The sequence below is a fragment of the Sorex araneus genome, chromosome 5 (genome assembly GCF_027595985.1).
Source record: "Sorex araneus isolate mSorAra2 chromosome 5, mSorAra2.pri, whole genome shotgun sequence".
Classification (NCBI taxonomy): domain Eukaryota; kingdom Metazoa; phylum Chordata; class Mammalia; order Eulipotyphla; family Soricidae; genus Sorex; species Sorex araneus.
Window position 1 is genome coordinate 53,693,505 of NC_073306.1, and position 140,734 is coordinate 53,834,238.

A 140,734-nucleotide genomic window follows, 5' to 3' on the forward strand; every position below is an offset into this window, starting at 1 on the left:
CAATGAAGGCACACTCAATTGTCCACCATTCACAAATGCATGGTGGACCAAGGCAGATTTATGATCTGGGGCGTCCCCTCCGCCCCTGCCAGGTCAGGGCCAGACTCATAAGCCTGCAGGGCTTGGATTAGTGAACAGAAGTCTGTGACGAGAGCCTGTGCTGGTGGAAGGCTCTGAGGGACAGGTCCGAACAGGCTGGGAGTCCACTTTCCAGAGAGAAGAACAAGGACATAAATGAGGGAAGCCTGCCAGAAGACCAGGTGATCTGCTCGACGGCAAGGGACTTCTGGATTCTGTGAACCCACCAGTCGCCTCCAATCTGGCCTTGTGACAGGCCCTGTGCCAGCCAACAGCCCCTTTTTCCTGAGACTGGCGACCTGAGAGAGGCCAGCACTCTCTCAGATACAAGGCACAGGAAACTTAACCCACACTGGCCTAAACAAGAGCATAAAACTGGAAAATTCCAAGTGTATCTCTGGGCAGGCCGTCAGGGCACAGGCAATGTTTCAAGATTTGGTCTTGTTCCTCTCCTGTCCTAGGCTGCATCTCACTGGCCTCTCAGGTGCTCTCTCCGCACTGTGGCCGGATGGCCACCAACATTACCCCTCCCGCACCTTGGCTCTCTGCAGCCCCAAGTGGGTGCTGCTTTGCCCCCGAGTTTCAGTCAAACCTCCAGAACTGAGTCCCGCTGTCTCTGATCAGGTCACATCATTGTCCTGTGTGTGGGACTTAGGAGACGGAGACACGGGATCCAGCCTGGATTATTTGTCCTCCGCTCTCTGGAGCACACCTGTGTGAGGTTAGCTCTGCCCGAACCCCGAGTTGGGGATGGTGGTCTTGCCAGAAGCTTCAGGACAGAAGGTCATAAAAAAAATATGTGAGGGGCTGGAGCAATAGCACAGCGGGTAGGGCGTTTGCCTTGCACGCGGTTGACCCGGGTTCGAATCCCAGCATCCCATATGGTCCCCTGAGCACCGCCAGGAGTAATTCCTGAGTGCATGAGTCTGGAGTAACCCCTGAGCATCACCGGGTGTGACCCAAAAAAGCAAAAATAATAATAATAATAAAGAAATAAAATAAAAATTAAAAAAAATGTGAGTCTGGGCTAGCTCTGTGCTCTGGCAAACCACCCAAGCATGGCAGAGGCTGATGCTATGACAGCTCAGTCCTTGTCCCATTGCTGATCTAGACACTCCTTTATGCACTCAGGTAGAAACACACCCTGTGGAGGCCCTGACAATACCCTGGGTGATGGCACCCAGCAAGGCAAGCGGGAGGATAAGGGGTGGGCTCTCTTTTAACTGGTCCAGACCCGGAGTGATGCTCCTGGGCCTCACACGAAACCACCTCGATGCAGGGGAGAACAGAGGGGTTTCATGGTCTGTCTGAGGAAGAGGAAGAGTCGCCACCACAAGGCAGGAGTAGATGGAAGCGGGGCAGGCAAAACGCAGCCTCCAGAGCTTTGCAGAGCAACCCGCCTCCTTTAGCGTCTTCGTCAAAGACTCGTTCAGGTCTCCTTAGCCCAGTTGGGTTCTTCTTCATGTCGGTGGCTTCATCCTCACTCCCTTGTGTAGCCAGCTCCTTCCCTCTCTGAAACTGAGTGCTGATGAGCTCTTTACTCTGGCTCTGACAAAGCTCATATGTGCTCTCGGACAGGCAGGCGGAGGAACCAAGGGTCAGGACGCCCGCTTCCCACTCATGGACTTGCTGAATGTCAGTCCCTCAGTCCTTTTCAGCTGTTCTCTCCTGCGGACCGGCTGGTTCCTAAGCCACCAGTCTGTAGCTAAGGGCACTCAGGGGAAGTGGACACACCACTCACAGGCGAATGGCATGGCAGCAGCTTTCTGCAGACCTTAACTGGGTGTCTCTGTGAGAATGTTGCTATCAGTAGCAGGTAATCACTCACTCACTCACTCACTCACTCACTCACTCACTCACTCACTCACTCACTCACTCACCCATCTCTGAGTGCTTTTCTTTTTTTTTCTTTTTGCTTTTCTGGGTCACACCTGGCGATGCATAGGGGTTACTCCTGGCTCATGCACTCAGGAATTACCCCTGGCGGTGCTCAGGAGACCACATGGGATGCTGGGATTCGAACCCGGGTCGGCCACGTGCAAGGCAAACACCCTACCCGCTGTGCTATCACTCCAGCCCCTCTGAGTGCTTTTCATGTGCCTAACATTATGCTAAGGATGCACAAAAACATAAGCCTACCCATGTCCTGGTTTTACTGCCTGCAGTTAAGCTGGACTGTAGTTCTCCTTGACTTGGTGGATCTCGGCCAGCTTGCCTGAGTGGAAGTAAGGCTGGAGCTGCTTGGACTGTGTTAACACTACGCCAGGGGCTGGACTGTTCCCGAGAGCGGGCCGGCTGGGCCGGGGGGCTTTGGAGCTCAGGGCAGACCCTGACGACAGAGGGTTTACTTCTTCCCCTGGCCGTATCTCTGGGTATGCCAGCTTTCTCCCCAAGAACAACCACCGGTTGGCTTGGGGCGTCTGAGGATAGTTCTCCTTCAGCCTCTCCAGGCAGAAGCTTGGCAGAGGGACTGCACCTCCACCCACTTGGTTTCCTCTCCAGGATGGCTCCTCCATCTGGCACTTTCATTCATGTATTCACTCAGCACGTTCTTGGGAGGGCGCAGCGCTTTTGGCTCTGCCGTGGTCAAGGTGCCGAGGGAGGGAGAGGGGAAGTGAAGGCAGGTGGGCTGAGAGATGAGGCACTAACAGGAAACGGCAGCCACAGGAGCAACCTGATGCGAACCAACGAGAAATGCCAGAACACGTGTGTTTGAGAGAGGAGGGACCGGCCCAGAGCTGGCTGGAGTGGGGGCGGGGTATGCAGGCAGGAGAGTTGCCGGGAGTGGCGTTTGAGCTGGGCTCAGGAGAGAGGGTAGGGCTTGAAACTCTGAGGCTAGAGGGAAGGACCTTCCTTCCAGGTAGTGAGACCAGGATGAGGGCAGGAGGCAGGACACAGGAGGAACATAGGAGGAACACAGGAGGCAGGATGGGGCACAAGGCGCAGCACTCGTGGGACAGGGCGGCGTGAGGGGGCCAGGCCAGCTGACTTCACTAGGGGCTGGGAGCTGTGGCCCGAGGGTCTCAGTCAGAGGCGTGTCCCTGCAGTGGTTCAGGAAAGCTGGAAATAAGGCCCCAAGGATTCTGGGCAGAGGCTTGGTCCCCCGCCAGCCCCCCTGAAGTGAGTCTAGCCAAGGGCACACTTTCACACTGTCCTTGGCTGCCCATGTGTTTGGCAAGCCCCCACTTGTTCAGTCCAACATTGCTTGGGAGGCCGAGCCAGCCCAGTGGCCTCAGACATGCAGGAAGCATCTCTCCATGAGTGACTTAGGAAAACCTGTAGGGCCGGGGCCTGGAAAGATAGTACACGGGCAACTTATTTCCCTTGCATGTAGCTGACCCAGGTTCATCCCCTGGCATTCTATATGGACCCCCAAATGCTTCTAGGAGTGATTTCTGGGCACAGAGCCAAGGAGTAAGCCCTGAGCACTGTGAGTGTGGCAAAGAAAAAAAAAAGGGAAAGAAGAGAAAGAAAAATATGCAGGACCCGCGTCTCCCAATGCAGTCATGGCATCCACTCCCGAAGAGAAAGCAGACAAGGAGTCCCAGTTACAGAAGGCTGAGGGGTTCCCATCCCTCTCCCCATCCCTTGCCATGGCAGCCCCGGGGAAATCCAGGGCCTGTAGGAAGATGATTTGGAACCCCCTTCACCCCACCCCCATTTTTTTTATGTCACAGCCGGAGAGTTGATGCAGGGAGTGGAGTAGGATTTCTCTGGCCTGTGTCAGGAATCAGGGAGAAAACCGAAGGGGAAGTGATGGAGGGGATGCAGCTTCCCAAACAGGTTTCCTCCCTGGGTACTAAAGGTGCCTGGGGATTGGGGATTGGGACCCCCAATACTGCACTCTGTGGGGCCTGAACATAGCAAGGGGGGTGCTTGCTTTGCACATGGTTGGTTCAGGTTGGACTCTGGCACCACAAACAGACTCTTAGGCATCTCCTGGAGTGATCCTTGAGCACAAAGTCAGAAGTAAGCGTTGAGTACTGCCAGGTGAGTTCTCTCCCACCCTTCCTCTCCCCCTAACAAACAACCAAACAAACCCCCTATGCTTCAGCCTGGTAGCCATTGGATTATCTAAACGGACTAACCCTCACCCTGCGGAGGAACGGAAGCTGGGTAGGGCTCTTCTTCCCCCAAACACAGTAAAAACTGAGGTGTAGTCTATGAAACAACTTGTGATCACAGGGTGAGTGAATAATAACTGGGGGCCCAGGGTGGGGAGGCACCACAACTGAAAGAGACAGGCCCTCCGGGTAAAGGAGCAACACTGATTGCTTACCAAAGTGTTTCCAAGACAGGCAGGGTTCCATGTAATTTTTACAAAGCCTGTGAGGTAGATAGTGTGATGCTCAGAGAGACTGAGCCCAAGTCTCACAGCTGTAAGGAGGCGGAGCTAGTCTATTGACCCCTGTCTTCTGACTCCAGGTGGTGTGTGTGTGTGTGTCTGTGTGTGTCTGTGTGTGTGTTTGTGTGTGTATTTGGGGGTGCTGCCAGAGGAGGGTGCAGTAGGGGCTGAGGCTGGGTGCGTGCGTGTGCACTATATAATATATAGTGCATTATATAATCCTGTCATCTCACAGAGACAATGAGAGCGGCACGGGAGGGACTCCTGCACCCCCAGTGCCCTGCTCTGTGCCTGCCCCAGGGCCGGCAGCTTCCTATCTCAAAAACCAGAGTCTGCCTCGGTCCCTGCCGAGACAGACTCTGTCCCTGTCCTCTTCCCAAATCTCTTTATCTGCAAAATGGGATCAAGAGCCCCTCCCCACGTCTAAGAGGGAAAAAATGAGCCATGCAGATAGGTGCCTGGGTGGGTCCTTGCCTGCTGGGTCCCTGTCACCCCATCTTCAAAGTCTCCTAATTCTGGCTTCCAGAGGGTGAGGCACCTGGGGGTACCCCCTGTTCTGGCAGCTCTCAGAAGCAACTTTTCTGATCACTGCCGATTGCAAAGGCTACCATTCCGGGCACTGGGAAAACGTGGAAACCATGTCCAGCTTGGCACAGACAGACAGAGAGAAGGCGGCCAAGCTCAGGACCCGCCTGGCATAGGTCTGGGCTGATTTCTCCAGCTCCTTCCAAAGTAAGCCAGGTTTCCCATCCTCTTTGCCTCCCTCCCTCCTCACCCCCTAGGGAGACAGCATGGACCACATGCTTGCCACACATGCACACATTTTACAGGGTGTGTGGCTGAAGAGAAGCCCCCGGCTTGCCCCAGGGATACAGGCGGCTGAGTCTCCAGGGGGACAGGCAGCTGGTTGGCCCCTCTTTGGGGCTCAATGCATGGGATGCTCACAGCAGGCAGTTCACACAAACACTGCCGCTGGCATCCAAGATTCGGCTTCCCAGCAGCACCCGCTCCGCAGCTCCCCAATCCTGGGTGGGAGTCTCCAGCCTCTTCTGAAGGGAGGAAGAGGCAAAAGGGGGCTGCTTCTTGCTGTCAGCCCATGACCTTCGGGGTTCTGATGATAATCTTTCCCACCCCTGGCAGACCCAGCATCAAACAGCACAGGAGAGGTGACCAGGCTGAAGAGGCGGCCGTTTTTATTTACAACGATCAGTTGGAGACATAGATCTTTGGACTTCTTGCGGCCAAGAGACACTGGGCAGGGAAGCGATTCTTCCCTGGGACAACAAGACTCCCACCTCACCCTCCTGCCCTCCACCCCAGGGTATCTGTCCCTGTCCACTGCCTGCTGAGTCAGCGGCCTCGGGCATCCACCGGAGGAGGTTCTGTTGGCCCAGACTTGATCGTGCTGTAGGGCACCAGTGGGCACCACAGACACCTCTGAGGCAAGCTGGGGTGGGGGAGGAATCCTGGAAGCGGGGGAGGGTACCAGGGCCCAGGTGTGGGCCTGGCATTGTAGCCTAACCTACCTCCGGGTCTCCAGGCACAGAGCAATGCAGCCAACTCGGGCCCCCCAGACCCCATCCTTCAGGTTCCTCTGCCTCTGCGAGGGGCGTCTAACCCTCCCTCCTAGGAAGAAGAAACTTCTTCCTCCCTCCTTAAGAGGATGGCTGAGAGGGAGCAGCAGGGAAGTCTCTGGGCTGAGACTAGGTGTAAAGCATGGGGGTGGGGGAGGTGAGGGGAATCGGCTTCCCAGGGGGGCATTTCCACAATGGAGGACCGAGGAGAAGGGTAGGACGTCTGATTGGGAGGCAGAGTTGAACACTGAATGCTGCTGCTTTCCCCCACCCAACTGCCCAACAATCAAGGGAATATTAGGCGTCCCCCTGCATCAGGATGAGATGCGAACAACGGGCATCGTAAAAGGCCAGGGCCTAGGGGGGGAGCAGAGGGGAGACTAGGGGAGCCAAAGCGGGATGGGCCAGGGTAGGAGGCTGGAAGATCGCCGGCCGGGTCCAGGGCCGCGAACCCTGCGGTGCGCGCTCTCAGCGCGCCAGGCCACCTCTCTCCCGGGCGCCGGCCTTCCAGCGGCGGGGCTGCGGCGGTGGAGGCGCGGGGGCGCCCCGCAGGCTGCACGTCCTCAGCTCCCGGGCCAGGCTGAGCACCTCGGGCCGCTCGCGCTGGGGGGCTCCTTCCTCGCGCTCGTCCGCGTCCTCGTCCTCCTCCTCGTCCTCCTCCTGGATGCTGCTCAGGCGCGGCGCGCCCCGGCCACGCTCGGCGGCCGGCGGCCGGTAGGCGCACTTGGCGTTAAGCAGGCGGCGCAGAGGGGCGCGCGGCACCGAGGCGGCGGCGCCCCCCGCGCGGAGGTGCTGCTGGCGCACGTGGCGCGCGTCGCTCTGGCGTTGCAGGCGCTTGAAGTCGCTGAAGGCCGCCAGCGCGGTCTGGCGGAGCAGGCGGGCCAGGGCGCGCGCCTTGTGCGCCCGCGCCAGCAGCACGGCGTGGCAGCGCAGCACCACGGCCTTGTGGCGCGCCTGGTGGCGATAGACCCAGGCGAAGACGCGCGGGTGCCGCCCGTCCGCCGTGCAGTAAGTAATGCGCGGCAGCAGGTAGGCGTGCGCCGGCCGGCGACCCCCCGAGCCCCCCGCCGCGCCGCGCTCGCACGGCTGCATGCGGATGCCGTGCGGCCCCAGCGTCAGCTTCATCTTGGCTCCCCCGCCCGGCCCGCAGCGCGCCCAGATCTTGCCCACGGCGTCGTCGGTGCAGCCGTCGCCCTTGGCGTGCAGGGTGACGGCGTTGCCCAGGTACCACACGGTGTAGGTCGGGTCCTCCCTGTTGAGCTCCACTTTCTGGCGCCGGCTGCGGAACACGCGGCCCAGGCGCTCCAGCGGCCAGTCGGGCAGCAGGTCCGGGCAGGAGCGCAGGAAGCTGGAGAGCAGCGACGTGTAGGCGAGCCCCGGGCTCAGGCTCTTCGCCTTGCACTTGGTCTCGTCCTCCACCAGCACGAATTTGTCACGTCTCCAGGGCAGCATAGTGGCTGCGGCGGCCACAGGGGCTGGGGAGTGCCGGGAGCTCGCGGGCGTCCGGCCCGGAGGCCGGGGGAGGGGAGGGCGCGCGGCAGCCTGCGGCCTGGGGGTCGCGAGCAGCCGGGCGGCGGCGCCGGAACCAGTCGATGCCCCGAGATGCCCGGTTGCCCAGCCGGACTGGCAGCCGAGATGTCCGGGCGGTGGCCGAGCGTCTGGGATCAGCTTCCCGCACAAGGGGAGTCGCTCCCGCCGGCCGGGAACCAGGAGGGGCAAGGGCTGGGCGTGGCGGCGGCGCACCCCCGGCCCCGAGAGGAGGATCCCGCGGTCCCCGCCGCCCGAATTGCGGCGGCAGGGAAGTCACGGGAGCCGGGACTGGCGGCTGGCTGCTCCGAGGGGGGACCGGGAGTGCGACTGCGGGGGGACTCCTTCACGCGTCGCGGCTCCACCTCCGCCGGCGCCTACATCACCGGGCGGGACCGCTAGCTCTCTTGTCCCCTCCCCTCGCCCTCCTCTCTCCTCCTCCCCCACGCTGACCAGCGCGCCCTGACCAGCACCGCCGCGGTGGGGCGGATTTAATCATTACGGGAGGCGGGGGCAAGGGAGACACGGAAGGACGGGGCCATCTCCAAAACCCTTCCCGAGGGCTTCACCAAGGCACATTCTCGGGCTTCCCTGGGGTCTGTCTCCAAGCTCCGGGTGGCGGGTGGCGTAGGTATGGAGGACAGCCCCTCCCCTCTTTCTAGGATTCCAGCCGCCCCTCACCCACAGGCTGTCCCCATCTCTGAGAATCCTTTGGGGTGGGTGCCTGATGGGCCCCGGCCTGGCACGCCCAGCCTCCTGTCTGCACCGCAGAAAGCTGGCTGAGGTGGCCGAGCAGTGCAGTGGAAAAATACTGTGGCTGGGGGAAGCTGGCTCCCAGGTTCTCTCGCAAGGTCGTGGGCCAGGCCACTGCGCTGAGCTGGGAGACCCGTCACCACTCCTGCGGCTGGTGGGTCGTGCCCATGCTTGGACCCAAGCAAAAATCTTCCTTTGCAGTCCGGGGTCTATGGGGCTGATGGAAAGTCCTGGCCAGAAGGCACTTACCAGGCTCTCCAAGAAGGCAAAGACCTGTCTGAGAACGCCTCTCTGGGGGGTTGCAGTCTTTATCTCCCACAGGCTTAGTGGAGCCACTTGCCCAAGGTTACAGGGCAGATAGGTGAAATCTGGACTCTGTCCTGGCCCAAGTGTCTGTCTGGATAGCTGCCCCCTCACCCTTCTGGGAGCCCATCATAGAGATGGGACAGTTTCCATCCTCCCAGGGCCCACCATTGGGAACTTTTACTCAGGATGGGTTCCAGTGTGGCGGGGCAGAGTTGTCCTTTGGCATGGGACCATAGCCACCCCCTTCCCCCATCTCATAAGCCCCTGAGCTCCCTAGAATCCAAGTGCTGCTTGGATGGGAGCCCTGATTCTCACTGCTGTGGGTTTTTCACAACTGACAGCCGAGCTCTTGCTTGGCTTCAGGACTGGGTGTTGGCCAGGGCAGGAATGTGCTCAGAGGCTTGGGTTTGTCCACACCAGATTCAGAGGTCCCTCGGAGCCCAAGCAGAGGGAAGATGGTGTGCCTCACGGTCCAGGCACCTTTCAGGGCCAGCGGGCAAATGCTGAGTGACTGGGTTTGAAGTCTCCGGGCATGTGGGCAGCAAAACCTCAAAGCTGCTCAAGGCCTGCTCCTCAAATAAATGACTTGCAAACCAGGAGCAGGAAATTATTGAGAATTGCAGAATCTTAGCTTTGGGAGGTTGTTTCACAGATGATTGGGTCCACTGCAGCCTCATTTTTCACTTATTTTGCAGCATGCAAACTGATACCGCTTTTTACTGGTTATAAAAGTAATACACTGGGCCGGAGTGATAGTACGGCAGGTCAGGCCCTTACCTTGCATAGGACCAACCTGGGTTTGATTCCTGGCGTCCCATATGGGCACCCTGAGCCCTGCCAGGAGTGATTCCTGAGTGCAGAGCCAGGACTAGGCACTGAGCATCACTGGGTGTGGTCCCAAATCCAAAAATAAATGAAATGAAAATATAAATAAAAGTAATACATGCTTGTGGTAAAAGTTCGCACCAGAAGGCCATGGAAGGCTCTCGTTGTTCCAGTGCCAGAGATGAGGTCTCCTGGCCAGCCGCACTGAAAAACAGGCCCTGAGAAGCACAAGGAGGAGGCAGGTGGCTCTCGTAGTGCTGCCTCTTTTTGACTCTGTGAGAGTCACCCAGTTGCACGTGGCTGATCTGGGTTCGATTCTTGGTACCACATACGGTCCCTGACACAGAGCCAGGAGTGATCCCTGCGTGCAGAGCTAAGTGTAAGCCTGAACACAGCCAGGTGTGGCCCAAAAACAAAACAACAAGAAGAGAAAAGAAAAAGTCTGCTATCTCCTGCCTTCAGTCTTCTTGGTTGGCTCTGTGGACTTTAGTACCTTGGAATGTCTGCTCCCCTGCCTTCCCTCCTTCCCCAACCTCCCCAACCGGCCAAGGGAGTGGCCAGCCTGCAGTCTCAGTTTTCAAGTCTGAGTCCCTCAAATTTCTGTAAAGACTTTGCCTCCTGAGGTGGCTAGAGTTAATGTATAAACACACAGGATGCACACAGTTAAATCGGAATTTCAGACAAACAAAGAGATCTTAGTGTAAATCTTTCCCAAGCTTTGCGCACATTTATCTGCTTTCTTCACTGGCTGCTTGCTGCCCTGAGAACAAGGGCTCGGGGAGGTGCAGGCAGGTGTGTCAGAGAGCTCCACTTCCTCCCCAGCCACTTCCTCCTCTTTCTGTTCCCATCACTTTGCGAAAATCAGGACACTGAGGACTGTGTGGAAGCACAGCATGGAATGCTCTACTTTTGTGCCCTGAACCCCATAGAAACATCCCACATTGGTAACTTTTGTTACCAACTCACCTTGGCCTCCTGGGCATGGTTTGTCTTATCCCTCCCTGCACCCACCTCCCCTCCACCCCTGCCTCTCTGCTATAGAAGATGAAGCTTGCTGTATTTTGATTGACAGCTCCTGCCACCCTTCATAGTTTCATAGTTTCCCTGCTGCCTATTTCTCAGTGTAGTTAGGACATTTTGTGGTTGTTGCTCTATTTCTATTCAGTGTTTAATTATTGTCACTATGCAAAGTTATATAAGGCATTTCCCTTGCACGCGGGTTCGATCCCCAGCATCCCATATCATCCCCTGAGAACTGCCAAGAGAAGTTCCTGAGTGCAAAGCCAGGAGTAGCCCTTGAGCTTCACCAGGTGTGGCCCCAAAGCAAAACAAAACAAAACTTAAAAAAAATATTGGGCTAGAGAGATAGTACAGTGGGTAAAACATTTGCCTTGCACACATCAGACCTGGGTTCCATCCCCAGCATCCCATATGGTACCCTAAGCATCTCAAAGAGTGATTCCTGTGTGCAGAGCCAGGAGTAATACCTGAGCATTGACAGGTGTAAACCCCCACACCCCCCAAAAAAAAAGAAGAAGGAAGGAAGGAAGAGGGGGCTGGAGGCACTGAACAGCAGGTAAGATGTTTGCCTTACATGCGGCCAACCTGGGTTCAATCCCTGGCATCCCATAGGTCCCCTGAGCATGGCCAGGAGTAATTCCTGCGTGCAGAGCCAGAAGAAACCCCTGAGCATTGCCGGCTGTGACCCCAAAAGCCAAATAAATAAATAATAAAGGGTCAAAAAAAGAAAGGAAAGAAAAAAGAAAGAAAAAAGGAAAGAAAGAAAAAAGGAAAGAAAGAAGGAAGGAAGGAAGGAAGGAAGGAAGGAAGGAAGGAAGGAAGGAAGGAAGGAAGGAAGGAAGGAAGGAAGGAAGGAAGACCCTTCTTAGGTCAAAGAACTGGCTCACCTGGCTTTGCATGTAGGGAGCCTGGGCTCGGTCCCTGGCAATACGTGATTCTCTGAGCACCACCAGGAGTTATCCCCAAGCATGATCTGGGAATAGGCCAGAGCACCACAGAGTGTAGCCACTCATCTTCAAAAAAACCACTCAAACATTACACACACACACACACACACACACACACACACACACACACCACACACACAAAATCTTGTGCAGCTGCTGTTCAGCCTGGTCTGTGCCTCTTGGGAACTTCATAGTACATTGTCCATGGCTCTGCGATCTAGTATCCCACTCACCCACCCTGTGAATTGGTATACCTGTTTCCCGTGTTGGATCGTATAATTGATCTCCTTTCATCGAGTTCCTTGCTTTAACAGCAAGTACATTCTGGTGATCATTTACCCAGGTGTCTGATTTTATATTGGAAATATATTTCCCTCAATTTGTGCTCTGTGTGTGTGTATGTGTGCGCACACATGCGCGATACCAAGAGGTGCTCAGGGGCTACTCCTGGCTCTTGCTTGGGGTTGCTCCTGGCAGTGATTGGGGGCCTATTTTTGTGTTGCCTGGGATGGAACCAGAATTGAACATGTACAAGACAAGTGCCTTAACCCTTGGACTGTCTCTAGTCCACAGGACTTCAACCTTCCGGCTTTTCTATTACGTTTTTTATGAAGTCTCCTCTCATCGAAGTGAAATTTTCCATTTCTTAGAGCAATTATGGCACTTTTTACTTGTTTTAATTTTTGGGGTCACCCCCCTGGCAGTGCTAAGGGCTTACTCCTGGTTCTGCATTCAGGGGTCACTCCTGGTAGGCTTAGGGCACACTGTGAGATCCTGGGGACTGAACCCAAGTCTGCTGCATACAAGATATCTGCTGTACTATCTTTCCTGCCCCAGGAGTTCATTTTTATTGTTGTCATTGAGTGTAGAAGTTCTTTATTGTGGATATTAGACCTTTATCAGAGATATGGTTTGAAAACATTTTATTCTGTTCCTTAGGCAACCTTTCTGGCTTTTTAATAGTGTTTCTAGATGCAATGAAGTTTTAATTTTTGATGTATTACTGTATCACTGTATCACTGTCATCCCATTGCTCATCGATTTGCTCAAACGGGCATCAGTAATGTCTCCATTGTGAGACTTGTTCTTACTGTTTTTTGGCATATCAAATACGCCACGGGTAGCTTGCCAGACTCTGACGTGAGGGCGAGATACTCTCAGTAGCTTGCTGGGCTCTCCGAGAGGGGCGGAGGAATTGAACCTAGGTCAGCCGCTTGCAAGGCGAAGGCCCTACCCGCTGCGCTATCGTTCCAGCCCAATTTTTGATGTAGTCCAATTTATTTATTTTTGTTGCCTGTACTTTTGGTATCAGATCTAAGAAATCATTTCCAAATCCAATGTCTACCAAATTAAATCATGCTTCTCTAAACCCTTTCTCAACTAGACCCTGTCCATGCCAGGACTGAGGCACCAGTGTGAGCAAGAATCCCATGTCAGTTTAGATAGAATATCTAAAGGCTCCCCAGTATGCGACTATATTCCTCATAGCCCACCAGCTTCCAGGTACTCTCTGACTACCCTGCTCATCCTCATAAAGGTCCCTGTCTAGTCTCAGAGGCAGCCTTAGCCTTAGAAAGCCTCCTTAGCTCTAAAATCCTCTTAGTAGTTTTCCATCCACTGACCCCGACCACTGTTCCCTGACTATAAATCCTCACTTGCTCTGTTATATTCAGAGTGGAGTGAAGTTCTGTGTAGGTTCTCCTCATTATCCAAGAGAGAACTATTCCTATTTCAGATGATTTTAGGGGTCATAAAAAGGTTGCCTTTGGGGTCTTGGAAATGTCATTCATCTTTTATTTCTATGGGAAGATTTTGTTACCACATCCAATGTATAAGTAACCCACCACGTCATGCTAACGAGGACCCTCCTACTTTTAGAGACCAGGGGAACCTCTCCGATGGTGTATTACCCCTGTAGCATTTTAGGGGGAGATGGGGTTCACACTCAGCAATACTCAAGGTATACTCCTGCCTCTGTGCTCAGGATCGCTCCTGGTGGAGCTCAGAGGACCAAATACCTTACCTGCTGGACCATCTCTCTGGGCCCATAAACAAACCACTTTAACGGCTACCCCACTCTGTTTTTTTCTTCAACAACCCTCAAAGATCTTTTCTCTGATTCTGGACACTGTCTCTGGAGAGAACTCCCAGAGTCTCCTGCCCATGCGGGATGGATGTTCACGCTTAGCAACCTGCATCCCTGGGGCAGTGTAGCCAGCTTCCTGCCCTTCTCACTGGTCAGCTCACACGCTGCCTGTCCACCCCTGCTCAGGTGGTACCTCCCTTGCCCTTGGCCAGCAATGCCTGAGTCCTTGTCTGAAGATGTTTGGGGTCAGGCCCCCCACACAGTCAGGTGGGGAGAGGGCTGGGATCTCCCCACTGTTCTGGAGAGGAGAGGGCACCTATGTCTCTCACTGCAGGCTTCACCCACCACCTGCCCCCAGTATCATCAGCTCTGTCTGGGTTTGGATTTCAGTGTCCTCGGCTCCTGATGATGTAGCCTGATGCTCGTGGGGTTTCCATCTTTTCTGTTCTGAGTGTCTCACTCCTGGACCATGTGCCTTCCTTCTTCCATGATGCTGGTGACATCTCTGAGCTGCTGTCATTGTCTCTCTCTCCTGTCAGCTTGTCTTGTTTGAGTAAGACACAGGGAAAGAATGGAGGTTTTGCTCAGCTTTTTCATGTGTAACATGACTTCTCTGCGTGCCAGTTTTGGGGTGGTTCATCATGGTGCTCAGGACTCAAGTACTGTTTTCACTTGGTCTCACTATGATTTCTTTCTAGGAAAACAGAAATACCTGGGGGTTCCTCAGTGGATGAATCCATATATATTTATATATTTGTCCAGCAATTTACTCTCTTGCTCAATGAAGAATTTGGATGGATGAACGTAATGCACAATGCTTTGGACCTTCTATTATCATTTCATTACTCACTTCATAAGGATTCATCTTATTAAGTGGGTGTTGAGTTCAAAACTGGATGCTGTGGGGACAGAGTGATGGATTTCATCGATTGCCTCCAAGAGGGCTCCCAGGGAGCCTCACCTTCTGGTATTGACACCTGTGCCTGGTCCTGCTCCTCTTTGCCATATTGAATGGGGCTGGCCAGTCATGGGAAAGACGTTGTGGAAGTGAGTCGTGGGATTCCTGAGGGCAGGCCATAAAGGACACTAAAGCCTCCACTTTCTTCTCTCTTGGCTCACTCACTGGGTGGAAACTAGCTGCCATCTCACGAGACACCTGCTCTGTGGAGAATTCCACATGCCAGGAACTGAGGTTTCCTGCCAACAGCCAGCACCAGTCCGCCCCCATGTGGGGGAGCTGTCAGGAAAGTGAGCTCTTCAGATGGCGGGGGCCCCATCTTAGTCGAGACTACAGCCCCATGAAAGTCCCTGAGCCTGAACTGTGCAGCAAAGCTGGTCCCAAATTCCTGACCCTTGGAAATGGTGAGATAATGGATGTTTACCATTGTCTCAGTCACTAAGCCTGGGAGCACTTATTTATCAACAAAAGATAGCCAGCACAAGTCCTAATCTGTCACTTGTTGCTTTTTTTTTTCTTTTTTTTTTAACCAGGCTGGCAGTGGGCAGTGCTCAGGGACTACTCTCAGTGCAGTGCTGAGGGGTTGGAGCTGGGTTGCTCCTGGCTCCACATGATCCTGAGGATTGAGCCTGGGGTCCCACAAGCAAAACTGTCAAGGTTCTAATCTGTCACAAGGGCCCCAAAGCTCTGCATGATCGCCTCCCTCCCTCCCCACTGCGCCTCCCTGAGCTCCCCACACCGCTTCTCTGTGAGACCCACTGTGTCCCCATCTCTGTCTCAACACTCTGCTGGCCCTCTTGCCTTGGGGGTCCTCTTTGCTGGTTTCCTCTTGTCTTCACCCTTCCTTCTGCTCATCACCTCCTCTTCTGGCCTCTTCACCTTTCAAGCCAGTGCTGAACTATCTCTGCTCTGGAGACAGTCTCCCATCTTTCTGAGGCTCTGACCCTCCTCAAGCACAGGGCAGGTTGTTAACAGTTCGTTCTGAGTGTCAGCTTGTATTTAAGGCTTGTCTCACTGCTCCTGAAACACCAATGCTCCAAGAACAGGGAAAACACTTGCTTTTTTACTCCTCTCACTCTCCAGAGCCTTGGACAGCATCTGGAAGCTACTCAGAGGTCAGAGATACCTATGGGAGAGCAGAATGAGCTGTGCATTCACCACTCAATTCATTTTTCGTCTTAAAAAATTTTGTTTGGGGGCTGCACCCATCAGTGCTCACACCTGGCCCTGTGCTCAGGGATCATTCCCGGTGAGGGCTCGGGGGACCATATAGCGTACCAGGGATCAAACCAGATTTGTTTGTGTGCAAGGCAAGTAGCCCACTGTGCTGTGCTATCTCTTCAGCCCCCTCAGTTTTCATCTTTCCACTACCAAAAAATAAAAAGTCTTAACACAAACCCCTAATTGACAGCAGATCAGTCCATTATTCTTAAAGAACAGCACATACACTTTTGTTTAGAAAAAAAAAATCTCATTCCCAACAATGACTCATTCTGTGCCCTTCATTGGCTTGCCCTTCTTCCCTGAAAAAGGGAGATAGCATTTGGGACAATACTTCTCTTGAAAACTGGGAGCTGTTTAATTTAGAGAGATTCTGGCAAGACTTTCAGTGCTCTCAAAGTACAATGTTCTTAATACCTGAGTGGTTGTAAGTGATTATATGGGATGAATAGAGATGAGCTTTGATTTACTGTGTGACTAGAGCTCAGCTCTATGAGTGTGTGTGTGTGTGTGTGTGTGCCTTTTGATACATATCTGTTTATTTTTTTAGGGGTTGGACCCCCAAGTGATGTTCAGGGGTCCCTGGAGCTACTCCTAGTGATACCTGGTCAACCAGGCTGGGATGTTCAATACTCAGGGACCCAGAATGCAGTGCAGTTTGGGCTTTGTAATACAATGGGCCAACAGGGCTGCCCCACCAGTGCTCAGGAGCCACTAGGGTCAGACCCAGTATTGCTTGAGAGGCCATGTGGTGCTGAGAATTGAACCCAGGCATGCATCCTAATCCCTATACTATTTCTCTAAAACCTTACTATATTTTTAGGGGAAGTTTTGGGGCCCATGTGGCTGTGCTCAGGGACTACTCCTGACTCTGTGCTCAAGGAGCCAGGGGACCTTAATTCTGGCAGGACTCAGGGGACCATATGTGGTTTTGGAGACTGAACCCAGGTCAACTGTGTGCAAGGCAAGCACATAACCAACAGTACTATCTCTTTGGTCCCTCCTGCTTACATTTTTAAAGAAGCGTCTGTTTGCTCATGAATATCCATTTGCAGATTTATTTGAAGCTGTACATAATTTCTAATTCATTTGGCACTATCATTTCTAATAGTATAAACCAACATTTACTTAAAGCTTAATGGACATCCGACATAATGCAGAAGCTTTTCCTTCATTGTAGTCAATCCTCACACTGACTTTTGCAAGACAGGAAGGAGCTGCTATCATTTCCGTTTTACAGATGAGGCTCAGGAAGATTAACTAACTCCTTTGAGGTCTCCCATCTGGCACCTGGCAGGATTAGAACTAAAAGTTGTGAGACATGCTCTTAACCTTTGGGGAAATTGTGTGTGTGTTGTGTGTGTACACATGCATGTGCGTCTATGGGTGTGCGTGTTTGTGTGTCTAAGAAAACAGAAAGGAGTGAAACAAACATTGCTATCCATTCTAAAGACTTTGAAGCCAATGGTCCCTTGAAAGTCACAGGTCTGCAATGAGATGCCCAGGTCCTGAGTGGTGTGCATACAGGAGGTGAGCAAAGGTGACGATTAAAATGCTATTTTCTGTGCACCTGTATGTGAGAGATAAGCCCTTGTGCATCCATCTAATTACAGTCCAGTTCAAAGCAGAATCATGTTTGCCTAACGGAGTAGTCAAAACAAAGGCCAGTGTTTGGAAACAGCTGGATCTCAGGAATGTGGAGGGTCAGCCCACCAGGATTCCAGCCAGAGCAGGTGGGATCAAAGACAGGGCTGAGCAGGGGATCTGAGCCTGACTTCTTTTGTGTGGAAATTGATCTCTACAGGGATAGCTCCACTTGGCCCCCCAATTTACCTGCTGGTGGCTGCTCCTCTTTCACTGAGCCAATGATCTCAGGACCCCAGACACATGTGACCCTTCTCCTTGGGCACTTATTGTCTTATTTGGGAGAGAGAGAGAGAGATGTGTCATGGGAATATGCATTCCCATGTACTGTTACGCACATAATTTAGGGGGGCTTCTTTAGCAGTGCCCAGAGCCTTGGGAGGCCACTCCTGGCAATACTCAACCATTGATGTGGACGTGACACTTTGGTGGGATGTGGTTCTACTTGATCCCAGAGGCACTGGGAGCCACTTCTAGGAGATAACTGGGGTACCGTGTATTATGGAACCAAAGAGACTGGTTATTGTCAGGGATTGAACTCAGAGCCTCATGCATGTAAGACACATACTCTACCAATTTGAACCATCTTCCCAGTAGCACTGTTGTCCTGTTGTTCATCAATTTGCTCAAGCAGGCACCAGTAATGTCTCCATTGTGAGACTTGTTGTTACTGTTTTTGGCATATCGAATACACCACGGGTAGCTTGCCAGGCTCTGCTGTGTGGGCGGGATACTCTTGATAGCTTGCTGGGCTCCCCGAGAGGGACAGAGGAACCCAGGTCGGCCACGTGCAAGGCCGAGTGCACAGCCCTACCTGCTGTGCTATCTTTCCGGCCCTATCTTCGCAGTACCTCAAATAATCATTTAATTATGTGGTGTAAAAATAGAGTGCTGAAGTGGTTCTGTTATCATTCAGGGGCTCAAAGGCAACCATGCTCAGTGTGACCCCCCCAAAAAAGAGAATATTTAGTTAAACCTGGGAAACAACTCACCCCCATATTTAGCAGGTTAGCAAAAAAACTTAATGGGGGGCTGGGGCGACAGCACAGCAGGTAGGGCATTTTCCTTGCACGAGGCCGGCCAGGGTTTGATTCCCAGCATCCTATATGGTCCCCTGACCACTGCCAGGAGTGATTCCTGAGTGCAGAGCCAGGAGTGACCCTTGTGCATTGCCGGGTGTGATCCAAAAAATAAATAAATGAATAAAAAATAAAAAACTTAATGGGGAAGATGGTGCTGGCTGTGACTTTCTCCTCATGAAGATATTTGAGGGTTCTCCGGTTAGCTGGCTGCTTCCTCTCAGGGCAGAAGGAAGCAAGAGGCCCACATGGCAGCCACAACGTCCGTTGTGATTGGCCACAGGAATCAGAGGGTCTCCCTGCTGTTTTCTATTGGTTGCAGAGTAATCTCCATCCCTGGTTGTGGGTGATACACCAGGAGGTGAATGTTGGGGGAGAGAGACCAGTTCAGAACAATAGGCAAGGATCAGAGCAATAGTATAGTGGGTACAGTGCTTGCCTTGCCTGTGGTGACCTGGGTTCAATCCCGAGCACCATCAGCCCCCTGAGCTCTGTCAGGAGTGATCCCTGAATGCAGAGCCAGGAGTAAGCTCTGAGCACTGCTGAGTGTGGTCCCTAAACCAAAACCAACCAAATGAAAAAAAGATAGGTAAGGGGCTGGAGAGACAGTGCAGCACGTAAGGCCTTGCCTTGCAAGCTGCTGACCATTGCTCATCCTCAGCATCGCATCTGAGCACCTCCAGGAGTGATCCCTGAGTCATCCCTGAGCACCACTACATGTGGTCCAAAAACCAAACAAAGAATGATAGGTGAGAAGTGGGGACCTCATTGGTCAGCATTCTCCGGCGGTGCTTCCCTGCAGCTGGGTCCCATCCTGCACGCTCACAACCGCTGAATCTGCAGGAGAAGTTGTTCTTGCTGCTGCCAGTTGCTGCCGGTCAGCCTAAACCCCCCTTTCCCATCCTAGAGTCTCCCATGTCCATAGGCCACATCCTCCTCTCTTTTGCTTTTCTCTGGTCACCTTCCAGCCCCGGCGACCTTTCCCACTGTTTCTCTTGTCACTGCTCTCTGCTCTAGCCTCCTGCTTACTTCTTGGTGATGTTCAGGTCCACAAAATGATCCACCCCCCCCCCAATCCCTCCTCCCACCTCCTCCTTGGTGATCCATCTCCTCATCACATCCAGCCCATCTCATCACTCATGGTCATACACTCAACCTTGCCATCACCAACAACTGTGACCCCTTAATGCCAGTTTTATAGATTCTCCCCACGTGAGATTATACCTTCTAGTGGCAAATCTACTATTGTCCACCAGCCAGAAAATTAGTTAGTAGATGGTGGATGATGGTAGATTACCATCCCTTCATCGACTCCTCCTGGTCCCCCAATTCATGAATCTTATCTTTTGTCCTTCTCAGTTCATTTCCCTCCTCACTCAGCTCGAATCCCATGACTGCCTTGCAACTCTATCTGAGTCTCCCAGTGCCGCAATCATAAATGACCACAAACCAACTGCCTGAAAATCACACACATTTCTCTCTTTCTCGGCCAGTCCTAGAAGTCAGAAGTCTGAAAGGGACCTCACTGGGCTGACAGTGACATTGGCTGACAATGACAGCTTGACAAAGCTGTCTGGAGCACCGGGCTCCTCCTGAAAGTTCTTCAGAATCAGTTTCCTTGTCTTTTTTGGCTCCAGTATTTCCCAAATTGGGTAGTATCATCCTTTCAGTCCCCTTCTTACCCTCTGCAGGGGATGCTGGAATAATACTGGGTGGGGGGGTGGGTGTATGGGCAGGGACAAGCCTTGGGTGTAGTTGGTGTGTTTCATTAAAGAAGGTGGATTTCTAGGGAGCACAGAATGACTATTTTTCTGAAAAGGGAATAGTAGGCCCTCTCAGTTTGGGAACCCTTGCTTGATCCCCAAACTGCCTAGAATCCACCCATATTCTTTTTGTTTCTTGTTTGTTTGGGGGCCACACCCATCAGTGCTCAGGTCTTACTCCTAGCTCTGCACTCAGGGATCACTCCTGGTGGGTTCAGGGGACCATATGCGTGCTGGGGATCTAATTCAGGCTGGCTATGTGCAAGGCAATCACCCTACCTGCTGTACTATTGCTTCAGCCCCTCCACCCATATTTTTAGACCCTGTGTTCATGCTTCCATCCTGCAAGCCAGTAGCACTGGGTCCAGCCCCGTGGCCATTGCTCTGATATTCTGACATTCTCTCTCTCTCTTTCTCTCTCTCTCTCTCTCTCTCTCTCTCTCTCTCTCTCTCTCTCTCTCTCTCTCTCTCTGTTTCTGTCGGTCTCCCTCTTGTGCTTAGAAGGTCTCCTGTCTCCTGGGATTAAGTAGGGCCTATTTGGACATTAGGATGATCTCCCCATTCTGTGATCAACTGATTAGTGGCCTTAATTTGATCAGCAACCTTAATTCCAATTCCCGTTTGCCGTGTAATCTAATACACGCAGAGGCTCCAGGATTAGGCTGTGGACATCGTGAGTGGGGGGAGGACACACTGACTCTGCCTCCCAGAAGCCCAAGCACTCTTCCCCAGCTTATTTTACTAACCTGAGGAAATTCCACATCTCACTTCGTCCCACTGTCTGCCACCTCCTTGCCCACGGGCTGGCTGGGGCAGAGAAAGCCCAGCCCCTTCTGCCCCCGTGACCACTGTCAACCCTTCCAGTGCCTGGCAATGCTACTGTGCCAGAGTCTCCCGTGCCCATTCTCCACCCACCGCTCTGCGACAAGGTGGTCTCCCACCTCCGTCCCTGCTATCGTGGAGCTGAGTGGGGGCTCTGGCTTCCTATTTCCCCAAGAAAACTGGAGCAGTAAGTAGAGGATTTCCCAGCCTCTGAGAACACCCTCCACCCACCTGCCTTCTGTGCTTAACAGCCACCTCCTGAGCACTTCTTGTTTTGTTTTATTTCTGGGCCGCACCTGGCGGTGCTCTGGGCTTACTCCTGGCTCTGCGCTGAATGATCACTCCTGGCGGGGCTGGGTGGGGAGGCCGCGTGCAGGGCAAGTGCCCTGCCCACTGTTCTGTGCACGGGGCCTTTCTAGAAGGTCAGGTCAAGAGTAGGCTGCCCCGCTCAGGGCCTGTGCTGACTGCTGTCGGGTGTTTTGGCTCATTTGGGTGTAAACAGCAGGAGTGCATTCCTCACAGTTCCCGACTCCAAGACTCTAAGACAGGGTTTGGGACTGGAGGGCGGCGGGGAGGTGGGGGGTGGCCTGACTCAGTTGGGTGGGACCTTCCCCCAGTGCCCTCATGCAGCAGGAGGTGGGAGGGAGCTCTCTGAGGCCTCTCTTAGACGGACAGGGTTCTTATTCCCAAGGACTTCTCTCACAGGACCTAATCACCTTCCAGAAGCTTCCCCTGCAAATGTCATCAGCTCTCAGGACTGAGTCTGAGACATGCCCTGGGGGAGGGACGCAGCATTCAGTCTAGAGCACTCCCCAAGGCCTGCTGCGCCTCAGAGGAGCTGACCTTTAGGCCTGGCTGTCCTTGTCCCCTGCTATTCTCCCACTCGGGTGTTGACAGTTCCTCTGACAGGCCAGTTGCACTCACCCCTCAGGGTCTTTACTCTGGCTCTGCCCCTAAGACATTCCCGACTCAGGCCCCCGCTTTTCTCCTTCCCGATCTCTGTACTAGGTGGCCTCTCAGAGCAGCATATTGAACTACCCATTCAAAGCCCCATGTAGGGGCCTGGAGATCCTAAATAAAGTGCTCAGAGCATACGCCTAGCTTGAGGCTTGGATTAAAACCCCTAAACTACACAGCCTCTTGAGCATCGCACATGTGGCCCTGGAGGCCCCTGGGACTCACTAGCACCCCTGCATCTCCAGGCTCTTGCATTCAGCTCAGTTGGTTGGCTGAGTATTGGCCAGGAGTGACCCCTAGGCCCCCATCATGGTTGGGAGCACCCCATCCCCCCAAAGAAATGCCCCACTTCCTTACCCCTAAGCAATAGTCTCTGCCCTCACTCTTTTTTTAAAAAAATTTTATTAGTGAATCACCATGAGGTACAGTTACAGACTTGACAAACTTTCGTGCTTGCGTTTCAGTCATACAATGGTTGCATACCCATCCCTCCACCAGTGCCCATTTTCCACCACCAATGGTCCCAGCATCCCTCCCACCACCCCCACCTCGTCCCCTCCGCCCCACCCTGCCTCTGTGGCAGAACATTTCCTTTTGCTCTCTCTCTCTCCTTTTGGGTGTTGTGGTTTGGAGTAGAGGTATTAAGTGGCCATCATGTTCAGTCTGTAGTCTACTTTCAGCACGCAGCTCCCGTCCTGAGTGACTGTCCTCACAAATGATCACTGAGTGGCCAAAAATAAAATAAAATAAAATAAAACAGATTTATCTTAATGGGCTGGAGGTCGGCATCTAAAATGAATGTGCATATGGGGGTTTAGGCCCATTCTGCAGGCAGGCACACAGGCTCCCTTCATAGCCTCCGGAGGAGAATCTATTTCCTTGCATTTACCCTATTACAGACACCACCTGCATCTCTAGGCTTGCAACCCTTTCCTCTGTCCTCAAAGGCAGCACTGTAGCAGCTATGGGAACCTTGGGCTCCCCAGATCACTTTATCTCCAGGTCTTAATGATTTCTGCAAAGTCCGTGGGCCGTGTAAGGTGGCGTTGTCACTAATACATCGGGACTAGGGGCATTATTCTACCAGCCCAATCTGATCTGCCCTAGTTTACTTCTTGCCATAGCATCTGTCTTCTTGCGGGAGGCACGGAATCTTTTCCGGCAGAATTTGTCTGTATCCCTGGTGCCTAGCACTGGTTCCTGGTGGATGAGATGTATTTGACTGAACATCTGTTGTTTTGGCTGTGGCTGTGTTTGCCTGTGCCTGAGATATGTGTCACCAGTGAGAGCAATGGCTGTTTGGAAGCATCTGCAGTCTATGGGGCAGGGGCAGGGGGAGTAAGGGGACCATGTCCCTGGTGCCCGGGGGTGACCTGAGGGAGAATGCTGGGCAGTGCCTGAGCCGGGTTTGCTGATGGAAGCAGAACTGGGCTCTTTTTCCGGAGGTGGCTGCAGTGCCGTATGGGTACAATTCTCTGATGTTTATCGAGTCTTGAGATGAAGGCTCAGTCCTGCCCACCACTCCAGGAGATCCAGGAGATGTCTCGAAAGCCTCTGCGTCTCACTCAGATCCGAGCCCGGGATTCATCTTCAGTCTCCGAAGCGGTAGTTTGTTACCATGGCAACGGCACTTCTAAAAAAACGGATGTCAAGTAACATTCGAATCCCAGTGCTCATGGCAACCGCCATTCTGCATATTTTGGGGAGAAAATGTGTCTCTCTTTCTTCCTGTCTGAGGGGGGTGGGGCTGTTCAGGGATGTGCTGCACTCAGCAGCACCAGGTCTGCCTCCAGGCTCAGCGAGACATGGAGGTTCTGGGCAGTAACAGGTTCAGAGTGGCCCCCTCCCCCGCTGTAAAAGTGTCTTTTTGCTACAATGGCATGTAAACCAAGCCTTTGCCCCAAGGTCTTTGATGTCTGTTTTCTGCAGTCACCAGAGACTTGCAGTGGGTTCTGCCAGGGACATACATGAGAAATCCTGCACATACACACACACACACACACACACACACACACACGCATGCACATGCACACCCGCTCCCCCACCCCGATCCGCCACCATCACCATCCTCCCCTGGATGCTCACTGATTCGTATGTGCACCAGCCCTGTCCAGGAGCCTCAGAGGCAAATGGCCTGATCCAGGACGGGATCAACCAGGAGAGGATCCTTGTGAGCTACTCTCCAGTGCAGAGTAACAAGTTACAGAGATCGGAAAACACAACAATGACAAAGCAGCTTGGGAGGGGGGGAGGAGTGAGGGAGGGAAAGAGGGAGAGAGAAAGAGAGGGGGGGGGGAAGGAGGGAGGGAGAGAGGGAGAGAGAGAGAGAGAGAGAGAGTGAGAGAGAGAGAGAGCGAGAGAGAGAGAGAGAGAGAGAGAGAGAGAGAGAGAGAGAGAGAGAGAGAGAGAGAGAGAGAGAGAGAGAGAGAGAGAGAGGGAGAGAGAGAGAGAGACCCGTAAGGCCCAGGAAGGAAGGGAGCGGTGGAGTCTGCAGATGTGGGTGGACTGGAAATCAAATCTTGTCTGGGTTTCTTTTGTGGAAAAGGTGGGCCAGGCTACATTCATTTGAGGGAGAGTTGAGATAATGTCTCTAACAAGTTTCCCAAAGGTATTTTCCACTACTCCTTTCCCTCTATTCAAAAGGCAGCTTTTCCGGGACTGGAGTGATAGTACAGCAAGAGGGTAGGGCATTTTGCCTTGCATGTGGCCTGCCCGGGTTCAATCCCCAGTATTTTCTACAGTCCCCTGAGCAATGCCAGAAGTGACCCATGAGCATCATCTGGTGTGACCAATCCAAAAATCACACACACACACACACACACACACACACACACACACACACACACACACAAGGAATAAAAAGGAAAAAAAAAGGCATCTTTTCCATTATACTTTCTGTTTCACAGTGTATATTTATGTATTTATTTATTTATTTTTGCTTTTTGGGTCACACCTAGCGATGCACAGGGGTTACTTCTGGCTCTGCACTCAGGAATTAGTCCTGGCGGTGCTCAGGGGACCATATGGGATGCCGGGGATCGAACCCGGGTCAGCGGCGTGCAAGGCAAACGCCCTACCCGCTGTGCTATCGCTCCGGCCCCAACAATTGGTATTGTTTTAGAGTTTGGAAAACACAAGCGTTCCCTTTCCCCACTCCTGATATCCATTAGTAACTAAGCCTGTGGCTTCCGTGAAGCCTTGTAGCTCAGTGGGCTGAGTTTATGCTCTGCATGAAGCCTGGTCCTTAATTCCCAGCACGGGAGCATTCTCCGGCCGCGTTGCTCACCAGAACGCCTGGCTGCTTCTCTGTTGAATGTGGCAAGATCCCAATTGTGATATTTTTAATTATTTGAACCAGTATGTTGTTTTTCACTTAAATTAGAGTTGGGTTTCCACACTTGTCATGGAAAGAACCCTCATTAATGTCCTTTTTGTTTTTAAAATTCTGTGTATTTTTAAGAATACTCTTGGTGATGACACCAATTCCACTTTACCAGGATCACACAGAAGGTTTATTATCTCATGGACAGAAAGCTTAAGGATTGAGGAGCACATTCAGGAAGAGTTTGGTAAAAGCTCAGGTCCACTTTCCTGTGATTCTCTTATCCTTGTCCTTCTCCATGCACTGGTCCTCTGGCAGATCCAACAATTGCACCATATCTAGGTATTTGGATCAGAGGTAGAAAAGGAAGCATTCTTTGTTTCTTTTTCCTTTATGGGCCACCCCTGACAGTGCTCAGGGCTTACTCCTGGCTCTGTCCTGGGTGATTGCTCCTGGTAATAGTCAGGGACCCTATGTGGTGCCTGAAATTGGTCCCGGGTTGGCAGAATGCAAGGGAAGCACCATGCCTATTGTACTATCTCTCTGGCACAATGCTTCTTAAGAGAACTCTTCTCTGAAGACCCTCAACAGACTTTCCCTCATTGGCCAAAATTGGGTCACAGGCTCATTCCTCAGGCAAGCTCTATCTCTCTCTAGTATGTGGTCCTTCAGAGGATCCTACATTCATCCCTGTTTTCTCAGTGTCTGCAGCCCATCTTCTGTTCATATTCCATCTCATCATATAAATGACTTCATCTTGAGGAAAGCTCTGCACTTGATCTTGTGCCCTTTCTAGTCACTGCCATGTTCTCTACGTTCATCAGAATTAGCTGGAATCATGGTCAGTAACTTCCAAGAAGCTGCTGAGGTGTGCAGAAAATATTCAGCCTTTTCCTCTGGTGGAAAAAGACCCAGAAGGCAAAATGCCAGAGATTCAAGATAGCTGACAATAGACTCTAAGGTAGTGATCTCTCCATCAAAAGAATTGTCTAAGCAAAAGCACGACGACCCCTTCTGAGTCATTGTAGAAGGGCTTCTCTTAAGAAGAGTGAACTTGGATTGGATTTTCTCATTCTTTGGTTTATTATTGAGTACCTACCACCTATCAAGTACTAGGCTAAATACTTAAAATACAGTAGTTAATAGCCAGTACAGCTCCAGAGATCATTCATCTTAGCATTGAGAGTGGGTCAACAAACCTAAATTTAATTACTCTACACATAAATATGGACTGAAACGATAGCACAGCGGGTAAGGCATTTGCCTTACACTCGGCTGACCCGGGTTCAATTCCTCCGTCCCTCTCCGAGAGCCTGGCAAGCTACTGAGAGTATCCCACCCACACAGCAGAGCCTGGCAAGCTACCCATGGTGTATTCGATATGCCAAAAACAGTAACAACAAGTCTCACAATGGAGATGTTACTAGTGCCCTCTGGAGCAAATCGATAAACAATGGGACGACAGTGCTACAGTGCTACACATAAATATATAGTTACAGGTGTGGTCGGATGACCTGCCCCCCCAAGTCCCTTCAAATAAAAGGTTTGCTATTGTGTTTGTAAACTGCATAAGAAGTCCCTGCATAGTAGGGGTTAGTACATGTCTCCAGTATTATTATTATCTAGCCTCAGAGCAATGTTTTCATCCTCAGAACTGCATATCTTTTGTGTCAGCATATTATTTAATAGTCACTAGACACTTTTTATCATGGACTACTGTAAACATTTTCCTCAAAAAATATATTAACCTAAAAAAAATAGAAAACAAAACAAAACAAAACAAAAATATATTAACCTACCATATGACATTAAGCTGATCCAATTGGTTTCAAAACAAGAACTGGGCTAGAGATTGTACAGTGGGTAGGGCATTTTCTTTGTATGAGTCAGCCTAGATTTTATTCCTGGTGCTGCATCTGATCCTCCAAGCACTCCAGGAGTAACCACAGAGAGTCCCAGGAGAGTAAGTAGTAAGTGCTAAACACCTCTTGGTATGGCTCCCCCAAACAAATAAACAAACAAACATTTTTTAAATTTATTTTTAAATTTTTTAAAAATTTTATTGAATCACCGTGAGATAGTTACAAGCTTTCATGTTTGGGTTACAATCTTAAATGATCAAACACCCATCCCTCCACCCATGCTAATTCCCCACCACCAATATCCCGGGTATACCCCCCATTTCCCACCCTCCTCCTGCCTCTGTCACTGTCATCCCATTGCTCATTGATTTGCTCGAGCGGGCACCAGTAATGTCTCCTTTGTGAGACTTGTTGTTACTGTTTTTGGCATAGTGAATATGCCACGGGTAGCTTGCCAGGCTCTGCCGTGCGGGCGAGATACTCTCAGTAGCTTGCCAGGCTCTCTGAGAGGGGCGGAGGAACCGAACCTGGGTCAGCCATGTGAAAGGCGAATGCCCTACCTGCTGCGCTATCGCTCCAGCCCAATATTCCCCATACTCTCTCTCTACTTTTGGGCATTATGGCTTGCAACACAGACACTGAGAGGTCAAGTTTGTTCCACTTTCGGCACGCATCTCTCATCCCGACTGATTCCTCCAGCCATCATTTTCTTAGTGATCCCTTCTCTATCTCATCTGCCTTCTCCCCTCCACTCATGAAGCAGGTTTCCAGCTATGGGGCAATCCTCCTGGCCCTTGTCTCTACTGTCCTTGGGTGTCAGCCTCATGTGATGTTATTCTATACTCCACAAATGAGTGCAGTCCTTCTAACAAACAAACATTGTTGAGGACAAGGAGATAGTGCAGGAGTTAAGGTGCTCTCTTGCACACTGCTGACCTTGCTTAGATTCCTTGCACTGCACAGTGTCCCCAGGAGTGATTCCTGAGTACAGAACCAGGAAAAAGCTCTGAGCGCCACTGGGGGTGGCCCAACCCTTCCCTTTATAAACAATTGTTCACACTCTTGATTTGTTTGCCCTGGTTTCACAGCACAAGATCACTGACAATACGTAAAGGGAGAAGAGTTGTTAAGAAATCTACAACCATTTCACATGGCAGCATATCTAGGCCTACTGCCTTCTTGCACAAGAGTCCATTTTTTAGAAAAGAATATGAAGACGGATGGTAGAATGGCTTGCCCAGTAGCAAGTGGGAGAAGATTTCTTTCTTTAATTTTCAGTAGTTCGAAGAGGATCTCAGCTGGAAGACATCTGGAAAATCACCTGCTGCCATCGTCCCACTTGAGACAGGGAACTGGGGCTTGAGGAAGGGGCTGGGGCTTGAGACCACACAGTGAGTGAATGGCTGAGTTGAGCTGGGACACAGGGTGTGGCTTTCTTGTGTCTGTCCCAGTGAGGGGGCCAGAGAGCCAAGTCAGTGGACCAGAGATTGTGTTCAGCCTGCAGCAGGCCCGGGTCTGACCCCCAGCACACACTGCATGCTTTTTTTTTGGGGGGGGGGGTCACACCCGGTATTGCACAGGGGTTACTCCTGGCTCTGCACTCAGGAATTACTCTTGGCGGTGCTCTGGGGACCATGTGGGATGCTGGGAATTGAACCCGGGTCAGCCTCATGCAAAGCAAATGCCCTACCTGCTGTGCTATCACTCCAGCCCCCACACTGCATGCTTTTCCACGCACTGAGCTGGGAGAAAGATCCCGCTCCATCCCAGGCTGTGCAGAAGGTGAGGGGGGTATCAAGTGATACTTGCAGGGCCTGAAAGGGCAAGTGTGAGGCTTAGTCACTAGGTGCAGCTCAGTGTGGGCTCACTCTCACTGGACCGATTCCCGTAAATCTCCAGAGCCTCGAGTTCCCCTGCATCTTCCCTAGCCAAACCCTATCACCGCGGTGCTTTCTACATCTTGTGCTCCACGCCCCCCACCTTGTGGTTAAAAGTGTCCACTGCAGCGTTGACGGAAAGTGCAACAGGAAAGTACCAGAACTTATGGAACTAACAGGGCATGGAGGAGACCCAGAGATCACCTTACAAATCATTTCCCATTTTTCCCAGTGGTAAATTCACTTGACCCACTATTAAAGGCCGGGAGTCCTGGCTTCCATGGCAGCTGCCCCGCAATGCTGTCCTGGACTAAATTTTTGAGTCGGAGTGATGCACGTGGTTCAGCTTGGGAAACGGTGATTGTCTATCACTAATGGGCTTCAAGGGCCTACACTAAGGAAACGTTTCTGTAATCCTGTGTTTGGGTTCTGGAGGAAGAGGAAGTTGAATAAACCTTTCAATGTCACCTCACTGATCCTCAGCTCCCCCATCTGTAAAATGGGGATAGAATAGTTCTTTTGTAGGCAGACATGAGAATGGCATGAGGTGATGCCCAGCACATCACAAATAAAATTAACTGTGTGGATTGTAGAGCTGAGTTTAAGATGTTAAACTATGAATTGTTTAACCTAGGAGAACATCTTTGTGATTTTAGGCAAAGCTCATACAAATAGGAACAGTTCCTCTTTAAAAGTTAACATAGGAGCTGGAGAGATAGTACAGTGGGAAAGGTGCTTGTCTTGCATACAGTTGACTCCAGTTTGGCACCATATGTGGGTCCCTCGAGCTCCGTCTGGAATGACCCCTGGGCAGAGCCAGGAATAAGCCCTGAGCACCACCAGGTGTGCCTCGCCCCAAACCAGAGATCATTTAGGAGAAATTGAACCACAATATTAAAGAAAATATTTGCAAATCACACATTTGAGGAAGGATACATACTCAAAATACATTTTTAAAAACTCACAGTAATGAAAAAACAAATCAACCCAATTGAAAAAGTAGAGAAAAGCTTTGAGCAAATGTTTTACCCATAAATGTATGTGGGTAGTAAATAATAGTCATATCAAGAGTGGTCATTAGAGAAACACAAACTAAAACCATGAGAGAATGCGCTGGAACACTGTTCTCCAAAACCAAAGGGCGGCTCATACCAAATCTTGGCGCACACACAGTGGATTGGAAATGCTTGTAGACTGCTTGCTGCTGGGGATGTAAAATGAAGCAATCACTTTACCACTCAGATACTGTTTGTCAGATTCTCTAAAATTCACTTCTTTGTTTTGAGGGGAGAATGTTGGACAGTGCTCAGAAGATATACTTTGCAGTGATCAGGGAATGGCTGTGTGCAGGGCAAGCATCTTACCTCCAGTATTAGCAATCCGGCAGAGTCCTCTAGAGATGGGACTTTTTTTTGATTTTTTAAAAAAATATTTGACTGAAACACTGTGAGATACAATTACAGACTTACACACTTTCGTGATTATGTTTCAGTCATACACTGATCGAGTACCCATCCGTCCACCAGTGCCCGTTCTCCACCACCAATGTTCAGAGATGGGACTTTAACATATGATTCTACCATGTGGCTATACATTGCAGCCTAGGAATCTACCCAAGGGAATTGAAAGCATAGGTTCCCTACCTAAACTTGTACTTGAATGTTCAAAGTAACTTTATATGGGACCATTAAAATCTGGAAACAATTTAGATGTCCATCAACAGGTCAATTTATAAACACTTGGTGATATAGTTACAATGAAATACTATTTAGCAATGAAAAAGACCAAATTATTATTGACATATGCAACATGTATGAATCCAAAGTTACTTTTTCTTTTTTGTTCTTTTCAGGGGGCATACCAGGCAGTTCTCAGGGCTTATTCCTGGCTCTGTGCACAGAATCACTCCTGGAAGGACTTGGGGCAACATATGTGGTGCTGGGGATCAAATCTAGGTCAGTTGCATGCATAACAAATATCTTACTGGCTATACTCTCTCTCCAACCCTCAAATACTTATTCTGAGTGAAAGAAGCCAAGGAGAGTGAATATGGTACAACTCTACTGGTCCATATAAACTTTTAGAAAGTGCAAACTAAGTGATAGTGATAGTTACCCAGGGGTAAGGCAAGTGGGGTGGGAGAGAGGAAGCACCAAGGGGTACTAGGAAACATTTTTTTTTTAAAGTTTTTTTTTAATTGACTCACAGTGAGATACATAGTTACAAAGTTGTTCATGATTGGGTTTCAGTCATATAATGTTCCAACACCCCTCCCTTCACCAGTGTACACTAGGAAACGTTTTGAGGTAACCAGTCTGTCAGCTCTCTTGACTGCTGTTTCACAGGTGAATATATATGGAAGTCTGTCCAATTGTACACTTGAAATCCATGCATTGCATTATAGGTTAACAAAACCACTAAGAAAAAGGAACTGATAGTGCCTGACTCATGGCTTTGAGAAGCCTCAGCAAGCAGGGTAATGAGTTGTAATTAGACGCTCACCCTTCCGTGTTCTGCAGTGCTGGTGAGGCCCAGGCTCACCCTCCAACTCAACATCACAGATCTCCTTATCCCCCTCCCCCACCTCCCCCCTTCCCTTCACCTCCCCCTTTTTCCTTCCCCTTTCCCCTTCCCCTTTCCCTTCTCCTTCTGTTTTTGGACCACATTTGGCTATAGTCAGGGCTTACTCCTGACTCTGAATTCAGAAACTAGTTCTGACAGTGCTTAGGGTGCAGGGGATCAAGCTTGGGTCAGCTGTGTGTAAGATGAGCACGTTAACTGCATCTCCAGCCCTGGTATTTGCTTTTCACCAGGTCTCTCATCTTGCTCCTGGAGCCTTTGACCAGTCAAAGTTAAGAGGTCCAAAGAAGCAAGAGAGAGACAGAGAGAGAGAGAGAGAGAGAGAGAGAGAGAGAGAGAGAGAGAGAGAGAGAGAGACAGAGAGAGAGAGAGAGAGACAGAGAGAGAGAGAGAGAGAGAGAGAGAGAGAGAGAGAGGGAGGGAGGGAGAGAAGCTCACTGAGTGATTTGCCACCCTGGGGAACCCCTCTAACCACTACATTCTTTTATGAGCATAGCAGCATCTGCAGGAATGGCGATGAACTTCTGTGAAATTTTTTCATTCTCTCATCATAATTTTTTTCACAAACCACCTCAACTATAGTCTTCCAGATGTTTGCCCTGTCTTCTCTACTAGATTGTGCTCTAACATATTTCCTTCTTGCCATGGCTGCTGGAGACTCACAAAGAAGGTGCCCAGCTGCAGGTAGAAATTTGCCCTACATGCTTTGCTCTGCTCCCTCAAGCTGGCATTTGTTACTAGTTGATTTCTATATTAATTTGAGACATCATTATTATTGTGTATTTTATTTTATGAAGTCATTTCTGATTCTTATTACAGAGAGGTGAGGTGTAAATTATAATAAACCAAACACACCTGCCTGACATTCAGCAGATCAGGCGCATGCCCTGCACTTTTCCCCTGCGTCTGAGAGAGTACACGCATGAGATAAATACTCATTTAAAATATCTTGGATTCACTAGATAATTCCTAACAGTTACTATGTTAGGGACTCTCTGAAAGGAAAATTCTAGCGACCCAAATGTCTTCTTCAGAAATAACCAGTATCATAAGCTTTTTGGGAATCTGTTGAAAATATGTAAACCTACAAATTCATTCATTTTAAGTAAAATAATTTTTAATTAAATCACCTTGAGATACTCAGTTACAAAGTTATGATTGGGTTTTAGTCATACAATGTTCAAACACCTGTCCCTTCACCAGTGCACATTTCCCACCATCGATGTCTTCAGTTTCCCTCTTTCTAGCCCACCCCCAGTCTCCCTCTACAGTAGGCACTTTTCTTCTCACTCTCTCTTGCACTCTCTCTCCCTCTTTCCCTTTGGGCATTATGGTTTGTAATACAGGGCTGAAAGGTTATCATGTACATCCCTTTACCTTTAAGTAAAAAAATTATTATAGGTATGGAAATGTACTTATAGTGGTGTTGACTTGGTTTTGGTGTACACAATTACCTCACCATCACTATTGTTCTTCATTTTAAATCAGGGGCAGGGGACCTTTTTTCCATTTTAAATCAGGGCAAGGGACCTTTTCTTTCTTTTTTTAAATTAGTAAATCACCATGGGGTACAGTTACAGGCTAACAGACTTTCGTGCTGGTGTTTCAGTCATACAATGATCGAGTACCTATCCCTCCACCAGTGCCCATTTTCCACCACTAATGGCCCCAACATTCCTCCCACCACCCCCACCCCACCCCACCCCACCTCTGTGGCAGGGCATTCGGCAAGGGACCTTTTCTTTTTCTTTTTTTTTTTGGTTTTTGGGTCACACCCAGCGATGCACAGGGGTCACTCCTGGCTCTGCACTCAGGAATTACCCCTGACGGTGCTCAGGGGACCATATGGGATGCTGGGAATCAAACCCAGGTCGACCGCGTACAAGGCAAATGCCCTACCCGCTGTGCTATCACTCCAGCCCCCAACAAGGGACCTTTTCTTTTTGACATCATTCACAGGCCTTACAATACAGAGGGGCCACAATCATCTTAAATAAATGGAACCATATTCAATTTCCAACTTGCTTTTTCAATTTACTATGCTCACATAGACATTTTTGAATTTAAATAATTGGATATTGATAATATTTCAGTTGTGTTATTTGTTTATATTATTCTATATGGGCTATATTGAGCATGCTCAGGTGCTACTCTAAGCTCAACCACAGAGGTTGCTCCCAGTGGTGCTGGAGGACCCTGTGGTACCAGGATAAACCTCTCTTGCATGCAAAGTGTGTGCTCAGCCTGTTGAACTCACTCCAGTCCCAATTTAGGTTGCCTTGAAAACCATGCTACAGGGCTTGGAGTGAGAGTACAGCGGGTAGAGCATTTGCCTTGCACTTGGCTGACCCAAGTTAGATCCCCGTCATCCCTTGTGATCCTCTGAGCACTGCCAGGAGTAATTCCCGAGTGCAGAACCAGGAATAACCTCTAAGCATCGCCAGGTGTGACCCAAAAAGCCAATCAATCAACCAGTCAATCAATAAAAACCATGCCACAGGTTCGGGAGTAATAGTACAACAGGTAGGGCAAACATTTGCCTTGCACTCGGCCAACCTAAGTTCAATCCCTGGTACCCCATATTGCCCCCTGAGCCTGCCAGGAGTGATTCCTGAGCATAGATCCAGGCATAAGCCCCGAGCACAGCCAGGTGTAGCCCAAACCATCCCCCCTCCCAAAATGCTACAATAAATAATCTTCTATATTTGTCAAAAATGCATATAGGAAGAATTTCTAGAAATTGGGTTGCTGGGTTAATGGGAATTGGATTGCTAGGTTAATGGGTATGGGCATTTGATCAGCTTTGCTTTTCACAAATAATATCCAATTTCCACTTATGAACAATATGAAAGAGCCTCTGTATCCATACCTTTGCTGTCTCAGTGTGTCATCAAACTTTTTTTCAGTAAAGCAAAATTGTTTGGAGTGGAGGAGAGAACAGAGTTCTCCTGAGAAGGGAAAAGCAGAGGAGAAAAGAAGAGAGACACATGCTCAAGAGAGAACTTGCACTTGAAGAAAATGTTGTATTATCAAACTTTTAACAGGTATAATTAAAAAGGTAGATCTCATTTGAATTACATGTATGTATATGACAAATTGATCATCATTGATATCTGGTGATGTTGGCAATCTGGAGCTTCTCACCCCACGTTCATTGAAAGTAATTCTTGTTTGACTCCAAGCATATTTAAGGAATGGGGTGGGAAAATATCCTGACTATCTGGCTGCTTTATTTGATGATATTTTTTCCTTTTGGGGCTGCACCCAGCAGTGCTCCAGGAACCATGCAGTGCTGGGCAGGGGATGGAATCTGGGACTTCTACATATTTCAAAGCTAGCCCTTTGAGCTAGCTCCTTGGTCCTGTAGCACTGCAGCACTGTCGTCCCATTATTCATCGATTTACTCAAGTGGGCACCAGTAATGTCTCCATTATGAGACTTGCTGTTACTGTTTTTGGCATATTGAATACGCCACGGGGAGCTTGCCAGGCTCTGCCGTCCAGGCGGGATACTCTCAGTAGCTTGCCGGGCTCTCGGAGAGGGATGGAGGAATCAAACCTGGGCCAGCTGTGTGCAAGGCAAACGCCCTACCTGCTGTGTTATCACTCCAGATTAAATTTTGCGAAGCAATGTACAGTTTTTATTTATTTATTTATTTATTTATGTATTTATTTGCTTTTTGGGTCACACCCGGCAATGCAGAGGTTATTCCTGGCTCATGCACTCAGGAATCACCCCTGGCGGTGCTCAGGGGACCATATGGGATGCTGGGAATTGAACCCGGGTCGGCCTTGTGCAAGGCAAACGCCCTACCCGATGTGCTATTGCTCTAGCCCCAATGTACAGTTTTTAGATACATTTTTGTATGCATTGATGTTGTCAAGTGGGTCTAGTGTTGTATTTTCCACGAATTTGAAGCACACTCTTGTTAGACTTCCTCTGAGGAAAACATATGCTTTGTAAAGAGCTAGGATATCTCTTGATTATTTGAGGTTACTAAAGAGGTCAAACATCTCTGAAGGACCACATGTGTTTGAAGCCTGTTGCCATCCCTTTTCTTGGGTGGATATTCCTGAGTGGTGATGAAAGAAGGGGCCTGGCCCCACTCTGTCATTGCAGCGATTCATTGAGAAGGCCCAAGGATACAGTGCTACTTCGCCCTGGTGTCAACTGGGAAGGCATGTGTCCTAAGTGTCCTCAGTCCTTGTTCCTCTTTATTTTTTGCCAAATATATTTACAAAATTTTTCTATCTAAAGTTTTTGTTTTTAAACAACCTTTAAAAAAAAATTTGAAGCACCTATTTCATTTAGTCTATCACTTTCAACTGCATAATTCTGAGCTAGATGCTTAAAAATCCCAGCCTGAGATTAGTTTTCTCATCTGTATCTGTCCTCCAACACTTGTGTTCAGATTTTTAAAAGGGACAATACCTTTAAAACTTTTTTGTCACAGTACCTGACACATACTACTCAATAAATGTAGCTGTAGCTATTAGCTAATATGCAGCATGTTGTTATAGGTGTTGATTGCAGGTTAACCGGGGCTAGTTCAGTGGTAAAATCAGCCGAGGCTAAGGACTCAGGCGTCAGGTAAATTCCTTTCAAATTATCAGGGGACTGAGCACACAACTTCTTCCTTCCTCCCTCCCTCCCTCCTTCCTTCCTTCCTTCCTTCCTTCCTTCCTTCCTTCCTTCCTTCCTTCCTTCCTTCCTTCCTTCCTTCCTTCCTTCCTCCCTCCCTCCCTCCCTCCCTCCCTCCCTCCCTCCCTCCCTCCCTCCCTCCTTCCTTCCTTCCTTCCTTCCTTCCTTCCTTCCTTCCTTCCTTCCTTCCTTCCTTCCTTCCTTCCTTCCCTTTCCTTTCCTTTACTGAGGCTCCCTAGAAGCCTGGCTGAGACTTTTGTTTTTATTTAAAAATTTTTACTTACTTTTAAATTTTTTTATTAGTGAATCACTGTGAGGTACAAACTTAAAAACTTTCGTGTTTGCATTTTTCATATAATGATTGTTTACCTATCCCTCCACCAGTGTCCATTCTCCTACACCAATGTTCGCAGTATCCCTCCCACCACCCCACCCCATCCCACACCACCCCACCTTGCCTCTGGGGCAGTGTAAAAAACTAAGGCTCGCCGAGGGGAGGGTGCACTCTGGGCTCTCCGGGCGGCTCTGTCTCATCGCCCGAGTTCGGTGCCCTGGAACTGCAGTGTGTGGACTGGATCGGGACGGCCGGTGGTCAAGGACAGGCGAAGGAAGAACGAGGACCAAGCTGGTTGCTGATTAGTTACCGTTTATTCAATCTTCCATCTTTCTCATCTCCCGTACTCCCAGCTCCGGCCTCTCTCTGGCTTCTCTGTCTCCTCCCCCTTCTCTCTCCCACCTTGCCTTCTAGGCTATCACCCAGCCAGGTAGCAAAATCAACATAAGAAAGCCCTTCCTGAGGGCAGGGCATTCCAAAGCCCTTCCTCACTCTTTTTTTTTTTTTGCTTTTTGGGTCACACCCGGCTATGCGCAGGGGTTACTCCTGGCTCTGCACTCAGGAATTACCCCTGGCCATGCTCAGGGGACCATATGGGACGCTGGGATTGGAACCCGGGTCGGCCGCATGCAAGGCAAACGCCCTACCCACTGTGCTAGCCCTTCCTCACTCTTAAGGTTTTTTTCTTTTCCTTAGTCCAGGAACTTATTAACATCTTAATACTAGTTATTTTTGTATGGACATAGCAAGGGATACATTGAGGCTTGCAAGGCAGCTCTCCTGGCAACATCTTGCCACAGGCTCAGACCACAGCACTCAGGCCAGATTAATCATTCCTCACCTTAGCAGGGTCCAAATCTAGTTATCACTGTTTGGATCATAACAACATTTGTCCATGATCAAGCTCTTAACTTATAGTTGAGCATTAGGCACTTTGGCCAGGCCCATCTCGATGCCAGGGTAGCACACAACTCACCGCTTGCCCTGGGTCTGTCTCTGTCCCACGTTGGGACCCTGCTTTGGGGATGCTAGGAAGTAAGGGCAGCTGAGGCTTAGGTCAAGAGAACAGATGCCCTGGAGGAAAATATCATGTAGAGTCAAATGACTCCCAGGTTACAAAAGCATAACATTTGTTAAGTCTTCCTGTGTCCATACAAAAAGGACTTGCTCTGAATAAACTATGCAAAGGACTCAAGGAGAAAAGTATTATTTACAAGTCAACAGAACACTAAGAAAGAAGCTACAAATAAACAAAGAGGAATAGGAGCACTGTAATGGGAATAACCCAATAAACCTAAACTACCTGAAGCTATGTTATCCTACAGGGCAGGGCATTCTCTTTTGTTCTCTCTGCTTTTGGGTGTTATGGTTTTCAATAGAGTGGCCATAGTGTTCCGTCTATAGTCTACTTTTGGCATGCATTTCCAACCCAAACGGGTTCTCCCAATACCCTTTACTTGGTGTTCCTTTCTCTATCTGAGCTGCCTTTCCCCTCAGCATGTGAGGCCAGTTTCCAAGCCATAGAGCCGGCCTTTTGGCCCTTATCTCTACTACTCTTGGGCGTTAGTCTCCCATTCTGTTACTTTATATTCCACAGATGAGTGAGCACACAACTTCTAATGAATAGTTAACAGAGTGACTGAGACCACAACTTCTAAGCTCTTGGACTTGACATTTTTCTTTTTGGGTCACACCCGGCGATGCTCAGGGGTTAATCCTGGTTCTGCACTCAGGAATTACTCCTGGCGGTGCTCGGGGAATCATATGGTGTGCTGGGTGGGGATCGAACCAGGGTCAGCTTGTGTGCAAGGCAAACGCCCTCCCACTGTACTATCGTGCTGGCCCGGGATTACACATTTCTTATCTTCAAAGCAGAAGAATAAAAAGCAAGCTTCCCGTTCTTCCTTGAGGCTTCAATGTGTTATTAAGAGTGCTATTAAAGGCACTTTTATTATTTATTTATTTATTTTGGGTCACACCCAGCGATGCACAGGGATTACTCCTGGCTCTTCACTCAGGAATTACCCCTGGCGGTGCTCAGGGGACCATATGGGATGCTGGGATTAGAACCCGGGTCGGCGGCGTGCAAGGCAAACGCCCTACCCGCTGTGCTATCGCTCCAGCCCCTAAAGGCACTTTTAAATCGAGATAACAATTCTCTCCTTTCCTCCCAACCCAGCCAACAATCCCGGGGGGACCGGTGGCCCGAGCGCCGTTTATAATGAAAGGCCAGAGAGCCTCGAGATGCCAGACCACCCCAGGGCCCAGAGGAGGAGCGCCGACCTCCCTGGTAACGAGACTTCCGGTGTGCTAGGCTTCCCCAACCCCGCCCCGTCGGGCTTCCGGTTCCGGTTGCGTCATCGCCTGGCGACCGCGGCGGACTTCCGGGGCGAGCCGCCGCGGGGCGGGGTGGGGGTGTGCGGTCCGTCGGGGCAGGAGTGGAGACGGAGGGCGGGATCCAGAAGTCGGGCCTCGGCGTCCCGGTCGGCAGCGCGGGCTCGGCGCAGGCATGGAGAGCGGAGGGCGGCCGTCGCTGGGCCAGTTCATCCTTCTGGGCACCAGCTCTGTCGTCACCGCCGTCCTGTACTCCGTGTACCGGCAGAAGGCCCAGGTCGCCCAGGAGCTCAAGGTCAGTGCCGGAGCCCAGGGGCCTCGGCCGGGTGGTCTCGCCCCGCGCCGGCCGCGCCGCCCCGGGGACGTGTCCCGGAGAGGAGACGGGCCCGGAGAGCTGTCCAGGGCCAGTGAGCGGACGGCGGGATTCGGGCCTCCCGCTGACCGCTTCCGTCCGCCCTTCCCGCCGGCGCCCCTCCCCGTACCCAGAGGGGGTCTAGGATTCTTTTCAGTCCGGCAGGGAGTATCGCGTGGAGAGCAGAGAAACGAGCCCCTGCCCCGCTAGGGGAGTCTCTCGGCCCAGCGGCGCCGTGGGGGAGAGGGCTCGGGAGGCGGGCGCCGGGCCGGGGGCTGGCGGGGGGCGTTTGGCCCCCGGGGGGAGACGAGGGAGACGCTTCAGGGCCGTCCAGGGCGTACAGACAGCGCAGAAACCCAGAGCCCCCGGTTCCGAAACCGCCCGGCTCCAGGCTTCCCCCGACGCAGCCCTGGGACAGTTAAGAGTTATTTCAGAAAAACAGCCCTCCCGAGCTGGCCTTAACAGCAGACCCCAACACATTCCCGTCCTGTTTTTTTCTTTTTTTCATTGCACACATTTTTTCTCACACACACACACACACACACACACACACACACACACCCACCCCACCCACCCCCCCATTCCAATTTGACACACGCACACACAGAGCATTGCCAGGTGGAGCTCTGCAGGCACGGATGATGATAATTTCCCAAGCACCGTAGGCGTGGTCCAAGGTAATCCCAAGTACCACAGGGCTAAAGAAGTACATCATCCTGGGTCTTAGCACTGACTTGCTGCAGACTGGACCCCTAGCCCCTGAATGCCTCTTGGGAGGCTCCCCCCAGCACGCCCACGTCCCTCCACCATCATCATTCTCTAAGATTTTACTTCTCCAACTTTTAAATTTCTTGAATCAGCCACTTAAGTAAATTGAATTGCCGAAAATCAAAATAGGTTCATTGAAGTTTGATTCAACCCCCATCTTTTCTGACTGCCTTTTCCTATTTCTGCTTTTAAAATGGCTTTCCTGTGGTGGGTACTTTATGTGATTTAGGCATATTATTACATTTCTTCGTGCCTTGGTTCCTTACTCTGTAATTGGGAATAATAACATCTACTCTGTAGGGACGGCTTATGCATTTAAGATGCCAGCTTAGCATAGTGCCTGGTATGTGGTCTATGTAAGTATGTAACTGCTTATTTATTCTCAGATTTATTGAAGGAATGCTGTCAGGTTCTGTTCTAGGCACTAGGGGGCAGCAGTGAACAAGACAAAACAAGCTCCTAGCTCACCTAGATTATTTTTTTCCCTTTTTTTTCCACCTGAGAGTTTTGAAAATAATTTTTGAGACACCGTGCCCAGGATTGATGAATACAGGGCTCTTGCAGTCAGAACATGTGTCCCAGCCCTTTCCCCCAACTCCTCCCATAGTTTAATGGTCTGTGGGAGGGAGACAGTAAGTAAACTCTTTAAGTATTAGTTGTCGTAGCTGTTTGCTCTTCACTGTGCAGGATGCTAGTAAATTTGTGTTGACTTTGCTCCTCCCTAAAGTCAGAGAGACCTTGGTATGTATCTGGTACCTTATCTATTCAGGGGCTACTTACTGGGAATTCTTGGGATTGTGGATGGTGGGCCAGAGATACAGTGCAAGGTTAAGGTGCTTGTCTTGCACGCATGTGACCCAGGTTCAGTTCCTGCTACTATACTGCCTGTAGCGATTCATGTGCAGATTAGGGAGTAGCCCCTGAGCACAGGTAGGTGTGGCCCAAAACAAAAGATCTGTGGAAAGAAGTGTTCTGAAAAAGGGCACTGTCCTTCACCCCTGTGTCCATAATGCCCAGCACAGTGCCTGACTTGTAGATGAACAGGAAGTCTTAGCTGATTTCATTAAGTGTTCTCTTGTTTTCATGCAGCCGGTTGGAAACTGAATTGGAAGGGCTGGGAAGCCAGGAACTGTTAGAGTTTTCAACAGTCTCCAGCGCTCACTTGATTCTAAGTGAGGAGAATAAGTAGAATAATGTTTGATTCCATTTAACAGATTTGCCCTATAAAGCAGGGAGCTCCTTTTTGCTTGCAGGAGGCCTGGGTTTGATCCCCACATTCCTCATAGTGCATGTGTTGATGAAGATATGGTGATAAATACCTGAGGTTTCACTCCTCCTGTCCAGCATCAATAATCAGGATGCTTTCTACATAAACCCTTTGTATGCTTGGCTTTGTATTGTCAAAAAGAGGTTAAGTTATACTAAGTCTTTGATATGAAATTGGCTAGTACCTTCACAAAAAAAATTGGCTTTTTTTAAGTGAAGCAAGATTGTTTTTATTAATGTAAACTTGCTTAGAAAGATGTAAGCAGGAAGAAAAAGGAGAAATGTGTTCAGGAGAGAACACGGGCTTCCCTAGAGTGGAAGTAAGCAAAGATACCTAGAGACAAGCCAGAGAGATCATGCTCAAGGGAAAACAGCTTGAAGAGCTCTTTCCTTTTTTTTTTTTTTTTTTCTTTTTGGGTCACACCCAGCGATGCTCAGGGGTTACTCCTGGCGGTGCTTGTGGATGCCAGGGATTGAACCCGGGTCGGCCGCGTGCAAGGCAAACGCCCTACCCGCTATGCTATTGCTCTGGCCCCAAAGAGCTGTTTTCTTTAGCAGGAGAAGGTGTGTATGTTTCAGTTAACTGGAGAATGTACATGGCATCCCCTGCTTATAGATGAGAGAGAGCAAGGTGCTGTCAGTGCCTTTTATAAGGAAACTTCTAGACACAGCTTTTGAATCTGGTATCACATCTTCTTCTTCCTGCCAGATTTCTTTTTTTTTTTTTTTGCTTTTTGGGTCACACCTGGTGATGCACAGGGGTTACTCCTGGCTTTGCACTCAGGAATTACCCCTGGCCGTGCTCAGGGGACCATATGGGATGCTGGGATTTGAACCCGGGTCGGCTGCGTGCAAGGCAAACGCCCTACCCGCTGTGCTATCTCTCCAGCCCCCCTGCCAGATTTCTTTATTCTGTCAATGTGAGAAAAGTAGTGGTCTTTCCCTTTAGATTTGATTGAATATGTCAGTAATCAAAAGTTACTTACTTTCAGGGAGCTAAAAGAATCCACTTGAGTGAAGACTTAAAGAGCATTCTTTCAGAAGCTCCAGGAAAATGTGTGCCTTATGCTGTTATTGAAGGTATGTTTGAATATTGATAAAATTAAAAATTATTCTCTTCTAAAAGTTTGATAAAGATTACCTTGATCATCTTATGAAGGGGTTGGAATGTTCATACAGCAGGTTAAGCAATTGCCTTGCATGTTGACCTGGGTTCTATTCCCGGCATCCTGTCTGTATACCCAGACCTTGCCAGGAGTGATTCCTGGGTACAAGCCAGGAGTAAGTCCTGAGCACCACTGGATGTGGTTCAGAAAACAGCAAGCCTTGGCAGAAGGGATTAGAACTAGAGGTCAGAAAGACCTATGTTACTACTGTGTGATGTGGGGAAATTACCGTGTCTTTCTTTTCACTCATCTCTAAAATAATTCCTGTCTTATAGGTCATTGTAAAACTGGAATGATGTGATCCATGTAAAGTGCTTGGCACAGTGCTTACAAAACATAGAGTGATAATAATGTCACAGAAGTAACTAAACTACAAAAAAAACCCACAAAAGACCAAAAATCTGGAGAGATAATACAGTAGACAGGGCACTTGCTTTGGCACATGGCCTACCCGGACTCTATCCCTGGGACCCCATATGATCCCCCAAGAATCTCCAGGAGTGATCCCTAAGCACTCCCCAGTGTAGCCCCCGCCACACTCCAAGAAAACAAAATAAAAACAAAACCAGTGTTTAACTAACCCAAACCAAAGTAAAAAGACTTCTTTTTCCCCAAAACTAATATTTAAACTACTTTAAATGACAGTGGAGAATTGTTATTCAGAGTTCTGATGATTTTTTTTTTCCATTTAGGAGCTGTTAGATCTGTTAAAGAAACTCTTAACAGCCAGTTTGTGGAAAATTGCAAGGGGGTGATTCAGAGGCTGACACTTCAGGAGCACAAGATGGTGTGGAATCGAACAACACACCTTTGGTACGTATTGGCACCAAACCTCATGCATGATCCTTTTAGATGCTGTTATCCTGCATACGGTTCCCTTGGCTTCCTTTCTCCTGAGGCTGGGAGGAGACCCGTCCCCTAATGCTAACAAGATTCTTGTGTGTGGTCTGAGTTGCTCTGCATCTGACTCAGGTCTTGGGCTCCATTCCAGACCCACTAAACTGGAGTCTCCAGCTTGGGGGCAGAATCTGTCCATACTTGTTCACTAAAGTTTGAGAATCAGTAAAGTGGCCTGGATTAATAATTTGGTATTTATCAGTTTGGTCCATTACCCAGGACACCAGTTTTTCCGTGCATTGTAATGGGTTCTCATATTTCGCATTTTATTATAACAACTTAAAAAAAATTGGGGAGCCATGCTTAGCTGTGCTAAGGTTACTTCTGGCTCTGTGGTCAGGGATCACTCCTGGCAGTGCTCAGGGGACCATATATGGTGCCAGTGATGAAACCTGGGTAGCCCTGTGTAAGGTGCAAGCACCCTACCTACTACTATTGCTTCAACCCCTATTACAGCAAATTCCTAAATACAGCTATGCGTGGCTATTAACTATAGGCACACTGTTGTATATCAGACTTCTAGAATTTTTCATCTTGTAGAGCTGAAACCTACTCATTGGCCAGCTGCCCCAATTTTCTCTTTCTGCAGCACTGGCCACCACTGTCTATTCTGTTTCTGTGAAAGTGCTATTTTCAATGCCTCCTATAAGCAGAATGACACAGTTTTTGTCCATCCCTGATGGCCTTTGTCCCATCTGGCAGGAGTTCCTTTTTTATGAATGAGGAATATTCCATGTTTATGTAAATCAAATCTCATGTTTTCTTTTCTCCATCTGTTGGTGGACACTGATTGCTCCTGTGTCATGGCTGTTGGGAGTAAGTGTGCAGTGAGCACAGGCTACAGGTTTCGCGGGCTGTCTAAAAGTCGAATGTTCTAGGGGCTGGAGCGATAGCACAGCGGGTAGGGTGTTTGCCTTGCACTCGGCCAACCCGGGTTCGATTCCCAGCATCCCATATGGTCCTCTGAGCACCGCCAGGAGTAATTCCTGAGTGCAGAGCTAGGAGTGACCCTCGTGCATCAGCAGGTGTGACCCAAAAAGGAAAAAAAAAGTGGAATGTTTTAGAAAACCTATTGCAAATCAAAATATGATGGTGCAGTTGCCACTCATGAGCGAGGGGAAATTTTGAGCATTCCCAGACCCAAGAAATTCCCAACATTCTTCCAAAAAGTGCAGCAGACCTAGGTGCAGTATAATAACGTTCCCATGCAGTAGGTGCAGGAATGACAGGATATACCTTCTCGGGAGTGTGGGCACTCCTGGGAGGTGCTAAAGGTTGGGTCTCTAGGCACTGCCACAAAGTGAACATGACACTGAAGAGGGTCGTGCTTTTGTTTCCTTGTGCATACTAAGGTCACGTTTGCACTGTAGAATGTTGTGTGTGCAGTAGCATTGTCTCGAAGCAGAGTAATTTAAAATACTTTAGATACTGTGGTGCTGGGGAGATACCCAGGGGTCAGAGGTCCTTGCTTTTCATGCAGTGGAGCTAAGTTTGAGCCCTGGCACCACGTGACTGCCTGATTACTCTTGGGGTGGCCTTGATGATCCTTGGCATTGCATGACCCCTGCAGCTCTGCGTCCTGGGGCCTTAGCATTAAACTGCCCAACATGGCCAGCTGCCCAAGTGTCTTTGGGACTGGCCCCTGGGTGCCTGAGCACTGCTTGGGAGCCTCCTTCCACCAGCCACTCCTCCCCGCAAGACTTTATTGCTAATAATATATTATCATCCGTGGGGCTGGAGTGATAGCACAGTGGGTAGGGCCTTTGCCTTGCATATGGTCAACCCAGGTTCAATTCCCAGCATCCCATATGGTCCCCTGAGCACCGCCAGGAGTAACCCTGTGCATTGCTGGGTGTGACCCAGAAAGAAAAAAAATAATAATATAATTTGAGCTTTTGCTAAGTTGTAATCTTTTTTGCTGGTGGAGAATCTTGTAAAAGAAAAAAATTTTGCAGTGTCTGCAAAGAGCAAAAGAGTAGATTGCCATGAGGTGTTACCTTCAGGTTCTTGGAAGAAGCGTGAGGGTGTTCCACTCAGGGCTTGTGCTGCGTCCAGGGCACTGCAGGACTAATGCTGAGTGCTTTTGTTTTTTCCCTTTCATCATAAAAGCGGAAGCCTCTCTGCGTTTATCTTAGTAAGTGAAGACAGGTGGGTCTCTTGTGAAAGTGACGTTGAGTGACTGGGACTTTGCAAAGGCGGGGCCTGCCTACAGCTCTCTTGATTTCAGATGACAGGTTCTGGATGGGTGCCCAGACGTGGGATTGTGGCCATTCTGTTTTTAACTTTCGGTGGCCTGGCGTCTTCACTTAAAGTGGCAAATGAAACCAAAGGGTAGGGGTTACCTGTGCTGCCTGGTTGCCCCTGATTGTGCCTGAGGATCTGCATTCCCATGTGCCGAGGCGCTGGAACCCAGTGCTTCCCGTGTGTGCTCCCCGTCACATCACGCTTGATGCCCTCGCCTCTGCCCACGTCGGAGGCGCGGGCCGCCCTGGTTTACCTGAGTTCTCTTCCTGTTGTAGGAATGACTGTTCGAAGATCATTCACCAGAGAACCAACACAGTGCCCTTTGACCTGGTGCCCTACGAGGATGGAGTGGGCATGTCCGTACGAGTGCTCAAGCCCCTCGACTCGCTGGATCTGGGCCTGGAAACTGTGTACGAGAAGTTCCACCCCTCCATCCAGTCCTTCACCGATGTCATCGGCCACTACATCAGCGGAGAGAGACCCAAGGGCATCCAGGAGACAGAGGAGATGCTGAAGGTGGGGGCCACCCTCACGGGGGTGGGCGAGCTGGTGCTAGACAACAACTCCGTCCGCCTGCAGCCCCCCAAGCAGGGCATGCAGTACTACCTCAGCAGCCAGGACTTCGACAGCCTGCTGCAGAAGCAGGAGTCCAGCGTCCGCCTCTGGAAGGTCCTCACCCTGGGCTTCGGCCTCGCCACCTGCGCCGTCCTCTTCTTCATCCTCCGGAAGCAGTACCTGCAGCGGCAGGAGCGCCTGCGCCTCAGGCAGATGGAGGAGGAGTTCCGGGAGCACGAGGCCCAGCTGCTGAGCCGGGCGGCGCCCGAGGACCGGGAGAGTCTGAAGAGCGCCTGTGTCGTGTGCCTGAGCAACTTCAAGGCCTGCGTCTTTCTGGAGTGCGGGCACGTCTGCTCCTGCGCCGAGTGCTACCGCGCCCTGCCGGAGCCCAAGCGCTGCCCCATCTGCAGGCAGGACATCACCCGGGTCATCCCCTTGTACAACAGCTAACGGCCGGACACGGCAGGGAGCCCCCCCCCCCTCCTCCCAGGGCCGTGGGGCCCAGGCCTTTAGAAGAGCGGCGGGGTCAGCTGCTCTGTCCAGGTGTGGGGGCCTCCCAGACCTCCCGCCTCCACCAGCAGGACGCTGCCTTTCTAACCTCAGGCACCCCAGGGCAGTGGGGTGTGGCCCCCAGGAACCAGAGGCGGGCCCAGGACGGAGTGCACCTCTTCCTCGCTGGAACCCCAGTGCCTCCGCGTTTCTGGGCCCGTGTGGCCTCCCGCCCCAGAGAACGGTGTGTTTCTGCATCCTTGACCTGCGAGTGACTGCCGAGCCTGTCCTGAGGGACTCTGCCGTCGTCGTTAGGGAAACGGGGTCAGGCTGGACGTGTCCTTCGTGGCCCTCCCTGCCAGCTTGCTTCCTCCACGTGCACGCCTGCAGCGGGTCTTCCCACCAGCCCTGTGAAGAGCGTCCGGGGCCAGTGGGATCAGGGGACCTGGAGTGGCCTGCTGTGTTCCGCTGACGGGAGCGGAGGCCTCAGAACATACCCTGGCCTCAATTGAACTCCTGCGCCCAAGCCGGGGCCCTCTGGGTTTCCCCGCCTGTGGGGAGCCAGAAAGGCTGGTGGCAGCGGTTCTGGGTGCCCAGGCTCTGCCGCCCTGCGCCTTGTTTTCTGCTTCTCCAGGCAGCCAGTGTCCGAGCAACGGGCCTGCCTCAGGAGCCTGTGGGTGTCGGCGAATCCCCGGCCAGTCACTCGCTGTCCTGGAGTTGGGGCGTGGAGTGGGCGCATCTCCCCGCCTCTGAGCACCCTGTGGCGCGTGCACACACCACTCAGCGCCCCAACTTCAGCTCTTCGTCCCCATCCTGGGTGGGGGCTGTCACCATTCTACGCCGTGTCAGCACCTAGAGCACAAATAAAGAATGTCACAGCCAAGTTGTGGGCTGGTGCTGGGTCAGCCTGAGCTGGGTTTTGGCCACAGCGGCCTGCAGGAGAATCGCGGTCCCCCAGCTGTGACATGCGTCCTTCCCCAGCCTTGGCCTCCGGGGGAGGCAGCCCCTGCAGGGCCTGGCCGAGACTGGTTCTGGCAGTGTCCCACCATCCCAGGGGGTCCCTGTGGACAGTGGAGGGCGGGGAGTCCTCAGCAAGTATCAGTCTTGGTCTCAGAGCGAGGTGGTGCCAGGTGGCTCCTTCTTCTAGACAGGAAGTAGGTCTGCTTTGCAGACTTTTCAAAACTCTAGATTCAACTCCAGGATGTTTGGAAGGCTCCAGATTCTCACCAGGAAGTGCGCCCAGGAACACCCCACAGATAACTTGCCCCCGCTCCCCCCGTTAGGGGAGGAGGCGGCCTGTGGAGGACCAAGCGGAGATGAGCACCGTCCCAATCCTGCCCTGCCTGTGAGGCGCGGAGAGGGGGTGGTGTGTGGGGGGGGTGGGGAGGATGGCACTGGCAGAACACTCAGGTTTGGTGGGCGAAGGCGCCATCTAGGGGCTCAGTGCCATCTATCAGCTCAGGCCTGGGGTTGGTCAGAGGTCCTCAGACTTCATTTGCATTGGCACCCTTTTCAGAAAGAATTACTCAGCCTCCCTCCTGGGAAGCCTACGTGCCTTCAGTGGGCAGACGGCATCCCCTGATTGCACCTGCTTCTGCCCTCTCCTGGGTCCCCCTGGATGGTTTCTGCACCTGCCAAGCAGTGTTGCTCACTCTAAGACACAGATTTTGAGTAAACTTGATGAATGTGATTGAGAAGAAGATAGGGCCTACCCTGCCCAACCTGCCTTCCAGCCCGCCTCCAAGTCTCCAGGCCCCTCCTCGCATGTGGGAGGTAGATTGACTTTGGAGGGGCCTTCCTTGGTGCCAGCCTGTTCACCTGGGCCTCACCCGCAGGGAGTAGATTGGACCAGACTGACTGGTTATGGGGGGGTGGAGGGGATGGAGGATGGTCTGGGCTAACTGGGATTGTTCTGAAGTTCACTTCTGAGCTAAATCACCCTTCAGCCATTGAACCTAACAGACAACGCTAGGTAAGGATCGTCTTGAATAACTTCTGATATTTTGATGTCTGGGCTGGGCACTTTGTAATGGTGCTTGTCCTACGGAGACTGGGCCACAATCCATAAATGCTCGGGCTATTCTAGGCTTGTCTCTCAGGAGTGCTCAGAGGACCCCATGGTGCCAGGAATGGAACCCAGGTCTCCTGTGTGCAGAACCTGCACACTGTCTGTTGTGCTCTCTCCAGCCCCAAGCTTTACAGGTGAGGATCGCATGGTCCCATGCGGTTATGTAATGCCTGCACACACCAGGCATCTGAATTGTGTATTGGCATTTTTTTCTTAAACACATGGATGCCATCACATGCCACTTGTGACTTACACTTGGATATTGGATATGGTTTAACACAAATAGCGACCCTGGAACCAAGGTGTTAAAATTTTATCTATTTGGTTTTGGGGCCACACCTGGATCAGGGATTACTCCTGGCTCTGCACTCAGAAATACCCCCCTGGTGGTGCTCTGGGACCATATGGGATGCAGAGACCCAAACCAGGGTCAGCTACATGCAAAACAAGTGTCTTACTGTCTCTCCAGCCCTTAAATTTAATTTTCTTGTTTTGATATTTTGGGGAGCCACACCTGGTGATACTCAGGGCTTAGTCCTGGCTCTACACTCGGATCTGTTGGGGGGGGCTGTCCATATGGTGTGCTGAGGGTTAAATTTGGGTCAGTTGTGTGCAAGTCAAGCTCCCTACCCTCTGCTATCACTTCAGTCCCTCCCTAATATTTTTTTTGGTGGGGGAGGGTCACACCCAGCAGTGCACAGGAGTCAGTCCTGGCTCTGCACTCAGGAATCACCCCTTGTGCTCAGGGGACCATATGAGATGTTGGGAATTGAACCCGAGTCGGCCATGCGCAAGGCAAACGCCCTACCTGCTCCAGCCCCATCTCCCTAATATTTTTAAGTTAGAATTACAGGGGACAAGAGCAATAGTACAGTGGGTAGGGCGCCTGTTTTTGCTGTTTATCCTGTCCTGCCCCAGGGATGCAGCCAAGAGGTAACTTGAGTTTCAGGACACCCACATTTTATCAGCCAGTCAGCACCCTGAGAATCAGCAGCCACCCTGGTCTCGGAGAACAGGTGAAAGCAGTGAGGTTCCCCAGGGTATTGGTGGGGAGAGAGGCAGGAAGGCAATTCTCTGGAATCCCAATTCAAAATACAAAGTGCAAACAACACGACAACCGGGTCATCCCAACACTGTGCAGGCCTAACCCTGCTGGGAAGGCTTAACTCCAATTGTGCCAATGATCCCACAGCCGCTGGAATGTTCCAAAGAAGAGCCTGCCAAGTTTGGTGTCATGGATGGGCCTTTGTAATGCGTTTGCTCAATGTGTACACTGTGCCTGAAGATAAAGTAACCCAGCCCAGTTGCCCAAGGCCTTGGAGTTGAGTATGTTATTTAACTCTTTCCTTACTGTTGGGGTCACCAGAGGTCACACATTCGGTTTTGGTGTTTATTGGGACTCACACACTTTAGTTAGGGTGATCGTTTTGACTTGCTTGTATTGTACCAGAAGCCACACCTGGTGGTGTGCAAAGCTTACTGCTGGCTCTGTGCTCAGGAATTACTACTGACCGGGCTTGGGGAATCATATGGGATGTTGGGGATCCAATCTGGATCGACCTTGCAAGGCAGGCACCTTGGTACCATAGCTCTGGTCCCAGTAAGCCACACTTCTTTTGCAGCTCCAAATAGCAGTACCGCCTGGATCACACGGCATATGGGCCCCAGGCCCACCAAGTAGGTGCTCTGCTGTGAAGTATCTGGCTCCACCATTGTTGGTTTTTTGTAGTTTTTTCTTTTTTTTTCTTTCTTTTTTTTTTTTTGCTTTTTGGGTCACACCCAGTGATGCACAAGGGATACCCTGGCTCTGCACTCAGGAATTACTCCTGGCAGTGCTCATGGGACCATATGGGATGCTGGGGATTAAACCTGGGTCGGCCACGTGCAAGGCAAATGCCCTACCCGATGTGCTATCGCTCCCAGCCCCTGTTGTTTGTTTCTTGGGCAGTGCTCATGACTTACTCCTGGCTCTGCACTCAGGGATCACTCCTGGTGGGTCTGGGGAAACCGTATGGGAGGCTGAGGCTCAAACCCAGGTTGACTGTATGCAAAGCAAGTGCCCTGCAGCTATACTATGACTCTAGCCCTGCAGTTGTATATTTAAATGTCTCTCATCGGATAGCAGTGGTGACTCCCAGGAGTTGAGGATTTGTGGTTCCTGGAAGTTGTCTGGGAGGAAGCTGGCCTCTTCAGAACAGGGTCCCTATGCAGTTTGCAATTTGGGCCACTGCCTCCAAGGCACCTGGATTCACTGCACTTGATTTTGAATTCATTCTTGGTCATTTTGTGTTCAGAAACTTCACTACTGCCAGGTGACTTGTGACCCCCCCCCCACATTTAGTAATGTGAACCCTTATGCATCACGTCTCATCCCAGCTTTAGAAGCCAGGTGTTAGAGCAGATTTCCTGACCATTAAAAAGAATCCACCCAGGCCAAAGAAAGGCTAAGAGATCACAGCCACAGAGTCTTGAATGATCCATTTAAAATACCAGCCTGACCATGACCCTCTGCTTAAAGCCCACCTGCAGCTCCTCTCAAGTCCTGGCACTCGTGGCAGTGGGGGATGGGGTGGCCACACCTGGCATGCCCAGAGATTACTCTCGACTCTACGCTCCTCCTAGGGGACCATATGTGATGCCAGGAATCGAACTTGGGTCATCTGCATGCAAGGCAAGACTCTATCACTCCATCGCGCTCCAACCCTCATGTCATTTGAAGGCTGGTGAACCCAGCCCTGGGCACCTCTCTGGATCTTTCCACATCCCTGTTTTCCCCCTGTTTTCCAGCCATGCCTAGGAGCTGAGGTTCCTTAATCTTGCCATGCTCTGTCCTGCCTCCCAGGTTTGACACATGCTTCCTGGAATCCTGGTCCTTTCTTCCACCTTGTTCACATATATTTGCCCTTGGAAACTCAGTTTCAAGCATCTCCTTGGAAATTCGTCGCTGCCTGTCCTCCCTAACCAACCTCCTCCTCCTGAGCAAGATCTCAGGTCTTGCCCCCAGTGCATGGAGAAAGGATTTAAACCTGGGCAGTGGGATTCAGGAACCAGCCTCTTTCCCAGAATGAAGGAATGAGGGATTGGAGTAGTGTGGAACATCAGTCCGGCAAGGCTTCCCGGAGAGCTAGCTGGATTTTGAGCCCAAAATGAAGAACATGACTTGGTGGTAGGGTGCAAGGGAGGGCCACCCCAGGGCCAGGGACCAGGATGGTCCACTGGCCTGTCCAGAGCTCTGAGGAAAGTTGGCAGTGTCGCTCTTGGTGGTAAATGATCTGGACCCCACCCAAGGCCTGTCTTCTCCATGCTCCTGGCTCTGTTGCTGTGTGATCTTGACAGGGAGTGAGATCTCAGGCCTTTGGGCACGTCTGTTAAAGGAGCAGGTCGGGGGCAGGAGTGATAATCCAGCAGGTGGGTGCTTGCCTTGCAGCAGCCAACCTGGGGTTGATCCCCAGAATTCCATATGGCCCCCAAGCGCCACCAGGAGTGATCTCTGAGTGCAGAGCCAGAAGTAAGTCCCGAGCACCACTGTGTGTGCCCCCCAAACCCAATCAACCAACCAATCAATAATAAAAGAGCAGGCCGATTTAGATGCTCTCCAAAGCCCCTTTCAGCTTGGACATTGTTCGTGCCTGTGGGATTGTGAGTGGATGAGGAACTGGAAAGGTGCCAAATTGAGGCCCTCCCTGGGGGCTTCTGGTCTACGAGGTGAGATCTGGAACCCCTTCCTGCTCACTGCCCACACAGCCCACACAGCCTAAGGTCTGTGTTCCCAGAACGCAGGGACCAGTACATTCTCTCTCTAATTAGATGGTACTGATACATTTCCAGGGGTGATGTCCTGAGTTGCTCCCTGAAGCATCATTAGTCACTTCCCCTGCAGCTGCCTTATTGTTATCCTGGTGCCAGTCAGGACCGGGCATTGCCTTGTCCAAGAATGGGGCCCATGGATTAGTAACTCCAGCACTGGCCAGAGGGGCTGCCCAGACTAGGGTGAGGGTCTCATCCTCTGTCCCCATCAGGGCCACTGTCCCCCAGGAAGCACCTCAGATCCCCTTTCCTTCAGGGTTGGGCCAGAATTCAGGGGCTGGGGGAGGGGTGGGGTGTTGGTGGAACAGGTGAACTTCACGGCTTTGATGAAGTTGCACGTGTGCCAGGCGACTTCAACGCGTGCCCGAATGTCCTCTAGGCCTGGGGGAGGATGTACCAGTGGGGTTATACTCACAATGCCTAACTTGTCCTAACTGTGGGCTTTACACTCCATATTTTCTCTTAGTTCTTTAAGGTGCGATACAGGACAGGCTTCATGCAAACTCGGAAAAGTTGGCTCCTAGTCCAGCTTCTGCCACCCTCGGACGCCTCCTAACGCGGCAATCTCTATTATGACCTCCAGGTGGCGCTGTGCCCCTGCGGTTGAGGCAGGCAAACCTCCTTGGGCCCTTCAAAGAATTTCATGGGCTATTCCCTCCTTCTCTGACCAACTCACTTGGAAGCTGGTGATAGGTTTGAGAAACCCAGAACACTCAGTGAGGGTGGGGGAATTCCCCCCCTTCCATGCTCTCATATAGTTTCTTAGGCTTTTTTTTTCTTTCTGGATCACACCTGGCGATGCACAGGAGTTACTCCTGGCAGTCCTCAGGGGACCATATGGGATGCTGGGAATTGAACCCGGGTCGGCAGGGTGCAAGGCAAATGCCCTACCCGCTGTGCTATCGCTCCAGCCCCCAGGCACATCTTTTAACTGTACGAAGTGTCATTTCTCTCAACCCAAACGAGGCTGCGCACCCTTCACAGGCTCTAAACACACCCAGGGGAAGGGTGCTTTGATAAAGGTGGGAGTCTTTTCTCCCCGTGTTTTCGTCAGCAGAGAAAGCTGCTGCTCCTGACCTGGCCTACTGATGGTGCTCTCCTCTTCCGTCCCAGCCCTGACCCGTGTGCCCAGATCCCCTTCACTCTGTCTTTCAACTGCCCTCCTCAGCGGTGCCTGCAGGAGACCAAGCCAGCTCGGCATCCCTACAGGACCTCGAGACAGAGGCACCAGGGCTGTCTCTGGAAGTCGCTTTTTTTTTTTCCAGTAAAACAGACTTTATTTGGAAGTTTCGAAGGGAAGGAGGGAGAGAAAGTGGGAGAGAATGGAGAGTAACTTGCTCAAGAGAAAACGGTGGGCTTCTCCAAGGGCGGAGAGAGCCCTTACACATACCCTGGCATCAGGCGTGAGAGCACAAAAGTCCACATCTCAAGAGGGGAGATGCGGGCAACACATGTGCTTGGGCACCACCTGTGTTCAGCCATGTGTGCACAAGCAGCACATGGGCTCAGGTAGCATATGCGCCTCAGAAAGTTGCTTTGTTAAGAGAGTTGAGACAGGCTCAGGCTCATCTTACCTAGAGTCTTACCTAGAGTCCAAACCCCGAAAACAAAGGGGGAGCTCTGTAAAGTCTCCTCAGCGTGACTGATTCCAGAAGCCGGAAGCAGGATGGTACTAGAGAAGGTCATTCCTTTTCCACCGGTTCAGGCCTGACTCCTGGGGCAGCTGCTGTTTCCCTCTCCGCACGGGACCCCCATCCACATTCCCCAGGGGTCCTGTCTTCCTGTAGCACGGAGCATCTCAGATGCCCTCTGCTGTTCAGGGTGGGGGCTCACTGGTGCAGTAACTGCTCCCCACTCTTCAGCTCTGCCTGTCGCACAGGAGGCCCCCTTCCCAAGAAATAAAGGTCCCCTGTCATCCCTGAACGTTAGGCTAGGTTGGGGGTGGGGGGGGGTTGGGCAGGAGGGTGCGCTGAAGGGGTTGTCCCTGGCTCCTATCCTGCTGGTAAGTCCCATCAGCCCCTCTTCTGACCCCAAAGTCCCCTTTCGGGACTGATGTGGTAACCCTGTTTTATTATAGCTGGGAGAAACTCTGGCTCCGAGAGTGAAGCACTGTAGCACTGTCGTCCCGTTGTCCATCTATTTGCTCGAGCGGGCACCAGTAACGTCTCCATTGTGAGACTTCTTGTTACTGTTTTAGGCATATCGAATACGCCACGGGGAGCTTGCCAGGCTCTGCCATGTGGGCGGGATACTCTCGGTAGCTTGCCGGGCTCTCCGAGAACGAGAGTTGAAGAAGGATGGGAATAGGGGAAACTTGGGTCTTCCCCTTCACCCTTGTCCCCGTGTTCGTGCTGGGTCCAGGGACACAGCCCTGTTCCCTGCAGGGGTACCTGGGTGCTTCCTCTGGCCCACTGCTCTCACTGGGCCATCAGGACACTGGGGGCGCCTCGGGATGGGGCAGGCCCTGGGAGGACTGTGGGGCCAGCAGCGAGCTCTGCTCAGTGGCCTCATCCCTGGGTGGGTGGATCAGGGAGGGCCTCTGGGATTAAGGTGTAAAAAAGCTTTGCCACAGGACCTTGGAAAGGGAATGTCATTTCTTGGGTGCAGTTCTTAGTCCTTCAGCTACTGTCCTCAGGGTTCAGAGAGCCCCTGGAGATGACAAAGGCCAGTTCCCTCATATGGGAAAGAGACTCCAGTTTTGCTCTCAAATTCCTGAAGGGGTCATTCCTCTGACTCCCAACCCCCTGCCTCTGGCCTGGCAGAGGATTGCTCTCTTTGATCCACAATGCACAATTTCTCTAAGGAAGTGGCGTGCCAGAGCAAGGCAGAAGGACTTGGCTCAGGCGTCCTCAAGGGGGCAGTGTTACCCAACAGTTGAGAGTCAGCCTGGCGCTCTCCTCTCTCCCTCTCTCCCCCAACCTCTCTCTCTCTCTCTCTCTCTCTCTCTCTCTCTCTCTCTCTCTCTCTCTCTCTCTCTCCTCCCACCTCTCTCTCTCTCCCCCACCTCTCTCTCTCTCTCTCTCTCTCTCTCTCTCTCTCTCTCTCTCTCTCTCTCTCTCTCTCTCTCTCTCTCTCTCTCTCTGTAGCATGAGGCTCTGGGTTTGATTCTGCAAGCCTCCTCCCTTTCCTTCTCTTTGTTGCTGCAATAGCTTCGGGTCACACACTTGGTTGTGGGTCCAGGGATCCCAACACCCAGTGCCCAGGAATCAAATTCTCAGCCTTGTGTCTGCAAGGCCGGTGCTCTATCCCTGAGTTCTCCCTGGGCCCAGTACTGTTTTCTTTCTTTTTTCTAGTGCACGGACTTGACCCCAGAGTCTCATGCGTGCTCTGCTGCCCTGCCACCCCCTAGCTTGCAAGTTCTGGCTAGTACCGGGGGGGGGGGGTAAGTGTTGGGGTCAGAGGGAGGTGGCTGTCCTTTCTGCGTGTGGTGGGATCAGCATCTCAGGTCCCTCTGGGTCACAGTTTTACACAAGGCTCTGGTAAGGTGGGGGGACTTCAGGCCTCTTGGGAGCGCCTAGTGTAAAGGTGAAACCCAAGAGGGTGAGTTTTCACATTGCACCCTCCATGTTGTGTCCTCCATGTGTCCCCATCTTCCATGCCCCATCCTCCGTGCTCCCATCCATCATTTCCCTCCATCCTCCCTGCCCCATCCAATATGTGCCCTCATCCTCCATGGCCTCATCCAACTTATCCCCCCATCCTCCATGCTCCCATGCTCCATGTCACCATCCTCCCTGGCACCATCCTCCATGTGCCCCCATCCTCCATGCCCCCTTGTTCCCCATGACCCTCACCCTCAGCACCCTATCCTTCATGTACCATGCTCCCTGGCCCCCATTCTCTGTATCCCATCTTCCATGCTCCCATCCTATGGTGCCTGCCCCTCCTCTCCAGTCCCCTCAGTGTGAGGGCCTAGGATGGTGGGGTTGGGAGAATATGGTCAGGACACAGATGTCCTGTTGAGATTTGGTTCCCAGCTGTCCTCACTTTATCTTAAGTCATGAAAAGAGTGGGGTTCCCATTCTGTAGTGTGTTGCTACAATCAGCTCTCCCCAAGCATACCTCACAGGGCCTTGAGAGCCAGATGGCACCAGGATTAAGGGGCAGACCTTGGATTGGATCTCCAAGCCTGATTGGATTCCCAGCACCACATGGTCCCCCGAGCATCTCCAGGAGCAGCCCTGGAGGCCTCTGAGCACATCTGGATGTAACCCTGGGGGCCCCCAGCACATCTGGTAGCCCCAGTAACCCTCGACACCGCAGGCCTGAGCAGCACCACATCCTCAGGTCCTTGCGTGGAGTTGCAGGTGCAGTCGGTCAAGAATTGCCAGGAGTTTCCCCAAACCTCCTGAGTACTATGTAGGTGACACCTCTGCCCCCCAATTAAATGACCAAAGAGATAGTACAGTGAGTTGGGCAATTGCCCTGCATACAGCTGATCCAGATTCAATTGCCAGCCTCCCATAAGGTCCTCCAAGTACTACCAGGAGTAATTCCTGAGTGTAGACAGAAGAAGAAGCCCTGAGTGCAATATATGGTATATACATACATATATAGTGATACACACACAACACACACACACACATACACACACACACACACATATATATATATAGAGAGTGATCTTTTAGTTTATTTTGTTTTAAAGATACACAATAAATTTGACTAAAAGACGACTCTCAAAACAGACTCCTTTCATCTTTGAACTACCTGTGCATGGCTGGAGGCAGACACGTAAGCATGTGACCTGAGCTTCAGAATACCTGGGGTTCCAGCATGGCCATGGGACCCTGGTAAGGTGAGGGGGTTAAACCAGATGAACTCCAGGGATGGCTCAGCCTGAGCCCTACAGAGTTCCAGGTATTCTTTGGAGACCAACTGGAGCACGGGTGTCCTGAGCCCCGATCTCTCCAGCAGCTTGCTTTCTACCCATGAAAAACATCAGCTGCCGCTTCCTGTAAGATTTCCCTTGAAGAGAGAATCATGGTGATTAAACAAAGACACAAGGGAAAGTCGTGCATGGCAAATACCAGAGCGAGTTGTTTCGGGGAAAGGACTCCTGTGTGCAATGAGTGCACGAATGCCAGGCGAGCAGATGGAAGACGACGGGTCTTCTCTAAGCATCCTGATTCCAGTGAGCCACCTCCAATAGTCACTGCTCTCCTGTCACCCTGAGTGTTCCACATCTGGCGTGTTGTGGGGAGGCGAGGAACAGGGCCTTGCCTTTCAGGGTGGGGGGAGAATTTGCCACGCCTAGTGGAAGCTGTAGGAGTAGGGAGGGGGGCATGATTTTTCTTGAGCCTTGGTTCAAAGTGTTGGCCATCTCTGAAGGTTGACCAGTTGGCCATGGACAGCCCCACAACTGAACAGCCCTGGCCAGGCTCACTTGCCTAGTGCTCCATCTCTAGAAGCTTCTGGGCCTTGAGCTGCACCCAGGGCTGGAGGAACCAACAGTTACATTTTTTTTCCAAGTCTTGCTTTTCTTCTCTTGATGCAGCTGCCCATGCCATTTGGATAGGAGATGGGGTAGGGGATAGAGTGTAGTCAGCTGTGCCAAGCATCTATTCCTGTTTGGTGAGGGTGGGAAAGGGTAGGTCATACCTGGCAGTGCTCAGGGTTTATTCCTGGCTCTGCACTCAGGGGATCACTCCTGGTGGTGCTTAGTGGTCCATATGGGGTGCTAGGGATCAAACCTGGGCCAATCATGGGGGCGGTAAGTGCCCTACCTGCTCTGCTAGGCTGACTTCTTTCTCTAGTCTACCAGCAGAGGGTTGGGATGGGGGATGCTCACTGCATGGCACAGCTTGCATTGATATTTCTGCCTTCTAGAATGTCTGCAGAAAGGGCCCACGAAGACAGCCTGGTTCTGAGTCGCAAGTCAGCAGGGTTTGGGGAAGGAGCCAAGGTTTGGGGAAGGGGCTCGCCCAGGAGGTTTGCAGGGAGAGCCTCACCTTTCACCGTTAGCAGATTCCATTTACTTCAATCTGCTGCTGATTTTTGCAGCTGTCAGAAAAGGTGTGTTTTTTTCAAGTTGCCCATATTCTGAGGTGGCGTCAGCGGCCTAAAGGAGAGTGAGTCTGCTGGTTCAGGCCACATAGAGTGCCAGTCGCTAAAAATAATACCTACGTTTATTGAGGACTCACTGGGTTCCAATCATATGATAGGTGGAAGGTCTCCTTCCCCAGTCAAGCACCAAGTAGGGATAATGATTATCCCCAGTGGAACGATGAGGACACTGAGTCACAGAGCAGTGGCACAATCACAGGGCTAGCACTCAGCAGGGCAAGGATGTGAACTCTGCTGGCGCCTCCACTCTGGGCTGCTGCCTTGATTAGAGGGAAACTGTCACCTCTAACTTTATTTGGGACCAGGTATGGTAACCTGAAAACAGATGGGACATGAATGCCAGCTTCTTTCTTGGTCTCCCTTGCTGTATGTGCACGGATTGGCCATCTCTCTCTCTCTCTCTCTCTCTCTCTCTCTCTCTCTCTCTCTCTCTCTCTCTCTCTCCTTACCCTCTCTACAACATGCTTTGTGTACAATGTGTAAATGTAGTTCAGCTGTCAGAAAGGAGCCAGGGGGAGTATAGGGCAAGTGGGGTGGTCCCAGCCCTTCGTGCTGCCATCCGTGTGGGGTGTCCCCCTGGAATCACAGCTGGGGAGCATGGGCTCCTCCTGGCTCCACCTCTAGCCTCTGACCTTGGCAAGTCACCATTTTCTGCGACATCAGTTGAATAGGGCTGCTGTGTCTCCTCTTTCTACCTCAAAAGGCACTTATTCGGAGAAGCAAGGTCAATAATGGATGTGAAAATGCTTTGGGGGGGAAAGAATAGCAGCACACCAATGTAAGCCCTTCTTGTAACTCTATCCTCCCGTTTGCTGGGCTTTTGTTTTCTCTCCCAAGCACTTGGCCCTTTGCTAACCTCAAAGCAGACACTCAGTAAGCAAAGCCCTCATGAATGGCGACAGTCCCTGGAGGAGGTCAGAGCAAAGGCAGACTGGGGCCCTGGGGCTGCTTCTCCCACATCTAAGCTGCTGGGTTTGGGGCCAGCCCCTCACCTTCTCTGGGCTTCAGTTTCCCCAGTTGGCAAGGATGGGTGGGCTGGGCAGTTGCTCAAGGGTGCTCGCAGCTGCTGACTCCAAATGGGACCGTGTGTAGGACCCTGCGCCTTCTTACACCGCAGGTGGGCTCTGAGATGTCTGGAGAGGGCACTGCAGCAGGCTGGTTTTGGTTTTGCTTTGTTTTTTAACACAGCAGCCCTGCCTGGCTTATAGGCACCGGCAGCCACACAGCTGATTTTTCAGCCGAGATGACGGAAATTCAGAGAGGGGCCATGACCTGCCCAAAGTCGCACAGCAGAGCAAGGGACAGGGCTGGGATTCAAACCTTAGGCAGGCACGAATCCATATGCCTCTCCGCTCCCTTCCCTAGTCTCCCCAGCCCCCCACCACCCTGGATTCCATCAGACACTTGGCCTCCAAATTTTCACCCCTTTCCTGCTCTCTCCCCCAAGGTGTGATGTTTCCAGGGCTCAGGCAACCCTACTCAGGCTGAAGAGGGGGCTGGGCAGGCTCCTCAGGTAGCCCTCTTTTAGATAATCCTTTACATCATAAAGATACATTCCCCATCAGAGCTCCTGTCCCCGGTGGTCGAGGTTCCGGGGTCTGAGTCCGACGGCCTCCCTGGCAGGACACCAGGTGAGCCCATGGAGACCTCGAGCTGGGTGACCTCGGCCTGCCTGCAGCGAGGGTGCGCGATCCTGGGACTGTTGCCCGTGGCTTCCACGGAGTTCGGCCCCGCGCCGGCAAGGTGCGGCGCGCTCCGGGGGGGAGAGCAGGTGTGCTGGGTCCGGGCGAGGGCCACGAGCCCTTCTCACGCAGCTTGCCCCGCTAGGAGTTACCATCCGCCTGGCAGATGAGCCCGCCAGGCCTTTGGGGCTGCCCTAGTGGCCCTCCCGGGATCAGGGGGCGCTTGCTCCTCAGCTCCCAAACTGCCGTGTCTCCCCAGGGCGCCTGGCTGTTGCTGGAAGGGAGGTCCCGGAGGAGAGAGGATGGCAGGCCCGGGACATCCCCGGTGGCGGCTGGGAGCGGGCATCCCGGGCGAGCCCGGCGTAATGAGGCGCTCCCCTCTCCTCCGGGAGGAGGGGCTGCCCGTCCCTCCACGGCCGCCTCCACCCCGGGGCCCCGCGGGAGGCGAGTCCCTGGCCGTGGCGCGAGCCGGGCCTTCCCGGGTGCGCTGCTAGGGGAGGGAGCGGGAGAGGCCCTGAGAGTGGGGGTGGGGCGGGGGGGCTCCCCAGTTTGCTGCCGGGCTCTGGTGAACTCCAACTCCCCCACCTCGCCGCTTCGGGCCTCGGGACGCACCCGCCCCCCCTTGATCCACGCGGGCGGGCGCGTCCCCAGCACCCCCCGCCCCCCACCCCCCCTCCGAGGGAGCCGTCGCGCACCGGCTCAGAGCCGGGTAAACAGCCCGCGGGAGGGGTGCTCGGGGCGGCGGCGCCGGCGGCGGCCGGCCGGGGCGGGACTCCCGGGGGCCCGGGGCGCGGGCGGGACGGCGGGGGCCGGGGGCGGGGGCTGGCGGCCGGCCGGCGCGGCCCCGTGACGTCGTCCGACTCCTGGGATCTCTCCCGGGCCGGTCCCCTCCTCCCGTCCGCCCGGCCCTCCTCCGCGCCGCCGCGGGCTTTCGCGCTCGCTCGCTCTCTGGCTCGCAGGCGGGTGCCAGGCGCTCTCGGCGCTCGCTCCGCTCCTTCCCGCTGCGACCCTCGGCCTCCCGGACGCGCGCGCTCCCGGCGGCCCCCCTGCTCCTCCGGCGGGTCCCTCCTCCCGGTGGTTCCCCGGCGCCCCCACCCCGCCCCCCCGCGCGCTCCGGGTACCCCCCCCCCCTCCTCCCGCTCGGCGCCGAGCAGCCCAGCAGCGCGCCTCCCCACTCAGCCTCGCCGGAGCCGCGCCGCCGCAGGGCCGCACTCTCTCGGCTCCCCGGGGTGCGCCCTCCTCGGTTCCGCGCCCTCGGGCTGCGCCGGGACACCCGCCTCCCCCTCCTCCTCCTCCTTCTCCACTCCTCCTCCTCCTCCTCCTCCTCGCGGCTCTCGGCCCCGCCCGGCCGGGCCCCCGCCCCGCGCCCCGCGCGCCGGCGATGTGAGTCCTGCTCGCCCGAGCCCAGCAGCAGCAGCAGCCGCCGCCGCCGCTCGCGTGCCCAGCCCAGCGCAGCGCAGCCGCGGGCGCTCGCCGGCTCTCGGGCGGCCAGTGCGCTCGCGCCCTCGCGGGGCCCCCCGAGCCCTCGCCGGCGCCACCGACGCCGCAGCCCGCGGGCCGTCCCCGGCCGGCCATCCCCGGCCCCAGCGCCGCTGACCCTGTCCGCCGCGGGCGGGGACGCGGGCGGAGGAGGCGCCGCCGCGGAGCCCCCGGACGCGACCATGTCGGAGGTGCTGCCCTACGGCGACGAGAAGCTGAGCGCCTACGGCGACGGCGGCGACGTGGGCCAGATCTTCTCCTGCCGCCTGCAGGACACCAACAACTTCTTCGGCGCCGGGCAGAACAAGCGGCCGCCCAAGCTGGGCCAGATCGGCCGGAGCAAGCGGGGTGAGTCCGCGGCTCGCTCCCCTGAGTCACCCCCTTTCTCGCGCCGAGCAGGTGCCGACCCCGCGGAGCCGCGCCGCGCGCAATTGGGGGGCTCCGGACCCGCGGGTCTGGCCGCGGGAACACCCCCCCTCCCCGCCGCCCCAACTGCCGTGGGGTCACCCAGGGGGCGTGGCGGCCCGGCCTGCAGCCGGCGCCCGAAAGGTTATAACCGGGTCTCCACCCGCGCCAAAGTTTGCTTTTGGATTTCACCCCCCACCCCCTGTTTTGCGCAATGGAGTCGCAGCTGCACTCGTCCTACGGCTAGGGGGAGGGTGTCCCGGGGCTCCCCAAGAGACCGCATGGGGAGGGGGCACTGCGGCGGAGGACCCCATTCACGCCGGGAAGATCAAGGGCTTTTGCGGAGGGGGGGGCGGGTGTCGAACCGGCTCTTCGTGGTTACTCGGCGGGGTAAAGAATGGGGGTTGGCAAGGCTGGGCGCAAGAGCAGGAAGGGCCCCCGAGGGACGGTGGGGCGCAGAGGCTCCGAGAAGGGGCCCCGGGGGCGCGGGGGCGCTGAGGGAGACGGGCAGCTGCGGGAGAGGCAGAGCTCGGGAGGGAGGAGGGCGAGGGCGGTGCGGGAGCATCGCGGCGGGCAGACGGAGCCGGAGGGCCGGGCGCCAGTCGGGGGGAGCTCGGGGAAGCCGCTGAAACAATGGGGGGTGACCAACGCCCCCTCCCCCCGCTTCCAGTTCAAGGCCCCAGAGAACCACGACAGGTGACTCTGGGAGGAAGGAGGAAGGCGACTTTGGGTCTCGATGGAGAGAGTGTTCAAGGCTCCGGCCTCCTCGGGGCGCGGGGAGGGACCGGCGGTGGAGCCAGAACCCTGCGGGGCCTGGGAACTCGCCCCCAACCCCAGCGTCGCGCCTCGCCCCCCGCCTCCGCATCCGGCGGTGGCTCTCCGCGCTGGGCGCTCCGAGCGCTCCCGGAGGTTCCCGTTCCCTTGGAGGGGATCGTGGATCCGTCCCACCCCCCACCCGATCCTGCTCCTCGTTCCCCACCCTCCAGTCCCCAAATTCGCCGCCGGGGAAGGGTGGGGTGGGTCGGGTCGGGTCGGGTCAGCAGGGTGGCAGGATTTTCGCCCACCCGGCTTCCTTTCTTGAATTCCGGCGGGGATTTCAGCTTGGGGTGGGGGGAAACGGTGCAGGGTGAAAGCAGCAAGGCGACCCTCCCCCGTCAGCGGATGGGGCTGGAGCAGATGGGGCAAGTGTGGGTGTGCCCGGAGCCCTTCTCCCGCGTCCTCCCCCGCGCTCTGATGTGCCCCAGAGCAGGACTGCAAGCGTCGGAGACCCCCGGCGGGGTCCAAGCTCGCTCACCTTTCCTTTCTCCCCCCCCACCCTTTTTTTGCAGTTGTTATTGAAGATGATAGGATTGATGACGTGCTGAAAAATATGACAGACAAAGCACCTCCCGGTGTCTAAGCCCCCCCAAAGACAATGAGTTAAGGGAGAGAATAAGCGTAAGAACGGCGGTAATGGTTATTGGCAGAAAGCATGAAGAAGAGAGAGCACTTTGAAATTTGTTACTAGCTCGCTACCCAGGATGAAAACAACAACCTGTGTCTCGTGTCAGGCCGGGAGACAGATGAGGCGTGAGAACGAGGAGGAGAAGGCTCTGGGCTCCTGCAAAAATAATAATAAAAAAAAATTTAAAAAATTTAAAGTCACTATATACACACGTAAAGAAATAAAAAGTCTCCGTTGCAGCTATTTGTCAAAATTAATATCCATTTCTTTTTATATACAGTGAATATTGCGCAATGATAGATATGGATTTTGAACCACTGAAATAATGAAGCGCCAACACCTGTGTTTTGAGGTGGTGGCATTCTTCGCTGATTTGGCTGTTCCCAATGTTTACATTATTTAATCTTGCAAAAATGATTCTGTGCACTTGGCTGTGAAATGCTGTCCAGTTTTATTTTTTTAATGTTGTTATCCTTGGATGTACAAAAAACAATCAGAAAAACGGTTTCTATATAGATATTGTTTTTATTTTGGTTATCTTTTGAAGTTATCAGGAATGTGTTGAGAACTAGAGAACTTTTCTAAGGAATGATACTTAGAATCCTTGTTTTGTTTAAAAATGAATTGTAAAGCTTGTGTTTCTTTGTTGTTGCAAGCTATTTGCCCAAGTTAATGCAAATGGACACATTTTATATGTCAGAGAAAAAAAAAAACACATGCGGAAAAACAAAAAAAAATATGCTTGAGCTTTTTCTAATCTCTCCCTGCAGTCTGTTGTGTGAGCAGCCTGTTTTTTCCCTCTAATATTGTGTCAGTTTATTCTCTTTAATGGACTGTAAAAAAATGTAATCACAAGAGTGCCAAATATCTTGAAATGCCAAAAGGCATTTTGGTTTCTTTCCTTTTCCCTGTGCTCTGCGTCCCAGTGCAGGAATGCCGGAGTCTCTTTCTGTTATTTATGGGGGGTTTCTTAAGGCACACCAGCTGCCTGATTTGCATGGAATTTGCAAAAATGCCTCTTGTGTGAGGAAATCTTTTACCATTTTTTTTGTTTGCAACTTTGGACCTCAAGAGGTTTCTTGGATATCCCTCCCTGTTCCCTCTTTTCTTAATTCAATATTCTGTATGTTGCACCTTTAACCAGCACACAGGGCTATTTCTCGGATGTACAATAATAAAAAAAAAAACTGTTCCTGTGTCACTCCTTTCTGCCTTGCTGTGGTTCTGGGCACTTTGCTTTCTGTCTGCTGGTGGTGGGCAGGAGGAGTGGGGTGGAGGGGCCTGGCCAAGAATGGGGTTGAGGGGGGGTGAGAGGGCTGGTTGAGGTGGTGTGTGAGGTGCACACAAGTTGGGTTCAAATGGTGGGAGAGATCTGTGCCCTGGCCAGACCATCTCTGAAGAGTGAGTTCATCCAGTCTGGATTTGCCCTGCTCTCCCTGCAGCCCAGAGGTTCTCCCTAATGGGGCGAGAGAAAACTGTGTTTGGACGCACATCGCCCTGGTGAAGAGCAGTGAGGCTCTTCACTTCCTGGCTCTGGATTTCAGCAAGTCCCTGCATTTCTCTAAGCCTCAGTTTCTAGATCTGGAAAGTGGGGATAGTGCTGCACCAGCCCAGAGGGCCGTTGGGAGGACTGGCCCCAACCCGGCACAGAATACCCAGGATACCCAGGAATCCTGCCACGGTAGCCAGCTGCCCTCAAAGGCAGGGCTGAGGAGGAGCAGAGTGCTTTGCCTTTGCACCTGGGTCTGCAGGGGGGAGGTGGGGGGACACAGGTTCCCCCTGAGGGCTGAGCCTGGCCTTTGGGGGCCGCTACCCTGGAGGAGGTGGCATGTGCCGGCGATTCTGTCCCAAAGCCTTCCTCCCAGCCGCCACATATTCCGAACGGTGCTGCTTTGCCTGGGCCCAGGCAGCCAGAGCAGCGGAGCCAGCCCTGGGGGAGAAGAGGTTGTGAGAAGGATTTGGGCTGAAAAAAAGGCTGGAGAGATTTTCCTCCGGCTGTTCATCCAGGAGCCCCAGAGCCGGGAGCTTTTAATGTGTTTGTTGTAAAACTGTCAGCTGGGAAGTCACAACACGGCTCACGGAGACAGGAGGCTGAGTGTGACTCAGGCATCAGGTAAGACAGGCTCCAGGAGGGGTGGGCGCAGGGGCCCAGGGGGCCAGGGGGCTGATGGCTCATCCTCCTTCCCCAGGTTGCGGAGGGCCCTAGGTCTCAGGCGACAGCTTGTCATCCCACTCGTGGTTCTAAGGAACGGCAGCAAGCTGGCAGTGCTGCCGTGTGCTGGAGTGGGGAGCTCTTCCCAGCCCCCCCCCCCCCCCCGGGCTGCTTCTGAGCCAGGCTGTCCTCACTCGCCGCCCCGGGAGTTCCAGCGCTTCGGAGTTCCCCAGCCCCAAGGCACCCCAGAAGCCAATACCCACCCCCCCCCCGACTTTCCCCGGGGTGCTGGCCAGCAGTTAGGCCCACCTTCCTTTTGGGGTAGCGACCACAGGATGGTTCTTTCAGAGGGCAAGTTCTTGAGCCTGACAAAAATCCTCCCCTCCCCTTCCGGTGGGCCCAGAGTCCTGGACCCCCACCATGATCTCTTTAGCCATTGAGGAAAGGGATAGCACCCCCCACCCCCACCCCAGAAGGGTTTTGCTGAAAGGCCCTACCTGGCACAGCACCCTGTTTGTGGAGTCTGACTGGATGCCCGGCTCCTATCAGCCCTGTAAAGGAGGTGGCATTATTACCCCAATACTTAGGAGAAATGGGGGCACAGTTAAGTCATTGCACACAGTCACTCAGCTGGTGAGTCTCTGAGGTGGGACTCGAACTCATGGATGGGATTCCACGGGGGCGGGGGGGGGCGGGGAGGGGGGGCGCCTGCAGTCAGCAGCCCTGAGGCCCCTGGCTGGACCAGCAGCAGCCTTTGTTCATCAGCCTTCAAGTGCCTCGGTGTGTCCTGGTTCAGAGGCTCTGTTTGAGGGCTTCACTGCCCCACAGCCCGATGCATGGGGTGGGCAGGGAGGTGGGGCTGCCCCCTGCAGGGAAGAGGGGGTGTGGGAGCCTTTTTGAGTAGGTGACTGCTGGGGGCTACCTCTGGGCTTGGCAGGCTTCTCTGTCTGGGAAGACAGTCTGCCTTTCCCTAGGACTCAGCCAAAGGCAGTGGGAGCCTTTAACATCAGCCGAAGCATTTGCTGAGAAAGCCCCTCACGGACTGGCAGATATCAAATTAGCCCAAGCCCAAGAGAAGTTGGAAACGTCTGGTGAGGTGGCAGTAGATACGGAAAAAAGCAACTGCAAGGCCCAGGTGGGGGAGGGTGTTTCAGCCTGTACTCGGCCATCAGGGCTGCATTACTCAAACGTCATTAATTGAATGCTTGGAATCCGCTCGATTCTCCCTGCATTCTGCTTTTGCAACCCGGCCAGGCTGGCAGCCCAAAGGAATAGCAAAGGGCACCTCCAAGGGGGAAACGGGCAAATTAAGTTCTAAAGGAAGGGCTTGACACTGACTGCTGTGTGGAGGTCAGAGATGAAGGAGAGACTTGGTGCCATTGCTGACAGCAGGCAGGAGATTCTCAGGCTCTCGGGGCTGGTGGAGGGGACAATGGGCTGGGGCATGGTGCAGAGGCTGGCACGGTAGAATTTGAAACCGCTAGCCGTGACTTGGGAGTCAGTTTCCAAGCTCTTTGGGCTTTTGTCTCTTCTGCATAGTGAGGATGATAATACCTACTGTGCAGAGGATTACCTGCAACCCCCCCCCCCCCCGCCCCAATCCCACCACCACGGCTCCCGAGTCTCCCTATACCCTCTCCTCCCCATGAGCCCAGTGTAGTAAATGCATCTGTGTGGCTGTCACCGTGTGTCAGGGACAGGAATTCCCAGGCCCAGCCCTCAGTTCTTGCTGCAGTGCAGATGGGTGTGGCGGCCTGGAGCTGACACCCTGATTGAGTGGGGGAGTGGAGCGTGTCCTCTTTAGGAAGGCGGAGAAAGGACTGGGAGCAGTTTGGAGGGCCCGGTTTACCTATATTTCTGTCTGTTAAAACGCAGTAAATACCACTCTAAGCAAACGCAGGTGCTTGGTCTCCAAAGGCCACATCTCTTACCCGCTCCTACCCAGGCCACTGGAAGTCCTCCCTCTCAGGACGGGGACTAGCAGGATTTACTTCTGAATGTAGAGAGCAAAGAGCCACATGTTCTGTTTGAGTTCTCTTCTGTAACAAGTTCTCCTTGAGTTTCATTCACTTGACACGTAAGGACTTTGCAACTACTATGGATCAGGGACTGTGCTTGGCTAACTGGGACTGTGCTTGGCCAAGCTTCCCTGGGCTTGAAAATGGGGAGCATTGCTACGGATGGTGAGGGTGGGGAGCACTCCCACTGAGGGTGAGGGTGGGGAGCACTCCCGCTGAGGGTGAGGGTGGGGAGCACTCCCCCTGAGGGCGAGGGTGGGGAGCACTCCCGCTGGGAGTGAGAATGTGGAACACTCCCACTGATGAAGGTGTGGTGGCAGGAGAAGAGGTTGGGAGCTGGAAATGTGGACAACCCCCTAAGTCAGCAGCTGAGCCTATTTTAATTGCTGGTTGCGGGGAGGGTCTTCCAAGCAGTACTGAGTATCTGGAGGTCACCTCCAGTGATACTCGGCTGTGCAAGCCTGCAGCATCAGTGGGTTCATGGGACTGAAGTGCATGCTTTGCACCCAGGAGCCTTGGGTCTGCTGGGGGTTGCCTCTGTGTATCACTGGGGTGTCCCTCTCCCCACACTCACTAAAGAATAAGAAACCCAGCTGGGAAATGTGGTGCTTCCCAACAGGAACAACCGTGTTGGGGTTACCAGGGGCACTTAGGTGCTGCTTGGGGACCATGCTGCAGACTCTAGGCCTCTGACTGTAAGGCTTTTGCAGCTCAGATTCCTTCTCTTCTTTTTTAATTTTCTCCCTGTTTTAGGGCCGAGGGCCCGGCAAGCTACTGAGAGTATCCTGCCCGCACAGCAGAGCCTGGCAAGCTCCCTGTGGCGTATTCATTATGCCAAAAACAGTAACAAGTCTCACAATGGAGACGTTACTGGTGCCCGCTCGAGCAAATCGACGAACAACGGGATGACAGTGCTACAGTGTAGTGCAGTTTTAGGGCCACACGTGGTATGATGCTCAGGGCTTACTCCTGGCTTTGTGGAAGGATCTTTCCTGGTGATGCTCAGGGGACTGTATGGGGTGCTGGGGATTGAACCCAGATCAGTTGCATGCAAGGCAAGCCCTACCTGTTGTACTATCTCTCTGGCCTCTACCACTCAAATTCTTTTTTTTCTTTTACTTTTTTTTCTGTCTTTATAAAATTTTTGTTCATTTTTGGGTTTTATTTTGTTTTTACTTTTGTGTGTAGCTTAATACTGAATATAGCAAATGAAGGCTGGAGAGATTGTTTAACAAGCTGGAGTACATGTTTTACATGCAGGAGGTTCAGGTTCAACACCTGGTGACACGTGGTCTTCTACATACCACCAAGAGGGCCCCCTGCCACCACCACCACCAGAGTTGGTAGTAGCTCCTGAGGAAAAATGATAGTGGCAAAGGAGGAAAACAAGGAGAACTGGATTGTGGGGATTGCTTACAACTTAATGTGTGATCCACTTTGAAAAGTATAAACACTTACGGGGCTGGAGCGATAGTACAACGGTAAGGCATTTGCCTTCCATGCAGCTGACCTGGGTTATTCTATTCCTGGTTTCCCATATGGTCTCCCCATCAGGAGTGATGCCTAAGCACAGAGCTAGGAGTAAGCCGTAAGCACTGCTAGATATGGCCCCCAAATAAAATTGTGTGTGTGTGTGTGTGTGTATGTGGTGTGAATATATATGTAAATATTTACTTGAGAATCACACTCAATCTATGGAAAGGTTGTAATGTCCTGAGGGCTGCAGACCCTGGCCCAGCTTCTGCTGTGGAGGCTGACAGCTCACTGGCACCTTTCACCAGCAAGGACACATGCTGCATTCCTGGTCCCTGAGCTCCGCAGTGCATGGCATTCCAGTGGGTGAGACCCGGGGTTTGCTCGGAGCTCAGGGTGGCAGGAGCAAGAGCACAGGGTGGTCAAGCGGCTTCTCAGCACCTATTCCAGGGCACGTGCTCTCGTCCCTGCTCATGTTGACCTTGACCAGCGGCTACCCCGCAAAGCCGGTCTCCCCCCTTTTCCATAGAGGGCCGGGGAGCTATGGAAGTCTCCCCCGTCTTCAGGTGGAAGAATTTTTATAAACTACTTGAGGTTCTTCAGTTCAGGCCATAAAAGTCCCCACTTTACAGCGTTTCAACCTTTGCCCTAGTGTAGGGCCCAGCCCATTGTGAGTTAGATGTCATTGTGAGTTCTGGGAAAACTGGGGGAAAACTATAAACCGCCCATAGTACTCAAGGTGTTGATAGATGGAGTCTTAAAAAAAAAAAAAGATTAAAAAAGAAAACCTTAATAAAAGCGACTTCCTGTGGAGGGAACTGTCACCTTGCTTAGAAACAGAGCAGAATTTTCTCTTGGAAACCTTCAAGCAGCTGCGCTGGTTTATAAAATCTGCCTATCAGAAGGAAGGAGAAAGAAAGAAAAAAAAAAGGTTGTCATTAATCCAGTAACAGATATTCTCCCAAACCATATGCAAAAATAAATCCTCTGCGACCAGGCCGTAACCTGGGAAACCAGGCAGCTGGGCTGGAGTGGTGTGGTGGCCCCAGGGGACAGAGGGCTGGGTGTACAGGCAGGCTACTTGGACTAGAATGAGGGTCCAGAAAGACAACCCCCCCACCCTCCACTGATGCAGATTTATTTCCTCACGTCCTAAGAGAGGTGGGGGTGAGTACGGCACATACCCAAGGGCCTGGAGGATAATTCTTGACCCAGAAACAGCTGTTTTGAGGACAAAGGGTCATAAAAGGGGAAGGGAGGTCAGGGCCTGGCTGACGGAGCAGAAGAACCTGGGAAATGTGCCATGGGAAATCCTAACAGAGTGGCCAGGGGGGTGGGGTGGGATAGGGGCCAGCCGGGATGACAGGAAGTTGTCAGGGACAGGGATGTCCTGTAAGGCAGAGACTTAGAAGCTGGGGCTCACAGAGCTTTTGTCTGGCAGGGTGTTTGGGTCAAGAAAATTAACTAATAAATTAATTAGGTCCACGTTCATTCCACACGGCCTCTGCCAGGCGTGGGGGCGGGGCGGGGCCGTGTTATGCTTGGCACCCACGGGGCCAGGCTGGCTGAAGCGTGCTGTTTCCAGCCTAGTCAATGACCATTCCATCGTAGTGAGGTTTCGGGAGGTCAGGAAGGGGGGCTGGGCCCACAGGAAGTTTGGAAAGCCTTGGGGAACTCCAGCAGCATGCTGCCCACGTCCCCTGGCAGTGCAGGAGGCCCGTCTTAGAGAGGATTCATGATTGTAGTCTCGCCCCAACTGTGTGGCGGGCTCCTTTGGATTCTGGTTTGCCTCTCCAGGGCCCCATTTCCCAGGAAGGAAAATAAATTTTTATGTACTGTTCAGTGGTAACTCTCTACACTCTCTGCATCAAACTCACTTCATGTTCACAACTTCTGTTGGAGATAGCCACCATAATTTTGTTTTGTTTTGGTTTGGTTCTGGGACCACAGCTGGCAGTGCTCAGGGCTTACTCCTGACTCTGTGCTCAGGGATTACTCCTGACAGGGCTCGGGGACCGTAGGGGGGGCTGATGGGAGGCTGGGGAGCGAACCCAGGTTGGCTGTGTGCAAGGCAAATGCCCTACCCACTGTACTATTGCTCTGGGCCCCAAACTACTGTGATTTTTTAATTCTCATTTTACAGACGGGAATTACTGAGGCACAGAGCAGCCAAATCACCAGCCTAAATTCACACAGCTTATAAAAATCAAGGAACTGGGATTGGAAGCCAGCATGGCTGACCCAAGGCAGGCTTTATAGTTGTTCCCAGATAAGGAGGGAGTGAGACAAGACCACTTTCTGCTTCTGCAGACAACTCAGAGAGCTCTGGGCTCTGGGCCTAAGACGCCCCTGATAGGGGAAAGGGAGGCTGAGGACCTGCTTGGCCGTGAACCCTGGACCAGGCCAGCCTGTTGCCATGGGGATGGCAGGGGTGGGGCCCTGGCCAGGCTGGTTGTGCCCAGGGCAGTTCTTTGGAACTCCCTCGGGCGGTTGGGAGCAGCCCAGAGCAGTACCTGTACCCCACCACCCCTGCCACCTCCCCGCAGCTGGGCGTCTGGGGCAGACAAAACCACATGAATTCTCCTCTCCCAGACAGGAGACCACAAGTCCTCCGTAGCCGGCTGCACCTCCTCCAGCCTGAACTCAATCTCCCACAGGCCGCACTATCTCCAGTTCATCTGTGTGAATTATTTACTGAGTCTGGCGGCCTCCCCCTCCGCCCTCCCTGCCCTCCCTGGCTTTTTCACATCCTGCTTCTCAGCAGCCCCCTGTCTTCCCTTTCCAGGAAGTTCAAGTGCTGGGCCCCGTGTGTGTGTGTGTGTGTGTGTGTGTGTGTGTGTGTGTGTGTGTGTGTGTGTGTGTGTAACTGGCATAGAAGCTGCCCACCTGCTCCCCTTTCACCTGACTGGGAGTTCTTGTCTTGTGCTCAGAGAGAGCACTGGCTTAGGAGTCAGAAGCTATTGTAAGGGACAATCTGCCCATCAGCCAGGGACAAGCTAATTATTTGTTTACTTGTGTTTGGACCAAACTCAGAGGTGCTCAGGGCTTATTCCTGGCTCTGTGCACAGAGATTATTCCTGCTTGGTGGAACCATATGTAGTGTCAGGCATCGAACTCTGGTCAGCCGTGTGCAAGGCACACACCTTACTACCCTCGTACTGTCTCTCTAGCCCCAGTGGGGACATGCTATTATTCCCATTTTACATATAGAAAAGCTGAAACCCCCAAGAGTTTGAGCCGAAGGGGAAAAGGAGTCTGCATCTACACACACTTTTTTTTTTTTAAGTTTCCAGCCCACATCCAAGTGGTGCTCAAGGTTGACCCTTGGCTTGGTGATCCCAGTGCTGGAGGTGCTCAGGTGTGAACCTGGGCCGCCCACATGCAAAACATATTCTCTAGTCCTGATTGAGAGCTGTCTCTCTGGCCTGACTAGTGCTTTACTTTTTTTTTTCCTTTTTGGGTCACACCCGGTGATGCACAGGGGTTACTCCTGGCTCTGCACTCAGGAATAACTCCTGATGGTTGCTTGGGGGACCATATGGGATGCTGGGAGTCGAACCTGGGTTGGCCGCATGCAAGGCAAATGCCCTACCTGCTGTGCTATCGCTCCAGCCCCGCTCTTTACTCTTAACCTCTCCTAAACCCATGCATGTTGAAACTTTCGCTGAAGGCCCTTCATGGAACCAAGAGACTATTGGAGCAAGTGGACTGTGGCAGGACAAGTTGCATGGAGCAGAGTCAGCTGAGGGCCTGGCCCTGGGCTGGGAACAGTGGCCCAGGGCTGTCTCTGACACAGCCCCAAGCTGCTTTAGTCTGGTCCTGGGATTGGGCAGGGAACTGACAGGGACAGACACCTTCAGGACTCTCTGTGACACAGCTGGGGCGCGGGAGGGGCTGCAAACAATGACGTCTGGGGCAGGTGGGGCTTCAGCAGAGCCTTGGAGGGGGGCATCGGTTGGGAAGGGCATCTTGTAAGGCAGAGAGAGTGTGGCCCAGGGTCTTATCGAACTCAGTCTGGGAAAATGTTTGGGCAGAGGAAGTGAACTAATTAATTAATTCCATATTTGTTCAACAGCTCCTCTATTGGGCATGGCGGTGGGATGAGTAGGGCAGGATGCCCACAGATGGACAGAACCTGGCCAATATGGAGTTTGCTTGGGGAAGGAAGAACCGTGCTGGAAGGAGGCAGGGGGCTTGCAATTTACGGTGGTGCCACGGTTGGGGAAGGGGACTTAGAGCCAGACCCGAGGGGTCCTTAAAATAGAAGTTCAAGGGTCAACTTAGAGAAAGGTTTCATTTGGGGTTAATTTTGCCCTTTGGTGTGCCTCTGGCAATGTCTAGAGCCCTTTCTGGATGTTACCGGGAGGGGAGAGGGTAGGGCCACTAGCATTTAGGGGTTGGCGACCAGGGATATCCTCCAGTACACAGGACAGCACGAAGGCACAGAACTATCCAGCCTCCACATGTGTGGGTGTGGAGAAACCCTTCCTGAGTGTGTGTTTTAGAATCTTAACTGCTCACTGTAGATTCGAGGCATGTCACTTAACTTCACAAGCCCCAGTCTCTTTTTCCTCTAGAATGGACTGAAAATGTGGGCTCAGGTATGAACCCATCATTATTAAAAAATTTCATATTATCATTATGAAAAAGCCATCGTTATTTAACAAAAAATTACTACCCATATTCTGGTCACACCCTGAGTGCTTGGCTGGACATAGTTTTGTCATCTAATTCCCGAGGTCCCCGGGCCGAAGGGCTCCACTGTTCTGAGCAGTGAATGTTTGTGATGTCACCCCCTAAACAGCAGGCTTTGCTCAGTGCACTTTACAAGCTCGACTGTGGCTCATCTTCAGACTGTTGTAGTCGCCATTGGACAGGCAGGGGTGGGGGAGACGGACCCAGGCGTACAGAAGCCCCTGGGGCTTGTTTGCCGCGGTGGCCCCAGCATCTAGCGTAGTATCTGAGGAAGTATCTGTGGAGGAGGAAATAAATGAACCCTACGGGGACTTCAGGCGGTCCTGAACTCCCGGCAAATGTGAAGAAACTGGACCTTTGCCCCCATGCTTCCCTCTGGGAGTCTCTGAAACATCCGCCCGGGGTACTTTCTCGGGGACAGCAGAAGTTCTCGTTCTCTGGGGCCAGAGAGACAGTGCAGCTCTAGGGCATTTGCCTTGCTGACCTGGGTTTGATCCCTAGCACCCTATATGACCCCCAGAGCCCTTCAGGAGTGACTCTTGAGCACAGAGCCAGGAGTAAGCCCTGAGCACTGCTGCAGGATATGCCCCCAAAACAACAACAACAATAAAAAAGAGAAAAGTGTTTATTCTGAGCTTTCTGCAGTTTCCTCAAGTCTGAGCTATAGAACCACCTTGGGGCAAGGGAGCGTGAGTTAGGGGAAGGGGGGCAGTGGTGGAACTGGGGGCGGGCCCTGTGCTCTCTGAAGCATGGTCTACCCACCAAGGGTCACTTCCCATAATGCCTTGCAGCCCGGAGGCCGTAAAATGAGCCAAGTGCCCTGTCTGGTCAGTGTTGGGTGAAGTCACCTTCCTGGAGGGGGCAGTGCAGAGCCCTCCCCCCTCCCGAGGGAGAGAAAGGGTCCCAGGCAGCTGGAGGAGCAGGTGAGGGAGTGGTCTTCTCTGCAAGCTTCTCCTTTCACTTCTCTAAACTTGCTACATTGTTCTTTCCAGCTTGTAACACATGGAGGCCTGTGCACTTTCCATTTTCCCTCAGGCTGCTGCTCCTTTCCATTTAGCCAAACCTCCTCATCCTCTGGGTGCCCGAGGGGACATCACCTTCTCCAAGAAGCCTTCCTAGCCCCTCTTCCACCTGAATCAGGTCCCTCGCAGGGTCTCTCGCGGCTCCTGTGCTTGTCGCCTCGCTGTGTGTCATGGAGAGTCGGTCCTCCTCCAGCCGGTCTGAGCTGCCTCGTTGTTTCCGTATCCTCAGGACTTCATGCAAATGCCTGACACACAGCAGCTCCTCGGGGAATGTTGTCAGATTAATGCTCAAATAATAACAATCTCTGATTCTGTGGAGCCCTTTTCCAGTCTCAAGTGCTCTTTTTATTTTGCATTTATGTCATCTGATCCTCAGAGAGAACTTGACGTCCAAGATAGGCAGGCTTGCGTTGGTATTTCCTTTTTCCCAGGAGGCTAATGAGGCTGGAAGAGATTAGGTGCACTGACCAGGTAGTTGGGGGACAGGTGCACGGCTGCCACCACTTTGCCTGAGCAGGTGGAGATTATGCCTGCGAGCTATGTGGGGAGGGGTAAATGGGGAGTGAGAGCTGCCCCTGAGTTCTGATTCCAGGCTTTTCTGTCTCTGGGGGTGGAGAGTTGGGGGCTTGGAGTTGCTGTTTTCGAATCCCAGGGAGGATCCAGGGCCAGCTCTGTGCCGTGGTGCTGGGGTGGGCGTGCGTGAATCTGCTCGGGGAGGGGAGCCGTGGGAAGCGGAGGCTTTCTTCTGCGCGGGTTCGTTCCCCGCCGTGCTGTGCTGGGTACAGCGCGCTGAAAATGCAGGGAAAAGATATCCAAAATAGAGGAATGACTCAGTCAACTGTGGTCCAGCCACTTGGAATATTTAGCAACCATTAAAAATAATGCTTCTGCTGTTGGCGGGATGACACGGGAAGGCACATGGCAGAACGTTAGCTCAAGCGAGAGGGAGGGGCTCTAGGAAGCCTATGACAGGGGAGCTAGGGATGGATGGGTCTGAGCCCGGCTCTGCCAGTTCCTGGCTGAGAGCACAGCAAATGAACCATCCCATGCCTCAGTTTCCCCATCTGCAAACTAAGCATAATAATCCGAGCTCTGCGGGGAATATTGAATAAGTTAGTGTATGTAGGATGACTTAAATGAGGTCTATATATGCATGTGTGCAGATGTGAGGCTTGAATGACTATTATTTTATTATCTCCACCATCGCAGATAAGGAAAAGCAAAAGATGTGATGAAAGGTCAGAGGCTTTTCTTTGGAATGAGAGTTCAAGGGTGATTTTTACTTTCTGTCTTCCACTTCCCTGCATTCTCTAAATGTTTTACAAGGGTAAATCACTTGCTGTGGTTATCCTGGGGGAACAGACTCTTTCCTCCCAAACCACAGTTGTAGGGGACAGACCCGGGAGAGGGGTTGGTGGCAGGGAGTCACCTGCATGGTAAACAGGGTGAAGCCCTGAGAGCACACCCATGTCAATATTTTTCTTTTGCCGGGATCAGCAGCTCCCAGGTAATCTTTCCCCAAACAGATCGGGCTGTTCCTTTCGCCTCTCATCTGCTCCTTTAATGATTTTTTACGACGCCTATTGGAACAAATAGCTGAGCTGTTTAATACCCACATCCATAAACTGCCACCACTAGGGGATGACGATGAGAATTTCCTGGGCGGGACACATCGAGATGAAGCTAAATCATTCTGACCACCCCTGTCATCATGACACTCTCTGACCATCCAGCGAGACCAGGGCATTTACGTGAAGGGACCGCCAACTGTGCTGTAAGCGGAGCCGGCTCTGGCAGTTGGCTGGTCAAGCGGGCAGCCCGCCAGAGGAAGCCAGCCAGCCGGCCAGCTGGTCAGCAAATGACTGTGCTGAGTACACAGTAGGTGTTCAATAATTACTCCTTGTCAAATTCAATTGGAAACTCGAAGGTCTGGCTGACGTGTTCAGCTCTGTCCTGGGCACTGCTCAGGAAAGGGGTCACAGGGGGATGGTTTTATTGTTGCCATCACCACCATTGGATTCCTTTGACCAGTCGTGAGCCCATGGACAGGAGGAATTATTGGCCAAGCCGACCTGGGGAGTTAAAGATCAAGTTCCTATTCAGCCTTTTTACTGAGGGTTGCATGAGTTCTCGGCTTTGGGGAGGATGGTTCCTAACTTAGAGGTCTATGCTAGACCTTGATTTACTTTTCCTCCTCATTTTTTCCTTGAGGCATGGATTTAAATGACCTTGAGAACCATCATTGCATCATTGTATCATCTCTTATTTATTTACTCTTCCTATTTCTCATCCACTTACCTGCTCATCATCCCATTTTCCATCCATCTATTTGTCCATCCATCATGAATCGGTATAATAGTGGACATCAGATTAAATATATATATATATATGTATACACACACACACACATATATATATATATTTGCTTTTTGGATCACACCCGGCGATGCACAGGGGTTACTCCTGGCTCTGCACTCAGGAATTACCCCTGGCAGTGCTCAGGGGACCATATGGGATGCTGGGAATCGAACCCGGGTCGGCTGCATGCAAGGCAAACGCCCTACCCGCTGTGCTATTGCTCCAGCCCCCAGATTAAATATTTGCCTGATGTGAAATCCCATGGTGATCGGAGAGAGGGTGAATCGTGACTGTACACTGAGATGATGGGGCAGACCCAAGTTTCAGTGGGTATGGAGAGGAGTAAGCAGCCTTCCCACTGGAGCCTTAGGAGAGGCTGCATCATGTCCACCTTCCTGCCATCCCCACCACTGAGATTCTCTTGACCAGTCGTGAGCCCATGGTCAGGAGGGATCATAGGCAAAGCTGACCTATACACCTTGGCCTGGTCCCTGTCATGTCTCCTTGTTCCTGGCATCCTGGCCCTCTTTCCCTGCTCCCTTTTCTCTTCCCTGCTGCCCTCCCAAGCCTATTCTTCACTGTCTTCTGACTCCATCTCTACCCCGCTACCTGATGCACTTGACTCCAGAGCTCTGATTCTCGCTAGATGATAACTAATTAGGTTGATAATCCAGCTTGTGAAAATGGACACTAACATGTTCCCATGATATCCTCCCTGGCAACATTTGTCACCAGCACTGTGCAATTGGAGTGCTTATACTGTGCGCTATGAAGCCCCCTCTTGTGAACACTAATTGTGCATTATTCAGCACCTACTGTGTGCAGTTATGCATGTTGAGTACTGACTATGTCCATCAAATATATATGCCTTATCGAACATGTACACCTTTACTGTGAATTTCAACCAGGTCTAGAATTTCAGCTTATTTCAAAAGTCAGCATGTTGGGGTTGGGGAGGGGAATGGTCCCCTCCACACAGGAGTCTTGGGTTCAAATCTCACCAAATCTCTTTTTTAGCTCGGCTAAGTCTTTTAGTATCACTGAGCCTCACTTTTCTCATCTGTTTAATGGAGATAATACTGGATAAGGTACAAAGGGTCATCCCAAACCAGGGTCAAGCCCTGTATTAGTTGAGAGTCATTCCAGAAGCTCTAGATGATTCAGTGCTCTGAATGGTTCCTCCTCCTGCAGTAGTCCAAGACTCGGACATTCGAGTGGACTGAGGTCCCTGGGGCAGCAGCTGTCCCTACCGTGATGTTTGGGTTGTGGCATGTGACTTCAGGAAGGTTGATGCTGATTGTCCTCCTCTGGGTCAAATTACTCTGGTACTTTCAGGAAACCTTACAAACTGGGGTGGGGGTGGGGTGAGGATTTCACTCACTGCACTGTCCCTCAGGCTCTCAGTTACTGTTGCCGGCTGTCCACTCTCCCTTTCTCCCTTGGGGATTCGCGTCCTCTACCCCCCAGGCATTTCCGTGTTCCTTCTTTAGACTCGTGCCTTTGCTTCCCACCAACCATTTCAACTCCTTTCCTTGGATTTCAAATTAAATCAGCACTTACCCATCCCCACGCTGCATGAACTTACCCATGCTCACGTTTATTACGTCTGACTGTGTCCTGGGCAAGGGGATCCCTTGGTGACTGGTGCAGACCTTGGACATGTCTGGAAACTGATTTCAAGGGCCTGTATACGCAGTTCAGTAGGCTCAGAATCAGAGCTGGGGCTCAGGAATTGTACTTGATCATAAAAATACCCACATCAAAGCTTCCGGGCCTAAATATATCAAACATCAAAGGTCTCCCAGGAAGTGGAGAAGCCAGGAGCTTTCTTGCAATATCTTGGGGGATGGAGATTTGAGGCTATAATTTTGGAGATAAGGGCTCAAATGATGGGAGGGATTGTTATTATTGTCTAGGCTGGGGTTCCACAGAGACAAGCCAAGTCTAAGAGGCATCAATGGAAAGGCTGGGGAGATGCTGAGAAATGAAAGCAAAACTAGATGAGTTGAAAGCTTGAAGAAAGGGGGATGGTTCGTGGTGTCAGAGGAGAGTCATCTGAGCATTGCCCAGCTTGGCTAGGGAGGCCTTGTGGCCGTGAGGAGGGAACTGGCACTTAGGGACCCGGGAGTTGTGCAGGGAAGTTGGGTGGGGGGGCATGGCCAGGCTCTGTCGGAGATGGGGAATGAGAGACTGGGAACTCTCAGGGTTGGAGACCCTTCAGGTAGGCTGGGGTCTGAGAAGGTGTCTTGAGCGTGCTGCCTATGCTGGCTGTGTGACCACGTGGGCACGAAAGAGATGCTGGTCACATCTTTTCACGTCTACCTCACTCTCTCCATTTTCAAGTCCACGGGCTCTGTGCCAGCTTCTACTCTAGGGTGAAGCTACACTGGGAAGACATAGGCCCTTGCCCTGAAGGGTTCTCCCAGCTCTGATGGGAGGAACGATAGGGAGAAGATTGTCACGGAGCGAATTTTCTTCTTTTTAATTGTAGTTTAGGTAACAGGGTTACAGTAGTGCTCATGTTTATGCCCTTGGTGTACGAAGACACACTTTCATCAGTGTGCCCACACCCCCCCTCCCACTGTCCTTGTGACGCTTCTAGTCTAGTCTGCTCCGCCCCCTCCCTCAAGGCCTCCCCCCTGACCTCCGACTCCCGGCTTGGAAACCTCAGTTCTGTAGCCGGAGCCCAGGAGCGTGTGACCATTATAGACCGCCCTCCCCTGGATTGTCTCCTTCCACCGCAAAGATGAGTGTGACATGGAGACAGGACCTGTGGGGCGCCATGCAGAGAAGCCCCACCATCAGGAACGGACGAAAGCCACACTGTGATTCTAGGGGTGGGCCCTTGGTCAGGGCCAGGGACTCCTGGAGCCTCCGTGCACGTGTTGGCTCTGAAGTGGGCTCTGGCCTGAGCCCCTGCAGCTGGCTGAAGGCTGGGTATGGACAAGCAAAGACAAGCCCTGTCTGTCTGTCCCTCCATCTCCCTGTGCTGTACCCATGCTAGCTCAGGACCATGAGAGGTGGCAGAGGGGTGCTACTGGCATTGGGGGAATCATAGGGTCAGGTGCCACCCTGGTGAACCAGGCAGGTGGCATGTGAGTGACCAGGGTCCCCGCTGGCCCCACCTTGACAGCTGAATGAAGCTCTTCACTTCCGGATCTTATGTAAGATACCTTGTTCCCCTCCCCCACCCCCAGCCCCACCCAGGGCAGGAAACTTGGGGAGAAGTCAGTGGATCTTGGCTACCCTGGCATAGTACAAGGGGTGCCTGGGATGAAGTGGGATAACATGGCCCAGAGAGATGGGACCAGGGCCTGCTTTACCTCAGGTAGGTGGGGAAAGCAAGAGGGCATTTGCAAGAGCTTTGCTTGTGTGAGGGGGCAGGAGGGGGCCAAGTGGCTGGGGCCTGGCAACAGGGGTAGAGCCTAGAGGAGTCTGAGGGTGTAGAAGAAGCTGCCATGGGGCCAGCCCTGGCTGGATTCCATCCTGGTCTCTGGGGGCTGGACGGGCCCTGATTTACGCTTATGATAGCTCATTCGTGGGGCTGGATAGAAATGGGGCTGGCAGGTTTGGGAAATGGGGCAGACTGGGAGGAGGGGCCTGATGTGGGGTTGCCCTGTGGTCTGTAAGGAAGATGAGGATGGGCAGCCAGAACTGCAGTGTCAGCCGTGAGGGGAAGAGGGATGAGGTCCCCCTGAGGGACAGAGAGGGGCTTTAGAGGAGGATACGGAGGTGTTCAACGTTCTCAGGGACAGTTTGCCTGCTCCTGCGCCCTGGCTGCCCCGACAGTCTGTCCTTTTCCTGAGGACCTCCCCTCTAGAGACCCCTGACCTATGAGAAGCTGTGAGAAGCCCTCCTCCTCTGCACCCCCTTGTGCTCCTGCTCCAGCATGCAGACGGCAGTAGTCGCCACCTGGCAGGCTGTAGCCTTTGGGCTCCATCAGCTGCCAGCACCCCCCTGCCTCTTCCCACCCCTACCCTTCACCCCTGCAACATCACCACCCCCCACCTCCTGCCTGTGCCTTTAAAGATGGGGAGAGAAGGACCAAATGAAATCTGTCTCCTAAAAGACCTGCCATAATGAGAGGCAGAGGGAGAAGATAATAAAGCAAGAACCAGCCTGGGGGTAAAAAGAAGAATTTTTTTTTCTTTTTTTTAATCCTGCCAACCCTGCAAGTTCCCCTCTGGCCTGGAGAAGCCTCAGGAGATTTCTCTCCCAACAGATGAGTAATACCCAGCGAAAATGCTGGCCTCAGAGCAGAGGGAAAGATGGAATGATTCTGTGTTTGATTAGAATTTATTTCCAACCTGCAGCCTCCCCAGTGCCAACCTCCCACACGCCGCCCTGCAGACGCTGGGGGCCAGAGAGGCACCAGGAGGCAAGGGGAGGGGCTGAGGGAGAGGAGGGTTGTGGGGAGGCCGTGGGACCTCCAGATACCAGAGACAGGGGAAAAGGAGTGTCTTCCACTTGTTGCCCCATGCCAAGGGGCTGACAGTCGAGCACAAGTTAAAAAAGACTCAGTGAATACTTGGGGACAGTGGGGAAAAGGTGGACAGCGTGACTCGGCCACAGCTTGCTGTGTGATCTCAGGCAGTTCACACACCCTCTCTGGGTTCAGTTTCTATGATTTGAGGCAGCTTCTCTGAGAACTAGTCTGGAACTCACTGAGGTGGATTGTGGAGGACGGGTATCAGGTTGGGGAGGGTTGAGGAGCAAAAAGGAGAGACCAGGACAAGATTGGGGTTTTGGGCTTTGAGGTCAGGGTTCTCTTCTTTTGGAGAGTTATCTCTTTTTTGGTGGGGTTTGTTTGGCAATTTTGGGTGGATCACAGCCTGCGGTGACTCAGAAGTCACTCAGAAGTGACTCCTGGTGCACGTGGGGGACCTTATGAGGTGCTGGAGAATCAACCTGGATTGACTGCAACGCAAGGCAAGCACCCTACCCAGTGTACTTCACTAGGACCCACGAGAGTTATCTATAAGGGGCTGGTTAAAGTGACTCTCCTTCATCACATCATTCATTCATCACTCATTTACTCAAAATGCTGTACTGGTCCCAGGGGCTGAGCGCAGGCCCTGACCTCCCAGGACCTCCAGTGTGGCGAGGGAGAGACAAGCTCAGGGCCCAGGAGCCCTGCAGAAAGGCTCGGGCTCTGGAGGTCAGTAACTGGCACCCGATGGGGGCATAAGGGCTTCCTTGGAGAGGAGGGAAGGGAGCCCCAGGAAGAGGAAGGAAACCATGCAGAGGTGCAGAGTGACAGTGAGCAGGGTCTGAAGGGGCCTTGAATCAGCGGGGAGAGGGGAAGGAGGCCTGGGGTGGGAGGGCAGTGGGTGGGGAGTTCAGATTTCCTGCTGGGGTTGTGGGGGCCTCGGAGGACTCTAAGCAGCAATCTCTGGAAAGCCAGGATGGGGGGGTGTCCATCTCAGACTCAGCTCTCATCAGACCCCACCCCTGGGGATTCCCTCTACGCTCACCCTGAGGTGGCAGTTCTGGTTGGGAGTCAGACCTCTTCAGTGGGGGTCCAGGGCTCCACGGGCGAGGGTCTGCACGGACTTGGCCTCCCTGGTGGGCGTGAGCTCCCCTCCACAAAAGAGGCAGGGGCCAGCTACCCAGTGCTGAGAGGAAGCGGGCTGCAGGGCAGACTCCACTTAGCTCTGGAGTAAAGAGTCAAGGACATTAGAATGAGATTTCTGATCTTTTAGTATTGGCTTTGCCATGCAGAGACAGCATCTTTGGGTAAGTCAGGAACACTTTAGAACCTCCGTTTCTTGATTTGTAAAATGATTTTAAAAACATTCACTCTCCAGGGTGGATTAAACAAAAAATAATATTGCAGTGGTACTGATGCTAATGGTGGTGGAGGTGATAATGATGATGGTGGTGGTGGTTGTGGTACTGATGGTGGTGGTGGTGATGGTGGTACTGATGGTGGTGGTGGTGATGGTGGTGGTGGTGATGATAGTGATGATGGTGGGGGTGGTGATGATGGTGGTGATGGTGGTGGTACTGATGGTGGTGGTGGTACTGATGGTGGTGGTGGTGATGGTGTACTGATGGTGGTGGTGGTGATGGTGGTGGTGGTGATGATAGTGATAGTGATGATGGTGGGGGTGGTGATGATGGTGGTGAAGGTGGTGGTACTGATGGTGATGGTGATCATGGTGGTACTGATGGTGGTGGTGGTGGTGATTGTGGTAGTGATGATGATAGTGGTACTGATGGTGGTGGTACTGATGGTGGTAGTGATGTGGTGATGGTGGTGATCATGGTGGTACTGATGGTGGTGGTGGTGATGATGGTGATAGTGATGATGGTGGTGATGGTGATAATGGTGGTACTGATGGTGGTAGTGATGGTGGTGATGGTGGTGATCATGGTGGTACTGATGGTGGTGGTGGTGATGATGGTGATGGTGATAATGGTGGTACTGATGGTGGTAGTGGTGGTGGTGGTACTGATGGTGGTGGTAATGGTGGTACTGATGGTGGTAGTGGTGATATTAGTGATGATAGTGATGGTGGTAGTGATGATGAGGGGTAATAATGGTGGTGAGGGCGATGATGGTTATGATCTTGATGAAGATGGCGGCGATGTTAATAGTGGTGGCGGTGATGATAATATCAATAGCAATTCTTTCCTGAGTCTTAGAACCCCCTTATGTAGGGCCGCTTCCAGCAGTGCTGGAGGCTCTGGGGCCATGCCCACTGATGGGCAGCCAATAGTGCAGTGCTCAGTGACACCCGTGCTGCGGGCTGCCAGCACCATACCTGCTGATGCCGGGGCCCGTGAGGTGCCTTCTAGCTAGTGGGCATGTGCGCTACCACTTGAGCTATCTTCCCAGACCCAAAGTCCTAAGTCCTTTCAGTGATTGTCCCAGTGTGCTGTTGAGGTCCCACTTCAGGGCCCTTGCCCCCCCTCCCAATTTCTAGGAGTGTAGCTGTGAAAGCTCACTGGGCAGCCCTTCCTCAAAATTGCACTTAAGCCCGGAGCCAGAGTGAGAGTACAGCCGGTAGGGTGCTTACCTTTCATGTGGCTGACCCATTTTTGATCCCTGGTACCCCATGTGGTGCCCTGAGCACTACCAGGAATGATCCCTGGGCACAGAGCCAGGAGTGAACCCTGAGCACCACTGGGTGTGTAACCCAAAAGACCAAAATAAGTAAATAAATAAATAAAATTCAATAAAACAAAATTGCGCTTAAGTCGAGCTCACGTCTTGCTCTGGGCCCCTCCCCTCAGTGGGAGAATCAGGGGGCTCTCTGCTCAGAGCTCCCCATTGTGCTACCAGGGAGCGTGCTGACTTTTCCCTCTGCCCCGTGTGGCCTCTGCACCCAGTCCCCAGGACCCTACCCAAACTCCCCTCTTAGAAAGTTCTCTGTCCTCAGCTTTTCCTGAGAGGCCACCCTTGGCCTGCCCCATCTCAGCCCATCCACCCAACATCCCTAGCGGGAAGGCTCAGGGTCAGGCCATTGTCTGGCTGACCCCTCAGCCCAGCAGTGTGGGTTTGAACACAGAACCCTGAGCTCGGACCCTCTCACCTGGAGCCCTCCCTGCAGGGCACAGGCAGCCCTCGCAGGAAAGTAGGAGGTAACGCCCCCTTCTGTGGAGGCTGAGTGTGGAGGACCACGGCCACTTGCTGGGAGACCCCACACAGCCCCTCTCCCTGTACCCGTCCCTGGCAGCAGCCTGTGAGCCTCCTGCTGCTGCGTCCCCATGGCACAGTGGAAAACAACACCTCCGCCAGCCACCCACTCCCCAGCTGCTGAAGTAACGCCATTGTTTCAGCCGCCTGCCCTGTCTGCAGCCGCCGGGGATGCTGCTGGGAGAAGAGATGGATCCTGACCACTTCTGGCCTGCAGAGCCCGGAATGGAGGTGCCTGCACAGGGCCCATGGCGGCAGTGCTCTGGGGGGGGAGCCTGGCTGCAGTCCCAGGACCCCTACGGACGTAGGACAGAAATCAAACGCTCCTCCCACCCAAGGACCTTGATGTTCAGAGTCTGAGTGACGGAACCCTCCTTTCTGTGGCTGCCCCCAGCCTTTGTTTCTTCCTCCCCTCAGCTTCTGTGTGTCCAGAAAGCCACTCTCCTTAGGGCCCCGGGGCCATCTCCACAGGCATGGGGTTCATTTGCACCCCAGGCAGCACCATGAACTTGGCAGACCGCTGCCCCCTTTCCAGGCGAAGGGCAAAAAGAAGCTTGCAGAGAGAGGGAAAGTGACTTGCCCGAGGCCATTGGAATCCCCTTTACTTGAAACCTACACATAAAAAGATGATAATGGAGCTGGAACTTACACATCATTACCCTTTTCCTGTGATGGACACCCAGGAAATAAGAGGTTCCTTTCCTGAGGTCACATTATGGCCAGGAGCAGATCTGGGGCTGCCCTAGAGCTAGCACAGGCAAGGCTCTTGCTTAGGTAATCTTCTAATTTCATGCCATGAGTAATTTCCCATGTAAGACCAAAAGCTGAATGGTGAATGGGAAGGCTAAAGCAGCCCAGGCTCATGGACATATAGTCCTGCTGGACATTTTTTTTTCTTTTTCTTTTTGGGTCACACCCGGCGATGCACAGGGGTTACTCCTGGTTCATGCACTCAGAAATTACTCCTGGCGGTGCTCAGGGGACCATATGGGATGCTGGGATTCGAACCTGGGTTGACCACGTGCAAGGCAAACGCCCTCCCCGCTGTGCTATCACTCCATTCCCCCTGCTGGACATTTGGACCTGATCTGATTGCCCCTTCTGGGGAGGGGCACCGGGCTCCAGTGGCTGGGATCGGGCTATTTCAGCTGGTAACCGCCAGCTGACAGCATACCTGGGGAGAGGGCTTTGTCGATTCATTTTCCTATCACAGAGGCGTAGGAGGAGGTGTGGCTGAGCAGCAGGGACAAAGAAATGGGTGTGTTCTGGCAAATTTGGAGAATTAACTCTGAGGTTGCTCCAAGGAGAAAACAACGTTTTGAATCAGGACTTACACATTTGAACTCATGGCTGCTTTATTTTATTTTTTTATTTTTTAAAAATTTATTCTTTTATTGAATCACCATGTGGAAAGTTACAAAGCTTTCAGGTTTAAGTCTCAGTTATACAGTGCTCGAACACCCATCCCTTCACCAGTGCACATATTCCACCACCAAGAATCACAGTATACCTTCTACCCATCCCCCACCTCCCTGGCCCCCCCACCCCGCCTGTGTAACTGATAAATTTCACTTTACTTTGATTACATTCAAAATTTCAACAAAAAACTCACTATTATTGTTTGGAGTTTCTCCCCCCTAAAGTCAGACCTGCTGAAAAGGAAGCATTTGATAATTTGTTTTCCATTGCTGAGAATGAAGAGATATGAGGTCGAGCAGCCACACTAGTGGCCGCACGGTTTTGGATTTCTGTATTTTAGTAACTAAGTCCAGAGAAATATCTGCCAGAAATTGCATCATTGCAAGCTTGTATCTCTCAGCTACTTTATATTCCACATATGAGTGCAATCTTTCTATGTCTGTCTCTTACTTTCTGACTCATTTCACTCAACATGATACTTTCCATGTTGATCCAGTTATATGCAAATTTTATGACTTCATGTTTTCTGACAGCTACATAGTATTCCATTGTGTAGATGTACCAGAGTTTCTTTAACCAGTCATCTGTTTTTGGGCACTCTTTGGGCACTTTTTTCCAGATTGTGGCTATTGTAAACAGTGCTGCAATGAACATAGAAATCTCACGGCCTTTTTAAAGAGCACCTTGTTTACTTAACTGTTCTGTTTACAAGTTTAGTTAGACAGGGCTCACTTTCAAAAAGATTCTGAGGTGGCTAATTATTTAATTAGATTGTGAATTTCTTATGGGCAGGACCTACCTTCATTCTCCATCTTCTTTCCTTCTGACAGGCTAACTCTAGCTCCTGCTCGCCCGGTGTTCTGGGGCTGGAGTCTCTGCGTTTTTCCCTTGTAATAGATTGTTTTCATATCTTGTTGTTCTATTGAATGGTGAGCTCAGAAGAGAGGAACTATAATAGACATCTCAATATCGCTTCCAATCATCTAATCATCTATCCAACAAGCAACATCTATCCAACCACTGACAATCCATCTATCCATCCATCTGTCATCCATCTCTCTCTCCAAATCCCATTCATCCGTCTAACAAGTAGACATCCATTTTAACTTCCATGATGTATCCATCCACTCATTCAGTCAGCCGTTCATCCATCATTCACCCATGTATCCAACATCTCGTCATTCATTTAACAAGCAAAGGTCTGTTCTGCCATCCATGGTCCATCCATCTCTACAATAATTCGTTCATGTAATCATCCATCTATCCATCTACCTCTCCGCCCAATGTTCATGCAACCAACCATTCATCTTTCAAAAGCACAGAGAGTTGTGCAAATGATGCCCAATGGGAGGAACAAAAGTACTTAATTCTTTACCCAGTGTTCACTTTATTCTAAGCACTGTGCTAAATGTAGCCCGTTCATTAATTATTCAGATGAAACTAAAATCCCCACAGACTACATGAAGTGGGACTCTAATCTTCATAGTTTAAATGAGGAAAGTGAGATGGGACTGTTTTAGTGACATGCCCAAAGTCCCATAGCTGGTTATTGGCAGACTGAGATTTATTTATTTATTTTTGTTTATGTAGTGAAGCAAGATAGATCTTAGTGAAATGAGGAAAAGAGGGAAAAATATGTGTTCAAGAGAGAACAGAGTCCTCTCCAGAATGGGAACGACAAGCAAAGAAACGTAGAGACGTGTTTAAGGGACAACATGGGCTTGACGAGACCAGAGTGACTTTTAAAGCTAGTGACTGACTCCAGAGCCCAGACCCTTCGCTTTCCTGCAGTGGACGATGTATGAAGCTGACTTCTACCAAGCCCCCTCAGTAACCTGACCTTCCCACCCCATCCTAATCTCCTCTCCCTGTCCCTCCTTTCCCTTCCACTAAGGACCAGGATTCCTGATCCTGGTATCTGATCTAGGCTCCCGGATTGTTCTAAGTCCTGGCTTGCCCACAGAGCCTCTAAAATCTGGCTTGGTTTATGTCCAAGTGCACCTCTAGGGCTCCACCCCACTCCTTTCTTGTCACCTGAGTGACTTGTAGTTCCTCCAAGGGACCAGCCCTTTTCCTGCTCTTTGGATCTTTTCACAAGCTCTCTCCACCGGGAAATAGCCTGTGAGCAATAGCCTGTGAGTCTCCCACGCCCTTTTTCAGCCTCACAAGGACTTGATTTGATCATTTTTTAGGACTTGACTCAGTTCTAAAAAGCCTAGAAGTTTCTTTCTAGAAAGACTTCATGACTTTCTAGACCATTGTGGGGCCCCCACCCCACCCCACACCACCCTAGGATGACAGGTTGGGGAGCACTGTTTGGAGGGAGGAACCTGGCAAAGGGGTGTTGTGGTACCCTGCTGGGAGAGGCCACGATGCTCCCTGGAGTGGCACTGCTGGCTGGCTCTGCTGTCAAGTTTGCAGAGGTTAATTAATCAGAAATCTCTGCGAACTGGGAGCAGCCCAGCGGGAGAGTGTTCTTAGGTCAGGAAGAACACAGAGACCCAGAGAAAGCATCACTTGCGCCAGGTGGGCACACAGTCAGGAAGCCTCTATCCTAAGTCACCACAGAACATCCCACAGGATGCCCAAAGGAGCTGGGGGGCGGTGAGCGCTCATGAACCCCACCAGCTTCTTCACTTAGAGTCTAGGGTGCCTGCCAGCTGGGGCTCTGGAGCTTTGCTCTCTGGGGGCAGCACTGGTCCTCACATCCACGGTCACTCCTGTTGTGCAGCGTTTGTGACAAAAGGGGCTTTCCATGCAGTTTTCTTTTCTTTCTTTTTTTAAAAAAATAGGAACTTTACTATTATTATTTATATATTTTATTTCTTTATTTATTTCTTTATTTATTTTTGCTTTTTTGGGTCATGCCCAGTGATGCACAGGGGTTACTCCTGGCTTATGCACTCAGGAATTAGTCCTGGCAGTGCTTGGGGGACCATATGGGATGCTGGGAATCAAACCCGGGTTGGCCGTGGGCAAGGCAAACACCTTACCCCCTATGCTATCGCTCCAGCCCCTGTATTTATTCTAAATGTAGACAAAACCCACAACTTTTGGTACTATTCTAGAGTTGAAGTGGATTAGATAACAAAAGCTCCTATATTAAAATCAGTAGGTTTTTAAAAAACCAATTTTTTAAATGTGAAAATTGTTTAAGTCCCTGTTTAAGGATTTGCTAAGCTGTTCGTTGCTCATCGAACCTTCTGTGTTATTGTTTATTGAGGTTAGTTGGCCTTGATGTCAGTTTGCCGTCTTCTTTGGTCTGCTCCTACTGAAATTTCAGTATGGAGAAATTTGGAGTGGTAGAGACTTCGGATCTATGGTATGGATCAATGAGTTGACATGACAGCAGCTGTGGGAGGTGGGCGTGCCTGCCAGGCCTTCCAGAAGTGGAGGGAGGTGGTGGTGAGGGGAGACTGCCTGCCCGGCCCCACTCTGAGAAGACCCCAGAGTTCTCAGCCTGGGTACCAGGATACCTGAAATTTTCCCCCGTTTGGTGTCTCGTCAGAGAGTGCGAGTGAAGCCCTGGAGGTGAGCACTTGTCATGGCTGCAGTGGTGGGGTGTAGGCTCGGCTGCAAGTCTGCCAGGGCAGGCACCTGCCCCCACCCCTGCTTCCAAGGGTGACCCAGAGTCTTCGGCAGTGGGGACTGGTGTGTCCATGAACTTTAGCTGCTTGGCTGTGAATCAGTAGAGCAGGGCTGGTGGGTGAGTCCACATGGTGAGGCCTCTCCAGGCAGCTTCCAAGCCATCCTTCCAAGGCCCAGACAGGGTTGGCATAATCTGTGCCCTGCCCAGAGGAGGAGGTGGACACAGCGCAGGAAAGGACGTGCCTTGAGCCTCAGCTCAGAGGGTACAGGAGGGACACAGAATGCGTCACTGCAAACTTGCACTAGTCCTATTCTGGTCTGGCTTCAGAACCTCTGAGAAAGGGAACTGAGGACCTCGACCTGGAGTGCTGGCACATGTGGGGGCTTGAGAAATAGTTACAGAATTGATGGCACCCAGGCACAATGGGTGAGTGAAAGAAGGAGGAGGGAAGGGCCCAAAGAACAGGAAAACCTACCTGATGTTACACACTTGGTTTGCTCCTGGGACAGTGGACACGCTCCATTCATTGTTGAGTCAGCTCCCACCTCAACTCGGCACTCCTGATTTCACAGGAGAGGGAAGGACACGCATGGAGCAAGGCAACTTGGCAAGGAAACCCACAACCCCCGAGCCACAGCAAGAGGCCTAGAATCCAGGACTCCATGGTGCATGGCCACCTCTCGTAAGTTGGTAGATGCTCCCCTTCTCACACAGTCTCACACAGACCCACACAGACCCACGCAAAGATAAATCCATACACAAGCTCACACATCAGTAACTGCTCCCCCAACATGCAGATGCCTACTCACAGAGGCACACATAAGGACAGACATACAGACATGTGCACACCCATACACAGAACACACAGACATGTAGACAAACACCCAAACACCAGCACACAGTCCCATACACAGCAGCGATCACACAGACACATACCCAGGCCCTGTGGGCTTTGGAAAAGATGCTTGATGCTTTGACCTGAATTTCCACAGGAGTAAGTCCTGGAGAACCTTCTTGAGGGGGGAGGGGGGCATTACCTTTGGTTCTACTCTCCGAAGAATACAAAGCACCATGCTTTCTGCAGAGGAAACACCTCCCCCCGCCCCCCACCTTCCCTGGCCCCCTTCTAGCTTTTCTGAGTGGATGATGGAAAATCCCCCTGGGAAGAGGCCAGCAGGAGGCAAGAGTGATGAAATCGAAGGGAAGGCTGCAGTGGCTGTTCTCAAGGGAATCAATTGCTTTGCAGTTTTTAATTCTTGCTAAAAGAGGCAGGTGATGTCTGCTCTAGCTGACTGGGCTCGGGTGACCTGGTCCCAGGGGTATCCAGCTGCTTTTCCTAAGGAACATTCCCTTCAAATCTCACTCCTGCAGCACAGGATAGCCCTCTTTTTTTGGGGGGGGGAGGGTGGAAGCAGAACAACCCAGGGTTTGGAATGAAACCCCCTTCCAATCAAGCTCGGCCCCTTCCTGACTCATGCTGCCCCTCGGAGCCAGGCTGTGTTCTTTACAATGGGAGAGAGGGCCGCTCCCTCACAGGCTGAGGTGGTGCTAGTGACGGGAGTGGGACTAGCGACGGGCGAGTCTGGAAGATGCCCAGCACTGAGCTGGCCTGTGGGAGCTTCCTTCCCCCTGCTCCCCACCTCGCCATCTCACACAGGAAGTTTCTTGCCAGTCACATTGGAACCACCCAGCTCCTGGCTTGGTCCCTGAGGCAGAGTACCAGGTACTTGAAATATGCTTCAAATGAATCTTTCCCTGATCCAGATCTGCTCGTGGTTCTCCTGTTTCCCCAAACTCATTAATGGATCTTCATTTCCACCAAAGAGGAAGTCAAGCTCTCTAACTTGGTGTTTGAAACCTCTTGAGTTCTGGCTCCAAAATCATAGAGTCCTTAGACCAGGCAACTGGGGCGCCTGCCTGGGATTTTAGAAGGTTTCCTTGGGACCCGTGTTTGTGGGATGAGTTGTCCTCAGCAACATGTCCACCCTACAGTCGCACCTACGGACAGTACTTCCAAGACCTCCCCATTTCCAGCCCCAAAGGCTCTGAAATTGCTTCTGGAGGGTGTGTGTGGGCAGGACCCCCTGTCCCAGGCCATCCTCCTGGTGCTGTGATATTTTTCTCATGCATGCGTCTCGAAGCCCAAGGAAGCTGTGCGTCAGACCTGTGGCGAGGTGCATACAGGGTCCCTTGCAGAACACAGATGACATTGGGAAGAACAGGACAGATGGAGGATCCTGACCCAGATGTTCATTTCAGTGCATGCTTGGCAAATATTGGGGTTACTGATCCCTCAAACTTTTTCCTTCCTTGCTACAAAGACAGTGCTTGAATGGGAAGGCAGGGAGGTTAGAGTGAGGGTTTGGACTCTCCTGCTGTCTAGACCTTGAGCTGTTCTTTCTGTTGGCACCCGGGGGTAGAGAAACTGCTCTGTGCATGGGTGGGGAAATCTCTGGTGGAGGGGATGAAGGGCCATGAGTGATGTCAGGGGGCTCAGAGGAGGCTTTCCTGGCCCTGCGGTGGGTCTAGAATGCCGTATGAGGCTCTGGTGTCTTGTTAGTTTTTCTGCTGGTAAGGGGAGGTTATTGCAGAGAGAGGCTGGGGAGACTGAGAAATTCAAGAAACATTTATTAAGCATCTACTAGGGTTGGAGCGATAGCACAGTGGGTAGGGCATTGGCCTTGCATGTGGCCGACCCGGGTTCGATTCCTCCGTCCCTCTCGAAGAGCCCAGCAAGCTACCGAGAGAATCCTGCCCGCATGGCAAAGCCTGGCAAACTACCCGTGGCATATTCGATATGCCAAAACAGTAACAAGTATCACAATGGAGACTTTACCGGTGCCTGCTTGAGCAAATAGATGAACAACAGGACGACAGTGCTACAGTCCTACTAGGCACCACCGTGGGTGCGGGAGATACGGAGACGAGACAAGCATAGTCCCGTGCTCAGAGAGCTCACAGACAGAGGGGGAGGTAGATTATAAATAAGAAACAAATAAAATCGGTCATTCTAAATCAAGGCAAGTGCTGTTTTTTTATTATTTGTTGGATAAGTGGGTTTTTAAAAAATTTTTTAAAAAAAATTTTAAATTTTATTGAATCACCATGAGATAGTTACAAGCTTTCATGTTTGGGTTACAATCTCACGATGATCAAACACCCACCCCTCCACCAGTGCACATTCCCCACCACCAATATCCCAGGTATACCCCCCCTTTCCCTCCTTCCCCCTGCCTCCATGGCAGACAATATTCCCCATACTCTCTCTCTACTTTTGGGCGTTATAGCTTGCAACACAGACACTGAGAGGTCATCATGTTTGGTCCATTATCTACTTTCAGCACGCATCTCCCATCCCAGCTGATTCCTCCAGCCATCATTTTCTTAGTGATCCCTTCTCTATTCCATCTGCCTTCTCCCCTCCGCTCATGAAGCAGTCTTCCAGCTATGGGGCAGTCCCCCTGGCCCTCATAACTACTGTCCTTGGGTATTAGCCTCATGTGATGCTACCCTACACTCCACAAATGAGTGCAGTCCCTCTATGTCTGTCCCTCTCTTTCTGACTCATTTCACTTAGCAAGTGCTGTTTGAAGGAGCCAAATTGCTGTCGATTTCACATTAGAGAGTGTCTCCAAGAGAAGCTGTTTAAGGGATTGGGGTGGGGGGCTCTGAATGAATGGGGGGGGGGCTGACTCTGAGGGCAAGTGGGTGTGCGGGAATGTGGGTGTGTGAGCGACTGTGGGCACAGTCTATGTGAAAGTGGAGAATTTGCTCAGACCTGGTGGTATTTTGGGTACAGCACAGAGGTGATCGCCCTCTGGCACAGGGGTCCAGGAGAGAGCAGGGTGGAGACAGGAACATCGGGCTGGGGGCTGCCTGTGCTGGGGTTGGGGTTTGCGTTGAAGAGCAGAATTATTTTAGACACAAGTAAGGGTGAGCTCTTATTATTCTTCCGCTTAATTTCCATCACCCAGGGGTCTTCATTCCCAGCCCGAGGCTCTTTTGCAAAGCCCTGCCTTGGCAGGTGCAAAGCAGGGGTCTGTCGCCAGCTGATCCTGGGCCCCCACCCAGACCCTCCGGCCTGGCAAGCCGAGTGGCACCAGCTGGTGGGATGGGGGGGGCAGACCATCTGCTGCTCCCTATTGTCCATCAGCCCATTGTCTGGCCTGCGCCCTCTGCTCCAAGGACACTGGGTGACAATGGGGGAATGTGATCTTCAGGCTCCTGTTTCCCCGCTCTGGCCCCTCGCCCCCATGATGACACCAAGAGAATGCCCCCCTGGGGCAGAGGTAGGGGCTCTGCCAGACGGGAGGCGGCGCCTCGTGCATCCCTCATCTCCCTGGCAACCACAGCTGCCAAATTGTTGCTTGGAGGCTTTTTTTTTTTTAGCATCCTAGATGTGGGGGTGGGGGTGTTTCCTCTTCCACCCTTCTGAAGAGCGGGGTGTGCTTAGGAAAGGTTATCCTTCCTGCTCCCGACCTGGGGTCCACAGATGTCTCAGTCTACCTGGGAGCCCAGGAGAGGAACACGCAAGTCAGACTCAGGCCAGGCCGGGGAATAAACACAAACAGTGTGTGAGCCAGAGCACAGATGCTGTGGGTCGTCCTTGTGCCCGTCAGAGGAGGCTTCAGTGTTGCTCGGGTCTGCACCTGCATGCGGTGGGGCACTGTGCTCTGTGCTGTGCTCAGAGTCTCTGAAAGTGGGACCCAGTTGTGGGGCAGGAGGGGTTGGGGCCCAGGACAGCTGCCCCCTCTTCCCTCCAGGAATTCAGGGGGGTGGTTCCAAGCCCTTAGGGCAGTTCTGGGAACTTATTAGTCAGCAGCACATCAGGCCTATTCAGAAGTCACTGGATGATCATAATAGCCAACGTTTATTGAGCATTTACTGTGTGCCAGGAATGGCCTCATTATGCAAACTCATTGAAATCATCGCCATGAATTCTAGAGGAAAGGACTAGCAATATCACTCTCATTTCATGGTGTGGAGCACTGAAGTCAGAGAGGAGAAATACAGCTCCCGAGCCACACAGATGTTGGATGACAGGGCCAGGATTTGAACCTGGGCAGCAGAGCCCCTTGAACACAGCTCTTTTGCTCTTCTTCCTGCTCTCCTCCCGCCTCCCCTCTCTTCCTCCTATGTCTCCGTCCCTCTCCCTGCTACCCTGATTGACTGGGGTCGTGCACAGCTCCTCTTTACTTTCTATGATTTTGTCACTGGACCAGGCACTGGGGGACGCGGGGCCAGGGGGCCGTTCCTGGTGGTGCTCAGCTTGGCCATGAAGTCCCATGGGTCAGTGCTCGGGAATGATGAGTCAGAGCTGCTCAGACCTGGGGGGTGCTCAGGAGGCCACACCCCTGCAGTGCTGGGGACAGAACCAGAACCTGGGCTAGGTATGTGCTCTGAGCCCTCTCCCCGGCCACCAGCTCCCGTGCAGGCCTCCCCAGTCTCGATCCAGGCCAGGATTCTGGGGAGATTAAACAATATATATATAGGGAAGGGCCCAGAGCCAGAGACACAGAACAGAGGTTAGGGCGTTTGCCTCGAAGGCAGCCAACTTGGGTTATATTCCCAGCACTGCATATGGTCCCCAGGCACTCACTGCCAGGAAGGAGCCCTGAGCACAAAGTCGGGAGCAAACCCTGGTGTGGCCCCCAAACCAAAATCCAAACCCACAAATCCATCCTCAGCGCTCAAAATGAAAGAATGAATGAAGAGTCCAGGGGTCCCTCTCAGAGTTCCCTTCAGTGAGATAGGACCTGGGGGTAGGGACCCAGGGCCCTCCCCCGTTTGATATTGGCCAGAAGGAGACTTTGGTGCTATCCTCCCAGTTATAACCCCCTGCACTTCACTGAGCCTCATTTTCCCCTTCTCTGACTTGGGGGTAACATCATAGCTTCCTCTCTGGCTGGTGTGAGCAGCCAATGAGTGAATTTAGGCCAAGGACAACGCATGCCCCTAGATAAACACTGAGAGCGTTGTTACTCTTGTTTCTGCCTTCCCCTCCCCCTTTGTGGATGATCAAGGGGCCTGAACAGTGGGTGAAGGCCCTTTGTGTGTGGAAGACAATTACCCAAATGTCAGGGCTGGGTGTGACTCATGTAAATGTGGATCGTTCAGTCTGGAGGGACGGAGGGTTTGGGGCCAAGTGCCAAGTGCCAGTTCAGTGGGCTGGTAGTGAAGATGCCAGTAGCTGTGGACAGGAAGGGCTGTGTTTGCTCTGTTCCCTGAGCCCAGGGAAGAGCCTGGGTGGGGACCCTTGGCAGCCTCCTTTCCTTCCTGGCCTCAGGCTACCCATCTCTAGAATGGATGATTTCTAAGTTGATTCCTAAGTCTCTTTGTTCCCAGCTCTGGTTGTCTGTGACTCTGATAAGAGGCAGTGGGAAAGGAGTGAAAGAATGCACAGAAGCTGTGGGAGATTATAAAAATGTGCCCAGTTCTTCCCTTTTCTCTGTGATCACACCTTATGCAAAATGATTTTGCAGCTTTTTATTCGCAACAGCAAAACATGGAATCCACCTAAATGCCCATTGACAGATGACTGAATAAAAAAGCTGTGTCGCGTATACTCAGTGGAATACTATGCTGCTGCTGGGAAGATGGAAACGTGCCATTTGGGACAAAATGGATGGAGCTGGAGGTGACTGGTAAGTGAAGGAAGGAAGGGAGGAAGGAGGGGAGGGTGGAAGGAAGGGAGGAAGGAAAAGAGGAAGGAAGGGAGGAATGAAGGAAGGAAGGAAGAAAGGAAGGAAGGGAGGAGGAAGGGAGGAAGGAAGGGAGGAAGGAAGGAAGGAAGGAAGGAAGGAAGGAAGGAAGGAAAAAAGGAAGGAAGGAAGGGAGAAAGGAAGGAAGGAAGGATGGAAGGAAGGAAGGAAGGAAGGAAGGAAGGAAGGGAGAAAGGAAGGAAGGAAGGATGGAAGGAAGGAAGGAAGGAAGGAAGGAAGGAAGGAAGGAAGGAAGGAAGGAAGGAAGGAAGGAAGGAAGGAAGGGAGGGAGGGGAAAAGAGAGGGAGGGGAAAAGGAAAAAAATTACCAGAAAGTTTCACTCATGTGGAATATGAATGAAAGGAACCAGCAAAAAATAAACACACACACACACACACACACACACACACACACACACACACACGCATCCCCCAAATGAAATCCTAGGCTCAGTTAGTAAAGACTATGGCATTTACAGGAGGAGAAGGAAAAGGGACTTGGAGGCAGCGCCAGGCTCTCTGGGTGGCAGGAGTGACGAGACTAGAGACAGACGGAAGTATGAATCCAAGCCTCTGATGCTGTGCAATACTGTCAACTCACGGTAAGTCAGTAATAAGAGTTTGTGCTTCTCCCTTTGAGCACTGGAGTCTGTTTTCCCGGCTTGCGTGCCGGGCTGCAAGGTGATGTGCTCTGGGAATGAGACTGTGCTCTGGGTGCTCAGGCTGTAAGAAGACCAGCACGCATACTTCCTCTCCTCCCTCCCTCCCTTCCACCTTCCCTTCCCCCTGTCTGCCCTCCCTGTCCTCCCCCCACCTCCGTATGTTCTCTCCCTGACCCTGGTGACCTTCAGGCCACTGATCATGGCCTCCCTGCTGGAGGATGAGGTCACTTTCAATGTCCCAGCTACCAGCCAAGTCCTTCTCCGGATACCACGAGGCTCCCCCGGGCCCACGAGCCCCAGCACACCCAGGAGCGGGGCAAAGTGACATCAGCGAGCCCCGTGCAGAGCCGCAGAAGCGCCGGATGACCTGCAGACGGTGGTGGTGGTGGAGGTGGGGGGGTGCCTGGGGGTTTGTGGCTATTACTGGGCACCACTGAGTCAGCCGAGGGCGGATGCATGGACAGCTGGGAGAGGCAGGGGCTGACCCTGCCCGTGGCTTCTGCTGGGCTAGCCCCTGGTTCTCTCAGGGGTGGCTGTGGTGTGAAGCTTTGTGGTGGGAGATGCTTTGCTTCTGCCCCGGATCTCCTCTTCCCAGCTGTTGTGTGCTGGCGAGTGTGGGCTCTGCTCTCTCTAACCCCTGGGTGCCCACAGAAGCCAGCACTGGGGTTGCTGGACCAAGTCAGTGAACGCACAAGCCCTGCACCTAGAAGAACTCTGCCCGGGGGAGCCTGCTCGTGGGGCTGAGGTCTGAAGTCAGACAGATCCGAGGCTGACCCCTGGCTCCAGGAGCACCGACGAGGACAGGTGACTTGGGGTCCTTGTCACAGTGCTGCGTCCTCCTCCTCCATGCCCCAGGGCTCGGCCTGCATCTCCCTCTGGCGAGAGGTTGTCTGTGCAAGCCCAGGCAGGGCCTGTCCCAGTGGGGATGGGGGAAGCTTCTGCTTTGTGGAGAGGCCTTTCCCCGCTGCGGCCTGGCGGCAGCTGCTGACACCGAGTTCCAGAGCCTGCGTCCCCTTGAAGAGCAGGTCACTTTCACAGACTTACATTCAGGATGGGGAAACTCAGGGGCAGTGGGGGGCCTTGCCCAAGGATGCCCTGTGGCGGAAGCTCACCTCCAGCTGGGTGCCTCCCCTCAGGTGGGGCTGCCCCTGCCCACTCAGGGCCGTGTGGGTTCTGGTCTCGGAGATTCAAAATTGCAGCCCCGGCTGCTTCCTGCACAGCTGGCTGGAGGACCCGGGTCTCCACAGTGCGGGGAAGCCTCTTTCTCGTCTTTCCCGAGAATCACGCACGCAGGGCTGGTGGCTGGAGAGGACCAGAGGGGACCAGACCCGGACCAGTGAGCAGCCCCTGTCGGGCCCGTGGAGCGATGAGTAACCCTGGGATACTGGCCTCCGTAGGGACACGGAAGGCCCAGAGCGTTCCCTGCGCACTCGGGAGGCAAGCGAGTTTCACCAAGGGGCAGGCTGGACTCAGGCAGGATGGAGCCTGCTCCCTGCCCCTCCCACCCCCGCCTCTAGTCCCCAGCCATTACCCAGCCGCCAGGCCTGACTGCGGCCCAGACACTCCCCTCCGGGGCTCTGCCCAGGGACATCCCTGACCACACGGTCTGCTGAGTCCTGCACGCTGAGTCAGAGCAAGCCCAGCTGCCCTGGGGATGAGCCTCCCCTCTTGGATTGTCTTCAGGAGAGGAGGAGGGGGCTCTAGGAAGGAGCCAGGAGACGCCGGGGAGCCCCGGTTGTGGGGTGTGTGTGTGTGTGCTGGTGTGAGTTGGTGAAAGCGTCCCGCACTTTTTCTGCCCCAGGGAGGTGCCTCTGTGCATAGAGCAAGTGTGGACCTGCCCACAGGACTTCATGGGGAGGGGCACCACCTCCTGTGTGGGGCCAGAGAGTGTGTGTGTGCATGTGTGTGTGTGTATGTGTGTGTGTGTGTGTGTGTGTGTGTTCCTGGTGCCGGCTGCAGGCACCTGCTTGGCCTGATCCTTGCAGATGCCTCAGTGTTGGTGCTCGGAGAGTGTGTGGCTTGTTCGGGGGGGGGGGGCGGTGACTGCGCTCGTGGGCATCATGGCTTGCGGGTCCTAGAGCCTCTCCCATGACTAGGTTGGGCCCAGTGGGTGGGGGGCCTGCCGTGAGCAAGGGGAGGGAACAGGAGCTTGGAGGGGGTGGTCGCCCCTGCTTGGGCCAGGCACCTGCCCCGGGGTCTCTCAGGGACTCTGCACCCGTGACCCCTCCGGAGCGAGTAGGTGCCCGCCAAGACAATCGTCTCCTTTGTTTTTTGGCCCCCTTTGATTTTGGCTTCTAGGACGTCTCCTGCTGAGCCCACACGACTAGCTCTTGGAGCCTCCATGAAAGGGGCTGCAAGCTCTCGGGCTCCGGGTTGCACCCGACCTCACCCTTGGCCTTGTTCCACCTGAGAGGAGCCCGTAACAGCGGCGTCAAGGTCCCCGGCACCCCCAAGAAGCCTGCAGTCACCTGAGGGGTTGGAGGGAGCATCAAAATCATCCGAGACTTGCATCCACCTCTACCCGGTTGCCCTCATGTAATCTAGGCACAAGACTGTTTCCTCACACAGTCCCCCGCGGCTGCCATGGCAACACAGGAGTTGGCTCACCATCTGCTGCCTGACTTGAGGGACCTCGAGTCAGGCTTTCACAGTGTCGGAATTAGTGTGGGGGTACCCGGCCTGCTTCGGGGGAGCCGTTGGCCACATCTGGTTCCTCTCTGCCCTGCAGTGTTTGGAGCAGATGCAGCCTCAACTCCCCGATGACACTGAGGAAGGTGGGTAAATGACACTGAGAGTGGAGATGCCTCTCCCTGTCTGGGAAGGCCAGGCACGGGGGGGGGGGGGGGGGGGGGGGGCGCAGGCACAGGGGCACTGGGGCGTGGTGGGGAGGGAACGGAATTTGCTCAGAAGATCAAAGGAACAAATTATCACCAGGGACGCTTCCAGGCATGGGAGGGAAGCGTAAGCATAACCGACAAAGGTCAGGGATTCACTACAGTGTCTCCTGCGCCCCGGGGTGGGTGCCTGTGAGAGTTAGAAGGGGCCTGCACCTTGGGGGTCTTTACTGCACTGGGAGCTGAGCTTTGGGGCTCAAAGGATCGATCCCTGCCTCCATTCTGGCTCCTCCACATTTGCTTTCTTGGGGAAAACGTTCTCCTGAGGACGTTCTGTGTTTAGTGTGAAAAGAACAGTGAGAGGGAGGGAGGATTCCAGTGGGGGAGAGGCGTGGGGGAAAGGGTGGGATGACAGGGACAGGGGGTGGGAAGTGGGGGGAGAGCGGAGAGAGGGATGGGAGGCCTGGAGGAAACCCAGACCCCTGGCAGGATCTCCTTGGAGCCCCTAACTGCCACTATGACTGCGGCAGAGGACTTCTATTCCTCGTGACTCAGTTTCCTCTTCTGTGAAATGAGTACAATAGTACAATAGTACAATCCATGCCTATGAGGACCAGTCCACCAGATACACGTGAACGTAGCATGACGCTGAGGAAGCATGTTTGTAGCATGGTGAGAGCACATAGCAACTGTTGAGGTACGGGCAGCCTGAACCCCTCTTCCTGCCCCTGCCCCATGCCCTCACTCGTAGAAGTAGGGTGCTCTGCTAACCTGGGCCCTTCAGCCTGCTGCAGGCTTGCATGGTCCCTCCAGTGGGAGTAACCCACAGAAGTGGATGCCGGGTGACCACGCGTGCCTGAGGTGCTGGGGTCTCCCACTCTAGTGGGGCGTGGGGGTGGGAGGGGGCTCTGACCCAATCCCCAGCCCAGAAACTAGGACGCACGGCTAAGATAGAGGGGAGCCGTTCCCACAGGCGGGGCAGGATATCCAGCCCTCTCCACCAACCAGCTCCTTTCTGTGAAATTCTAGCATCTGCAAATTTATTTCTGCGAGCAATTTACCTTTTCTGCAAGCAAGAGAAATCTGTTCTTGTTTATGAGTCACTGCTTTTTTGGAAAGATTAGAAAAGGAAGCATCTGCAGTTGGGGATGAGACGGGGGTGGGGTGGGGTGAAGTTCAGTGGCAGGGTCAGTGCAGAGGCACCTGGGGGGAGGCCCTAATGTGGCCTCTTCCCTGTCTAACTGGAGGTGATCGTTTTGCCGGCTGCAGGTAAACATGGCTTTATTCACAGCTACGGAGCACCCTTTCTGATAAAGCAGATCATTTCCTCAGCACATCAACTTGGAAGTTGCAAGTCGGAAACTACTTGGCATGATGTAAGAAACTGGAAAGCAAGCTGTCTGCGGAAACCTGTTGGAAAATGTTAACCGAGTTCGAGAGCTTTGGGCAGGGGATTTGCATTAGAATCCCAGTGGGGCAGGACACTGGGTGATTACCCTGTTCTCTGTAGGTGAGAACGCTAACTCAGGGATCCTTCTGGGACCACCCACCCCTCCCTCTTACATCTATGGTCAGGCAACTCAGACTCTATCTGGTGTTGTAAGGTGTGTAAGTTGCCCCCAATATTCACGGTCCAGCTCAAGACGGCATTTCCCAGCCTTCTCTGCAGCTAATCTGTGACTGAGATCTAGCCAATGTGATGTAAATAAAAGTGACCTAGGTAATTTCCGGATTGTGCCCTTTAAAGGACAGTTGTTTGTATGGCTGAAACCTAATCATGAACAGCTTTGCATGGGTCTATCTCACCGGATTCAATTAAAAAAAAATCTTAAAATAAAAAAAAAAGAGGGGCTGGAGCAATAGCACAGCGGGTAGCGCATTTGACCCGGGTTCGATTCCCAGCATCCCATATGGTCCCCTGAGCACCGCCAGGAGTTAATACCTGAATGCATGAGCCAGGAGTAACCCCTGTGCATCGCCGGGTGTGACCCAAAAAGCCAAAAAAGTAAATAAATAAAAATAAATTTAAAAAAAGAGACAGTTGTGGAGCTTTTTTTCCCCGTCCAAACAGGTAAGTTACTTGTGCTAAATTTATCCAACATTGCATGGTTCCCGGGGGTGGAGGAATAGTACAGCAGGTAGGGCACTTGCCTTGCATGTGACCGACCTGTGTTTGATCCCCAGAGTACCGTATGGTCTCCTGAGCACTGACAGAAATAGTTCCTGAGTGCAGAGCCAGGAGTAACCCCGGAGCACTGCCAGGTGGGACCCCTCAAAAAAAAAAAAAGTCCCAACATTGCACGGTTCACAGCCTGGTAGACTTGTCTCCAATTCCTTGCTCCCTCACTTAGTGGTTAGTGACTTTGGGTAACCGACTTCATCTTGGGATGCTGGGGCGATTTCAATAATAAAAGCCATTCACATGTCCACATGTAGACGTCACTGACGATGCTCAGGGGACTATGTGGTGTTGGGGTTCAGACAGGGGTCAGCTGTGCACAAGGCGAGTGCCTTCCCCTCTGGTCCCTGTCACTGAGTTTCTACTACTCTGAACAATGATAAGCCTCCTTTGGGTCAGGAAAATGTACGGAAAGTAACGGGTGGTCCTCCCATCTCACCAGATGCAGTCAGATACTCATTTGCTGGGAAAGTGAGTCTGTCCTGGGAACAGACCCTCATTTGGCTCGGTTGGGTTCATGAGCCTGCCCTACACCCTGGGGGTTCGGTGTCTGATTGGCCAGAACCTTTGGAACTACAGCATCCATCGGCTCATTTTACACAAGGGGTCAAGAGCAAGAGAATGATTTGCTCAAGGTCACAGTAGTGGAGGGCTGAAGTCAGACTCGGGCGGTGAGACAAGGTTGCCTCTCACCCCCAGGCTCCTCCTAGGCTGGGTGTGAAGGCCTCCTCTAGGCTGGCACCCAGTGGACAGCTCAGAAGCAGCAGAGAGATTGATCTGCGATGCCCCCTGAAGGTATAGAGATCAATCAACAGGGGTGGAGGATAAAGCTGCATCTTCCCAGCAAGACCCTAATACACGATCCTGTGGGCTCTAAATAGGCATCAATGAAAGAGGAGCAAGCTCCTTGAGGAATCGCTTTGTGAAATACTGGGCTGAAGAGGGCGAATTGGTTTCTTAGCACTAGGAAGTCTTGGGATTTTCAGTAGGTTCAGAGCAATGAATACCCCACAGGAGGATCTGGCAGGCAGCATTTCCCAAGCTTGTGTGACTATGCAATCCTTTTTACGGGGTGGGGTGGGGTGTCTCCCAAGCAGTGCTCAGGAGTCCTCCTCCCTGCAAATTTTGTTGTTGTTGTATCACACCTGACCCAGAGGGGTGGGGCAGGGATGTGTGAGGGAAGAGGTGTCAGAGCCGTGTCTCTACGTAGCAGTCTATTAAGAAGTCACAAAACCAACAGGGGACAGAGAGATGGTCCAGGACTGAGGGCATGGGGCCAACCCCAGTTTAATCTCTAGCTCCACATGGTCCCCTGAGCAGCACTGGAGGCTGCCAAGCATCCCTGAGGTGCCCTGAGTGACCCTCAGACTACAGGGTCCAAACAGTGCCGTATTTTTGGGTCCTTGTATCAAATGCCTGGAATAGTTGCGAAGGGCCCCAAGGCCTCCTGACCACCACTTGTGAGCCCCCATCCTCAGCCCCCAAACCTCAAGCCAGATGTCGCCTGCATTTTTCAGTGCGTTACCCCTGTCTTTTCTTGGGGAGCTCTCCTTGTCTTCTGGATACGCAGGTTTCCTGGTGAATGAGCCTTGACCTCTGAGCCTTTGCAGACGCTGTTCCATCTGCCTGGCCCTCCTTCCCCTGCAGAGTCCTCCCTCAGAGGATGCTCCTTTTCTTTTAGCAATGGTTTCCCCATCTCTGTGAGATCTGCACGGGGACTGGGTGGGGGTCGGGATGACCCTGTGGCAGAGCCCCTGCCTTCCAGGCCTGAGGCTGCCAGTTGGAGGCCCAGTTCCACCCCAATATTCTGAGCGTGCTCCTAGCCGCCCTGTCGTTGATGACCGGGGGCGGGAGACACAAGCAAGTGTGCGGCAGATCTCTCGCGCCTGCGAGCAGAGGTGTCCCGGAGGGTTCCTTTTCCAGGGGGCCTTGGTCCGGCCTTCTGGCCTTTGCGAGGAGGGAAGCCCGTGTGAAAGGCGCCTGGCGAGCTCCGGGCTGTGGCCGCCTGTGGCTGAGGCGCTGTGGCGCTGCAAGGCTGCAGGCTTCGGGGACTCGTCGAGAACTTACGGCCCAGAAATGTTCTTTCATGTTTGCACATCCTGAAGAGATGTTCGAGTACGTTCCCCCATGAATCCTGGGTATCCACTCCGGGGGAGCTCTAACTGCTCTGGAGAAGGGGTGTGAGATTTAATTTGCACTAATTATCCCGAAGTGAGAGAAGCGGGAAATGAGCTGGCTCTGCACATTTGGCCCCTTCCAGCAGCTTCATTTCCCCAGGTTGCAGTTTATTTATGTGCAAGGGGTGGGGGGGGTGGGGGTGCTGTTACCATGGCAACTGCAGCTGCTGGGACTTGGGGCGGCTGAGTGGGTAGGAGGGAAAGGAGTGGGAAGAGCTGGGGCCCTGAGAGTGTGTGCACCCCCGCCCCCCCGCCCCCTCCCTGAGGCAGAACCCTGGCTGTCTCTGAGTGGGAGGGGTCCAGCCTGATGCCCCCAGTGTCTTCCTACCGCCCTTGCCCTCGCGGCTGCGGGAGGCCCTCGGCTACAGAAGGTTGGTGGCTCTGTCTGTCTGCAGCTCTGGTCTGGAGGGAGGCAGCTGGGGAGACAGTTCCTGTCAGTTCAGAGACACTCTGGGATAGGGGTATCCTCCCCAGGCCCCCGGGACCTGGTGCACAAGTGCACAAGTGAGGGAGGAAATCAGGAAGCAAGAAAGATGCCCCTCTGCCTCCTCTTGTTCCTGTTCAAGTCTGTTTTTCGCTCCAACTTTTCCCTTCTCCCTTCTTCTCCCCTTGCCTCTCCCTGCCCCCTCCTCCCTTCCCCCCTCCCCTCCCCCCTTTCTCCCTACAGGCACTCTTTCCTGCCACCACTAGAGGGCGCTAAGGCGCCACGGTCGCCGAGCTCTCAGCCTAGCCCGCCTGGGCCACCCTGATGGCAAGGGTGGGGCAGGGGGAGCAAAGGGGTCCTTGGTAGATCTGGGTTGATCCTAGCCTGTTTAGAACCTGATGCAGGCTCCCCACAGGGTGAGAGGGTCACACTGACCTCTGTCTAACAATCTCAGGGGTTTTAGAGGGAAGGGAGCACCCTTGGATTCTGGAAGCAAGGACCTGGGTTTCCACCCAGGCCTCTCATCTCCACCTGCATGGTGTGACCCAGGGCCAGACATATGCCTGCTCCTGTGCACTGAGGCAGCCGAACCCCCTCCACTGTGAGGACTCGGTAGAATAACAGTCGGGGATGCCACTTAGTAGATACTCATAGGGAACTCTCTCTGCTGGCAAGCAGGCCAGCAACACCAGTTTACTGAGCACCTACTGTATGCCCGGGGCTTTGCTGGGCATTAGAGACAGGGCTGACATGGATTTATCATCATGAAACTTTCAACCCAGCAAGGCTCAGATTGTTAGACATAATTGAAAACCTATTTCGCATGATTATGGGTCAGAGATGGCTCGTGCATGCTTTGCATGCAGAAGGCCTAGGTTTGATCTCTAGCAACACTTGGTCTCCTGACAACCACCAGGACTGGCCCGCGAGCACAGAGCCAGCAGTTGCCTCCAAACACTGTCAGGTGTGGCCCCAGACCCAAAATAAGTAAATGAAACCATTGTCACTCCTGAAGTCATCCTAAGCATGTGTAATCGTCCCAGAAGAAAAGCTGGGGGTACCCCAGGGCTGCGGCTAGGGAGCCTGGCCAGCTCTGGCCGTCCAGGAAGGAGGAGCAGACATGTCTCAGGGAGTGGGGGAGAAGGGGAGGACCCAGCCGGCGGGGGATGGGTGGGGGGGGGTGCAAAGGCCCAGAGGCTGGAAGAGCAGGATGTGTTCCAGGCCCTGGGTGCGGAGGCTAGGGAGTGGGAGGGCTGCCTGGAGCCCCAGGTGTGCTTTCCAGCCTTCTGTGACAAAAGGACACGGGTGGGTGTTTTCAAAGTGATGGTAATGTTTCTCAATGGGAGGATGGAGCTTTTCATCTTCGTCAGTGGCCCGGGGGCAGCAAAAATAGAGCAGGCACGGGGAGAACATTCTGGCAGGGGCATCTTCCTGCTGGGGCTCAGAGAAGGGGGTCCCATTGCTGCTGGAAGGCTGAGTTGGCCTTATGGTGTCCAGGGAGACCTAAGTGGGCAGGAGTCTGGTCTCTAAGTTGTGGCTCAGGGAGACTCTTTGCACTATTGGCCTCACCCTCGTCTTACCCATCTGTACAATGGGGAGGCTGGTCCTCATCGCCTGCCTGGACCCTGGGAAATGCTGTAGGAAGTCCTTATCAGATAGAAGGCTTGTTGGTGCCTCAAAGTGTGATCTCTGCACCAGTGGCAAGGAAATAAAAGTTTGGGTCCTTTCAGTTCAGATAGAGAAGGGAACATCAAATAAGCTCTGATTGGAGGACCCACTCAGGAGGGGAGATGCGTGCTGAAAGTAGACTATAGATTGAACATGATGGCCACTCAATACCCCTATTGTGGACCACAGCACCCAAAAGGAGAGAGAGAGAACAAAAGGGAATGCCCTGCCACAGAGGCAGTGGGGAGGGCAGGGGGGGACGGGATTGGGAGGTGGAAGGGATACTAGGTTCACTGTGGTAGAGAATGGACACTGGTGGAGGGAGGGGTGCTCGAACAATGTCTGAGGGAAACTCAAGTATGAAAATGTGTAAATCTGTTACTGTACCCTCATGGTGACTCACTAATCAATAAAAAAATATAAATTAATTAAAAAAAAGTTTGGGTCCTTTATTACGTGATGTCAGTCCAGTGTTGGGGATGGAGTATGGGGGATGGGAGTCAAAATTAAAAGTTTTTTCTAGCTTCAGAGAGCCCAGAGTTGAAGAGACATGAGATGATTCTGGATGCCCTAGGAATAAAACAAAACAATCTCTCTATACCTCATCCTCCCCCAGTGCTCCAGCCCTGTCTCTAAGTGTCCCTTCTGACATTTCAGGAGCATGAGCCAGTGAAAAGACTCTACATATGTTTTATCCTTTAGTCTTTGTTCAGCCACGAGTGACAGATATTGCTACTCCCATTTTACAGGGGAAGAAACTGAGGCTCAAAAACTTGAGTGACTTTCCCAAGACAGTTGCCACTACATGTCAGATGCAGAATTAGACCTTAAGTTTGCCTGGATTCAGTCATGTCCCCAAAAGTCCATTAGCTGAGAAATGATTTTTTGAAAAGTTTAGCCGGCAATGGAATATTACTTGACTGTGAAATAGAATGAGGGACTGACACATGCTTCTGCACGAATGATCTTGGCAACATCTTGCACTCCTTGCAGCACTGGGTTTAGTTGTGGATGGCTGATGGCTTGGTACTCAGGTCCAGTGATTCGATGAGGCTCAGGACCAGCGGAGCTGGGGGCCACCTGGGTTAAATTCAGTGGTGCTATGCAGTGCACTCAAAACCTAGGGAACTCAAGACCTTGATCAAGCAAGTCATGTACTCTAGCACTTTGAATTATATGTCCCATCTGGGACAACTGTTTTTGGAACAAATTGCATGGCACTATTTACTTCTTTTAACTACATGCATATAAAACTTGATGAAAATTCAAACTTCGGGGACGTGTGAAGTTAATCTCTCTGATTTCTGACTAGAGAGACCATACAGAGATTAAGGCTCTTACCTTGCCCATGGCCAACGTGCTTTATCCCCAGCACTGCGTGACCCCTTGAGAATTGCCAGGAGCTGGTAGTAGCCCAGCACTGTTGGCCACTGCTAGATGTGGCCCAGTCACCTTAATCCCCCTTGATCTCTGGTCTAGATGGAAGCTCAGCTCTCCAGGATAGAGCTGGGAGGAGAAATGGAAACTGGAGAAAGGTCAGGAAAAGGGAGCAGGAAACTTAGATGTTCGCTTACTTAACTGAAAACTTGTTCATTCTGCAAAAGGCTGGGGTTGAAAGAAAGGAACAAGAGGAGTCATGGTTCTGAGTCAGGGCTCCTAATCTTGCTCGTCTGGCTCTGTCTCAGGGAGAATCCCCCCGACACCATGCAATGGTCAAAGGAGATAGGCCTATTGCCAGGAAAGCTGTCAGTGCCTGGCCCAGAACCTACTGAGCATGTGTCTTGCACTAGAATCCTTCACAAATGTCGCTCTACTCCTCTACTCCTTGCAAGGGCCCTAGGAGGAAACTGGTTTACATATTTTTTTAGCTATTATGGAAAATGCACTTATGAACTATGAACACTTACGTGTGACATTTTTGTGTGGATATGTGTTTCATATCTCCTTGGGTACCTTATACCTAGGAGGGGAGTTGCTACATCATAAGACAACATTTCCTGTTTGAACCTCTGCTTTATTTTTCTCTTTGTTTTTTGGGCCACACCTGGTGGTGGCTCAGGGGTTACTCGTGAATCTACACTTAGGGATCACTCCTGGTGGTGCTCAGGGGACCATACTCAGCAGTGCTCAGGGATGCCGGGCATCAAACCCAGGTTGGTCACATGCAAGGCAAGTGCCCTACCTGCTGTTTGGCTCCAGTCCCTTGATGCTTTGTTTAAGTGCAAGACTTTTCCATAGTGGCTGCACCATTTAGCATTTTCATTTGGTATGTATGAAGGCTCCATTTTTTTTATATCCTTTGTAACATTTGGTATTTTCTTTTCTGTTTGGTCTTTGGGCCGCACCCAGAGTTTTTCAGGAGTTACTCCTGTTTCTGCACTCAGAAATTACTCTAGGTGGGGCTTTTGGGGTCCCCATAAGGGATGCCAGGGATTGAACCTAAGTCAGTTGGGTGCAAAGCAAGTCCCCTACCCACTGTACTATGGCTCTGGTTGCCCACGTGGTATTTTTTGAGTCTGATTATAGCATTCTGATGGCTGTGAGATGGTATTGCTTTGTGGTTTCAGTTTCTCCTGGGTACCTTATACTTAATACCAATACCCATTTCTATGATGGGTATTGGTAATTATTATACTTTATGTGTTTTTGGACACTTGTACATCTTCTTTGGAGAATATATATTCACTCAGATTATTTGCCATTTGCCTACTTAAAATTTGGATACTTTGACTTTTGGCTATCATGTTATAAGAGTTCTTTATGGTCTAGGTTCAAATCCCTTAGCAGATAAAGTATTTCCAAGCATTTTCCCCATTCTATGGTTTGCTTTTTTTTTAAAAAAAATATATATATATAAATTAAAGATCCAAGTTTAATTTAATGTAATTTATTTATTTTTGGGTCATACCTTGCAATGCTCAGGGGTTACTCCTGGCTCTACACTCAGAAATTTACTCCTGGTGGTGCGCGAGTGGACCATATGGGATGTTGGGGATCGGACTTGGGTCGGCTGCGTGCAAAGCAAATGCCCTTCCCACTGTCCTATCATTCTGGTCCCTCTGATTTGCTTTTTTTTACTTTCATGAACTTTGTGCTTTGAAGTACAAATATTTTTAATGTAGATGAAGTTATTTTTGTTGCCTGTGCATTTGTTCTCATAACTAAGAATCTGTTGCCAAATTTAAAGTTATTAAGCTTTACCTTTTATATTTTTTTCTTCTAAGTATTTTATATTTGGCTCTTACATTCACACCAGTGAATTTTCAGTGCATTATTTTGTGTATGATGTGTGATAAGGACCACAATTTATTCTTTTGTGTGTGACTATCCAGTTGTCTCAGTGTCATTTGTTCATAGATTAATCTTTCTCATTGAATGATATTGATACCATTGTCAAAATTCTATTGGTCACAGATACATGTTTTTATATCCAGACTCTATGTCTTTTGATTGATCTATGTTTCTATTCTCACATTAATATCACTCAATTTGATTACCGTAGCTTTGTTGTAAGTTTTAAAATCAGAAAGTGTGTGGGATTTTTGTTGTTTGTTTTTTGGGTTACACCAGATGATGCTCAGGGCTTACTCCTGGCTCTGCACTCAGGGATTACTCCTGAGGGTTCAGGGAACCGTATATGGTGCCAGAGATTGAACCTGCTTTGGGTGCAGGCAAAACAAATATTCTACCCACTGTACTATCCCTTAGGCTTTTGAGAAGTGTGATTATTTAACTTTTGTTCTTTTTTAATGCAGCTTTGATTATTGAAAGATTGGATTGCTTAATTTATTTTCTTCAATTTTTTCCTGATTTTTTTAATATAACAACGTTGCTAGGTATTGATTGAATCTCTACATCAAAATAATGTTGAACTGAAGTGGCAAGGGTGAAGATCCTTGAGTTTATAGATGTGATTTGCAAATAATTTGTGGAGGATTTTGCACCTATGTTCACAAAAGATATTGTTCTGTAACCGTGTTTTCTTGTGATGAAGCTGATTGATTTTGGCATCAGAGTAATACTGGAATGCATTTAGTTAATATTTTTGAAAGATTTTTGCAGGATATAGGATTCTAACTTGGCAGTTTTTCTTTAAGCACTTTCTATGTGTTCTCCAACTACCTTCTGATCTCCATTGTTTCTGATAAGAAATCAGCTGTCAAGCTTGTAAATAATGATATATTTTTTCTTGGAATTCTGGACATTTTTTCCTAATTGTTGGCTTCAGCATTTTTTCCTAATTTGCTCCTATTCTACTTGGAGTTTCCTGAACACTGTAAAGCTGCAGAGGAAACTTATTTGAGGAAGTTTTCGAGGGTTCTTGAACTTTTTCCCTGCTCATTTCATTGTCTTCTTTCCTTCTGATGCTCCCAGTCTGCCTTACTGGTGAACGTAATAGTGTTCTCAACTTCTCTGAAGCTCTTCGCTTTCTTTCATTCCTTTTGTAGTTGTTGTTCTTTGGATGGTACACTCTATCAGTTTTTCCTCAAATTTGTTAATTATTTCCTCTTCCTCTTCAAATCAATTGCTGAGACCCTTTCTCATGAATTTTTAATTCTAGTCGTTATATTTTTCAATTCCAGAATTTTCATGGAAAACCTTTTCTCTGTGAGTATAGGGATTAAGGTGTTTGCCTTGCACACAACTTGTCCCAGTTCGATTCCTGTGGAGAATCACTACTGTTGGATCTCTCCAGGTCCTTATCCATGACTTTATTCTGACTGGAGGAGCAGGTCTGGTAGCCAGTGGCCTGATTAAAGCATGGGGGAGATGGTTGGGGTATTGATACCGTATTCACAGTGTTCCTCATCATTCGTAGAGTCCTGTTCTGTGTGCTGAGCCTGGCGTCCCCCACCAATCAGGCTCTGTGTCGACAGCTTCTTAAACAATCTTTAAGTTCAAATAAAATCTCTCCTTTATTTGAACTGACTTTAATCTAATTTCCAGAGTTATCTGATGCTGCCAATCCCTGAGCACTTGGGGAACCATTTTTTCTCCTGATTTATTGCACAGTTATTTTCACCTCCTGAAATTTTGTCGCCAACCTCTCCTGTTCTCACCATGCTGTGGGCTTAGTATGTTAAGACTCTTCAACCAGGGTGTCCACCTGACTTCTGAAGAAGGTTCCAGCTCCTTGTCCACCCTCCACTGTGAGATCTCCCAGGACAGGGTCTGGGGTGTTTTTCAGCTCAGTGTCCCAAGCGCCCAGGCCCTGAACCCCAGGACGTACTCCAGGAATGAATGAATGGAATGAATGATGCAGACTAGGAGTGTGGTTAAAATAGGAACCAAACTTTTCCTCTCACCGACCCGGAGAAGTTCTTCAACTCTCTGGACCTCGACTCCCTTGAGCTACCAGATGGGGAGAAAAGTGGTTTCCTGCGCCACAAGGATTCAATGTGTTTGTGAATGAATTTGCTTACTCGGGGCCTGGCACAGAGTCGGCATATATTAGAAATCAGTGTTCTAATGAGTCAGGCTTCCCGACTACCGGCTCCTCTTCTCCACCGCAGGTGCCTCCCCGACTTCCTCCTGGAGTCCTGGATGTCTCAGTTCCTGGCCCACCAGCTTGGCCTCTGTCATTTGGGGCTGGCCTGTCCATGTTGGTCCATAAACAGCCTGACCCTGTCAGATCATGTCCTTGTCTGCTGGCTAAGTTGGAGAAAGCCACCCTGGGGGCAATGCCCAAGGACACGGGAATGTGATGAGGAGCAGAGTGCGGGTAACCCGGGAACAGGCCTGCTGCTGGAGCACACACAGCTGGGCAGAGGGGAGGGCAGGGATGTGAGGAAGGTGAGGGGCTCACCTGGGCCCTCTCTGGAGGGCCCAAGTTTTTGGTGTGGTTTCAAAACACCAAAGAGAGTTTTTCTTTTCATCTTATATTTTTTCGGGGGGGCTTCATGACTGTTGTAAGGCCACTCCCAGAGGTGGTGCTTAGGGGCCTGGGGGCTTAGAATTCAGAGTCTACCAGCACCATTTTCAGTGACGCCTTGCTGGGGATTGAACTCAGGACCTCCCCTGCCAGGCCTGTACTGTACCATTGAGTCACAGTCCTGCCCTCACCTAAAGCTTTTCAAGGTGTGCAGATTTCAACTGTCAAGTCTTTGGCCGGTTTGTTAACTCCAGCTCAAGTCAGAGCCCCTTGACCCTCTGTGTTACAGGACAGGGGGGCAGTGGGTGACCTGGAATCTGACCGCCGTCTCCACTGTGCTCTCTTCTTCATTGAATGAACTGCTGGTTAAATGCCTGCCTGTACTCTGAATGGTTCTCTGTGTGAGGATCGGGGCGGGGAGATAAAATAAAAGTTGTTTATTCCACTTTTTACCCCCTTCGAACCCAGGGCAGTGCTGGCCATAGAATATAATTGTTATAAGTAGCTACCTATTCATGAGTCCTGTCACCAGTCTTGAAAAGGTCTCTACTATTTTTTTTTGAGGGGGTTGGGGTGCCACTCCTGGTGGTGTTCAGGGCTTACTCACTCTTGGATCTGTGCAGCGGGATCACTCCTGGCAGTGCTCGGGAGACACTATGGGGTCTCAGGGATCATATCTGGGTCAGTCACATGCAAGGCAAGTACTTTACTCACTGTACTATCTCTTCTTCCCCTGGGTCTTGACTTTCACCTTCACTTGGGGAAGAATAAACAGGTTCAGAGAGGGTAAAAGTGGTGGCGGAGCTGGGGGCAGCCAGACAGAGATGCCCCTTCCCACCCCTGTGTCCTCACCTCTAGCACGTTCTCTCCACCACACGGAACCAGGGTCTGTTGAGCAACTGACAATGATGACTTACGGAGGTGGGCGGATGTGTCCCCAGGAAAGGATTTGAATAGTTCCCCCTCTGCCTGCTGCAGCTTGTTGGGGACAGAAAAGAAGATTGTCACCTGGGGCCAAGACATCAGGGGGTTGGGATGAGGGTTGAAGATCCAGCAGACTCAGATCTGGTGGGTTCATTTGCTGCCCCCTCTTGGGACAGTAGAATCTGGTCTTTCTAGTAAAGTATTCTCCAGCCACTGTGGGGACCCTTCTTTTCACGGGGAAGCAACCTTTTTAGGGGTAAAAGGTGAACAGCTAGGGGTGTCAGGGAAACTTACCCCTCCACTCCTCATGTCCTTGCTTGCAATCCTGTAGAATAGGTGGCATTGCCCCAATGCCCCTTTACATATTTGTCAAAAAAAAAAAGAGAGAGATAGAAAGATGCCATTTTGATCCATGGGGGAGATTAATAAGAGTTAATATTTCCGCCCTCTGTCCTGGTTTTCCCTACCATTAATGCCTTGGCACAAACACGGTACTTACTCAGAACCTGGAGGATGAAATTGGTGCCTGACTATGCGTCCAACTGCAGACGCGATTGTTTGGGTTCTGTGACTACTCAGTTTTCCCACTGATGTCCTTTTCCGTTCCAGGATCCAGTCCAGGCCCCCAGATTGCAGTGCAATTGTTCGTCCCCTGAACGACCTCGGGGCTCTGACGTCTTCTCTTGTTTCTCTGTCTTGCTGGAGGTTTTCATGACCTTGAGGGTACTGGGGAGCAGTGGTGGGACCAGGGCTGTGGGTCTGGGGGAGACGGCCACTGGAGGGAATGGGGCTTCCTCATCATGTCATATCAGGGGGTACAGGGCACTTGAGGGACCTCACTGGAGATACGAACTGGCCCACTTGGGGTGTTTGCCAGGTCAAGAGGGGGGTGCTTCCCTCTGGCATGGCAGGATGCATGGCAGGCATTTGTGCCTTCACTCCTCACACGCTTTCTGGGGGAAGATACTGACGATGAAGAGACCAAGGGACAGAAGATGAACGCACGCAGCCTGGGCTGGGTCTGCAGTGCCCCCCAGCACGGGCCCTGGAGCGTGGCTCTGACTGGGCTGATCCTGCCCAGCCCTACCCCCGCCCACCTTGTGACCCGGGCTGCTGCCCTCCCCTGGCTCACCAGCCTCCTGCGGCTCCACAAAAGTGCCAGTTTTCCCCTTCACCCCCCACCCTAGCAAGCCTCTCCTGAGCTCAACCTGCCGCACCTGCTGGGTGCACCTGCTCACCTTCCCTTTTCACCCCCCACGGAAGAGGCTCCGCCCCCCTGAGCACTCTCTAGCCCCGTGGAACTTCTGGGCAGCAGGCACCGGCCCCCACGCAGCAGACACGCTCTTCCCTCTTCCCTTCTCTCTTGGACGGTGACTGCCTCCCTCGACTCGAGTGCGAACTCCACGAAGACAGAGACCTGCCTTGTTTGGAGCTGGCGCTGGCGCTAGAGTGGTGCCTGGCACAGACGAACCTCCCCAGCCCCCAGCCCGCGCGGTACATGCTGTCCACCCCGGTCCCTCCGTCACCACAGTCTGGAGGACACAGTCTGAAGACAGAGTCTAAGACACTTGCCTCCTTGCAAGAGGAGGTGTCCTTGGCCTTGGGAATGTGCATTTCCCAAATGTCGCCTCCATCTGCGCACACGTATGCACACAGAGACACACACTTGCCTGCACTCAACTCGGCTCACACATCCTCATAGACACTCACACGTGCACAGAGACACACACTCACACACTCACACGCTACGGACACACCAGTCGTGGGGGAGATCACTGATGCGTGCACACATCGACTTGGCTGGAAGGGTGTAGAGGGAATGAACAGGGAGAAACCAGGTGACGCTCTCCAGGGGAAGAGTGAAAATATTATGCAGTTGAATGTATTTATATACAAATAGTTTGCTCTGATCAGAGGCTCTGGGGAAACTGGAGTGTGTCTGGCTGTGTGAGTGGGAAGTAGACGACAGAGATTCCTCCGCTCCCCCTCTGTGGGAAAACAGCTCCAGGCACCTTGACAAAACGATATTTATCCGGGGCCTGCTCTGTGTCAGGAGCGTTACACGGCCGCTTCCTGACGCTGCAGGGGACTGACTTGACAAGATGGGGGAGAGCGGGCGGTGTAAGAGCTGGGAGGGGACCCCAGCCTGTCTGCATATCCCCCCCCCCCATTTCCCGGCTCTGACTTGGACCTGAGCTGCCCTGGGTGGGGGACCGACTTTCTGCTGGGGGGGTGGGGAGGAAGTTGCACCCTGTCATAGTGGCATGGACTGAGTGACCTCTTGTACACTCTGGCGTGTCCTTCCAGCTTCCTGAAACTAGGAGCCCGTTTCACTCTCAGTGACTGTGACCCCTACAGGCACTGCTGCCGGGACAGAGGCCTGGGACACGGAGCGGGAGAGGCGCATTTCCGATTGTGTGTGTCGGCTCTGCACTGGCAATGAAATGCCTTTTAATTTCATCGTCTGCTCTTCCCTTTGTCTCCCTGAGTGGCGCTGTCTGGTGCCAGGAAGCCCTGGGCCACAGGATGTGTGTCGGATAAATCCAATAGCGCCTTGATTGGGCTAGCTGCTGGCTCCCGGCTGCTCCCACCGCCTGGGAGACGTGACTTCATTCACACAGCTCACCTGCAGCAGGAGGGGCAGAGACGGGGGGGGGGGGGCGCATCAGGGTTCACAAAGGGTAATGGGGGTCTGTGGGGGGCAGTGTCCCGAGACCTGACTATAGACCACGGCGTGCCCTAGCTCTTGTTGGGACTCAGCAAGCCCTGACCATGGTAGATTTCGGTTTTCCTTTAAGAAAGAGGCAGGATTAAGCTAGATCGATGGATTTTATGAATTTCTGGTGGGGAGGTTTGGTCTCCCCAGCAGTGCTCAGGGGCCACTCCTGGCAATACTTGGCAGCCACGTCAGATGGTTCAGTGCCAGGACCTGAAGATGTGGTGCATCTTGGGCCCTGCAGAGCTGGGGTCACCCCAGGGTTGTTTGCAGCACGGAGGCGTGTAGTGCCCGGGATCAAATTGTGCTATGCCCTTGACCTCTATGCTATGTCCTGGCCCCATTTATGCTTCTAATTGATGATGATGATTAACTATATTGATATTTAATACAATATTAACTTATATATTTCTGCCCCTGCACCTGGCTGTCTTCACCAGGCCCCTCGGAGGGGGGCAGGTTCCCTCCCCGCCTCGAGCAGAGCCCCGGCAGCTGAAGACTTCTGGAACCCAGCCACAGCCATGCTCAAGGCCACTCTCCACACACTCAGATGAGCCTCACGCATGAAGGAACCAGCAGAGGAACCCAGGTGTACAGGACCTGGGGCTGAGATCTCCAAGCCTGCTCGGATCAGGATTGGGTCTCCTCCACCCAGATCCCCCATTTTCCAGTAGCTGGGCAGTCACACCCACAAACTGCCCCCAGTGCCATGTAATCTCATCAATGGCCAAGATCCAGAGACTATAAAACAAATCTCCCGGAAGCGTGTGGCCACATTTGTGGCTGAACAACCTCTTAAAGTCCAGTTCTCCCTGGACTGGAGAACCCGGCAAGCTACCGAGAGCATCCTGCCTGCTCAGCAGTGCCTGGCAAGCTCTCCGTGACATATTCAGTATGCCAAAAACAGTAACAAAGATGGGTCTCATTCCCCTGACCCTGAAAGAGCCTCCAATGTGGCACTGTTGGGAAGGACGAATATAGAGAGGCTGCTAAAATCTCAGGGCCAGGATGAATGGAGACATTACTGGCACCCATTCGAGCAAATCGATGAAAATGGGATGACAGTGATACAGTGATACAATGATGATGATGATAATGATGATGATGATGATGGTATTTGGGTCACACCTGGCTATGCTAGGGCTTACTCCTGGCTTTGTGTTGAGGGATCACTCCTGGGATGGGGCTCAGAGGATCCTATGGGGATCCGGGAATCATACCCGCATCAGCTGCATGCAAGACAATCACCTTACCTGCTGTACTTGCTCTCTGGTTCCCAGTTTATGCTTTTTAAGCAAAAGGAAGACCCCAGCTCCCCAAGTGAAAAGGGCTCCAGAAGGTTCCTGCGGGGTGTGGGTAGGGGTGGGGCTCAGCTCCTGGTCACAGCATGATTGGCCTTTTTTGAGCTTTTAAGATGGCAGCTTGGGCCAGAGAGATAGTAGAGGGAGAGAGTGTAAGGGTCTTGCCTTGCGTGCAGTCAATCCATATGACATAGGGTTCCCTGAGCACTGTCTGGGGTTACTCCTGAGCACAGAGCCAGGAATAGCCACTGAATATGGCCGGGTGAGGCCCAGCACCCCTTCTGAGTAGGAAACGGAAAAGATGGCGGGCCTGATTCTACCTCAGGACTTTTCTTTCACACGGCTGTGGTTGTTCCAGAACGTCTGATGTACAGCTGGCCCTGCTCTCGCCATTCCGCTCCGATACTGTTCACTCAGAGAATCCCAGACCAGCCTGTGGGAGCATGTGGGCTCGCACCCAGAGCCAATCTCTACTGCACCTGTGTATCTCTGTGTCCTTGGCCTCCATCGCTCTGTGGTATATTTGTGTCTTTGTTTTGTGTTTGGAGGGAGATTACCCCAAACAGCGTTGGGGTGGCAGGCACTCCCGCCGGTGCCGAAGACGGAACCCAGGCACCCAGGCTCCCACTTGCAAAGCACGTGCTTCAGCCTTTGAGTCGTCTCTCTGGCCCCTGTGAGAGTATTTTTAATCACCCATTGGATTTGCTCACTTTGATTTATTTCCTTCAATTTTTAAAAAATGTGTAATCATCTTACTCCCACTACCGAAAGGACCCATCTCTCTGCACATTCCTCCAGCCCCTCTGCTAACCACCACAGTGTTCACCGAGTCTTGGACTGAGCTTTATGGGCTTTGTTCCCTGCCAGTTCCTTTGTTTCAGTTTATTTATATTCCACATATGAACAAAACAGTCTGCTATTATTCCTTCCTTCCTTCCTTCCTTCCTTCCTTCCTTCCTTCCTTCCTTCCTTCCTTCCTTCCTTCCTTCCTTCCTTCCTTCATCATAGTTCCCTCATGTCCCACCCATTTTATTTCAAACGGCAATATTCCATTGTTTATTGCAGCCTAGTATTCCACCAAGCATCCACATTGCCACGTCCTTCCCAGTTAGCTGTGGGTGTCTCTGCTGCTGTGAGTGATACTGTTCGGAGCTGAAGCTGCCCCTCTTGCCTGAGTGCTTCCCTGTCCTTCTGGCCTAGGTGTGGTCTTGTGGACTCCCGTGGCATTTCCATTTTTATTTCCTTAAGGGAGTGCCACACTGTTTTCCACAAAGGCTGCCTCTGCCTGAATCTCCCTGACACTGTCCCAGGGTTCTGTTCTCCCCACAGCCTCGTCAACACCTGTGAGCCTGCTTGTAGGCTGTTTCTCATGTCCTGCGGTCAGTGTTGTTGCCCTCGTCCTTCTCTTCAGAGCAGGGGTGTGGCCCGGAGATGCTCAGCATCTATCCGGTGAATGACTGAGTACAAGTCCAGGAGCAACTATTAAGTGGATGGAGTGAGACAGGTCTGGGTTGGAGGAGGTATGAAGGTCTGTGAAGCCCCCAGTTCTAGACTACCCCCTTATAACCTCCTTCCTGCAGTCTTTATGATTCCCTTCACCTTCCTCCAGTTGGCAGGGAAGGGGGTGGGGAGCAAAGTCCAGTTTGGAAACCCCTGGGACTTGATCTTGAAGGCTCTGAGCACCTCCTGACTACCCACAGTGACTCCGAATGCAGCCAGGCAGACGAGAAGTGCTGGGGCTTCAGGGTCCTCTGGGGCTCCCAAACTGGGTTGGAGACCTGGAGACCATTCGAAGACCTCTCTGAAGAGGGAGCGAAAGCCTGGGGAGAGTGTGGGCCTTTTCCGAGAAGCTGCGGGCCCCCTGGGAGGAGCAGCAGGGTCCAGTGGCACCGAGGGAGCTAACCCGCCAGCAGAGGGCCAGGTGGTGTGTAAGAGGGGGCCCTGACGCCTTGAGGGCACAGGAGGACCCTCAGGGACTTGCTGGTGGGCAACAAACAGGATGCTGATCATGGAAGGAGGCAGAGAGAGGATGAGAGTGCTGGGAAGGAGTCCAAGATGGGGCGGTAGCTTCCAAAGGTGATCGTGGGACCCTGGGACGAACTATGCAATCCTTCTGGACAATTGCATCGGCAGGGCCAGTGAGGACAACTGGGCTTGTGGACAGAAGCAGTTGGACCTGAGAGATGATGCAGCGTTTGTCTTTCCTAGAGAGGGTTCGGGTTCGACCCCCCAGCATCCCACATGGTACCCTAAGCATCAACAGAAGCGATTCTTGAGTGCAGAGCCAGAAGTAACCTCTGAGCATTGTCAAGTGTGTCCCCCAAACAAAAGCAAAAAGCCAAAAAAAAAAAAAAAGGTGCTTTTCCATATCAGGAAAATAAGGCTTCGCAACTCAGGCCCATTCCTGCCCCAGAAAAACCTGGGCCCTGGCCCTAAACTGTCTCCTCCTGCCAGGTTAATGTGCTCTTGGTCACTCAGGGGCCCGGGCAGGGAGCAGACATGACTCAGTGCTGACTCATGCCCACTGCAGAGGGCCCAGCCAGGGGACACCTTTGAGCAAAAAGTAGCCTGGGGTGACAGGTTTGTGAAAGGCCACGGTTCTGAAGGGGGAGGACAGTCCCAGCCCACAGGCTGCCCCCCGCCCGTTCCTCCGAGCGAGAAGGAGTGCTCGCTGTGCTCTCGGTTAGACAAGCCCGTCCAAGGAGGAGGCGACTCAAGAGGGGCTTTGCCCCCAAGGGCCTGGTCCAGGGGCTCCCTGGGGCTCTGTGCTCGGGAGTGCTCCCAGCAGTGCTCAAGAGGCCATGGACGCGGCTATATGTTCAGTCCTTGTTGAGCTATCTTTCTGGCCTTCTTTGCTTTGCTTTTTGGGTCACACCCAGCGATGCTCAGGGGTTACTCCTGGCTCTGCACTCAGGAATTACTCCTGGTGGTATTCAGGGGACCATATGGGATGCTGGGAATCAAACCCGGGTCAGTCGTGTGCAAGGCAAATGCCCTACCCGCTGTGCTATCACTCAAGCCCCGTCTCTCTGGCCTTCTTAAGGCATGTTTTAAAGTTTCAGAGTGTTCTCTGGAGAGTGTGCGGAGCTTGCTAGAAATTATGGATAGTCTTTGGATATCCTCAAGTGTGTTCTGGACCTTGGGTAAAGAACATTCTGGAATAAAATAACAGATATTGGGATTTCAGGCTTGTTCCAGGACCTGGTCTCTGGGTCTCTGGGAGTTTCAGAACTCCCAGGGATGTTTGATAAACCTGGGATGTGTGTTTGATAAGCCTGGGATAACTCAAAACTCTGGGGACCTGTTGGAGCCGTGGGCCAGCTCCCCGTCATTCATCTCCTTGGACTTATCTGCTGTGATCTGCCTTGTACACATGGTTACCGGGAGGTGGTTGCTATGACAACAGTAACCATGGGGTATATTCACTCCCAGAATTTACTCGGTTCCTGTGACATTTTAGCTGGTGGAGAACCACAGCTAGCTCCTGAGGAGCGGGGAGACCTGCCAACCCTGGTTTTGTGACGCCCTTCCCCCCAGCCTTAAATAACCTCCATGTAGGCCCCTGGATCTGGCTGCCTGGCTTTCCCTTGGGCAAATGAATATTCAAAAGCGGCCAAAAAGTGTATTCAAATCTTATAAACTTCTGCCTGACTTGTTCTATTGAAATGCATCAGCATCTTCTATTTTGCCCCATTTATCTGCCTGGGAAGTGAAGGGTAATTCCAGGAGATGAGAAGTGCTTTTCCCAAGATGCCGTAACATCCTCGGTGGGATGAGTATGGGTGGGACAGGGCTCCTGGCTCCGTGGGTTGGGCCCAAATGCCAGAGTCAGCTGCTGAGAATATCGTCCAGGGAGAGAAGACAGCAGAGGAGGTGCTGACCCCCAGGTTTCCTGATGGCCCGGGCCTTGGCCCTCGTCCTGTGGCTATGCTCTAAACCAAGAGGGTGTGACCCCAGCTGCCACCAGCTCCCCACTCCGGGATGCACAGCAGTGAGCTTAACTAAATCCTTGCTTCTGTCTTCAAAATCATACATGTGTATTCAGTTGAGAACCATTGAGAACTATCTGGGCTCCACATAAGGGGAAACTGAGGCCCAGATACATAGCTCCAAAGGCTTTTGGTTAATGCCATAATAGGAACCTGAGTTTTAGTCTCCCAATTTCCAGCCTGGAGTGCTTACACCTCCCTCACCCCTCCCTCCCTCCCTCCCTCCCTTCCTTCTTTCCTTCCTTCCTTCCTTCCTTCCTTCCTTCCTTCCTTCCTTCCTTCCTTCCTTCCTTCCTTCCTTCCTTCCTTCCTTCCTTCCTTCCTTCCTTCCTTCCTTCCTTTAACCTTCCATCCATCCACTCACCCACCCTTTCATCCATTGTAGGTGACTTATGTAATGTGGGCAGAAAGCCCAGAGTAGGTTCAAGTGAGGAGTCTAGCGTCTTCCTCTTTACCTGCCTTGTTCCCCGGGAAGTGTCCTGGGAGGTTTAGGACTGATAGTGTCTCCTCTGAGCGATATTCGACACAGATCTATGTCCCACCATTTTCACACAGCAACCTGACCCTGAGTCCCACCTGATCTTCCTGGCATGGAAATTGATCCCGATCACCTGAGGATTTCTCAGGGAGCCACAAGCTCTGGCTGGAGAGAGGAATTGCTTTTTGGAAGGAAGAGGAAAATCAGTCCTAATCTCTTCTCAGTCCATTGCCAAGTTTTGTAGAATAAAATTTGAGGAAGGAGATGAATAGTGAAGTAAGATAAGAATTTTTTTTTAAATGAAGGCAGAGAAAGAGTTTCCCACTCAAGAGAGGATGTGGGCTTCTCCAGCGTGGAGGGAGCCAAGTATATATCCTAAGTAGAGCTGCAGGCAAACCCCCAAAATGGATAATATGTGCCATCAAGTAAAAGATAGTATACCACTCAGGCAGAGATGTGGGCCACCCCCAGAGTGGGGACATGCACACCTTTTCCTCTGCCAAGTTAGTTTATATACAGTGTCTGCAAAATCCCCCACCCCAAAGTCTGTTGTTAGGGTATAGTCAAGGGAGAGACAGCTTGGGATTATTGTGGGTACACTTGGGCCTTCTTAGCATGGTCTTTGTTTCTGCAGTGGGGCCTCTCCGTCCAGGGGCTCCTGCCATGCTCTGAGTCTGGAATTCTGCCTCTGAAGGTTTCCGAGGCTCCTCAGGTGGTCAAAAGTCTTCAGGCTGTAGGAATGTTTTTGCTCCAGTGTCTTTCCCCAGTCCACTCTTACTAAGGCTTCGTATCTTTCTGCTTGCAACAACCCATCCATCTATCTACTTATTTATTCCTCTACCTATCATCCACCCACCCACCCACCTATCCATCCATCCATCCATCCATCCATCCATCCATCCATCCATCCATCCATCCATCCATCCATCCATTCTACAGCCATCCATTCTCAAAGGCATTCAGTTTTTTGCTGAACGCCCTGTCTCAGGTTGAACATAACAGGAAGCTCACGGCTGGGCCCGCTGTTTATGATCTGGGCCGTCTGAGCCACCCTGCTGCATTCATCTTCCTTTTTTGACAAACAGACATTCTCTCATCCAGACCGGAGCGTGTACACTGCCAACACACCAAGCACCTTTCGTTCACGATGTTCGCCTGCTTAGAATGCTTCTCCAAGTACTCAAACCCAACCATCCGACTCATCCTTTCAGGCCACAAGACGGACCAGGTGCACAGAGTGTGAGCACTGACTTTCCGGTCCTCTCAGGAGTTCCTCTCACGAACGGTTCCCTGTCTCTTCTTTCCCAGGCAGATCCATGTGGCAGTGGTGGGGACAGGAAGGGTGTTGTCCCTGGGGATTTGTTTCCTCTGCTGGCCAGGGGCAGGCTGGAGCACTACTGGCCCTTAGATCGTTCCCAGGGAGCTGTGGCCTCCTAAGGGACACCTCCCTTTCCAGGAAAACAAGGAAGCACTCTACCTCTTTTTTTTTTTTTTTATTGAATCACCGTGAGATACAGTTACAAGCTTTCATGTTTGAGTTTCAGTCACACAATGATCAAACACCCATCCCTCCACCATTGCACATTTCCCCCCCCACCAGTCTCCCCAGTACCCCCCCTTTCCCACCCTCCCCCTGTCTCCGTGGCAGACAATATTCCCCCTACTCTCTCTCTACTTTTGGGCATTATGGTTTGCAATACAGATACTAGGAGGTTATCACGTTTGGTCCTTTATCTACTTCCGGTACACATCTCCATCCCGAACGATTCCTCCAGCCATCATTGACTTAGTGGTCCCTTCTCTATTCCAGCTGCCTTCTCCCCCAGCTCATGAGGCAGGCCTCCAACTAGGGGGCCATATTCCTGGCCCTTGTGTACTGTCCTTGGGTGCCAGCCTCATATTATGCTATTTTATATTCCACAAATGAGCACTCTGCCTCTTGACTGTCGCTCTGCCCTGTCTACACCCCGGCCCCGAGATGGAGTTTCCACTCCGTGGAGGCCTGTGGGCGGAGGCTGGTGCCTCCAGCACTGGCGCTGCCCTCTGCTCGCTCGCTGCCTCCCCAGCTCAGGTTGTTTGCCCTCGCAGTGTGCCCCTGAGAAACACTCAGCACCGCCACCTCCAGGTCAAAGCAAATACAGACCACACGCGGATTCCTCCTGTGCCTAGAGACAGGTATGAGAGCGTGTGGCAATGTGGGACAGACACTGAGGCTTCGACTGTGGGACCCATGGGTGTTCATGCCCCGGGCCTGGCTCCGTTCCCCTCCTGCTCAGAGCCGGGGATCCACTCAGGCCTGTGCAGTGGGTACACTGACCCAAATATCAGCCTGGAGGGGGGCTGCGGGGGCGGGTGTGTGTGCGTGTGCGTGTGCACTGTGTGTATGGGCTTGTGTCCATGCAAGCGTTGAGCTGTGTGAGTGCAGAGTTGACACCTCGTGAACTTGGTGTCACTGAGCCCTCCAGACAGTCTGACACATAGGCGTGGGACAGGATTATTATGCCCTTTACACAGGTGTGGAGACTGAGGCTTAGGGAGGTCACATAATCCCCCCCACCCACAAGGAGGTTCCTGGTCTCCAGGTAGGGGCTCCGCAGCTCACACTCTAACCCCTTTGTTAATGGCACTGGAAGGGTGTTTGCAGGCTCTGCAGAGACCAAGCCTGTTCCTGCCTGGACCTTTGCTTCCGGCAGGTGTGAAAGAAGGAGGCAGTTTTGTGTGTGGGTGTGGAGACGGATGGAACGGGGTGTGTGTGTGGGGGGAGTGTGAAAACTGCCCACCGCCCCCACACCCAGCATTGAGCTTAGTCAGAGGGCCCATGCCCCTGAGCTCACCTTTCTGGCTCTGGCCACCTGCCAGGGACTTCCCTCCTCAAATCACAAGGGAAGCCTCATGAGCCCCTCCCCCGGGCAGGGCGCCAAGCCACGCCCCCTGAGACTTGGTCTTTCCCTGGACCTGGGGAAAATTCCAGACTGGGTGGGGCTCTCAACTTTGGGGGGGTAGTAGAAGCTTGAGGTGTGGGTGTGGGAAGTGCTCCTGGCCCACACAGAGTACAGCTTCTGGGGCCGGAGTGTTAGCAGGGCACGGTTAGTGAGGAGGGCACTTGCCGCAGCCCCCCTCCCCAGCCTCTGCTCTGGCCCGACCCCCCTTTTCTACTTTCCAGGAGAGGGGAGGTGGTGGTCACACCCAGCAGTGCTCAGGGGCCTGTGAGTGCTAAGGACCACGTCCGGGTGTCCCCGGTGCGAAGATGCACAGCCACCCTTCAGGACAGACGGAACCAGCGGGGCCACTGTGACAGCACGAAGGGCGCCTTCCCTGAGCATCCGGCACGAGTGTGGGAGTTCCCTGGGTCCAACGTCTAGCTCGGTTGCTTCCGGGGTGTGGGATCTTGGACACGTTTCTTCTCCTCTCTGATCCTCAGTGGTCTCCTCTGTACAGTGGGGATCTGAGCTGACACCCCACCCCGGAGTCATGCCGGGAGGATTGTGTGAGTTAGTGCAGGAGGAGGGCCGCCGTCTCCCAAGTACTTAGCTCCATTGGCACCAGCACCACCAGTACAGTACTGCTGTTGCTGAGCTCTCCCCTGCCAGGCTTCCAGGCTTGTGTGGGCACCAGATGCGCCCTCTGGGTCTGGGGTGCGTCCCCTAAGGGCAGAAGGGGTGTGCCATCTCTCTGTCTCGGTCTGTCTCTCTGTCTCTTTGTCTGTCTCTGTCTCTCTGTCTCTATATCTGTCTCTCTCTGTCTCTCTGCCTCTGTTTCTCTCTCTGTCTCTGTATCTCTCTGTCTCTGTCTCTCCTTCTGTCTCTGTCTCTGTCTCTCTGCCTCTGTTTCTCTGTCTCTGTTTCTGTATCTCTCTGTCTCTGTCTCTCTGTCTCTCTCTGTCTCTCTCTGCCTCTGTTTCTCTCTCTGTCTCTGTCTCTCTTTCTGTCTCTCTCTGTCTCTGTCTCTCTGCCTCTGTTTCTCTGTCTGTTTCTGTATCTCTCTGTCTCTGTCTCTCTTTCTGTCTCTCTCTGTCTCTGTCTCTCTGCCTCTGTTTCTCTGTCTCTGTATCTCTGTCTCTGTATCTCGGTCTCTCTTTCTGTCTCTCTGTCTCTGTCTCTCTTTCTGTCTCTCTGTCTCTGTTTCTCTGTCTCTGTATCTCTCTGTCTCTGTCCCTCCCTCCCTCCCCCGTGGCTGTAGTCCGCCTAGGCACTGTGGATGCTGCTAGTGTCCGAGTAAGAGTCCAGTCCCCTTCTGGGTGGGAGCAGCTGTCTCTGGGAGGGGGATCAAGCCCATCGCCCAGTCCTGTGGGGGTGGGGGAGGCTGCCTGCTCTGTGCCAGGCCTGCAAAGTAGGACAAGCCTCCCCAGGGGGGTTGCCGTGGCAACAGGCAAGTTCTGCTGGATGCCCGGGGGCGGGGTGGGAGGCACGGCCGGGTTGCCTCCTGCAGGAGGCAGAGGGCTATTGAAAATGACTTTCTGAGCTTTGGGGACTCTTCTGTAAAATGGGGCTAAGCTGAGTAGGGTCCAGGTAAGGGGGTCCTTGGTGGGGGAAGGCTGAGAGAGCTGCCTTGGGCTGTCAGCCCACCGGGGTGAAGCAGAACCAGAGAGAGGCCCTTGCCTGGGCACTGGCTCGCCCCCGCACCTGACCCAGCCCCGTCCCATCTGCAGGTCCTGGTAAATAAACACAAAGTGAAGACTCAGTCCAGTCAGAAGGCGGAGGCTTGGGGCTGGAGTGATAGGACAGCAGGTAGGGTATTTGCCTTGCACGCGGCCAACCGGGGTTCGATTCCCCAGCATTCCACACGGTCCACCGGTGCGCCACCGGGAGTGATTCCTGAGTGCAGAGCCAGGAGTAACCCCTGAGCACTGTCACTCCACAAGGTCCCGCCCCCACCTCTCCCAACGTCTGCAATTTTAACTGGCAAGGGGGCGGGCTTCATCTGACCTTGGGAAAATTCTCCCAGGCTGGGGTTCTTGACTTGGGTGGGTGGTAGAAGCTTGAGGTGTGTGTGTGGGGGGTCATGGCCCACACAAAGAGTACAGCGTCTTGGGGCCGGAGTGATAGCACAGGGGTGGGGCACTTGCCTTGCATGTGGCTGACCTGAGTTCATCCCCCCCCCCAGCACCCCTTATGACCCCCTGAGCATTGCCAGGAGCCATCCCTGAGCACCGTCAGTGTGGCCCCCAAACAAAACACAGTACAGCTTCCTAGCAAGCCCCACCTCCTCCCCCGCAGCAGACACTGGGGCACAGCCTGAGGGCTTTGACAAACTCCCGCGAGACTGTGAGCGGGAAGTTCTGCTCCAAACTCCTGCGCACAGAGCGGCTGGAAGTGTCTCTGCGTCCAACCCCAGGCCTGGTACTTCCTAGACTCTGGGGAGGACCGAGGTGCAGGGGTCGGGCGGGCTGCTCTGGCACTGGCGCCCCGCCTCCTTCTCCAACCCCACGCTGTGTGCAGACTGGCAGGAAGGAGCCAGGCCACCACACTAAGCTGGCCCACGTTTGCAGCCTGGCCCTCCTGCCTGATGTCTGGGGCCAGTAACCTCACCCGCCCGAGCCTCAGTCTCTCTCTCTCTCTCAAATGGGCACAGTGTGACCCATTTCAAGTGCTTCGGAGTGAAGAAAGACTTTGCAGCCAGAGCGGCCTGATTTGACACGCAATTTTCCTGGGCTGCCAGCAGCGTGACCCCAGTAAGCGACCTCCTCTCTGTGAGCTTTGGTATTCTCATCTGTAAAATGGGTACACAAACCCTAGTTTCAAGGAGATCAAGATGTGGATAAGTGGGGGGTGCCCACGGGCAGCCAGACAGGAGCTGGGCTCAAAGGTAGGTCCTTTCCCAGGAGAGCAGCGGTGAGGGGACTCGGACCCCAGAGCCAGAGGGGAAGCCGGGGGCTTTGCCTGGGAGGGTGCCCAGCGCAGGGCCAGTGCTGGGAGAGTGTTTGTTTGAATAGTCCCGGGAGCGCAGGGGCCTCTGGTGTCTGTCCATTAGCCTGTTCCTGCTGAGTTGGAGGGAGGCTGGGGAAGTGATGAGCCATCGCAGCTGGGCCGCACTTTCTCTGCTGAAAAGCAATTTCCAACTCGTTATCTTAATGGGCCTTCACAATAACCCCGGTAATTGTTTGCCCAGGGATCAGGCTTCCTGTTTCAGATGGGGAGATAAGAACCCAGAGAGGTCAACTGGCTTGGCCAAGGTCACACAGCATGGGGGTAACCAGTGGGAGGGAGAGAGCAGAGGGTGACCGTGTTTCCAAAGGATGGCCCTGGGTCACGGGGACATCCCTCCTGACACTGTCTCGCTCGGTTCCGTGGGCTGCAGAGCTCCGAAGTCAGATGTGTGACCTGCACCGGGGCTCGCAGCTTCCTCGCCGTGTCCCCAGGAAGCCTGCACTTCAGGCCTGGAAGCCTGGGGGGTCTCCATCCGTCCCCTCCTGGGAATACAGCACTTCCTGTCAGGCAAGGGAGTTTGGGGGAGCAGCTCAGGGACGGGAGGAGCACAGTGAGAGCCAGTACTCCCAGAGGCTCTGCACCCTAGGTTCACTACTGGTGTCTGGGCCTCAGTTTTGTCATCTGCCAGATGGGATTGCTGTCTACCCAGCTCTTCTGGGTTAGTCCCTCTGCTCAGTGCTGGCAGTTCTTGCTTTCACTTGCTAGCCCAGTCACCAGGGAGCTGCTCTGTCCCTTTCTCCATCAAGAACGCAGACAGCACGACGAGTGTCTAGGTCTGGTTCCTTGGCTTACCACTGAGTTAAAGTCCAGAGCCCACAGCCCCCAGGGGACCCCCCTTCTGCCTTCCCGTAGGGTTGATCAGGAATTGGGGGCTTTGATTGGGAACGGGCAGATCAAGGACCCCTCGCCCTCCTCCCCCGCAGATGCTGGCTTCCCTCTGTGCCCGGTGCTGGATGGAGGTTTAGCCCCACCCAGGGCCCCTGCATGCTCCTGACCGGTCCCAGGCCCTGCACCCCAGTGTTGGCCAGGATTCTTTTTCCCTGGGGTGGGAGGTGAGTGCCCGGTGGCTCCCCACCTCTAAGTCTGCACTTAGGGCTCCCATTCCAGAATGAAGCAGCAGGTCATACAACTGGGGTTGGGTTATGGAAGGAGATGGAGGGCCCTGTTGGCGTTGGGGGTCCCAGCCCCCAGCAGAGACCTCTGAAGCACAGCCAGCGTCTCCTCCCAGTTCAGTCATTCACCCCAAGACTGGGAGCACGGCCGGGCCGGGGCAGGCCGACGAGGCAGAGGAAGGGAAAACAGGGCTGGAGTCAGGGATGCTGAGGGTGCTGAGGGATCCTGATCTTTCTAGGAAGCACCAGTGGGCCCAGGTTCGACCCCTGGCACCCAGTATGGTCCCCTGAGCCCTGCCAGGATGGTCCCTGAGTGTAGAGCAGGTGTAAGCCCTGAGCAGTGCCCGGTGTGGCCCCCCGACAAACAAACAAACAAACAGAAAACAAGGTGGGTTGGCCCTGGTGATCTCTAGGGGCCTCTGAATTTCGGGGGTACGGCCAGATTTCCAGGGTCTGAGTCTTGGACCATTGCCAGCGGGTGAGGACGTGGCCTCTCTCTCTCGCCTCCACTCTGGTTTGTCTAGAGAGATGTGTGCCATTGGTGGTGTGACCGTCATCTGGGGGGTGCCCGCACTTTGGGGTTTTGGACGAGGCAGTCTCGCCACCCCTTGCTGCTCCCCGATTGGCCCTGCAGAGACCGGCCCCAGCACAGCGCAGAAACCAGAGCACAGCCGTCACTGCCCGAACCCGCCCTGTCCCCCACAGAGTCCCCTCCAGCGCCCTCCCAGCCAGGCGCGGTTACTCTTCCCAGAGAGGGACTGAGGCTTAGAATGGCCAGTCAGTGGCTCACGGGACGGGGGTCTGGGCCTGGTCAGAGCAGGAAGTCGGACCTGGCCAGGCTTCTCTGGTGCCCCAGGGAAGCGGGGGAGGGGGAGGCATTGGCCAGCCGGCGTGAACGGGACCCAGTCTGTGCTCTCTCCTCTGAGGAATGTCCATCCCCCTCACTAGCCATCCCCAGGCCCCGTGGGTCTCCCCACCCTCCTTGTTCCCTTCGTGCCGCCCACGGTGGCCACGATGGCATCTGGGAAGTGGGCAGCGAAGCCTGCGGGCTGTGTGGGCAGTTGGCGCAGAGGGAACTTGGGCACTTGTATTTTTAAACCCCAGCACTGGCCAACCTCTGATGTTGGCTCAGCGAGCTCCGAGGGGGGCTTCTCTAGGCATTGCTGGAGCTAAAGGGGGCGGGCTTGAGGGGTGAAGGGGCACCCTTGGCACAGAAGCAGGTCTCTCACCACCCAGGAGATGCTCTGCCCTGCGGGGGTCAGCAGCCTGAGCAAGTGGGCGGAAGCAGCAGGCAGGTCTGAGGGGGCAGGATGCAGCAGGGAGCGCCAGGGCAGAGGGGAGGTGCGGGGACAGGGTGCAGCAGGAGACAGGGGTTTCTCAGGGAGCACAGAACCCCGCTCCCAGGCCCAGGCAGGCCCAGCCCGGAGATGGAGAGCGTCCAGATCCCGGCATGTGTTAGAGGCAGGGCCAGGACTCGAACCCAGAGCTCATGTTCCCCAAGCAGCAGAACTATGTGGACACCATTTCTGTCGGGGTTCCCAGGAGATGGATAGAGTGTCTGTTGTGAAACAGGCAGTTGCACCTGTAGGAGGAGAGAAATAGGGAGGAGGAGGAGGAGAGGGAGGTGGAGGAGGGGGAGAATAAGAGGAAGAGGAGGAGGAGGAGGAGGAGGAGGAAGAAAGGGGGAGGGTGAGAGAGGGGGAGAAGGAGGAAAAGAAGAGAAAGGGGAGGAGAGGAGGAAGGGGAAGAGGAAAGAGAGGGAGGACGGAGGAGGAGGAGAGGCAGGAGGCATGCCCACGTGTGCCACCCTGTAGAAGGAGCCTCACAGCGCCTCACAATGGGCCCCGGATGATCCCAGCAGAGGATGGGACCCGGGGCTGAAGGAGAGTGCAGCAGCCTCCAGGCCTGCCCCCCAGCCCTCCCTCCTTATACACGAACACTGGTCTGTCCCCTTACCTCTGTCCCTGTTGCTGTCCCCTCCCACCAGCAACCTCCTAGTCACTAAGCGAACCGCACATGCCCCACATTTGGGCAAATCTGGCATTGAACTGTGTGAGGGGATACGTCTCTCTATCTCTGAGTTCATCCATGAAATGGGCTAACGTGGTGATTTGAAGCAGGCAAGAGTTCCACCTCTTCTACCTTCGCATTGATAGGCTGTTAGGAGGGTTTGGAAAGCCAGCCCAGCTCGGGAAAACCAGAGGAAAGCTTCACTGCCAATAAAGGAAGACTCTTGGGGAGGGTGGTGGATCCGTTCACCCCAGAATCTGAACTGAGCCCCCACTGTGCACTGCAGTTCTGCTGGGACCAGGACCTAGACAGGAACCCGGGTCCTCTCAGTACTCTTCCTTCTTTCTCCAGCCATCAACCCCATCTCTGTGGCCAGCATCTTCACCACTTTCGTCTCCCGTCACCATCAGCAGCACCGCCGATACCTTCCCCTGACATCTTTCTCATCTCCACCGTCATCCTGTGCGTCAGTGCCATCATCCCTGTCATCACCACTATTGTCATCAGAGTCACTATCACTGTCACCCTCACCATTTCTCCCTGGGTCTGTCTCTCTTCCTCCCCAGATACTGCTGGGAACCAGAATCCAGAATGCTGGAGCCTGGAGAGGGAATGATGTCCTGGAGTGCTGTCCGGGGCAGCGGGTCCAATAGAAGAATTTCCCCTGAAGGAAGCCCTTAATATTTACAGGTGGTTTTTTTTTTTTTTTGGCTTTTTGGGTCACACCCAGTGATGCACAGGAACACTCCTGGCTTTGCACTCAGAAATTACTCCTGGCGGTGCTCAGGGGACCATATGGGATGCTGGGAATCGAACCCGGGTCGGCCGCGTGCAAGGCAAATGCCTTACCCGCTGTACTATCGCTCCAGCCCCCTATGTTCCTGTTTATGTTTAACAGACACCCTCAGATATGTAAAAGTCTAATCCAGCTAAAGAATGTTTGTGATGCTCCTAATGTTTACTTGTTCCATTTATTTATTTATTTATTTATTTATTTATTTATTTATTTATTTATTTATTTATTCTTTTTGGGTCACACCTGGCAATGCACAGGGGTCACTCCTGGCTCTGCACTCAGGAATTACTCCAGCGGTGCTCAGGGTACCATATGGGATGTTGGGAATCGAACCCGGGTCGGCTGCGTGCAAGGCAAACACCCTACCTGCTGCGCTATCGCTCCAACCCCTGTTTACTTGTTTTAGTCAATAAATACTATAAGCTGAGGACAGCCAGGGGTCTCAGCCCATGAGGCTGTAGCCCTCTGACCCCAGGCTTTTTCTCTCTTATTTCTGTCTCTTTTCTTAATTCTCATGGAGTCTCTGCTTCAGGCCTGTTCACCCAGGGGGGCTGCCCCTCTGCTGAAAATTCTACAAATATGAGACACAAGCCCTGGGCCAAGTCTGTCTTTTAATTGTTCCATTAATTTTCACCCAAAATAAAATGTGAACAAAAAGAACACTTGCCCTCTCTGGAAACTTTTTACTTCTAGCCTGTGCCTGTGACCCTCATTTCACTGAGGCTGAGACGGTGGTGCCCTAGCTAAGACTCTCCTAGGGTGAGATGTTGAGTCCCAATCGCTCTTGGTTAGTTCCTCCAGTGACAGAAAGCTGGTTAGGGCTTCGGAGTCGCTTGTCCTGAGGCTTCTCCAGGCTTGCTTCCTTACTGTTCATGCTCCCTGCCAAGAACCGGGAGGAGTGTAGTTTAGTTCTCTCCTGAGTCCCCCTGGCCCAGTAGAGAAAACACCAGCATTTTCCCTGTGAATTTTATTCAAAATCTATCTGCTGAGGGGCTGGAGTGATAGCACAGCGGGTAGGGCGTTTGCCTTGCACGCGGCCGACCTGGGTTTGAATCCCAGCATCCCATATGGTCCCCTGAGCACGGCCAGGGGTAATTCCTGAGTGCATGAGCCAGGAGTGACCCCTGTGCATTGCCGGGTGTGACCCAAAAAGCAAAAAAAAAAAAATCTATCTGCTGAGCAAGAGGACCTAGAGAAGACTCGAACCTCCCACGCCCCTCTGCCTTCTGTTATCTGCTGCTCCTGCCACAGAGCAGAGTTCGTAGGGTCAAAGCCGTTCACGGAGGCTCTCTCTGAGTTGAAGAAGTACCTAAGGAAACCAGAGCCCACCGGACCTCTCCCCAGGGTTCCACCCAGTGTGTGTGTGTGTGTGTGCGCGCGCGCGCTCTCGAGCCCTCTTTCTGCTCTGAGCTGGGGTGCCTGCCAGCTGCCAGGCAAGTGCTGGGCAGATCCTGCTGAGGGCAGAGTGCATGCCTGAGGTCTCACTCAGAGGATCTCAGGTAGAGGGGCCCCTTTCCCTGCACAAGGGGACAGCCCTGCACACTCTTTGGTGATGCTCTAGAAGTCAACTTCACTAGGGCTGGCTGGGGGGAGGCGGATGGAGGATGGAGGAGGCTCGCAGGGGTTGAGCCTTTGGTACACAAGTGGAAACAGCAGTGTGCACGTGTGCACGTGTAGGTGAAAATGGGGGGGGGGATGCAGGCATCCTGATTCTCAGGCTGCCCCCAGTGGGATTCCTGAGGCCAGTGTTTATGACTCTCTGTTTAACACTGTCTGATAGAATGGAGGAGTGAGTGAGTGAGTGCCTGAGTCAGTGCTTGTCTGATGGTCTCATTAATTCCATCAGGTCTCACTGCTGGCAGGCTTTATTCCAGGCATGGGGGAACGTTATAAGTTGACTCCTCTGGTCTCTGTGGGAGGGACCTGTGAGGACCCCTCAGAGTAGACATGCGGATGTTTTCATGCTCAGAGGCATAGGTGAGCGGAGAGGGAAGAAGACATCAGGCATCAACAGTTTTACCCACCCAAGGACCCATCCATTCACTCACCCAGCTAGGTGGGACCTACCTGCTACTGCAGGTCTTCGTGCTGAAAGAGAGGCCCATCTTGAGGGAGAGGAGGAGAGAAGGGTAATATTTTATCCATTCATCCACCCTCAAACACCTATCAATCTATTTACACATTTATTCATCTATCCATACCCCTCCCTTCCTTCCTCCTTCCCTCCCTCCCTCCCTCCCTCCCTCTCTCCCTCCTTCCCTCCCTCCCTCTCTCCCTTCCTTCCTTCCTTCCTCCCTTCCTTCCTTCCTTCCTTCCTTCCTTCCTTCCTTCCTTCCTTCCTTCCTTCCTTCCTTCCTTCCTTCCTTCCTTCCTTCCTTCCTTCCTTCCTTCCTCTCTTACTCCCTCCTTCCATCTCTCTATCCATTTCCATCCTTCACCCATTCATGATTGGGGCTAGATTTAGGCAGGTCATTGAATACCACCCCAGGATTTTATTTATTTAATGTAGGAGTACTGCTATTTATTCAGCCATTGATAAAGCTGATTGAATTGGGCATGAACTCTGCATTATTTTTTTTAATTCAGAATGTTAATTTTATTTTATTATTATTTTTAAAAATCACCATGAGATAGTTACAACGCTTTCCTGTTTGAGTTTCAGTCATGCAATGATTGATCACCCAACTCTCTACCAGTGGACATCTTCCATCACCAAGGTCCCCAGTATCCCCCCATCCCACCCCTCCCACTACCTCTATGGCAGACAATCTCCCCCATACTCTTCATTTGTATTTCTTGTTAGGAATAGCATAAGATGTTGCACGGTTGCAAGAGTGGCCGTGTGCTCCTGGAATTCTAAAGTTTTAGATAATTAGGGTCTGGAGAAATCTCTGAAGCAAGCTTCTCAGTTTGGAGATTCCATTGTGTGTCTCTGGATCATGGCTGTGAAGGAGCTTACGTAGCAACTGGAGGCAATTTGTGGGCGTGACCTCCAGGGTCCCATGGGGATGAGGGGAATGAGAAGGACCAGCCTATCCCCTATCCCTTGAGACCTGGAGTTTGTCATCACCGAACCCAAGTACCAAGACATTAAACGGCCAAGTGTTAGGCATGTGGGAGCCACACCACCAACCACCTCTGGCTCAGCTGTACAGGCTCATTATTTGGCCTTATTTCAGAGACCCATAAATCTTGGAAGAGATCAAAAGCCACAGTTAGGGCGACGGCAAGGCGCAATGCGGGTGAGCGGGTGCGCCCCGCAGGGCATATGCCAATAGTTTGTTTCTCTGGAAAAGATGGAAACAAGGGCCAAGATCCAAAGACACACAAAAAAATCTCTGAACCGAACAGCTCAGGCGTTAAGCCAGAGCTGCCTCGGACTTCGCCAGGGTGTCTCAGACGGGGGCAGGCGTCGTCCCTCCACCTGTCCCCTAAGAACCTCGGCGGCCGCCAACTTCCAGAACCTGATGAGAAGTGCAGGTACACGGGTTCAGTGATGGCAAACTCCAGGCCTCAAGGGACAGGGTCCGGGCAGGTCCTTCTCAGCCCCCCGCTCCCCATGGGACCCTGGAGGTCACACCCACAAATGCCTCTAGCTGCTACTTGAACTCCTAACGGCCATGGTCCAGAGACACACAAAAGAGTTTCCAAACTGAGCAGCTCGCTGCAGAGATGCCTCCGGACTTTAAGCCAGGCCGACTTCACTGGGTGCCTCAGACAGGGGCAGGCGTCGTCCCTCCACCTGCCCCCTAAAAGCCCTGGCAGCCGCCAACTTCCAGAGCCCAAGGAGAAGGGCAGCCTCAGAACTTTAGACGGGAAGTTGTCTTTGGTACCAGCTCGGAAGGAGGTTCCTCTGCAGGAAGCTCCTCCGGTCCCCGCAGGGTTAAGCTGGGTCGGCCTGGAGTAAGGGAAGCTCGACTTTTGAGGAAGAGGCCTCTCTCCTCCCTTCTGCCAGCTTTGGAGAGAGATGGGGACCAGATGGGACACAGCGACTCTCATGAGCCAAACATCTGGACAATGTGCTTATTAACCCAGTTCACACTGACGCTAGCGTGTAGGGCAGCAGATGGAATGATCTAGATGGGCAGTTCCAAAGGATTCTTGGGAGTAGCCGGTTATGCTTTCTGGCATCGCTGGTGGCTTCACGGCTGGGTGGCGAGTACTTCTTGAATGGATACCTTAAGTGGGCAGGAATGACTCTTAGAGGAAAGACCCTGGTCTCAGGCCAAAGCCAAGGGTGGGGCTGGGAGCGAGCCGAGTGCTCTCGGCGCCACCGTCCTGGGCACCCTGCTCCCAGCACTCACGCTTGCTCTCTCCGGGCTCAGGATGGCACACCACAGAGGCGGGTGATGTGCTCAGCACGAGAGAGTGCCCGAGTCTTCTCATTCGTGAACAGACCCTGTGGAGCGCCTCCTGTGCCAGGCTTTCCACAGCACACAAGCCAAACGCTTCGTCAGCGTGGGGCTCGGTTTAGTGCTCACCAAAATGAGTCAGAGCACTGAGGGGGGCAGGGTATTTGCTGCTGCTGTGGCTTTCGAGGGTTTGTGCCACGGGGCATTTGCAGGTGCCCGTGGGAGCCGAGACCCTCCAGCTGTTTCTGGGAGGAAAGGGGGGGAGAGGACCGCATCTCCCCAGGAGGAACCTGGGAGAGAAATCCTGCTAATAGAGCGCGTGGGACACGCCCGCCTCTCTCTGAGGTCTTGGCCAAGGAGAGACGCACCGGCTCCTTTTCACTTGCTCTGTTTTGTGGGGAAGGAACAGAGACCCCTGGAGCTCCCGTGACTCATCCTTGGGCATGCAGGTACAGTGCGGTCGAGCCAGGATTTGAATCTGAGTCTGAATCGAAGGCCTGAATGCTAAACCACTGGGCTCCCCTGCCAGTGACCATGGCAGGAGTTGTAGAAGGCTTCCGGGGCTCCTGAGAGCTGGTCTGGCTGTGTCTTGGCCCTAACGCACTCCTGTTCTGAAACATGGAGCCTTCCCGGGGAATTTCAGGCAGAAACGCCACCGGTTCCTGCTGCCGTCCCACAGAGAAGGCTGTTGTGCAGTGCAGCTTGCAGCTGCCCGGGCCCAGCACGGATCCCATACGTTCCCACAAATCACGGAGTGAAAATTACCCAGGGCTGAGATCTCTAAATACCACACATCTCTCGGAGCTGCACGGGGAGGTGCTGAGAGCTTCAGGGGAAACTGGCAACCCCCTCGGCTGCTGGGCTGGGCGGGCCGCTAGGGTAGAGTGACCCAGTGGGGTCCCTACGGTGGCAGGAGATGTCACTGGCGACTTTGAGGGTTGATGGACCCACTCCTGCTTGTTCTTCTCCAAATGTGCGCCGAGTTGTCTCCTCATCCAGGGGCTAGTCGAGGAACCAAAGACCATCACACTAAAACAGTCATCAGAGCCGGCCCTCTCTGAGCCCTTCTCCAGCCCAGGAGTGACACTGGGACGTCTCCCTTTTACGAAAGGGGAAACAAACTCAGGTTTCTCTGCTCACTCCAGGTCCCCCAGCTGGTGGTTGGGAAGCAACCACAGAGTGAGTTTCCGATTGTTGGCGTGTCTACCACTTACTAACAGGCTGCCCACTGCCCATCCTCCTCCCTCTGAGACTCGGGAGCACCGACTCAGGGGCAGCAGCAAGGAGGGGGCTCAGGACCCAAGATAACAAGACATAGCTTTGGGAAGGTCTCTGAGCCGGTGTCCTGCCGCGTGTTCTGGGATATTTACACAGTTCTCCTGCCCCCCTGCCCTTGGGATCATGCCGGGCACGCTCTACACTTGTGCCCTCACCTGTCAGCCAGGGCTGGTGATTCTGTGTTCTTGCCCTCAGCACATCAGCACGTGTGGGTTGGTGCCAGGCTCCATTCAGGGGGCACCTGATTTTCAGTGGTGTTCACTGGGTTGGGCTGGAGCGATAGCACAGCAGTAGGGTGTTCACCTTTCACTTGGCCGACCCGTGTTTGATTCCTCCGCCCCTCTCGGAGAGCCTGGCAAGTTACCGAGAGTATCTTGCCCGCACCGCAGAGCCTGGCAAGCTACCCGTGGTGTATTGGATATGCCAAAAACAGTAACAATAAGTCTCACAATGAGAGACGTTACTGGTGCCCGCTCGAACAAATCGATGAGCAACGGGATGACAGTGACAGTGATAGTTCACTGGGTTCTAGGGGAGACTCTGAGTGCTTGCTCCATATCAGCAAGGTCTATATCAGCAAATCGGGTCCCCACCACAATTTTAGAATACCCCCAAGTCATGGGTCCAGATGGCACCAGGTTGCCGAAACTTCCTCCCCTTGGGTCCAGATCCTGCTTCCCTCTTTTCTCCCTTCCTCACAATGACCCTTAGGGTCTGGTCACACGGTTCAGTATGAAGACAGCTGGGATCGCAGCTGGCAGCATCAAGGTCCCAGGCTCCTGCCCAAATCTCCTGACCTGGGTCTTCACAGGCCCTCCCGGGGAAGCTGGCACCCTGAAGAATTTGAGTCTTGAAGCCAGACTGCCCCAGTGGGGATGGGATTCCAGCTCTGCCACATGCCGGGACAGGCAACACATTATCGACTTTCTGTGCCTCTGACTCCACATCTGTGAAATGGAAAGCAGGGCAATTTCCTCATTTTTTTTTTTTTGAGAACTAAATGGGCCAGTACAAAGTGTGGGGAGGGGCCCCTGACCCAAGAGTGCTTGCTGGCTGCATCACGGTCTGTGACACTGGCAGGAACCCCTGAGCAGCAGGGAGAAGCAAAGCTGGACGGACTGGCAGCCTGGAGGTGCTGGAACCACAGCGACCTCCCAGGGGCTCTGGCTGAGAACAAAGCACTGGCGGGCTGTGAAAAAGAGTGGGGCTCCGAGGTCGTCTGCAGCCTCTGGAAGGTTCTTATTCAGGTACTTGAGCCTCTGAGGCTGGGTCCACCCAGGGAAGATGCCATCCTGGGCTTAATCGACCCAAATGCTTTGCTCAGTACTGACAGCAAGAGAGTCCACGATCCTGCACAGAGGTGGGGGTGCTGGAACGCCTGGCCCCGGTCTGGCACCTCTCCTTGGCTGCCCTGTGCTCCCACCAGGTGACTCTGGGCCGCGTGTCCCTGCCCGCCCTCCATGGCCCTCGTGGGCATTGCTTTGGCATTGCCTTGCAGCATTGTTCTCCAGGGAGGACAGCAGAGCTTCCGGCCTGAGTCCAGCCTCTGACTTAATCAGCCTTTTTGTGAGAGGGGGTTCCTGAGCCAGGTGGAGACTCTGGGGTAAGGTTCCTTGGCCCCAGGGAAGTCCGATCTGCTCGGTTAGGCCCCTCTGCCATTACAGAGGCAATGCCAAGACCCCCAGCCTGGGGGCAGGTCTGAGGACAGAGAGGAGAGTGCTGGGGTGTCTCTTTTTATTCTCCCTCCTCTTCCTCTTCCTCCTCCTCCTCCTCCTCCTCCTCCTCCTCCTCCTCCTCCTTCACCTTCTTATTTTTTTTTAGTGGAAGCGAGTGGGGTGAGGGTGGGGGTTGCCGACAGTTTTCAGGGATTTCTCCTGGCTCTGCACTCAGGAATCATTCCTGGTAGACCATATGGGGTGCTGGGGATCAAACTCTGGAAGGCCACCTGCAAAGGAAGCATTTTACCTTCTGTACTATCAGTCTGGCCTCCTCCTTCTCCTTTTACTTCTCTTTCTCCTTCTTCTTTTCTTCTTCTTCCTCCTCCACCTCCTCCTCCTCCTCCTCCTCCATCTCTTCCCCCATCTCCTCCCCCATCTCCTCCTCCATTTCCTCCTCCTCCTCCTCTGTTCTTTCTCAGGGTGGGGATCGGCATACAGGGTCCAAGACCTCTTTATACCTCAGTTTCCCCATCACAGGGTCTCAGGTGCTCTGCTTCTCTCCCTAGTCCACCAGACCCTTTGTCTTCTTCCCCTGGCCCCCGCCCCCCACTTTCTCTCTAGCGTCTCAGAATATCCCCACTTCAGTCCTGCCTCTTGCATCTCCCACACGCGTCTGACCTCATCTGTCTTATCCTTGGGCCTGGGGCTTACCCCCACTCACCCTCTCCCTGGGGCTCTCCCAACCTGCCTCCCTCTTGTCCCTGTTTCCCCACACCTGCTGCCTTTCCTCCCATTTTTTTTCCCCCTCCAGGTGGCTCCTTGCCAGCCCAGTACCAGCCCCCAACTCGTTGCCATGGGAACCACAGAGCTGCTTAGGAAGCTGCCACAGATCTAATCAGGGCCTCGAGGTTTCAAGGAACAGTTCACTTCAGGAGGAGAGGCTGGTGTTGACAGCCCATTAGACTGAAGCTGGGGCACTGGAGAGAGGAGAGTCACAGGAATGTCAGCCAAGGCAGGGCCAGGCCTCAGGGGCACCTTAGGCAGAGGCTCGCCTCCACTGGTCTGCTGCCTCACTGACACTCTCAGACCTCCTAGAATGTTCCTGATGCTCCATGGAGCTTCCCCTCCCTCGCCCCCATCAATCACGCATTCACTCACGCCCCCTTCCCTTTGTCAGGTATGAAGGCCCACAGCCCAGTGAGAGAGACAGGATCATGCCCAGGAATGTTCCGATGGGCCCGGGAAGAAGGGCTGTGGGGAGAGTGGGGAGTCTGGAGAACGTGGCCCCCAGGGGAGCCCGGGGTGTACCAGCTGGCCAGGGTGAAGGATGCACCTGGGCTGCATCCAGCATCACACCCCGCTCCAGAATGTGCTTCCCAGGCACTTCTGTCCAGGAGGAGTGAGGCCTGGGGGGGCCACCCCAAGGCCCTTGAGAGCAGCCCCCTCTGCAGCTGTGCCCAGGATAGGGCTGGAGAAGTCCCGTGTCTGGAAAAACACCCGTGTTCCCCAGGGAGCTGGGTCTGTCTTTGGGGAGGGCAGGGTGAGCATGTGGTGTTTCCACTGCTAAGTGCCCCCTGCCCTCTCCCTTTGCTGTGAGCCCTCAGGATGGCATTAGCTTATAGAAGGGCCTGCCCACTGAAGGGCCCTAGAAGCTCCCCTGGGGTGCTGGTTTCTCCTCCAGCAGGAGACTGTGTTTGCACCTGATTTACATACATTTGCATGGGGCAGAGCCAGCTCAGCTGGGGAAACATGTTTTTCTCACCAGG

The 140,734-nt window shown here is 52.8% G+C and overlaps 3 protein-coding genes and 1 long non-coding RNA gene across 9 annotated transcripts; 3 read left to right on the forward strand and 1 right to left on the reverse strand.

Annotated features, from left to right (window-relative positions):
- Positions 1 to 5,593: 5,593 nt before the first annotated feature.
- Positions 5,594 to 7,914, reverse strand: FAM43B (family with sequence similarity 43 member B). The gene has a single exon (XM_004603395.2). The coding sequence runs from the start codon at positions 7,447 to 7,449 to the stop codon at positions 6,466 to 6,468; it is 984 nt and encodes a 327-aa protein (XP_004603452.1). The 5' UTR covers positions 7,450 to 7,914; the 3' UTR covers positions 5,594 to 6,465.
- Positions 7,915 to 38,919: 31,005 nt separating this feature from the next.
- MUL1 (mitochondrial E3 ubiquitin protein ligase 1) lies at positions 38,920 to 47,475 on the forward strand. Its single transcript, XM_004603394.2, has 4 exons — positions 38,920 to 39,150; positions 42,234 to 42,321; positions 43,100 to 43,220; positions 45,824 to 47,475. The coding sequence occupies exons 1-4, from the start codon at positions 39,031 to 39,033 to the stop codon at positions 46,551 to 46,553; spliced, it is 1,059 nt and encodes a 352-aa protein (XP_004603451.2). The 5' UTR covers positions 38,920 to 39,030; the 3' UTR covers positions 46,554 to 47,475.
- A 13,488-nt stretch (positions 47,476 to 60,963) lies between these two features.
- CAMK2N1 (calcium/calmodulin dependent protein kinase II inhibitor 1) lies at positions 60,964 to 64,735 on the forward strand. The gene is made up of 2 exons (XM_004603393.2): positions 60,964 to 62,042; positions 63,428 to 64,735. The coding sequence occupies exons 1-2, from the start codon at positions 61,877 to 61,879 to the stop codon at positions 63,496 to 63,498; spliced, it is 237 nt and encodes a 78-aa protein (XP_004603450.1). The 5' UTR covers positions 60,964 to 61,876; the 3' UTR covers positions 63,499 to 64,735.
- A 179-nt stretch (positions 64,736 to 64,914) lies between these two features.
- Positions 64,915 to 102,322, forward strand: LOC129405126 (uncharacterized). 6 transcript variants are annotated; one of them, XR_008630348.1, is made up of 8 exons: positions 64,915 to 65,656; positions 90,484 to 90,593; positions 96,394 to 96,555; positions 97,091 to 97,213; positions 97,463 to 97,664; positions 97,925 to 98,077; positions 99,572 to 100,047; positions 101,377 to 102,322. It is a non-coding gene; the product is annotated as an uncharacterized LOC129405126 (long non-coding RNA). The 6 variants fall into 6 exon arrangements; XR_008630347.1 differs by lacking the exon at positions 90,484 to 90,593 and having other exon boundaries at positions 97,463 to 97,649; positions 101,377 to 102,320; XR_008630346.1 differs by lacking the exon at positions 90,484 to 90,593 and having other exon boundaries at positions 101,377 to 102,319.
- Positions 102,323 to 140,734: the final 38,412 nt, after the last annotated feature.

Coding starts and splice junctions, on each gene's coding strand:
- CAMK2N1 (XM_004603393.2), top strand. CDS start 61,877: ATGTCGGAGGTGCTGCCCTACGGCGACGAGAAGCTGAGCGCCTACGGC. Junction 62,043..63,427: donor GATCGGCCGGAGCAAGCGGG/GTGAGTCCGCGG, acceptor CTTTTTTTGCAG/TTGTTATTGAAGATGATAGG.
- MUL1 (XM_004603394.2), top strand. CDS start 39,031: ATGGAGAGCGGAGGGCGGCCGTCGCTGGGCCAGTTCATCCTTCTGGGC. Junction 39,151..42,233: donor AGGTCGCCCAGGAGCTCAAG/GTCAGTGCCGGA, acceptor ACTTACTTTCAG/GGAGCTAAAAGAATCCACTT. Junction 42,322..43,099: donor GCCTTATGCTGTTATTGAAG/GTATGTTTGAAT, acceptor TTTTCCATTTAG/GAGCTGTTAGATCTGTTAAA.
- FAM43B (XM_004603395.2), bottom strand. CDS start 7,449: ATGCTGCCCTGGAGACGTGACAAATTCGTGCTGGTGGAGGACGAGACC.